Below are 121,113 nucleotides of genomic sequence, written 5' to 3'. Positions count from 1 at the left end.
TGTATCGGTCAGTTTTTCTGTAAGCTTCTTTGTGGTCATCCAGCCCTCAGAGCTCATGACATTTGGGTTTGAACATTTTTTGCTCATTTTGGGCACAGTATGTGTGCTCTGGTTTTGCCTCTCCTCTAATCTGGCCTTTGGCTTGTCTGGTCAGTAATTTATTCAATCCAGTGATTGTTTGTTTGTGTTGTGAAGACCATGGTGGTGGGCAGTGCAGTTGGACATCTGGAAGCACAGGAAGGTCCTGGGTTTTGAATCCTGGCTGGGGGTCATTCTGCATGGAGGTCGCACATTCTCCCTGTGAATATGTGGGTTCTCTCTAGGTACTCCGGCATTTTCCCGATCCTAAAACATGACTGTTAGGTTAAGTGGTCTCTGTAGATCTGTGAGTGTGTGCATAGTTGGTAGTCCTGTGGGCGACTGGAGACCTGTCCAGGATGCCCCCCAATGACTCTTCTGATGCTGCATTAAAGAAGTTTATGTTGGTCTATTGAAAGTAATGAGGACCTCAGAAATCTCTTGCCTTCCACTGTGACCAGTGAGATAATTGAATTAGACACTGAGGTGATCAGGGGACGATGGACAGGGACTCTTTGTCTCATTATGGTGCCAGGTGGCCTCCCTAGTTGTATTTGTGTGTTTTAGGTTCCCAGATGAATTGGTGATCATTTGAGCCAGAGTCGTCTGGAGATCGTCCAGAGCTCCGAGTCCTCTTGGATGGTTTCTACTCTTAAACACAGGAAGTTCCTGTAGTGGTTTGGTTTTATGTTGATCTTCTCTCTGCTTAAAGATCCAGTGATTTTCAGTCTTGACCAGACAGCTGCTTTTTGAAATTATTTCTCTCCTGAAACTGAATTATTATTGTCTTTATTTAAATTGCATTTGTTTTAAGACAGACTGAAAATGTTCTCTTTTAGCACTTTGTCTTCTTACAAGTTTACATGACAAACTTTCTTAGATTCCGATTTATGTTTTGATTTGTTTCCCTGACTTCTAGTCATGACTCGAACTTAGTTTGAGTGTTTCATAAAAGCTGATATGTGACAACATGTGAATCCCCACAGAAACGTCTCCTGTCACGTTTCCTCCCAGAGGACTAATTATCATCAGAAACTGTTGATAGTTAGTCCTCTGGGTTTTTATGGTGTCGCTCATTAATGCTCACTGTTGTTGAGAAACATGAATGTTGTTCCTGTTTGTTGTTGGACCGCAGACTAATGAAACCACCGGTGGGCCCCTGAGCCCCAAACACCTGAAACAGTTTGACTCCCTGAACACAAACAGGTGAGGCGCAAGACCTTCAAAGTTCAATCTCTTTACAAATAACTTTTTATGCTTCACTTCCTGTTTGCCGCTTTGAGTCCAAAAGCTTCCTGTCTTCTGACATCTACAGGGAAAAAATCTCTGTGTGCTTCTCGAATTGATAGTAATTTGGGGTCATAGGTCAGTGGGCCCCTCAGAGATGCAAATATAAGGCTCTGACATATTTATTCTAATAAGATGATTCATGAACTAAAACAACATATTTCAAATTCTTTTTTATCCTTTTTGATCAAAACTCAGCTTGGTCTTTGAAGTTGGAGAGCCTCTGTACCATCACCCTGATCTAGAGCTCATGGACTCTGGCTGGAAATGCCCACTGGCCGTTCAGTAATCTTAACACTACTTCCTGCTCAAAGGAACAACTTGTTGACCGTCATTTATTTTCAACTTCAACTGTCCAGGAGTATTATTCTGGAGTTAACTGAATGTGAGGAAACATGGATTTCTTCAAGAAACTTTCCATGTTTTTCCTGCTGCTGTTTCACGTCCTCTCTTCACCTTTACATTGTTCAATAGTATCTACTTCCCCCTTTTATGTGGAGACATTTACTGATGTCCTAACATGTGTTGGTGAAGGACTGAATCCAGAAAATAAAAAAAGACATTTTAAAACCGATTCAATAAAAGGAAAATAACATATTAGCACAACTGTTTTTCCTTCTATTGCTTTAGTTTTGTAAGTTACAAGCAGTAATCCAGGCCCCTGCAGGCCTCAAAGCTCTCAGCTGTGTGAGTGACCAGGACACTAATGAAATCAAACAGATTGATTTGACCTGGTTCTCTGTCTCTGCAGACACTTTGGTCTGAGTTTGCACACGTTGACGGCTGCATGTCTTCACCGCTGCCGTCTCTCAGGATTTAGTGCCCCTGAAATTATTTGACATGTTTATTGTTTTGTTTGATTTGCTGCAATTTATTGAAGAGCTTGTTGTTGCCGGCTAAAGGAGAAACACAAGCTCTGTGTTTTCAGACTGAGACTTTGGAAAATGTTCTGGATCATTTGCATGAGACAACGCTAACAAAATAAGTTAAAGTCTTTCACGGTTTGAGGATCCCAGAGGAGATCTTTCATCAACAGGTTTTGTAGTCAGGTTATTGTCTGAACTGTAATAAACATCTTTTAGTGTTTCCTCCCTCTGGGTTCATTATCAGAAACTGTTGATAAGTGTTTTTATGGAGCAGCTCACACTGGGAGTCATTAATGATTTTCTTTGTTCTGGAAACTTCCAACACTGTTCTATTCAAAACATACTGATGAAACTTGCTGCTCACCAGGGGGCGCTGTGTCCCCTGAGCGCCTGAAACAAAGTTTGACTCTCTGGACACAGACAGTCCAACTGAATGTGTTTTAGCTTCAACAGGAAGGAGTTTTCAGAAACACTTTATGTTTTAAACGAAACTTTTGAATGAAACTGAAGGCCAAAGATATGAACAATTGTTGGTATTTAATTGGGAAAAATACATTAAATTACTTCAAATTGGTTTTAAACTGGGATGTTAGGTTACAGAAAGACAAATGCAAGCCTCTAAAATCTTTATTCTTTAATCAAAGAGAGCGAAATATGACAGAAAATTGTCCCGAGATAAAAAGGCAATTTTACATCACGTAAGCATAAAAATGACCAATTAAAGTTCTGTATTATATAAGAAACACACACACAAAAAAACAATTCAGGTATTTAAATTCAGACTTATTATTATTAATATAATATTATTATTAAATCTTGGGTCATAAAAATAAATAAAAAAACCAGCTGCTTGCATTTAAAGAAAATATTTCATTTCTCAATTCCTATTAGACAACTTTTGTAAACCATAAAATATTATTTTTTTCAAGATGATAAAACTTTTCTAGATCTGAAAGCATTAGAGAGGAATCGTCTTATTTCTTTGGACTGAACTCCATAAATGATGGGATTCAGGCTGCAGGGGATGATGTGAAACAAGATGGCCGACATTTTCCTCTGGTCCGAGTACTGAGGGAAACGATGCAACAGGATGACCAGTATGCCACAGAAAAGCATGATGAGATACACAACCAGGTGTGTGCTGCAGGTCTTCAGGGCTTTACTGTTCACAGACTTGTTCCTGCTGGTCAGACAGACCATGGTGATCCGGGTGTAGGTGAAGACGATGCTGCCGATGGAGGAGGTGAACAGAACCACGGTGAAGGTCAGGCCGTAGATGTTATTGATCTCCACGCTCTCGCAGGACAGCTTGAACAGTGAGGCGTTGTCACAGTACGGATTGGTGATCAGAGTCCTGCAGCGGCTCAGCCGGACCGTCAGGCCCAGCAGAATCCCCACCAGAACCAAGGCCGACCCCCAGGCAGAGACGGTCAGCTTCATCACCATCCTGTTGGTCATTATCACAGAGTAACGCAGAGGATTACAGATGGCGACATATCTGTCGAAGGCCATGATCATCAGCACCGTGTGGGACACAGTGCCAAAAATGTGGGAACAGAAAGCCTGAACAACACACTCATAGTAACTGATTATCAACTCTGAGGGAGGCTTCAGGAGGTCCGACATCAGGCGGGGCAAAACAATTGAATTCCCAAAGATGTCATTAACTGGAAGGTTAGAGAACAACAAATACATGGGCTGATGGAGGCTCTTATCAATACAAACCAGGATTATAATCGCAATGTTCAGTATCATTATGAACAGATAGGAGAAGAGGAAAAACAAAAAGACAGGGTACACTGATGTCTCTGTGACCTTTAACCCCTCCAGCTGGAGGGTCAGACTGTTAAAGGTTTCATTTTCCATCATCCTGAAAGAAAGATCAAATGAGAACATCAAGATTTCTTCTTGCCACACGAGAAATAATTATGAAAAAATTAGACAAAGACACCTTTCAGAAGGAGCAAAATGATTTGTTGGTTTGGAAACACAGACACCAAATGTAGATTGACGAAAGCAACATGTTCAAAATGTTTGAGTATAACCCCTACATTTACCTGGGATTTCTTACCTTGTCAGGCTTGCAAAGATGACCCACCTTGACTGTAGGAAAGGACTGTCTTGCCTGATTTTTATATAAATTTGTCTATTCATCTGAGAGTAGCGCTGTAACAACATGCTAGTAGTCATGGAGACTAAAACCCGCAGGCCACGCCAATGATCTGGTGTTGCGTCAACAAATGGTGCCGCTCCATTTAACCTAGCAATGCTCACTTAATTATGAGAATTTTTAAATTTGAATGGTGAAAATGGTGTTGAATGTTTCCTTTTTCTAAATGTAGCTATGACAGATTTAGAATCAACTGGTGAATCGTGGGCTGATGTAATAAAGACAGTTACAAAGTCGGCCTTCCATCTCCTGAAGAACATTTCCAGGACTAAGATACAAATGTTCCAGCAAAATGTAAAGAAACTCATCCAGGCCTTTGTCTTTAGTTGCACTGTTTACTGCAACTGAGTCAATGCAACTGTTGCAATGACCCTGCAGATGTCACTGCAGTTTTGTAGACAGGTATGCCTACAAAAATCAACAGCTGCAGCTAGCGTTCCAACTGAAATCAGAAAGATGGAGCACATCATCTTTTAAAGACCTTCCACTGAGAGAATAGAAAATACTGATGTTAGTTTATAGATCCTGAATGTCTTACCACCACAGACCTCTGAGGTTTTCTGGCTCCTCAGAACCAGAACCAAACACAGAGAGTCGTCTCAGAGTACTTGAATTATGTGCAGTTGATAAAATTGCAGCAAATCAACAGTTCAGATGGTAAACCATGTCCAGCACAGAAATATTAATGATTACCTAATCGAGTGGCTGCTCATTGCATGTGTAAAACAAAACCAACCTTGCTGCTCACCTCATCATCTTAAGCAGTTCTACCAGAGGCCCTGGAGCTTGAAGCCTTTGCACAGTATCACAACTTTACAGAGGACTCTGCTCTTCTGGAGAAGTTTGAGACGTTTTTCCTGAAATCTGTCAAGACAGGTTATGTTAGCCATAACCTACCAGTCTGGATCTGGGAGTCCCAGATGACTATTGTCATGGACAATGGTCTTCCAGACCAGATGACCACTGCCATCTGACAACTAAGGACAGGAACATGAGTAACTCTCCTGGGCCAGTCTGGATCTGGGGTGCATTAGAGCTTTCATTTTCAACCTCTCTTAGTGATTATTTTTACCTTAACTGTGGGAGGTTCAGCCATATTGGACAAGCGAAACCTCAAAGAGGTAGAACTTCCTGGATCATCTCAATACAGAACTCAGGAACTACATCATGAGATGGAGAAGAACCTTTCTGCACACACCCAGAAGACCCCAAAGTGCTTCACACTACATTCAGTCATTCACACATTCATGCACTGATGGTGGCAAACTGCTGCATAATAACACAGCTGCTCTGGCGCAGTCTGAAAGAGGCAAGGCTGCCATGCAACAGCACCACCTGCTGGGCCCTCTGCAACAGCACCACCTGTTGGGCCCTCTGACCTCCACCAGGCAAGGGGGTTGAAGTGCCTTTGCCTTAGGAAACAACAGAGGCAGATGAATTGAACTGTCAACCCACTAACTGCAGTTCAAACTCCTTCTCCCATCTCCACCATGTCATCTGACAACAAAAGACAGGAGCATAAGATGGAGGTGAATTCTCCTGGGCCTCTGACTGGAGAACTTGGAAGCAGGAATCTTTACAGCATTTAACTCAGCTGGTGTTTTCCAGCAGCTCCTGCTGACCGATAGCCTCAGAATACACCAATAAAATAAAGTTCAGACCAGCCTAATTCTGTAGAGTTTGCAGCTTTTCCCTTTGAACTAAAACATTTTAACTGAATCAACACACTTGAGTTCGTGCTGTCTAGTTGCAAACAGATTGAAAACTTTTGATCATCTCCAGAAGCAACGCCTCCATGTTGGGACGTCCCCTTTCCACAGCTCCCTTGAATCCGTCACTATAAACTGGGGAAGGATGCTGGGATTTTCTGCAGTGCAAGTTAGATAGCAAGTGAACCTCATTATAGAAAGTCCGGAGAAATTAAAGGTACAATCTGGACACTAAATTACTGAGCTTTTCTGATAGACTTTGAGCGCAAACTCCTATCGGTCCTGCAGCTTTCTGTAAAACGATTTAACAAATTTTATACCTTTCAACAGTGATTGCTGCTTATTGGTTTTTGCATCTAGTAATGATGGAAAACTACACTTTCAACAGCTATATGCTGCAGATTGAAGGGTTAAATGTGGAAGAGGCGTCCAGGTACCCTGTATTCTTCGTGTTGGTGTCCGTCTATCTGTTCATTATGATGGCTAACATTGGGATTGTGGCTCTGATTATCCTTGATAAAAGCCTCCATCAGCCCATGTATTTGCTGTTTTGCAACCTGCCTTTTAATGATATTCTGGGAAACTCTGTCATGTTGCCTCGTGTGTTGATGGACATTCTCCAGCCGCCGGCTGAGCGCCTCATCGGTTACTATGAGTGTGTTGTTCAGGCTTTCTGTTCCCACATGTTCGGCACCACGTCCCACACGGTGCTGATGATCATGGCCTTCGACAGATATGTCGCCATCTGTAATCCTCTGCGTTACTCTGTGATAATGACCAACAGGATGATGGTGAAGCTGACCGTCTCTGCCTGGGGGTCGGCCTTGGTTCTGGTGGGGATTCTGCTGGGCCTGACCATCCGACTGAGCCGATGTAGGACTTTCATTGCTAATACTTACTGTGACAACGCCTCACTGTTCAAGCTGTCCTGTGAGAGCGTGGTGATCAATAACATCTACGGCCTGACCTTCACCGTGGTTCTCTTGACCTCCTCCATCGGCAGCATCATTGTCACCTACACCAGGATCACTGTTGTCTGTCTGACCAGTAACAGCAAGTCTCTGAACCGTAAAGCCTTGAAGACCTGCAGCACACACCTCTTTGTCTACATGATTATGTTTGTTTTTGGGAAAATGAACATTGTGTTGCATCGTTTCCCTGAATACTCAGAGTACAGAAAAGTGTGTGTTATTCTGTTTCATATCATCCCCGGCAGCCTGAACCCCATCATCTACGGCGTTCAGTCCAAAGAGATGAAGCGGTTTCTGTCCAAGCTGTTCCACTCCAGAAAGGTTCTGTCGTCATAATAATAATGAGTAAAATTAGCTTTAAACTCTGAAAGCTGAGCGCGACTCGTTAGGTTTAAAACATCTGACAATGAAATGCTTGTATGTAAAAAAAGAAAAAGAAGGAGAGAGATGGAGAAATCCCCATTAGTTGGGAGTTTCAGAAAATGTTGGCTCTGACATTTCTGGAGGGGTTTAGTTTATCGAATATAGAAATGTACATAGAATTGTAAAAACAACTTTATTGACCATCAAGGAAAAATCATGTATGCTTGAAAGTAAGGAAATATTCTGAGTATATTATGAGTATTTTTTAGCCAAAACATGTTTACAATGTCCTTAGACTACAATACGGTTATATTTATACACTATATTAAAGTCAAAGTTTAAAATATGTTAAAATTGAGTTTAGAACAAGTTCAGATTTTAGTCTTAAATTTGTCAAAGAAATGTAAACTGTAGTGGACCCAGACATACAATTGACCATGTTTAGGTTGCAAAGCCCTTCCTGTTCGTCTACTGAGGGACATACAGTAGATGATACTGTACAGTAAACGTTTATCAGAGGCCATGTATGTTGGACATAGCTCAATGTTATGACTCATATTTGTGTCACTTTCTTTCACAAATAAAAACATTCCCCTTTTTTACAACCATCCTGATATGTTTGTTTTCAGGGAAGCCTCGTCTCTGAAATTCAACTGCAACTAATACCATGGTTGGTTTACTACAGATTGATGAAGGCTTTCCCATAAGTTATATTGGGAAAATGTTCAAGGTTCACCCCGTAGCACATGTTCCTGGGTAAGACTGGCCCAAAGAAACTTTCACCCTACTCTTGAATTAGAAAAATGTCGGGCAAATGTCCCACAAAGTTTTACCTAATCCAGTTCTTTAACCCTGGATTGATGGGTCTTTGACTCGGCTTAAGTGTGTTTATCCAGATTCAATTGGAGGTCCAGGTAAGCCCCCAGGAGGTACTTTCCAATACTTCTGATCCCCAATTTTGATTCCTGGAATCAAAATTCTCCACTATCCCTGGAGAAGGGACAACTCACACTGGCCTGCGAAACCTGGGACATTTGCCTAACACTAATTCTAATGACAGGCGTCCAGAAATTGGAGCATTTTGGGACATTTGTCAGACATTATAACTGCAGAAAGTGTAGGGCAAATGTCACTGACACCTGGGATCACTGTGGACACGCCTCATACATCCCACTGTTGTTCCCAGAAGTCCCATGCTTGTCCCATGTGTCCCAGGCAGCATTCAGAAAACTGTAACTTGCAGCCTGGTCAAAAATTCAGGCTCATTACGACATATCTTAACAAGATATTTGCTCGTTTAAGAAATATATCAGCTTCTGCTGCTCCTAGAAACTTCTCGTCTTTGCTGACCTGACGCACTCAGTCCCACCGATAAAATACATTGAGTCTGCGCAGCCTGCACACTGCCAAGCATCAAAATCTGACCTGAGAGCCATTTAACATTTATCTGTCCTCTGGAGCCTTTTGCCACTTTTGTCCAACCTTCAAACTCGACAAACTAACATAATTAACATAATAATTAATGTTCTCCATTTTGTTCTCAATTCATCAAAACTGCTAAACATATCTGATAAGTATTTTGTTTACCTAAATACAAAGGAAGAACCACAGACAACGTTTATGAGTTTTTAACCAAGCTTCTGCAGAAGGAGAAAACATAGCAAACCACTTCTTCAAGGTGTTCATGCGTTCTGACTCAGGAGAAAGAAGGGAGTCGAGAGTGAAATGTGGGAGAGTGATAAATCAAAGAATGGCTATTCTGAAACAAGGAAGAACACATAAACTAAGACACTGGCCCTTTAAGGAGGATCCCTAGATTAGAAAGCAGCTGCAGCTTCAAGGTTTAGGGAAAAAGCAAAGTTTGTGTTTCACACGGTTTAACAGATTCTTCCTCCCTGGGGTGTGAAAACTAAACCTTTAAATGAAAAACAAACTAGTAACTACTTATGTAAGAATGATAACAAAACATGATTATTCTAACAATATGGACTGACGTAAGGTTTTGTTTTACTCACTTTGTATTTTGTGGTATTTTTGCTGGATTTATAAATTCGCTTGGCTTGGTGTGGCCCTATAGAGTCGAGTCATTTTTAATTCTGCGGTCTAATTTATAAAACATTGACCCCACGCCTTGGTAACATGTCAGAGTCCTGATCCCAACCTGGCAGAAAAACTTTAGGATGAATTAAACCAGAGACTGCGAGTCCGACTGACACCGATGAAGCTAACGATGCTAAAGCTGCTTCAGGGTTGGCCAACCAAATTAAACCCTTTATATTAACTGTATTAACGGTGGCATCCGGTTTCAGTGTGTGAATGCAGGTAACCCAGCATACTTGGCCTTATAGTGTGTTCCACACTAACCTAACCAATAGCGAATAACAGTTAGAAAAAGGTGAACTATAAATGGAGAGAAGGGACCTCAGAATCATGGGGGAATGTTTTGGTCTTTGACCAACATGATTCACTAAGAGAAGACAGAATCAGAGATGATTTTTGACCATCTAGAACCAAATATTTAGATCTTCATCAGGGCTTTGCAGAGTTTGGAGGCAGAAATCTACATCTGAATCAGTCAAATCAGTCTGATTTACAAAAACAGTTCTTTATTAATAGAATCATTCACCAGTAATGCTGGTAACTACTTCAGGGACACATGACACCATAGTCAGTTAATCCAAAAAAAGAAGACAATAAAGCAATAAAAAGACAAGTTGATTTAAAAAAATTACCTTTCATGAACTTTCTGTTAATGAATCAGAGAACAAGAACTGTTCCTTTGTTTTGTGTTCATTAATTAGGAACTTTATTTTGAAATCACAGTTTCTACATAATTTTCTTGTATTTCAAAGAAAATAAATTAGCTTTTGAACTAAAACATAATTTCATATTAATATTTTCAAAGACTTATACATGAATATTTATGAACAAAATTCAGTTTGGTGTAATGACAGCAGAAAATTTTAATATTTGTCTGGATCAGATGTATAAACATCTAAATACGGAAAATATAAAGTAAACATAAGAAATGTTTGAAAACAGAATTAGAACGGTGTTTGGATATGCATCATTACGATGACAGAACCTTTCTGGACCGGAACAACATGGACAGGAATTTCTTGATCTCTTTGGACTGAGCTCCGTAGATGACGGGGTTCAGGCTTCCAGGGACGATGTGGAACAAGATGGCTACCAGCTTCCTTTGGTCTACGAACTGAGGGAAGCGATGGACCACGATGTTAAACTTTCCACATACAAACATGATCATGTAGACGAAGAGGTGTGTGCTGCAGGTCTTCAGGGCTTTACTGTTCACAGACTTGTTCCTGCTGGTCAGACAGACCATGGTGATCCGGGTGTAGGTGAAGACGATGCTGCCGATGGAGGAGGTCAACAGAACCACGGTGAAGGTCAGGCCGTAGATGTTATTGATCTCCACGCTCTCGCAGGACAGCTTGAACAGTGAGGCGTTGTCACAGTACGGGTTGGTGATCAGAGTCCTGCAGCGGCTCAGCCGGACCGTCAGGCCCAGCAGAATCCCCACCAGAACCAAGGCCAACCCCCAGGCAGAGACGGTCAGCTTCACCACCATCCTGTTGGTCATTATCATAGAGTAACGCAGAGGATTACAGATGGCGACATATCTGTCGAAGGCCATGATCATCAGCACCGTGTGGGAAGCAGTGCCAAAAATGTGGGAACAGAAAGCCTGAACAACACACTCATAGTAACCGATGAGGCGCTCAGCCGGCGGCAGCAAGATGTCCGACATCAGGCGGGGCACCATGTACGAGTTACCAAGAACATCGTTAAACGACAGGTTACAGAAGAGCAGGTACATGGGCTGATGGAGGCTTCTGTCCATGCAAATCATGATTATAATGCCCACATTAGATATCAGTATGAACAGGTAGATGGAAAGGAAGAAGAAAAAGAGAGGGTACATCGACATTGGAGTCACTTTTATCCCTTCCATCTGCAGAGTGAAGCTGTTGAAGGTGAAATTTTCCATCAGTCTGAAACAAAAGCACAAAATAAGAGATAAGAGGACAAGTCATCACAAGTATGAAGTTCTTGGAACGTTTTAAATAAATTAAATTAAAAACTGTAAATATTACCAGAGTTTTCTTCCTTCCTCTTGACTTACTGGACAGAGTGGCGACAGACCTCCAGCTCTGTCAGTTTTATAAAGACGTCCGTTCATTAGAGAGGCAACGTCAACTCTGTGGTCATAGCAACAGAAATCAACCAGGAAGGTTGCATCATTGCTCAACAGTACTTATTGAAAGGTTAAATAATTATTTCATATGTTTTGAAAGCGTCCGCAGTAATTTTATCCGACTTTTCCATTGTTAACGTGAGACAGCAGAAGAAGAAAGATGGTCAACCTGATAATGAAGAGATGAAAGGAGTCTGAGTCAGTGAACGCATCACATCCCAACCGACCGCTCCTTGTCTGAGTTCACATCCAAACAGAACCGGGTCAAAACCGGCTCAGAAACTGCAGACAATGCTCCACTAAAGGCCGTTGTTGTTAGCTGTTAGCTTTTATCAACTTCCTTCATCTGCCGACTAGCTGCTGATTGTGCCGTCTCTCTCAGAAACTTTACAATCCATCAGAGATGGCGGCCATCTTTACTGCCATAAACAGAGCAAGTACACCTCGCTGCGCGAGGTCCTTCTCAAACAGAGCGCTGCGGCGGCCATCTTTACTGCTATAAACAGTGTGCTGCGGCGGCCATCTTTATTGCTATAAACAGAGTGCTGCGGCGGCCATCTTTACTGCCGTAAACAGAGTGCTGCGGCAGCCATCTTTACTGCTGTAAACAGAGTGCTGCGGCGGCCATCTTTACTGCCGTAAACAGAGTGCTGCGGCAGCCATCTTTACTGCTATAAACAGAGTGCTGCGGCGGCCATCTTTACTGCTGTAAACAGAGTGCTGCGGCAGCCATCTTTACTGCTATAAACAGTGTGCTGCGGCGGCCATCTTTACTGCTATAAACAGAGTGCTGCGGCGGCCATCTTTACTGCCGTAAACAGAGTGCTGCGGCAGCCATCTTTACTGCTATAAACAGAGTGCTGCGGCGGCCATCTTTACTGCCGTAAACAGAGTGCTGCGGCAGCCATCTTTACTGCTATAAACAGAGTGCTGCGGCGGCCATCTTTACTGCCGTAAACAGAGTGCTGCGGCAGCCATCTTTACTGCTATAAACAGTGTGCTGCGGCGGCCATCTTTACTGCTATAAACAGAGTGCTGCGGCGGCCATCTTTACTGCCGTAAACAGAGTGCTGCGGCAGCCATCTTTACTGCTATAAACAGAGTGCTGCGGCGGCCATCTTTACTGCCGTAAACAGAGTGCTGCGGCGGCCATCTTTACTGCCGTAAACAGAGTGCTGCGGCAGCCATCTTTACTGCTATAAACAGTGTGCTGCGGCAGCACCATTTTGATGCTTTACATCGTTCAGTAGTTTGTCGAATGTGAGTTTCAAACGTGTCCAGTGGGACAAGAAGAGTTGAAATAGTTCTGGAGTGCAGAAACTCGTCTCCGTTTAATCACAAACTTCCCTTCTTTCAGTCTCCAGCACGAGGAATGAAACCCTTTTAGGGCAAACATGGCTACCACAACACAGCCTCACCTTTCAAAATAAGAGCACACAACATAACCGGAACTCCTCCACTTACATTATGAACAACGACACAAAACAAATTCAGATTTCATCAAATAAAAACTTTAAATGTGGCCTAAGTAAGCAGGTTTGGAGTGAAGTGTTCAGAAATGACACAGGTCATTGTTTTCCTTCCTCTGGTTTCCAGCAGAGGAAGGAAACCAGTTTCCTGTTGCCAGTCAGACAGTTCTGCTGTTTGGTTCGTCTTCCATAAATTGGGAGCTGCTTGGATCCTGAAGGCTCTCTTTGGATCAAAGGAGTAGTAAAATGTACTCTGTAAAACGATATGATGACGTTTATTGTTTTAGAATCGCGGCAGATTGTGAGACTGAACTTCGAGTCTGATGAGGTCGTTGTTTTCCTCTACATGGTAACTCTATGTTGTGACAGTTTCTATGGGATGCATTTTGATGCAACTCTCTCGGTTGAATAGTTTCTGATATAAATAGGATCCCAGGCTGTGTCTGCAGCCAGATGGTCGGCTCTGTTTGGAGCCACTGGAAACCAGCAGGTACCAGCTTGTCTTACTGGTTCTCATGAAACGATAACCTGTAACTCATAGATTTATTGTTTTGCTGAAGTTGGATGATTGAACTGTTGAGTTTATTTGGGAAAATGTTGAATGTGTGTACATGCTCTGTTCCAGGTGAATGGAAAACTCCACCTTCAACAGCCATACGCTGCAGCTGGAGGGGCTGATGATCACCAAGTTCTCCAGGCTCCCTTTGTTCTTCTTCTTCTTCTTCTCCTTCCTGTTTGTTCTGGTCGCCAACGCTGGCATGATCCTTTTGATCTTAGTTGACAGAAACCTCCATCAGCCCATGTTTCTGCTGTACTGCAGCCTAGCATTTAATGATGTTTTAGGAAATTGTCTCGTGTTGCCTCGCGTCATGTCGGATGTCCTGAGGCCGCCGGCTGAGCGCCTCATCGGGTACCATCAGTGTGTGGTTCAGGCCTTCCTGGTCCACATGTTCGGCACGTCAACGCAGACGGTGCTGATGATCATGGCCTTCGACAGATATGTCGCCATCTGTAATCCTCTGCGTTACTCTATGATAATGACCAACAGGATGGTGATGAAGTTGACCGTCTCTGCCTGGGGGTCGGCCTTGGTTCTGGTGGGGATTCTGCTGGGCCTGACCATCCGGCTGAGCCGCTGCAGGACTCTGATCACCAACCCGTACTGTGACAACGCCTCACTGTTCAAGCTGTCCTGCGAGAGCGTGGAGATCAATAACATCTACGGCCTGACCTTCACCGTGGTTCTGTCGGTGGTGTCGGTGGGCAGCATGGTCATCACCTACGCCCGGATCGCGGCCGTGTGTCTGAGCCGCCGCTGCAAGTCCCTCAACAGCAAAGCCTTGCGGACCTGCAGCACACACCTCATCGTCTACGTCATTATGTTCACCAGCGGGAAGGTTTCCATCGCTCTGCACCGTTTCCCGCAGTACACAGAGGAGAGGAAGCTGGCCATCATCTTGTACCACATCATCCCCTGCAGCCTGAACCCCATCATCTACGGAGTTCAGTCCAAAGAGGTGAAAAAGGTTCTGACTGGGTGGTTTCAGCCCAGAAAGGTCCGGTCATCAGTCTGAGTCCAGCAGAACCCGACAGCACCATCTAGAGGTTTACTGTGAATGAAAGAAATGATTCTGTTCATCCATCCACATCACAGGGAGAAACTCCACAATCTATCAAAAATGACTAATAGATTTTTATTATTAGTTGTATTGTTGTTGTTGTTAAACATTTTATTGCTCAGGAGTTGCTGAATAATAAATTTTTGAAATTAAAGGACTAATTAGTTTCCATTTATATTAGTAAATAACTGATGAAGCTAAATATGAAAATGCATAAAAGCTGCTGAAAAAAACATTTTTTCCAAAAACTATTGCAATGTTTTTAAAATGAAAGATTTAATTAACGTAAAAGGCGTGTCTATACTTCTGGGTTTTACTCTGTTCGTTGTATTGCTCAGAAATATGGTGAAAGCCACATACAACTATTAACATATTATTTAAGTTGCAAAAAAGGCAGTTAGGCTTAATAAATGGGATTTTATGAGCCAACTAATACATTTTTTTATTCAAAGCAATACTTTAAAATTTAAGGACTTTGTATTTTTAAAAATATTAGAAATAATGTATAAAGCACTGAACAAAAGTCTTGATTTTAATTTTATGTAATGCTGTTTATTTACCAGAATAAAGTGAATCTGAATTTTGCTTTTGACTTAATTATTTTAAGGTCGGAAACATTCAGTCACCATGGCAACCCTCTGGTCAGCATAACAAAATGTAATATACAGTTTTAACACAAAATAACTTCAAATTTCAACAGGCAAACTTTACAATTAAACATTTAGCAATGATTTTAACTACTAACACATGTTAGTACATGTATCTAGATATGTTTATTCATCTTAACATGCTGCTTTTTAAGTTTTAAATACTTAAAATTGGACTTTATCAAAGCTAAACATGAAGTTGCATCCACACTAAAACTGAGTTGTACTAAAGTAAACATATCTTTAACCAATTAAAATAACATCTAAATTAATTTAAAATTACTCCATTATGTTATTTTTTCTCACTTTTCTTCGTCCCACCATAAGCAGGACGGGTAACTCCAATCCAGGGTTGGTGTTTTTCTTTCAGATCTGAATCAAATAATCATAATTTTAGCAGGATTCTGGAGAACCTGGCTGCACACTGACATTATTATTGTTGTTTAGACAATCTAGACGTTTCAGGACAGCAGCCCTGAAGGACCTTTAGTTTCCACCTTCGCTTTAAAGGGTCAGTTCAGATTTCAAGAAGTGAGATTCAGTAAAAATAATGCCAGTAACTGCTCAGAGGTCACAGGTTTGAGATTCACAGCTTTGTTTTGTTTTGGTTTTTTTTTAGTAATGATTTCTGTCATTATAACAAAAACACACAATTTCCTCATAAAGTGATTTATTTGTACAATAATATATATTTGATGATGTATGTAGAAATCTTTATTTTATGGATAAAAAGAAAAGAAAATGCTCTTGGGAGCCCCCTGGTGGCCGCGGTAGATCATGCACGCTTATCCGGTAATTTGAGCTGCGTGCAGCGTGCAGAGCTCCGGTAGAAGATAAGTTGGCAAAACAATGTCTCACAAAAGGACTTATCCTTCAGGGAGAAAGAAAATAGGACGAATATTAAAAAAGCCAAGATAAAGGTTTGTTTGAATGTGTCTTGATAATGTAATGCTTATAAAAAAAGATTTGTGAAGCTGCTAATAATTAATTTGCTTTATAGCGACCTTGAACGGTTCAGTTCAACAGCCAAACATTTATGCTAGGGTCTTTGTGTTTGGTTAGGGGATAAGATGGGCTTCACTTGTAAGTATCAGCCAATCACGATCCCCAAACTTAAGGAAATCGGCTCCCAGAAATCTACTGGCCAATAAATGTTTCCTATATTATACATGGATATAATGCAAACAGCAGCATCAGAGATGCAATAAGTTTATAGCAGGTGTGTGAATGATCGAATCCTCTAACTGTTGATTGCAGCCAGTCCACATTGTTGGCAGAAACAAAGGGCCCCAAAAATAAATTTTACTTAGGGCCCCATGGAGGCTAGAGCCGGCCCTGATTTTATTATATGAAAAATGACAGAAATTGAATATAACACGTCTTAAGTTTGAACTCACATTTATCTACAAGTGTACAAGAGTCTTTCTAGCTGAAGGGGGAAATGTGGCCATTAAAGTGAATTACAGATGATAGAGAATAAATGTGTTTATGTTCCAACCAGCAGGATTTCTTCAGGAGTCGCTGTGAGTTAACAGGTTCAATTTAAGCTGTAAATGATCAAACTATTTATTTTTATCAATTAAAGCAATGTCAACACAGATTATTAACTGTGGAAAAAATGTAAAGATTTTTTCCACACTGTCCATGTAGTATAAAAGATCCTGTTTTCGTCTTGCTGAAGAACGTTTTCTGGACTGTGGCGCCCCCTGCTGGTTACAGCACACATAGTTCCCATCTGAGCAGTTCTCTGGTGTTTTTACCAAAGTTAACATTTCATTCATCTTCACTTTTCTAATACTTTGAATCTAAAAACTGTCCTAATTTCATATTCCAGTCTTTTTTCCTTCAACCCACATTCTGAAAAACACGTTTCAGCTTTTTGTTTTCATGGAGGAAGGAGGCTGAGGTCAGGTTTCTCTCGGCAGAAGAGGGTGTGTAACAGCTAAAGGATGAGCGATAAATGTTTCAAGCTTGATGTGAAGCTTAATGTTGGCCTGGATGAAGACGGCCTGATGGTGGCGCTATCGGACCGCCTTCAGCCACGAATCCTGGCCGTTAGAGCCGACGTCCTGCTGATGTAAGGAATGCAGTTTGACTTGATTTATTTTTAAAAGTCTGAGTCTGATGGAAAAACATGACAGGAAACAGGGAGGATGTCAGCAAACACAAACAGGAAGTGAATGTGGAGAGATGAAGAAGAACCGGACAGTTTCAGTCTGACAACAAAACCCAAGAAAACATCAAATCAACTCAAAGAGGAAAACCTGAGAGATTTGCTGCACAAGAGTTAGAAGGATGGACTGGTCTGGGCTGAATTTAGATGCATGCCACACTTTTAAGATTTGTCCCCTTTTAAAAGACACCCTGACTTTAGGCTGGTTTATCTCACTGTTTCTGATTGGAACTGGAAAATGAGAGGAACATGAGCGGATACGTCTGCTGGTCAACATCTGTTCACTTTTACTTTGGAGGAGTTTTATTTCCTCTGATCACCAGTTGTCAGTACACCTCCCAGAGCTCCCAGTGCTCCTCCCAGTGCTCCCCGTTCTTGACAGTTTGGGTTCAGTTATGTTCCAGAGTTTTAGGTCAAAGTTTTGAAGTTGACCTGCCTCCTGGAGTCTGGAGAGAAAAGATAAAGCTGTTAATAATGAATAACTGGAGGAGGAGGGAGGGAGGCATGGTCAGCCTGCACTGAAAAAAATGAACAGCTGATCCAACTTAAATATATATACTATATTAATTGGTCACAAGTATCCATCCATCCATCCATCCATCCATCCATCCATCCATTCATGTTCTGGGGTCAGGAGGGGATGGTCACAAGTAATCAAGTTAATTTATGAAGTTTATTAAAGGGGAAGTTTTATGTAAAATCATTTTATCTTTAAATCATGTTTTATAGTTTTTCTCTGGAGTGTTGCTTTGATGTTTGACAAATCCTTTAATCTCCATGGCAACCATTCGCCTTTGAGGCGCAGCTCCTCCCCCACTCAGCTCCTGCAGACTAGCCAGCAGCAATTAGCGAACTTCTGCTGAGATCATTATAGGAGCTGTTGCTCAGAGCAACGCTGGTAAAAACATTAAAAGGTTAACAGAGGAGCCATGTTGGGATGACTTCCTGGAGGCGGAGCTTCGGAAAGAGCAGGAGTTTTTTAAAGAGACAGAGGCTCAATTTCTAGATAAATTAGGAAGTAAAATGTATTTAAGTCATATTTGACATATGAAGCCTTTTATAACTGAAGGTAACACAGTTAGTTGATTGTGAATGTCGATGTGGCTGGAAAACACGTGACGCTGCTCCTTTAAGAAAGTTAAACAAATCCAGATCAAATAAGTTTGATAAACTTCATTTAGTTCCTTTTGACCAATTAATTTATTTTCAGTCTCCAGCAGCGTAACAACTGCAGCCGGTCCACCAGGTTAATAAAAGTTCAGCTTTAACCTCACAGCCGGTTCGGTTTAAAGGGGAAACCAGACTCCTGGTCCAGATTCGGAAATATTAATCCCGCAGGATAAGGTCTGACAGAACCAGTTCGATCCTAGATCCAGATGTGAAGCGGGCGGGCCGGCCGGAGGAATCCGCTCCACTGGGTCAAACAGCAGATAAGCGGGTCCGACCGGTTCAGATGGGTCTCTGGTATCTGCTGCAGCCGAACAGAAGCCGAACAGCGTCTCCAAGCTTCCTGGTTCCTCCCGCCGCCCCGCCTTCCTGCCGCTGGATCGGCTTCAGGCTGCAGCAGAGGAGCAGAACCAGAACCAGCGCCGCCGCTCTGCTGAAGCCTTCACAGTAAGTCTTCCTCTCTGTTTCCTTCATCTTCATCATGACGGGTCTTCATGCTGCTGCTGGTCTGACCGTAAAACGACCTGCTGGGTTTAGAGGAGACCTGAAGCCTGAAGCAGCTGGAGAGACGCGGCTGTTCTGATTTCACTGAAAACCTTCAATTTAGATCAACTCTGAATTTAATTTAAAATAAAAAATAAAAAAAAAACAGCTGATCAATTAATCAGATCACCATCTGCATGAAAACCGGAAATGTGAAACTTTTTCTCTTTTCGCATTTTATTCCAAATGTTTGCAACGCGACCCTGACGGTCTGCTGTAAAACCTCCTGATAACGCCGAGAGTTACTGATTAACTCAAACTTCGGGACCTGCAGGAGTTTCTGCACCACACAGCCTGTCAGAACCACCGGGATCCGGTCCGGTTTACTGTAACTCCAAGAGGATGAGTCGGAACAATCAGAAGATTTGAGCATTTAAAATCAGCCAAACCAGAAAAGATACAAAAACACGCAGAGATGAAAAATTAAATGAATCTCAGGTCAGCTTGACGTGATGATCGGAGTCCCCTGAGAGCATCAGCCTTTCTACAGGAGACCCGGTTAACGGGAACAACGACTAAATGTTGGATTAAAAAGAAACAATCAAAACAAGAAGAGAAGTTTACTTGAGTTCAGGGAACAGATTTAATTTCTCAACCGAGTCAATCATAAGACTATGTTTTTATGATGTTTTTATGATGTTTTTATGGGTTGTTGTTTTTTTTACCTTGTTTTACAATGTTTTTTTGTTTTTTAGCTGCGTTCAGGTTTGCAGATCACAAGTCTTACATTTATTTCCATGCCTGAAGTAATAAAATGTTGAAATCAAAGGGGTGGTGAGCTCAGTCAGCTCAGAGGGAAGATGTTTGAATTTCTGTCACCTTCCACACCGGAACCCTACAGAGAAATTTAAAAGCTCTGGGGTTGTTCTGCTGACCGCAGAGAACGAGGAGAGGCGACAAACTGAATCGAAAGTTCTGACTGAGTTCAGAGAGCAGCCCATTTCTGCTCCAGTTCTGACCAGCATTATTACCCTGATGACCTCATTGCTCCAAACAGCTAGCCTGCTACCTTAGCGAGTCCAGCGGTGAGGCTGTGTTTGTCGTTCTGCTGGTGACCGAGCTGCAGCCGGACTCAGGTTGGACTCCAGAGGAAGTCATGAAGCTTCACCGCTGCTGATTGGACAGGAAACCAGTCCAACCAGTTTGACGACATGTAGAAAGTGTTGCTCCATCTTAAGCTGACTCATTAAGGTCAGATATCTAATCTGGTTACCATCCAGATGAAACCAATTCTGAGCTTTGATAAGGAACTGCTTCCTGTCAAAACAGGAAGTTAAATCACCTGGAACAGATTACTGAATAAAGAAAAACATGGCAGAGGAGAATCTGAATGATAATCAATCAAAGAAATGTTGAAATGATCTTTTTATGGAGGCTTTTTCCTCCATAAAGTTTAAACAGAACCTGAGCTGCAAACCTCAACAAGTGTAAGGCTGGCCAAAGTGCTTTACACTTAAAAACATTACACACCAATTATGAAAACAAACATTACATTTAATCAGATGCTAAAGTTCAGTGTTTTAACGTTTCTCAATTATGTTTGAAGCAAAATTATTTTCTGAGAATGAAAACCCGCAGATGTTTGGTTTGAGACAATAAAACATTTTCTTAAGTATGTTTTTGAAAATGTGTATTTTTTACATTTCAAGCTTACAAAGTTCAGCATTAATCAGATTCATCTTTGCGCTGAACATCACCAAGCAGAGACCTGAGGATTACCACCACATATTTATAGATAGAAAGAAATCAGAAATTTTGATATTACGCTCAGAAATAAATAAAAAAAGAAGAAAGTTTAAAATCTGATATCAAAAAAATTGATTTTTTTGTAATTAATTAGTAATTGTAATTAATTATTTTTGGTTAGAAACCAAAATAAGCAGAATTGTTCTAGAAAAATCGAGTTTGAAAAGTCAAAACTTTGTTAGAAACAATTGCGAAATTTTAAGATTACTCTGAAAATTTCTAGAAAAAGTCGTTCTGCTGGTGAGAAAAGATTTCTGACTTTTGAAACTCGGAAATGTCCATGTTTTTTTTTTTGTTTTTTTCTAAAATAATTTTTCTGAGTTTTTGGCGGACTGATACCGCGCAGAGGACAGACTCTCAGCTCCAGCCTGTTTTTATTTAAATGCTGCAGAAAACGATCCACGGACGAATTCAGACCAGTAGGAGTGTGAAACATTGGTTACCATGGAGACGTGGGGAATTAACTTAGAGCCGCGTTAGGAAACGAGCTTCAGATCCTTCGCAATAAAAGCCCTGTTGTGTTTCGTGTCGGCGGTGGGCGCGTCGGCGGCGCGCGGCCCCGATGGAGGCCCTTCGTGGAGCCCAGAGGTCGGGTCTGAATGCCACCAGGACTTGGAGGGTCGAATCTGATTTCTCCTTCGGTTCCTCTGCAGCTTCTACTCCTGTCTTACTTTTCTCCCTGAGGTTTGCAGAAATGTGCTTGTGTGTGCAGATCAACGTGAGTGTGAAGAAATGTGTGTGGGGGCGGCGGCGGTTCGGGACCTAATGACAGAGTCCAGAACCGGCCGCACCAGTCCGCCTCATCGCTGTGTGTTTTGCAGATTCGGCACTCCTGTCCGCACCGGCCGCAGAGAAGGAATGGTGGCCGACAGCATGAACGCCGCTGGGTCCGCGGGCCGCCGCTGGAGCCCATTCCGCAGCATCAAGGTCGGTTTGGGTTCAGGGTGGAGCAGCAGACGCTGCTGACATGATGGATGGTTGGTGGGAGCCAACATTCACTGTGCTTAAACCCACCGGCTTCTGTTCTCTCTGCTTACATTTAAACAGAGACGTAAATAAATAAATAAATAAATAAAATTCTGGCAAGAATTTTCTGACTCAAGTCGGTTTGGATTAACGAAATTCTGAATCTAAAAAAGATTCGTCTTTTTTTAAAGTGCGACCTTTAAGGATTACTCGGTTATGATGAGGTTTTCTTAAGCTTCTTAGTTCATTCACAACATTTGAGCTGATTTGTGTTTATAGCTTTTTTTTGTGACATCATAGAAAATTAATATTGAGACTTGAATAACATCTTTAATCAAGTTAATTGCAGGCCTTGTAATTAATTGAAAACCAAGCATTTTAATCAAAAACCAAAATAAGCAACATTTTCAGTTCAAAGCTCATTTTTGCTGCCATTTTTATCCAACAGATTGGAGCAAAGTTTTGTTCCAAGAGCTGCATGAAAGTAATCAAGTTATAATCAGCTTAACCAATCAGATAGGTCAGACTGCCGTCCGTTGTAGCATTAAAGTGTTTATTACACAGAGGCATCCTGCTCTGTGTAACACCAGATAAAGCAGTTCAGTTATTGCTGCAATATTTGAACAGCATTTGTTTAACTGCCTGTTAAAGTTGTTAGCGTGGCCAGAAGAATGTGGAGGAGATGAAGGGAAGCTGGTCTGTTGTTCAGCTGAAGCTGCTTGTTTTTCCACTGAAGCAGAGCGGCGGTTCTTAGCAGTTAGAGCCTGAAAACCCTGGATATCCTGGACGAATCCTGCTGCTTCCTGACGTCTGGATTAATCCATCCAGTCATCGTTCTGTTCATGTGAATGTGAAGGTTTCAGGTCTAAAGACCCAAATAAACTCTGTGTTTGACTTTCAGGACATTTTGTTCTTGTTTTCATTCTGAAACTCTTGGTCCAACCTCCAGCACTTTTCTATTTTTCTTCCAAGCGGAGTTTCCTGGAATGGAAAAACGTTTCCAGTTTCTAGTGGTTTGCAGAGAGGGGAGGGAAATCTGGAGTGGATCAGGACTTTCTTGAGCTCTTGTGTTGAAAAAAGCTGCCATGCTGTCTTCCCTCTGCCTGCAGGTGTTTGTGCTGTGCCACAGTCTGCTGCAGCTGGCTCAGCTTCTCGTGTCAGGCTACATGAAGAGCTCCATCTCCACCATCGAGAGGCGCTACGGCCTGTCCAGCCAGAAGTCCGGGATCCTGGCCGCCTTCAACGAGGTCAGTGCCGCAGCTGGAGAGCTTCTCCTCGATTCAAACCCAAACCACCCAAAGGTCTCAGGGTGATGACGGCTGGAGACGGAGCATGGAACCGCTCCAGCACCGAAATGTTACAAAATAAAATCTGAGGCAAACATCCTACAGTCCTCAGTCACTAAACGAGCAATAAGCATTTAGTGAAACGCCATCATCACGCAAATACATATTAAATATGTTGAATTTATTACTGATCATCTCTGACCAGGTTGAGGTTTTAGCCTTGATTTAAAGGAGCTCAGTGTTTCGGTTGCTTTGCAGTTTTCTGCAGGTCTGTTCCAGATTATGAGCTTCACAGTTACTCTCCCCTCTGCTGCATCTTTCTCCCTCCCTCCACCCGTCCCTCTGCTCTCGTGTCCAGGTGGGGAACACCGTCCTCATCGTCTTTGTGAGTTTCTTCGGCAGCCGCGTCCACCGGCCGCGGTACATCGGGGGCGGAGCTCTGCTGGCGTGCTTGGCCTCGCTGCTGATGGCGGTGCCTCACTTCCTGAGTGGAGAGTACACCTACACGGACAAGATCACCAGTAAGAACCGCGCTCTGACCTCTGACCTCTCATCCAGGCTGGACCTGAACGTTACCTCCTGAGACTGAGGTTTGCTTTGCTGCTTGAGGCTGAGCCTGCCTGTTTTCCTACAGCATCCAGCGGTAACAAGTCTGGCCTCTGCTTCTCCTCGTTGCCCTCCAACCAGACGTGTCAGAAGGAGGACAGCGACACCCAGTGGGCTGTCTACCCGCTGCTGCTGCTGGGCCAGCTGCTGCTGGGCATCGGCGCCGTTCCCATCCAGCCCTTCGGCATCTCCTACATCGACGACTACGCCAGCAGGAGGAACTCTCCGCTCTACCTTGGTAGGAGGCCAAAGATAAACTTTAGCCCAGTCGAGAACCACGTAGATTCTGTTGCTGGGCAAATTTAACAAGCTCAGAGAGTGTTTGCGTTTCTACCAAATAAACTCTCGTACATGAACTGGTTTCTTCAAACGTCGGTGCTTCGTTGAGAGTCGACACCCGTTTCCTCCAGTTTGGGGAACCCAGCTTGCATCATCAGCGGCTGGTATTACACAACACAATAGCAGGAGACAAGATGGCGGAGCTGTTACTGCTTTGTTTAAATGTCTTCCTTTAACTTAGTAATCTGCAGGCCGGAGAACTGCAGCCAAGAACAGAGAGACTGAAGTCACAAAAGCAACAGAGAAGCTGATAACTCTGACCAGCGATAATGGAGCCAGTGATAGATTTGGTTTGTGTTAAGGAAACATTCAAGACTAGTTCAAAAACTCGGACTCCAGACCGCGTTGGTGGAAACGGCCTCCCACGGTTCTCATGTCTCTTTGAGACATGAGAATATCTTGTAATATCAACAAGACTCTGAAAGCCGTCCAGGAACTCGCTGAGCTGTTCACTGGAATCCAGTAATATCTGTAATGAACTCCTGAGGACGTCATTGAGATGCTGCAGAGACAAGTTCAGCCTCATTTTGAAAGACAAACTGTTAGCTGTTTCCTCCTGCCGTCCCATCATGCCTCAGAGCTTCTGTCCAGTTTTCTACTGGACCAGATTAATCTAACATCAGTTAAACTAGAGGTGGGACTCGATTAAACTATTAATCAAATCAAGAGGGTCTGCAAGTCATTAATCACATTTTAATTAAAAACCACCTGTGGAGAAAATTAGCAACATTTTCAATTCATAAACCTATTTTGGTGCTAAAGTAATGAATAGCTAGCCGTCAGAGCTCAACAACAGAGATATTTATAGTTTTTAATCTTCAGGTTCTTCAACCACCAGACTGGAGCAAAGAGTTTCAGAAGGTCCTGATCATTCATGGAGCTTCTTTAGAAATCTGGACTGTGGACACTAACGTTAGCGTCAGCTGCTACATGTTAGCATCAGCTGCTTCATGTTAGCATTCAGATGCTATTTTAGGCTAGCATTGCTTTGCTGATAGGCTAACTCTTTTTAGCACACCTTGAACACAGCAACAGCCTTTTCCAGCGTCCAATCAGATCGTTTAGAAGCAGAAATTAACCCCAGTGGGACCAGAGGAGACACTTCGCTGTTAGCTTAAGACGCTGTGCGTCATATTTACAGGAGTACCAGAAACACACAAGCACAAAGCTTCCTGACGGAATTTGCAAATAATTACATTCAAAAAAATGTATAAGTTAAAATCTATGTAATTAATCAAAATTAGCATGTTAAAAGTCCAGTCCCAGTCTAAACATACGGCTTTACTTTTAAAATGACAGAGTGTAAGAGAGTGTTGTACATTTTATTCCTCAGACTGATAGCATGGCTTTGAGAAAAATACCAGCTTGCTCTATAATGACGACCTAAAGGCTGGTATGAACGACATGTTTCTGCTGGATAATGAGTCTCTCTCTCTCTGTGTTGTTGAGATCAACTTGGAGGCTTCTAAGAAAATGTTGCCTAATTATCATGACTGTAGTTAAACATTCTACAGACAAACCAAAAATGTTTTGTTAATCTGTCAGGCTAGTCAAATAGCAACACTGATTAAAATAAACATTTATGAAACTGCAGCCCCTCCACTTATCTGACTGACCTACTTTAACTGGTTTCCTGGAACTGAATCTGAATCCCAGATTTAAATCTCACCAGTTCTTCTCTGCTCAGCTGAAACTCCTTCATAGTAACTTGATGTTCTGATTCCGATGACTGTTCACATCCACATTAAAAACTCAGTAATCAGAATGCGCGAAAATACACAAATACACCAACAAACAGAACATTCGCTGGTTTTCATCTGGGATCCCTGAGCAACAACATGCCATGTCTGTAATATTATACATATTGGTTATGAACAAGGTTCTGAGTCTGAACTGATGTATTTCTGGTGCTGATTGACTCAAAGCACTACAGTGAGGTTTAGTTGTTTGTTTTTCTCTGAAGTTTTGCTTTGATGTGTTGCTGCGTCTTGCAGGCATCCTTCTGGCCATGACCTCCATCGGCCCGGCGATCGGCTTCGTCACCGGATCCTTCCTGCTGCGCTTCTATGTGGACTTTGACAAACTGTCCAGAGGTGAGGATTCACTCTGCTGACGGGTCCCAGCTGGACCAGACACAGACTGTTCACTTGTTTAACATTAGCAAACAAAAGGGAGGACTTCCTGTTTAACACAGTCGATAAAGTGAAACAGAGGAATGGATGGGGGTCACTCATCAACAAACTGCTAAAGCTACCAGGAGCAAAACATAGATGATTAAAGTCAAATGTACGCCCTTTGGGGAACTCAGTGTTTCCTTTTTCTGCAGAAATTATATTTATCGCTGGGGAGTGGGCAGGAAATATGACAACAACAAACATCAATTTGAAACCGTTTCCTGGAATCCAGCAGTTCCTGAAGAAAACAATGACTTCCTACAAGCGCGCTCCACTTTTAGTTCAGCATTTGAATCAGACGTGCAGCAGCAGCGCTGAACCCTCGGGGTGTTCAATGCTAACAAAACAAGAGCAACAACAACCGCCAGAGAAAATAAAACGGTCTTCAGTTACAAATATCTACAGCTTGATTTCAGAACCAAGGAAAGCCTCACACTTTGCTACTGGTGCAGATAGTAAAGGTCAGAGGTCACTTAGCAGGATGCTACTTTTATCTTAACAGGAGGCGTTTCCCTGCTTCTTCAAGCTGCTTTACAGCTGAAAATAAAACGCTTCATTATTCAGTAAATATTCATTCAGCAGCTCGGAAGAAAAAAAGCAATGCAAAAAATCCCTAATTCTCAAACACTCAGCTAAAATAAATCAGTATTTAAACACTCTGTCACTCATGTGAGCTCAGATTCAGCAGGGATATAAACAAACTGTGGGCTCAGGAAAAAAAACCACATTTTAGTAGGTTTTAATTTAGCTGTTGTGTTCTGCAGATTGATGTTATCTCAGGTGCTGCTCCAGTTCGACATGTTTATGATTAATAGATCTACAGTTGGCAGACCTGTCTGAACAAAAATGTGTTTCCTCATACGGGGCAGGTGTGTACAAGAACGACAAAATGTTGCAACTCTTATTGTGTGTGATAGGTGTGTGGGTTGTGTTCAGTCATCATAAACCAAGACTTTGCACCAATTCAACTCAGTTCAAAGGTTTTCATAATTGAGTAGTAAAAGAATCTGGTCAATAATTAAATGTACATCCTCCAATGAATGATCACTCATCAAATATTAAACTGGGTAATTTTTAGATTATTTTAGTTTCCTACTTTTTATTTTAAGAAATAATCTGGCCTCTATCTCTGCATATTATTATTATTATTATTGTTATTATTACTAATAATAATAATAATATTTAAACTCAGTGGAGGACAACAGGAAACACAGCCAACATCAATCTGGACCATTTAACCTGTAAGGGAGTGAACATACTTTTAATGTTTAATTGAAAGTAAACTCACTGATCTTTTACTTTCACTTTGAAAGTGAGGACATATTTAATCATTGAGACAGTGTCTTTTCCACATTTATATTTCTTCATTTTATTTATTTTAACAGCAGAGGTTCATGTAGTTCTAACTTCATTTCTCTGAATCCTTCATTGGCTTTTTATATAATTCTTAAAGTGAAACTAATCCCCTGGTCAACTTGTTTTTTGCTGATTAACTGTCTAAATACTTTCCTCATGTGTAGTTCACACTCCATCAGTAAAATGTTTTTATGTAAGTTGTATTTTGTGTTTACTCTGCTATATAATGACTGGATTTTGCCCATAATAACTGATTTCCATAAGAGCTCAGATGAACACCTTCTGCATACTGAGACTTTTGTAAAAGAGATTAATAATCTCAACAGATTTCTTTCCTGGAAACAAGTAAAATAAAATAAAAAACAGAAGTAGCTAATATGCTTTGTACTACTTGTTAGATGTAACCTAAATATTTGAATGTAGTAACAAAATGGATCCATTTTAACTAGCTAGATTATCAACAGGCTAAAAAATTATTTGCTACGACCTGCTAATTTTGTTTAATTGGGCAATATGGCCAGAAACTTTCTTTAAGTTCTTCACAGTTGGAAAACCATTAAGCTGACAAAAACAAACGAGTATTATTTTGTAAGCGTGTCATGACTTCCTGACATCTGCAACACAGAGGAAGGAGCGGAAGTTGTTTTCTATACGTGGCGAGAAGAAGAGATGCAGTTATGTGCTGCAGCCATACAGACAGACCCAGACCCTAGTCTAGATGTTACCAAGCGCACCCAGTGGATCGCTGTGATTCTATTCGCTGGAATGGTTGCTAGGCAACAGTACTACTTGACCCGCCAGAGAGCAGAAAATAATTTGCAAGCGAGCAGAAAGGTTTGCGAGTGCAGAGAGAATGTTTAGATGGGAGGAGAAAATCTGAGGGAGGACAGAGAGTATTTGAAAGAGAGCAGAAGTTTTGAGTTCAAGAATTACAAGTTTTGAGAGCAGAGAGATGAAATCTGCTTTCAAATTGAAAACGTAAGCTCTGGACTTATGGCGGTAAAATTCACGCAAACAGAACGACCGACTACAGAGTTGAGGGAGAGTGACGGGTTGAAGGCAGCACCCGCTGCTCACTCCAGATGGAGCGCTGCTGCTGTCGCCATTAAACCCTCCAACAGTACAGAAAAAGTCTCCAGAAGGTCTGAAGAGTCACCAAATGTTGCATCGTACACAGTCACTAAGTTGGTTTTAGTCTCCTGGAACCGCCCACTGTTTGTGTTAGGGGTTTGTTTTCACAGGGGCTATTAGTTAAGAAATGTAATGACGAATGTTCTCATAAAGCAGTCGTTCATCAAGGTCCCTGTGAACACACAATGACAGGAATGTGTGCGTTTGTGTGTGTGAGTATGTGGGATTATGAGATTATTTTGTTCCTCAAGCGTTCTTTGTTGTGTCTTTGAACCAGATTATATTCCTAAATCTCTGTGCTGTTGAACTTCAGTTTGTCCGTTAGGGATGGGTCAAACTCTGATGGCTGACCCAGTGGCCTCCACTGGTTCTGGCTCCTGTTCTGCTGTGGCAGCAGGCAGCAAGCGCTAAGATAAAGTATATTTGTTACGGAGTTTGTTTTACTTTGATGCTGAGCTTCACATTCTGTGTCTGATTCACTAGAAGAACAGGCGGTTTCTTAAGCTCACTGATCTATAGATGAATTTCAACAGAGAAGCGGCCGAATGGCATTCATAAACACCCAGGAGATAAAGGTTTAAATCGGCAATCTGATAAATTTGTGGTTTCCAAACGTTTCACTCTCCAGGTTTCTGGTCTTATATAATGTCAGTTTGAATAACGTCACCAACCTGTCAGTGTTTCAAAGAAATTATAAAATGACTCATGATAACTTTCACTTTGCATTGTTTTTCAATGCATCATCAGGAAGCATAACTGACTCTGCCAAGCATTAATATGAATACCAGGGAGCGTCATCATCTGCTGTCCTAGTTTTCAGGTGTTGGGGAAATTAATTCTCCAGGCTTTTTGAAGGTCTGGGTTACAGTTCTCCAGAAACTGTTTACTTTGTCGGATCCGTGATAAAGGGACCTTTCTTTTTGAGTTATGTGGCAACAGAAACAGTCTTAGCAAAATTAGTTCAACTGATCCACATTTTTCATATTCCCCTGAAAACAACAAAGGAGAACAGAAAATGGAAAACAGATGGTTTAGCAGAAATGTGGTCCCAGTGCAGACAAACTGCAGTAAATATCTGTTTCAGTTTCAGACACAACAGGAACAGACTGAAGCTGATCTATTAGACTCTGATTAAATAGATGACAAAACTTTTTATGGAGAGAAATGAAGAACGCTGGTATGTTTCAAAATATAGATGTTTGTCTTGCTAATTAAATGTTTAGTTTGAAGTGAAGTATTTCTCTCAGAGCTTAATATTTTGGTAATATTCTAAATTTACTTGCTAATAAGTGGAAGTGAGCTGCAAAAAGTTTTTTTCTTAGAGATAAATATTTAGCTTACCAATAAAACATTTAATTTGCAGCTAAATATGTAGTTTGCTAATTAAATATTTAATTGAAACTGTGACATCTATAAATGAATGAAAAATATAGAGAAACTATTACTTTGAAAAATCAACTCCCATTTTCTCCCCATGACAGACAAATGACCCAAATTATTGCTGCTGGCTTTTGACTGTGGAATCATCGGCGCCCCATTGGGCCGTGTACCACCTCTCTCCCAGTAACCACAGGAGAGTGGGACCAGTTGATCAATTGAGGAAAAGCTTCATGGGATAGTTGATGCTTTGCTGAATTTGACAGGGAAATAAAGCATTTTTCCCAGGCTTCCAAGAACACCTGCTCACCATCTTTGGCTTTCAAAGTTCATGTTTCTTAGTTCTTGTCAGCGTCTGTTAGCGTGTTTGTGCAACAACCACTCTTCCACTTTCTGTGGTCACACATTTCTGATTTTTATTGTACCGTAAAATCAACTGATATCAAACAAAAACATCCAGACAAACTGTTTCCCAACCCGCTCATGCAACCACTGTGAGCCTCCAGCGTTCACCGTTCAAGTCTGGTTCTGTAAAAGCAGAGTACAGCATGACAGCGTCATCTGCATGAGAAAACATTTTCATTTTTAAGTTTTTTAAGTTTACCTCTGCTTCTTAGAGAGAACTGTGGTTCATAAACTGGAAAATAGATTTCATAGTTTCACCTGGATGAAACGCTGAGCACTGCAGCTGGTAACATTAAGAAACGTGAAATATGATGTTAAAAGTCAGACTTCAGCAAATAAGGGACTAAATGTCCCTTCAGATTACATTTGCTGTGAGCTGGCACATTGGAGGGCAGCCATGCTGGACCTGGGCTGGAAGCTGTTTATTTTGTTGTATTTTTTTACCTCAGAGTGATAAACTTTCTATTATTTCTATCTCGATTTGATGCAGCAGAACCTCCCACACTTCATCTATCTGTCCTCTCTGTCCCCCATATTTTTTCCAGTTTCCCGTGACAACGATTTAATCTGTTGTTATGTTGCAACGTGTTTTTCAGAGCCGTCTTTAAATGCAACTGGAGATTAAGATGTTTGCACTGTTTTTGCACCTTTAGGGCAGAGACTGAGACGTGTGCAGAACTGCAGGCTGTGTGTAGTAGAATCATGGCAGAAAACAAGCAAAATGCAAAAATCGTGGCAGATTTTTCCAAACAGACCGAGTTGAGTGATGCTGCTGGATGCAGATGAAGTTAGCTAAACTAGCTAATTAAAGCTAATATATAATCTTAAACTTAACAAGAACATGTTGCTAATTTTATTATCTATGCTCAGAGGTGGGTAGTTCTGGTTACATTTGGTTTAGTAACTTTTTGTTAAAAAGGGTAATTAGGAGTAATTTTACTACACTGTACTATTTACTTTTACTTGAGTAATATTAATGTTGCTACTTTTACCTGAGCAGATAGATTTTTTATTTAAAGAAATAAACTTCAGAGATGGGAAACACTAGTTTTTCTACAGGTTGCTGTTTACGTCATTATTGCTGATTTTGTATTATTAAACATGGTTATTTTATTTGAACATTAGTTCATGTATTTATTTTACAGTAAAAGCCCGATGACGGCCCAGCTATAGTGCTCTGGAGCCGGGTCTGGCACCTGATCAACGGTAGATCTGTAGAAACTAAAATCCTGAGAAAGTAAAACCGGGAGCGCTGCTGCTGGATGGGTTTGAACAGGTTCTGATCCAGTTTCCATGGAAAGTCTCAGGGGAAAGTGACAGAATGCCAACAGTGGTTAATCATCATTTATTATCTCAGATCTTCCTCCCAGACAGACTCTATCAGTTAAACAGCAAATAACACACGGCTGTATGGTGAAATATGTAACATGTTGTTTGAGATCATTTCTCTTCAATTCGGAGGATGTTTAAATTAAACGTAAGTTGTGTTTTGTCTGTGCGGTTCCAGATGAGATAAAGCTGGATCAGAAAGACCTTCGCTGGGTCGGGGCCTGGTGGCTGGGCTTCCTCGTGGCCTCCAGCTTCCTCTTCCTCACTGCTCTGCCGTACCTGTTCTTCCCCAGAGAGATGCCCAAAGAGGTGAGTCAGGATCAGCCGGCGAATCGGTCCACCACCGTTTCACCCCAGAACAGACACTGTTACTCACCACAGCAGAATCTGGAATTACATGAAAAGTTACTTTACATGACAAGAATGTTGGAGGTTAAGAATTATTTAAAAATGAGTGATGATTCTGTCTTTATCTGCAGAGTGTAGAGATGAGAATCAGGACTTTTACATTAGGACATTTTTTATGGTTTCTCCCGTTTTCATTCCACTGTAAGTTACAACGTGTTCAGCATCTCCATGTTTATCTTTGATTTGGAGGGTGGGGGGATGCCTCTCCACCGTTGCCTCTCCACCGTTGCCTCTCCACCGTTGCCTCTCCACTGTTGCCTCTCCACTGTTGCCTCTCCACTGTTGCCTCTCCACTGTTGCCTCTCCACTGTTGCCTCTCCTGTGTGACTCTGGGTTGCCCTGTGATGAACTGGGGATCAGATCAGTCCAGGGTGGACCCAACCAGCAACTGTCTTCTGCTCATCTTAGTTTGGTCCCGTCAGGTAACGGGTCTAGGAGCGAAACCAACACATTATTCTGCTCAGTGACTCTCCAGCTCAGACCTGAAGGAGACGCAGTATTCTGGGTCTGCCACCGATGGGCCATGACTGGAACACCTTCAAACCAATCTAGATCCATGATGGATGACAGAACTCCTCATCTTATGAGTCCAGAGGTCCTAGAGGAGCCAAACAGCTGTGAACCTTTGCAGGCTGCGATGAAGCTTATGGCTTTAATCCACCAACAGAGCCAGATGTCTCCACAAAGGAAGCAACCTTCAGAAAACCTCGTCGTCATGACTACACCACTCCAGATGTGGTCCAGTCCAAGCAAAGACCAACATGCACTGGGAACCAGTTTAACTACCAGCTGAGGATACAGACAGCTCCTACTGCAGGTTCACAAGGATTGGAAGGTTGTCAAAGTAACCAGGTACCCGTTACCCCCCACAGAATGAGGACCCATTAGTGAACAGATCAACACAACTCTTGAGGAATTGGCCACCTCAGCAGATCTCTGAGGTGGCCAATGAGGTGGGGATAAAAGCGCCTCCGCTCCTCCTGACCCTCAGGCCCTGGAGCAAGGCTTTCCAGGGAGGCCTGGACCGTTGGGTCCCATTGTCTGGTCCCTTGTAACTAGGATTGCCTCTCTGATCAGTCTCTCCTTGGGTGTTGCTTCAGTTGTGACACTGAGAAGCGTGCTAAACACCTTGATCCATCGTTGTCCAGAGGCGTCTGTCGCTCGGGGCTAAACCTGTTTCTCTGTGACTCAGTTACTCTCAATGAAAACAAGCACTGTGGATCAACAACATGATGATCCCTGCAGAGTCTAATCTGTGTGATTAAAATGTTTGTGGGCAAACGTAGCTCCTGCAGGCCATCAGTCAACTGTGTGAGGAGAGGGGAGTATTCACAGCTCTGGGAGGATTTTTCCACAGGAAGTAATTTCCTTGAACATAGTTTATGTGCAGCGGGCCCCCTGTGGTCCGCTGCGCCCGATGGAGATCTGCTGAGGTCAGTGAAACGGTTGAACAGAGGATCAGGTTTATTGACAGAAGAGGAGGCAGGAATGTCATTAGATCTGACTTAGTGGAGCTCAGTCCTGCTGCAGCTTGTCGAGGTAAAGAGAGTTCAGCGAGCTTTGGCTCCGACCCATTTAGCAAGCAGCAGCATAAGCATTATATAAACTCTGCACATGTTTTCACCTAAATGATGCAGCTGTGTAGGAGGTTACGCAACAGAATTTCCAGTTTGACCCCTGTTTCGAAAAAGACTTCAGCTGAAAAATAAGCAAAAACTTTTCCTTTCTGTTTCCTTCTGGAGCGAAACGTCCTGGAATCTTTTTGAGAATCTGTTTCTGCTTCCTGAGCCACAGAGGCAGCACAAACGAGACCCAATCACGTTCAATCTATCACAATGTTAAAACAGGAAAATGCACAAGTACATTGTCGGACGACGGGCTACGTCATTGACTATATAGAATATAAATTATAGCGATGAAACACACATGGATTTATTTGTGAAACCTGTTCAGTCTGGTTCCCGGTGGAGGCAGACAAAGTGAGAGCGCAATGGAGGGAAAATTATATTTTATAAGTTTAGTATTCAGTATTCAGCTCCGTGTCGTGTAAATGTGGGTCAGATCAGCAGCACCAGGTTCTGACAACATGAAACCGGGTCAGGAAAGGTTCTGACTCAGACATGAGCTTCATTCATCTGTAGTGAAAATAAGTCAAACTGAGAGTCAGTCAGTTTGTCTGGATTTGGACCTGGTGTTAAAACTGAAAGTCGGAGACTTGGCTCTGACCCGGTGTTGTGCAACAACCTGACAGAGAGCCAGCTGTTCAGAACCAGCTGAGGAGTCTGCACGATGCAAACGGGTTCGGTTCATTGCCAGAGACAAACCAGGAAACAGATGACAGAATATTATCAGTTTGAATAAAATATTTTTTCTGTTGAAATGAATGTCTGCCAGCCAGTTTCATGAGAATGAAAGAAAGAAAGATAAACTCTGTTTTTGGTCCTTCAGCTGTCAGTGAACGGTCGTTTGCCGACCAGAACCGTTCATCTGGTTCCTCTCTGTGCAGAACGGAGCGGACGACCAAGAGTCTGGAACCGACATCGTGCCGCCACCGAAGACCGACCCCATGAGGGATCTCACCCTGCTCCAGTTCCTTAAAAGTAAGAGTCAGTTTCCCCCGCTTCCTTTTCCTGCCTGACGCCGCAGAGGTCACTCTGGGTCAGGATGCTGACCGCCTGCTTTCTCAGAGCCAGGAGCTCTTAGGCTTAGGCCCAGTAAACATGTTTACTGCGTGATGAACGATGAAAACGTTAATCTGGAAAAACGTTTCCAGATGACTGACCTAAAGATGAAACCCAGAGTGTTTACATGTCCCAACCAGTCCAAGCTGAAACTAAAACGTATCTGATTCCCCAGGTTTCCCTCGCATTGCCCTGCGGACGCTGAGCGGCCCCATCTATCTGCTGGTGGTTTTGGCGCTGGTCAACATGGCGGCGCTGGTGTCTGGCCTCGGCACCTTCATGCCCAAGTTTATTGAGAAGCAGTTCAGCCAGACCATTCCCTTCTCCAACATGATGATTGGTGAGAGCGCCTCCAATGCCAATGCTAACGCTGTCGCTCCAGAAGGTTCTGAACTCAGCAGAACTCAGGATGTTCTTGTTCTGGTTCTATGACTTTGTGTTCCTGTGTTTTGTGATGTGAAGCTCTTTGAACAATGTTCTAGAATAATAAACTTGATTTGCTGTAACTGGGCCTCCCTGCTTCAGGAGGAATCGGGATGCCACTGGCGGTGCTGGGTGTGGTTCTAGGCGGAGCTCTGATGCGACGGTTCAACATGTCAGTCGGCGGCGCCAGCAAGCTGTGCACGGTGGCCATCTTGCTCTGCCTGATCTCCGCCCTGCCCATGCTCTTCATCGGCTGCTCCACCCAGAAGGTCGCCGAGGTTTACCCTGTCAGGTAGCGTCTCCATCCACCTCCATCAGTGATTCATAACTCACAGCCAGAGTCTTTAGTCAGCCATGCTCAGGAGATTCTATTGGACCTGGTTCTTTTGGGGGTTTGTTTTAAACTGCTCCACAATGTGCGGTTCTGGTTCTGATCGCAGTTGGGTCGAATCGGTCTCTGTGTGTCCCCAGGTACAGTTCCCCACAGTGCAGAGCTGACTGTGGCTGTCGTCCGGACGCTTTCAATCCCATCTGCGGTTCCAATAATGAGGAGTACAGGTCTCCTTGCCACGCTGGCTGTTTGGCCAAAGACATGGACGCCAGCAACAAACCCACGGTGAGCTGAGTCATCAGTCACAGAGTTGAATATGGATTCAGTAACTCCAGATTCACACCGTCCAACAGAACCATCAACTCTCAGCCCAATCTGAGTGTTCTCCAGTCCATTACTTGATACTCCATCCCAACTCGCCCGCTGATCTCCTCGGGCTCAGTTGGTGCTTCCACGACGTTCTGATGGTCTGCAGAGGTTTCTCCACCTGCACCATCAGCGTCAGCCCTGCTGTGGAGCAGAAAACACCTCCACTCTCTGCGTAGTGTTCAATAAGTCATCCTGCACAGCCACAGCTATGGCAGCCGACAGGTTCAGACACAGTAAACAGCAAAAGGATCCACAAATATTTGAACAATGCAAAGTCCAAAAAACTAATTTAACAAAAAATGCCACAAACAAAAAACACTGCAACATCAGGAAATACAAGCAAAAGGGAAAATCCTGCAAATGGCAAAAACAACTGCAAATATGAACTATAACGTCCTCCACTAGGGGGAGTCTGGAGTCTGTGATACTGCCAGAGTAAATATCCTGCTGATTTTCAGACTTTTTGAAAAAGGCGTGAAGCGCAACAAACCTTTTCTTTACTGAGGGTCGGGTCTCATATGATCTGCTGATCGACTCCCCCTGCTGGACTGGAGGACTTCCATTATGGAGGAACTTTTCAGTGTTTCATACTTGCAGCTGTTTTTACTGTAATCGCAGCGTTTTCCTCCAGGCTTCCATTTGCTTTGGTTGCAGCATTTTTCATGTGCATGTTTTTTTTTTGTGGTTTGGTTTTTGCATCATTCACATGTTGTTTTCACCTGTCGGCCATACTGCCCTCTCAGCAGGGTGACCTGGGTCAGGCAAGCAGGTGGTGGGGTTCTGATCGTTTCTTATCCATTTATGAGAATAATAATAATAATAATAATAATAATAATAATAATACATTTTATTAAATAAAATAATCTAATACTACAAGCTGTATGGTTTTCAGTTGTGACGTGAGGAGTTGCAGAGAGGAATGAAGGTGGATGGAGAGGATTGATATTCTTTGTGTTTTGTTTTATATCAAATTTATATGATAAACAAGCGAGGACTGAACCTTGAAGAACAAGAAAGAGTTTCTGTAAGATGGTGTCAAAAGTTGCTCAGAGTCGTTAGCAGATCATGATGGAAATGATTCTCATCCCAAATGTTTAACAGAACCTGTCTGCGGTTCTGATTCTGTTTTCAGAGCTTTGAACTCCCAAAAAATGGTTTTATTGACATTGTTTTTAAAGTCCGATACCAGAGCTCAGGATGAGGAATGTTACCATGGAAACAGTGTCCTCAACATTATCCCGACCATCTGTCTGTTTCTATAGAACTTCACAGACTGTCGGTGCATCTCTAACGGTTCTGGTTCGGCCCGGCCCGGGACCTGCGGCAGTGGCTGTTCCCACCTCCTGCTGCCCTTCATCGTCCTGATGGGGATCACCAGCTTCATCATCTCCTTCACCCAGACTCCCTCCTACGTGATGGTACTCAGGTAGGAGAGCCACGGCTGGTTCCGGGTTGTTTGAATATTTGGTTGTTTGGTTAGTTGGTTGGTTGGATATTTGGTTGGTTGGTTGTATGTTTGTTGAACCAGTCAGAGAACCAAAGATCAGGAAGGGAATCCCGTTGTTTTCCTGCAGCTCTGTCCTTTTCTGGCTCGTCTGGAGCTTCACAAACCTCCCATTCCATTCCATGTTTCCCTTCCTCACATCCAGAATTTCATGCAGTCTTGAGTTTTAAAGCTTTTTATCTTGAATGGTTGACTGGAGAGATTAAAGAACAGGTCTGGTTGTCTGGAAGGAAATCAAATAAACCTTTCTGGTTTGTTCAGAGGAACTCACTGAAATAACAGATTCTGTTCTGGGAACTGTTCATCATGTTTGCGTTTGTTCTGCAGGACGGTTCCACCTGAAGATAAGTCCTTTGCTGTGGGAGTTCAGTACATGCTGTTCAGAGTCCTCGGTGAGTCACAGCGGCCCGTCAGAATCTCCTGCATGTTCTGCTGTTGTTCTGCCATCCAATAGAGAAACTGGCTCAGTTCTTAAGTTCACAAACATCCAGCTGCTGCCAGATGTTTGTGGCCTTGTGAGCACTGGCGCTACCAGAAGGTCAACATGTGCAATGTTTTTGTCTGTGCAGCGTTTCTGCCCGGCCCGGTTCTGTATGGCAGCGTCATCGACACGACCTGCATCCTGTGGGGTGAGAAATGCGGACAGAAGACTTCCTGTCTCTACTACAACCTGGACAACTTCAGACAAAGGTACATGCTCCACCCACCGGTCATCCTAGGAACGTTATTCACTTCTCAGTAATTAGTTGAAAAAATCTTATTGGTATCACTTCAACGAGGTTGGAAGGCCTCTGCACCATCACCCTAATCTTTAACATTTCTTGTTCAGAACCAAACTCAGGTTGTTTATCCTCCTAATGGTCCAGTAGACCCGGTTCTACTGGAACCAAAAGTTCTTCATCTGTTCCAACTCCAGCTGCTGTGGTTCTCTTTCTCTCTGTTCTGAGTCAAACCAATCAAATCACTTGAGCTACCTGTTCCCCTCCTGGCCTGTGGGGGCGCTGCACCAAGAACCACTGAAGGAAACAACACATAAAACTTCCTTCTTCACCAAAAGGAAATTAAAATGGAGGCGTCAGGCTTTAGTGGTTGGAGGATTTCTCTTTAGTCTTTGGCTAAAGACCACGAGCCATTTCTCCTGCTAGCACTAGGCTAGCACATTAGCTTTGGCTATATGTACCCAGAATGCCCTACGCTGTAGTCCACTTCCTGCTTTTAGAGCGGCCTCCGGTCCGCTTGGCGTTCACATTCAAATCGAACCAGAGTTCACTACAACCAAACCCAGGCCAACGTTTGGAGGACCAGAGGTCAGAGGTCGGTTAGCGTTCACACCTCACCAACCGGACCCGACTTTTCTAGACAAATGGACTGGAGTTGGGTTGAAGTGGACTGAACAGGGCTGGTGGGGATGCAGCCTGAATCCAACAGGGAGACCTGGGCTCAGTCCAAGTTTATCAGGTAGACATTCAGCATTGTTCACTCCAAGGTTCCCCAAAAGGTTAAAGCAGGAACTCTTTTGTTTTAAATCATGTTCAGCTGAATCGTGCTGCCTTAGCAGGTCGTCCTTCCCCTCCCTCTGTCTCCCAGCAACCAGCACAGCTGAGCAAAGGTACAGTCTGGACATGTGCGCTCTTTCCCTGAGCTGAGAGTCATGAGCGAAGGATGAAACAAATTCTTAATCTGTTCAGAAAATGATTGCATGTCTTTGAATAGTTCAAAACCCAAAGAGTGTCTGATTCCTCTGGTGATTCAGGGAACGGTGAACCTGTAGCACCTTCTCTGCCTCCATCACCTTCAGCTTCACGCTATTCGAGTGACGACGCAATATTTCAAGAATTTCCCAGCAGTCAGAATTGGCATTAGGTAGTGACTGCAGCTCTGTGTGTGCAGGTTCCTGGGTCTGATGGTGGTGTTTGTCTGCGGAGCGCTGCTCTGCTTCCTGCTGACCATGGTCGTCCTGAGGAGAAGAGGCGGAGCTTCCCAGCTGCCGCCCGGAACCAAAGCACGCTACGAGATGGTGGGAGAGCAGAAAACTCCGGAGAAAGAGCAGGCCTCATTGAAGACCTGAAGAGAGGCAGCCGGAGGACAAGCAGGAAGTGCTCCTGACCGGAACAGGAAGTGCTCCTGATGGGAAAAGGAAGCTGCCCACTGGTTTTCCTGATGATGGCATAAAGAGCCGGTCGGCCCTAACAAGACAGTGTTTCTATGTTTGTGCCTCTACTACTCTGCACCCTCTGGTGACGTTTGCTGTGAGTTTTTGTACACAAAATGTTTTTGTGCAGAATTTTTTACCCATTCTGTGTAACCTCAGTGGGTTCTGAAGCCCGATGCAGAACAAAGACAGTAAAGTGAACTTTAAATGGTTTTTATGGGACTTATCTTTGTGAAATACAGCGCAGCTTTCAAAGTGAATACAGAAGCATCGTGAAAAGAAAATATAAGCTCCTTCCATTAGCAGTGAACTGCAGTACTGACCTGAACCCGGTTCATTCTGTGCATAAACCCAGACTCTGTGTCAAAGGCTGCTCCAGTTCATCCTTCAGACATCTTCTCTCTAACCTGACAACATCGACTTTAGACAGTGACTTCAGAAATCTGCTTTTAAGTAGCTGCACTTCTGCTACCATCCACTAGGTGCTGCTCAAACGATCAGAGCTCTAAATGATGAGGAAGATGAGGTGAATGGCTGATGAAGACGTCTACCAGACTCTAAGAGAGGAACAATAATCTGTGAATTCTTCAGATCAGAGCAAACGTCCCGACTTTCCTGCTGCTGCTTCATGTTTTCAGACGTTGAACCAAATTTCAGGCTCAACGATACTATTTTATATATCTCTACTGCATATAAAATGTATTTTTCTACAAGTGTGTTTAAGATTTTTGATTGAAATTTCTGGACCTTTTCAAAAATACTAAAGCTTGTTTTATAAACTGTGTTTTCAAAGAGTAGAAATCATTTTTTGAATTTTTTCTGTCAGAACTTAAAACCAACAGAAAAGATGTTTACGGAAAAAAGGTTGGTTGGTTGGTTGGTTGGTTGGTTGGTTGGTTGGTTGGTTGGTTGGTTGGCTGGCTGGCTGGCTGGCTGGCTGGTTGGTTGGTTGGTTGGTTGGTTGGTTGGTTGGTTGGTTGGTTGGTTGGTTGGTTGGCTGGCTGGCTGGCTGGTTGGTTGGTTGGTTGGTTGGTTGGTTGGTTGGTTGGCTGGCTGGTTGGTTGGTTGGTTGGTTGGTTGGATGTTTCATTGGTTGCTTGGTTGGTTGGATTATCTCCTTCAGGATTTCATCTCTCCGTCGTTTTTCTCTCGCTGATGGCGTCATGTTTTTGCGCTCGCTCATTCAGCGTTCCTCTAATTCGTCTCTGGATTCTCCATCCTGATCCTCCTGATCTCTCACTTCTCGTTTCTTTCAGTTCAGCCTCAGCTGAGGCGATTCAGGAAGTTCTGGTTGAACTTTTTCTGAATGTTTGTTGTGTCAAATTCTGTGATACAGGCAGGATGTGGTGACTGTTTTATGGGTCGTCATGTTCCAATGCATGATGACCGCATCGGTGCCATCATCATGCCGCTCCACCTCCTCCATCTTTAGATGATTTTCTTCTGTGGAAACATTTCAATCTTCACCATGTCAGCAGATCAGCAGCTAATTCTGGTTTATCTGATTCATGGTTCAGTTTTTACTCATTTTACTTCCTGAAATTCACTGATTCTCTTCCTGGAGATGAAACTTGAACTATTCTCCTCCACCGCTGGTTCTGATCTGGTTCTGACAGTTAGGATCAGAACCAGACCAGAGTCTGAGGTTCTGAAGGAAGATCTTCCTGCTGGCAGGTAGACGATTGGTTCACCTCAGTCAGAGCATTCCTGCCAGGCGGACGGGTTCAGACACAGAGCGGCTTACAGAAACACGGTGCAGGTCCAGACCCGCGGGCCTGGAACCGGTACCGTTCATCCCCCAGATATTTAAACAGTCATTCACACACTTTCACTGTAGGTGATCCGTTTACACAGAACCTGATGGAAAAGACCAGAAATATGTGGAAGATGAAAACAAAACTCTTTCATTTAATTAATAATTAAGATATCATAAAATATTTATTTAAGATTTATTATTTAAATGTTGGTTTTTTTCAGTGTAGATACTTTTATTGCAGTTTTTCTGCCTTCAGCTGAACGATTATCATTAATTACTGATAGGATTGATCAGAAATGCTTAGACTTGTTGAGGTTGTTTTGATATTTTCCCAGCAGGCTGAGTGACATTCTGATTCTGGATGAGGACAGGAAACAGGAAGTGCTGGTACCGGTCCGTGACGACCCGGGTCCGGACTGAGAAAACCTGCATCCGTTTATAAGAAGGTTCTGCTGAGCTGTGTGTGCAGCACTGCAGTAATCCAGTCATGAGTAACTGTTTACGTAAAACTGGAAATTAGTTCAGCAACATGAGTCAGGACCAGAGGTCAAAGGTTAAGCCAAGGTTCTGAGGACGTCCAGGTTTCTCCTTCAGTCCAGACTTCGCTCTGCAGCAAAGAAATTATTTCCATTTGGGTGAAACCAGGCGAACAACTGGGGATCATCTGCATGAAAGTGACCAGAGACAGAAGGAGGCCCACAGCATGACTCCACCACCACCGTGCTCCACAGCTGGGATGAGACCGAGTGTTTCTGGTTTCCTCCAGAGTCTGATGAAGTTTCCTCAATCAGACTGAGGTCAGCAGAGTGTCGCCCAAACAGGAAGCAGCGTTCTAGTCTAAAAGTCGTTTCATCACACCGGGTGGTCAGCCCAACAGGAAGTCAGCTTCTCTCTCTGAGAGACGGCCGCTACACCGGCCAGATGAAACCAGCAGAACGGTCCGGGCCGGTTCTGGTTCTGGTAGATCTGACCCCCATTCAGACTCCACATATTCATTAAAACAAACTGAACCGTTTAGCATCGTATCGTAGTGAAATGTTGTTTAAAAGTTAAATTTTTCCATAGAAGAAAACTGTCCCTATTTACCTGTTAAAATAAATTAAAATAAATTACATCTTAAAGGTAGAGGTTTGAAAAATATGAAAATCTAATTAATCTAATTAAAATGTCCTGGAAGTCAGCAAACAAATCAGCCAGATTTAGTTTAAAAGACAAAAAGAGGAACAAACATAAAAATTTAACCCAAAAATAAACAACCGGGATAAATCTTCTCTTTTTTACACGAATATACTTGAGATTCTGAGCTGATCAAATTTAAACCAGACCCAGAACAAAATGTCCAGGAGGCCAGAAGAGTTAAACTGCCCTCTACTGGACGGTATGGTGCAGGACAGTCCGGAGTTTCATTTTCCCTGTGTTGATATGAAATCTGAAGATTTCTAAAGACATAAATAAAGCTTATAGGTAAACTGGATTTTAGTCCATCAGGCTGGAAGCTTTCCTTCCTCTGTTTTATCTTTCGGCAGAAGGCAGTTTTGTTTATGTAACTCAAACAGTTGCAAAGATTTCCTCTTAGATTTTCAATCATTTTTATTATTTTATCAGCAGAAAAGAGACCGAGGTTCAGAAGAAGAAAAAGACATGAAAAGAAAAGAAAACATTACAGAAACCAGATTTCTTCTGTTCTGGTTTCTGGGTTTACAGGCTGTTTGTCTCCCTCTGGTGGAGACAGAGGCGCATCACATGCTGAGTACCGCAGTCATGACTAAAGGTGATTGCGGCTGGGATTTATTTAAATCTGCTGTTTTCCTCGGAAAACCTGCTGAAACATCTTCAGTTGTTCATGAATCTGAGTCCTCCACTAAATTTGACCGTCTGCATAAAGTTGGTCAAACTTTAACCCTAAGTCTCATATCCCGTCACTCTGGCCTCTCGTTCCCTCATATCTGGTTCTGTTCCTGACAATTCAAAACCTGTAGACATCACACCAATACTTAAAAACCTGGCTTAGTTCCTGCTAATAACTTCATACTCACTTCCAACCGAAACGAGATCCTGACCGGCTCATGTCCAACATCAGAAAACACCACAAAACGTGCTGGAGTTTATTGTCATGTTTATTGTTATTAAAACAAATGGCGATATCTGATTTCTTACAAAACATTTCTTAATGTGGATTATTTCAGGAGTATTCTCAGATTAGCATGATCCAACTGTGTTTCAACATGAAAAATAAGATCAAATATTCTCGAACCATCTGCCATCACAAACAGTTGGAACCCCTCCTAGGACCTGCTAAGAGTGTGTGTGGGTGTGTGGGTGGGTGTGCGCACGTTTGTTTGTAATACCTTGTGGGGAGTGCTCCTTGTGGGGACCGAAGCCTGGTCCCCACAAGGGAAAACACTGTTTTTGGGTCAGGGGTTAGATTTAGGACTAAGGTGTGAATTGAGTTTTGGTTAGGGTTAGGATTAGGTATGATAGGGTTAGGATAAGGGCAATTCAATTCATTTCTACAGCCTAATCCTTGGATTAGGCTGTAGAAATGAATGGAAGTCAATGGAAAGTCCCCACAAAGATAGTCAGGCAAACGTGTGTGGGTGTGCGTGCGTGTGCGTATGTGTGGGGGTGTATGTGTGTGTGTATATTTGTGTGTGCGGGCGTGTCTGTGTGTGTGTTAAATTGTCAGGACTTTGGGGTTGACCACCTTCCCGATGAACAGCAGTGCTCCTGACGGTTCGTCTCGGATCAGGTAGACGAAGGGCCGGTCCACTCGGTACGTCAGGTGGGAGGGCACCAAGACAGCGCTGGGGTACTGGACTCCTTCGGGCGCCGTCTCCATGACAACCTTATGATTGATGCTGGTGAGTTTGGCTGACTGGACTGAGATCTTCTCCAGTTCTTGGTTGTCCAACCAGTCATTGAGGCCTGCAGGAAGGAATGAGGAGAGTGAGGATCGACTGATGCTCCATGGTGTCCCACTGGGTAACCACTGCCTTGCACAAACCAGACACCTCTGCTTTTAAATGCTGGGAGTCAGTCAGCTGTGTGGCTGAATGTTCTGCCGGGTTCCCCAGTTTCACTGACAAGTCCCTTAACTTTCCCTCAGGACTGTCTGTCCTGTGTCAGAGAACCAGAGACCTCCTCAGTCATGGACTGAGTGAAATGGAAAGTCTTTGCTCCTCTGGGTGACTCACCGAGGTCGCCAAGCAGTGGCAGCAGGTCGGTGGAGTAACTAAGCCTCAGGACAGGCAGCGTCAGGGACACCAGAGCCGGCTGCAGCGCCATGGAGAGGTCCTGAACGAACTCGGCCGTCAGACTCTCCTCCAGCAGTGTGGTGTTGGTCGTCACGTCGTCGGGCAGAAAGACAAACATGCTGACGTCGTTCTGCATCTGGATCTGAGCGATCTGCAGGAGGAACCACAGCATTCCTGAGATCTCTGCCAACAGCTCCTCGGCTCTGCTGCTCACAACACTCACAGTGCAGCTCAGGTCCGAGTCCACGCCCATCTTCACCGGGTAGTTATCCTGTTGCATCATGGGAACACGGACCGGAGCACCGTTTTCCACTTGGAAGTCCTGCTCAACTCCGCCCTGACTGAAGCGGGTCACCCATCCCCCTGTTGGAAGAAAACCCAGACGTCAGTCCGGTTCTGGCTGCTGTAACAGCCGGTGGCTCTCTCAGGGTCCGGCATTGGAACCGACAACCCTGCAGGGTCTGACCGCCAAACGTCAGGAAGCATTAATACCGCTGCTGCTGATGTGAAATATTCTCCGTCTGCCGGTCCGACTCACTGATAACTCTGATGATCAATGATCTACGATGAAGTATCAGAGTCAGACTAAGACTGAAAATATTAACTGCAAGAATACTCACGATATTAGCAATGAGGCAATATTACCAGAAAAAAACAAAAAGTCATTCTGTGAAAAAAATAGCTGTTACTATGACGACTTTATTGTCATATTACTATGACTTTATTCTGGTAATACTACAACTTTATTATTGTATTATTATGACTGGTTCAGGCCCAGTTATTGTTGTACAGTTAACACTTTCTCCCTGAACATTTCTCCTGCCTGTCTAACTGGTTCTAAACTTCTTGTCACCATAATGTGAGTCCGGTCTGATCTTTAGGAAACTCCTCCGTCTGTCACATTTAAACACCAAACCAGGTTTTTCGTCTTCCTTCATGAATGGTCGATACCTTTGAAGTAGGCGGCGCTGATGGCGTTGACGCCGGCGGTTCGAGGGAGACCCTTGGTCAGGACCTGTTGGACCTTCCTTCCCGTCTGCTGAGACACCCAATCATTGATCTCCTTCGTGTCTTTGGCTCCACCCAACAGCGCTTTGGGGCGGACGCCATACTGCTGCTCCACCAGCTTGAAGAAATCCTGCTTCAGGCGGAGTCCTGAAAACCAAAGGAGCGATGGGTCGGCATGGCTTTGGGTTTTTCTAGAAGATCTGAACTCTTTCAGTAAGTCAGAGACACCAGAACCTTTTAAATTGTTTGGATCATAAACATGGACTCACGTCGCGTCATGTAGAGCCGAGCGGCCGAGCTCAGGCCTTTGCCTGAGGAGTTCACCGTGGTCAGCAGGTCCTTCAGGGTATTCTGGAGCTGGGGGTCCTGCAGGTTGTGGTACCGGAGCGCCCGGTACAGCTGCCTCTGGGCGTTCTCTGAGCCCCCTGCAGGACAGGAGGGGAAGTGCAGAGTAGCTGGTTATGACGATGCTTCAATGCCTGAAGGTTCCTGACTGAGGGGAACAATCAAAGCAAACTGGTTCAGGCCCAGTTAGAGCCAGTACACTCACCCATGGACAGCTGGGTCAGAACCGAAGACACGCTGATCGGAGACAGAAACAGGTTGGCCGAAGTTTCGCGGCTCGTCAAAGCCCGGAACAGGTTGTAGCCGAAGTCCGAGGTGGCGGCGCCCATCTTGGTGGCGGGCGTGGTGAAAAGCTCCACATGTTCCTCCTCCACAGCCGCCTCCTCACCGCCGGAGTCCGACTGCACAGAACCGGGACAGAACCATCAGAACGGACCGGCGCCACACCCAGCTCTGGCTTCACAGCTGGGTTTACTGAGCAGAACCAGAACTGAATCCTGGAGGTGACAAATGTCTGTACTGGAACCAGTTCCACTGGAGATGTGCAACTGGAACTTCTCCTTCTAAACTGGTTTAGTTTTCTCACCAGGAAAATGAGCCATGTGCACAACAGTTTCACATTTACCAAGTTTCATTTAAATGATTACATTCAAACAATCTGACCTGCTAAACAAGCTAAAAACTCTAAACACACTTCATCATAAATGAACCAAACTTGTCTGCAGATTGTAAAAGTTGTTGGTATTGGTTTCGTCTGTTTGTTTTCAGTTTATCCCAACATCAAATCTGAATTATCTCTCTGTCATAATTTCCCTTTTCAACACAAAAATCTTCTGATGGCCCAAAGATGATCATAGCTGTAACCGTATGCTATCAATACATATATTTAATATGTTACATTACCAGCCAGGACAGCAGGATAATACAGTTTTTAACCTTGATTATACTCACTGGGGACGACCGGCACACACACACCACCAATGCACACACACACACTTTCCAACTCTCCAGGTCCTGGATCCCAGAGAAAACCCTCACATGCTCAGGGAGAACATGCAAAAAGACCCAGACTGGGATCTGAACCCAGCAGGAGGTTTTTACTGAAACGCAGCAACAGAAACCACAAACTGAACGTTTTCACTCCATGAATTAAACAGAGTAAAAGCTGCAGGAAGCTGAAGACCCTGAAACACGAGGAGACGTTCTGTGGTTACCTGAGCCCAGCAGAAGCTCAGGACGGCTGCCAACGCCAGCAGGAACGTTGTTCGCATCATCCTGAAAAACAAGCAGATGAACGCCATGAAGAATCACATGACTTCCTGTTCTGCCTCTCTCTAAGACCTGAGGTTGTCCTGATGCGTCTCTATTGTTCTGCTGCAGGACAAACTCACCACTTCCCTTGTTTTCTTCTCCTACTACTCTCCATTCTGCTGTACTTGCTGTTATTTCAACTGTTAACCTTATGTTCAGTTATTTTCTCTCTATAGAAGTTACACCTGCTCTGGCTTCTGATTGGTTGGTTCCTTCCTGGAGGCGGAGCATCAGCTTGCATGATGCTGCCATCACCTGATCACTCTCCTCTCCTGCTCTGAACTTTTTACTTTAACATATAAAGTTCTCCTGGTTCTTGTTGTGTCTTCTCTCAGAGCCAGTCTGTCGCTGGTACTGAGCCCAGTTCTGGATCTGAGCCCTGGACCTGGTTCTGCTGGAGGTTTTCCTCTCCACTGTCGCTACATGCATGCTCAGTGTGAGGGATTGCTGTAAAGGCAACGACACAACACAACACAACACAGGTGGTTGTCTACTGTCACCCCCTGCTGGTCAGGAGGAGAGAATGCTGAAAGTCTGAAATGAGTTCTTCTGTAAATCATCTCCAGGCTTTTGTTGTGAACTGGAGCAAAGAAATGAACTGAAATGAACTGAGTCCACATCTGCCGAGGAGACGTTTTCCTCACAGGTCAGAAACCTGTTTTCAGCAGGAGGAGACAGAGGGCGTTTCTGTTGAGCTGACACAGACAGCAGACGCTGTGATTACAGCCTCCGCTGCACAATGGCTGCATTCTGCTCACATCTGGACCTTCTTCACACCAAACCTCAGACCACACAGGAATGACGGGAAACCCAGATGGAGCCAGGAAGCAGCTTTTTTCCCTCTAAGACTCGAAACGAAAACAAGAGCTGTGGAGCGGAGAAAGTGATTCAACGTTTCCTGACATGAAGCTCAACAGAAACAAACTAACCTCGCCCAGCGCCTCGTTCTGTCCGCCAGGTCCGTCCTGATCTTATGGTTTATTACCAGAATCGTCGTCTCACATCATCGGTCCTCAGTGTGTGCAGAACGAGCCCACATCATCACTCCTCCACCACCATGCTTGTTTGTTTGGTCTCCTTAACCAACAATCATTAATTGTTTCTAAAATACATGAAGCCCAAACCTGGAATGGAAAGTTTTCCCAGGGAAATTCCCTCCTACTTCGGCTTTTAACTGGTAAAACATTTTATGTCAAATATTTTACTTCGTGTGGAATCAGAATTAGATCATGAAATATGAAATATGAAAACAGTTGAAGGCATACAGGAATAAATATGAGAGTTCTTCAGAGGTTCTCGTGGTTCTGATGGTTGAAGTTGGACCAGAGCTGCTGCTGTTTCACATTATATAAACCTCGTAGTGGAAAAACGCCGCAGCTGTTTGCAGTTTTTGGCTCCGCGGCGCAGAAGGAAGACTTCGTTTTTCAGCACAACTCTCAGAAAAAAAAACGAGCATAAAAACTGGAAGGATTTGCTTCGGATTTAAATGTAAAAATTCAATCAAAGCGGTCCAAATAAGCACCAAGTGTCTTTCTGACAGTTCTGAGTCACTGGACCCAAAACTGCAAACTGGAGCCTGGGTCCAGTTTGCACCTTTTTGACCATCAGCGGATAATTTCAGTTTCGGGGAAAACGCAAAAGAGAGGAGCAACAGTTCACTCACCTCTCCGGTCCGGACGGTCCACGTCGCTGCTGCTACTGTCTGTCAGTCTGTCTGTCTGCTGCGGAGACTGGTGGACCCGCGGGGTCGCGCACAGGCGGCGAGCACACGGGGCGCGGGGGCGCGCACACTGCTTCTCTTTACGAAGCTTCATTCAGCTTTAGTTTATGTTAAATAAAACCTTTTCACAACATTTATCATTTAATCTACAAATTTCCTTTTATTAGCTTTGGAAGCAGATAAACTTAGTTTCCTCTGTTTTAATGTTTCTCACTGATTTAGCCAGAAAAGTTCAAAATGGATTAAAAAAAAAAAAAAAAGAACAAACCTTATTCAATAAAAACGTAAAGTTTATTTAAATGAAGGGTCCAAATGCCAACCAATCAGCTGCCAGATCATTTCATTATTGTTTGTTTTTATGAGGTTTTGCACTTCGTGAATGTTTATATGTTTATATGTAGAATCAGATGAATGTATCCAAACCTCTTTACAACAATAAGGTATTTTATTTCACAGTTACTGATGAACCTGGTAGCAGTTTTAAAAAACCAACAATATTTCCTATCAGAGGCTGTTTTTACTCGCTGGGAGATATTTTTGAAATTTAATAAAGAACAGACGTTGTGTAAAAACAGAACATGTAAATCATAAAAACATTAGTCAGGGCAGAATATTGTGGTTTTTAGCTAAACTACGATCACGTGATGCGTCTGTCTTCTAACAGTGAGACATGAAACAAGCTAACTTAGCTTTCAGAGGGTTTACAGAAGCCGTCCAGTCTGTTATCTAGTCACTGTAAGTTATTGGTTGTATTGACCTGAAAGGGAGACGTCGGAGTCTCTATTTATCTGAAGAGATGTTGCATAATTTCTTTATTATGATTTTTTTCACACTGGGACTAAGATTTCTGGTTTGGAGCAGGGCTCGCCTCCTTGAGTCTTACTGCTGCTGCCATCTTGTTCATCGACCTGCTGCAGCTGCTCCTTCCCCCCACCAGGGGCGCTGCAGGACTGAAGAGTGCTGCCCTCTGCTGGCAACCTGTTGAGCTCGACGTTCAGATCTGTTTCCCTGGCCGCCTCGGTTCCAGGCTGGTCGTTCATGGTGTTGTTCCCGTTGGGGTCGTCGTTAGGCATGGGGTCGTTGTCGGGGGCGGGGTTTGTGACAATGCCCATGAACAGAGGGGCCAGAGAGAAGTCATCAACAAGGGCAAACAGGAAAGGGGAGTTGACAGAGAACAGGGAGATGGAGCGCATCGCGGTCACCACGGTGGTGGCGGACGCTTCGACACCTTCTTCGCTGAGCTCCATGGTGGTGGCGTGACGGACGCTCGACACCCTGAGGGGCTGCTCAGAAATCCCAGAGAGGTCCGGACCCGAAAACAGGGAGCCAAGTCCTGACAGACAAGCACAACAGGAGAAAAAAACTCAACAGAGATGTAAATACATAATGTCCTCCAGAGTGTCTATGGTGCTACAGGAGCACTGGACCAGACCCTCACAGCAGGAAACCACACAACCACCAGCAGATTGGCTATTTTCAGAGGACAGATCAGTACTTGTCCCTTCCTCACACATTCTACACCTATAAGGCATAACATTATTACCACCTGCCTAATAAGGTGACGGCCTGACCTGCCAACGCAGGGACTCCACTGACACCATCAGTTCTTTCCACTGGACCTCTGCAGTGTCATCTGGTATCCTTTAAGTTCTGGAAGTTCCCAAGTTGGGTCTTCACGGGTCAAACTTTTCTGTCCAGTATTTCCAACAGGTTGCTGATTCTTAAATTTGGGGGCAAGGCCAACACTTCAAGCAGGCTCTTGTGATCCTGGAACCATTCTTTGTTGTGTGAGGATGCATCATTCTGCTGAAGGAGGTCACAGCCTGCAGGGAATGCTGTGCCTATCAAAGGGTGCATAACCTGTTGCTTAGCTTGGTGATGAATAATATTTTTGGAGTGACACCTTCACTAAAGGCTGATTCTCCCAGAAAAAACAATGCCCAAACCATCACACTGCCTCCTGCTTGCCTTCTTCTTCTGGTGATGTGATTTCCTCAGGAAACAACACAACATCCATGTGATGAAACCAAAACACGGATCAGAACAGACACCTTCCTTCTTTGCTCCATGGTCTAGTTCTGGTGTTCACCTGCTCGTTGTTGCCTCTTTCAGGGGAAGTCATGGGTACCTAATATCTTACTGCACTGGGTGCTCAGACATCTTCCTGTCAGAACCAAAACAACTCATTTGACGGCCCACATGGGCCAACAATCATTCCTCCTAACTAAACCTTGACCAGCCATGACTATGTTCTTGGTTCACCACTGTTCCTTCCTTAAACTTGATCATGGTAGACCTCCTTTTCCTCCTTCTAAGACATCAATTCTGAGAACAAAATGCTCACTTGATGCCTGATACGTCCCATTTTTGACAGGTGGCTTAATGAAAATGTTATCACCTGTTAGGGATCATAATCTTATGCCTGATTGGCATATGTACATGTGTCCTGACTCTGTCAGCTGGTTGTACTGGACCCTGCTAATGACCTTTGAATTGGTGCATATGCAGAGTGACATCTAAAACCTGCAGTGGGCCATTTGGACCAGAGCTGGACATCACCCTGTTGGTGCTATAAGATGATCAGTGTCTTGGTACTAAATACTGACTCTTGAAGTATGGAAACACGGTGTTGGAGGAAAAAGATGTTTACATCATCAGATTAATGGTTTGGATTGATCCATGGTGATTCACAGTCAAGTCTATTCTACGTCCTGATGCAGTGATGCAGAAGTTCCTTCAACAAGAAGGGGTGACTGGACGCATCATGACGTATCTGCATTGCATACTACCATACTATGAGGCTTCCAGTCTGTGTCACTGCTAACCAATAGAACCACAGTTAGTCCTGAAATACTTCAACATGCATCAGTCTACCTGTATGACTAACCAATGAGGTGCCACAAGGCTCTCTACCCTCACCCATGCTGGTCAGTGCCTCTTCAAGCTCCTGTCGATATTGGAGCTTCATCTTTGGTACGTTGACCTGCATTGATTTTTCTTGAGGTAGACGACTGTAGAGGTCAGAAATATTTAGCTTGGGAAGCACCAATGAGACGTTTCCTATGGGAAGGATGACTAGGAAGCTGGTGTTTCCTTTGAAGGGGAAGCTGGCAACCTGCAAAGGACAAAGACTCATTTTGTTTGGATGTTCACTAGAAACTAACCCCAGCATCAGATTTCCATGATGTATGGGGTTGTGATACCTGTGCCTGCAGCTGAGGGTCGTCCATCAGGCGTAGAGGATACTGGGCAGACTTCATCATGTCCACTGAGACTGAGTTCTGGCTGTCAAGATAAAACACTCCCTTTGAGGTCACCTGAGGGTCAAACTGGGTCTTCCATTCACCTGACAAACAGATACAGCAAAAACAACTTTTAATCAAGGTCAACATGCAGACTTCTTTTGTTAAATATGACTCCTATGGTTTCAGTTCAAACTCAGGGGAACGTGTAGGTGAGGTCATCCTCTTCCAACACCCTACAATACACTTTTAATTGGTGAGGGGTTGATAGAAGGGTTCACCTTTGAAGTAAACACCGTTAATGAGCATTAGCACCACGTCATGTGGAATGCTTTCCAAGAAGTTGGGGATGTTTCCATTGGTGACGTTCTCCACCCATTGGTTGACCTCATCCACAGAGACCAGAGGGAAGGGCTGGGACCGATACCTGAACAGTAAAACGGTTTGAAAACAGATCTGGCATAGACCAGACCACATAAAAGATGGTTGTTTAAATAATTACAAACTTCTCAATGCATCAAACCAGATCTTTCAAAAGTCTGGTGTGGAAAATTATTTTTGATGAAAGATTGATCCAGTTTGTCTAAATACACTGTAGTCCAGTTCCCCCTTCTGTTATCTTTGTAAGGGTTTGGTTCCCAAATATAACCGATACCTGGCCAGAGATTCCTCAACAAATGACAGCTTCACTTCAAATCCTGAGGTGAGGAAGAGGAAAGAACGAGAGTTACTAATGTGTGCTGATGCGAGGAACCACCACCGCTGATGTCCCACCTGGCCTCAGGTACATGCGTGCCGCCACCTCCAGTGACCTGTGGGTTAGATGAGGCACAAGGCTTCCCAGGGCATGATGGAAGCATGGCCAGTTGTGGGCCTGAAGACTTTGTAGGAGAAGCTTCTCGGTTTCATTGCGGGAACCTTAGGAAAGATAAATGATACTTGTTAGCGTGTTAGCATTAATCTGCAACATTATAATTCAGTTTAAATTCAGACTCAATCTGGAAAATGAAGCTTGCGAACCTAAGGTGAGGTGAGCGAGGGCGAACATCAGGCTGAGAGGGGAGAGGATGACGTTGGGCTGCTGTGGGCTGATAGCAAGCTTCTCAAGGATCTTCAACCCCAACTGCTCTATAGCGCCCCCTATCGCCCGGTGTTCCTCATGGGTGAATATTCTGCCACAGTTACTGACATTTTTCTCCTCTTCCTCATCTGTGACTGGAGAGACTTCAGGAGCTGCTGTGGCGGGCTCTTCCTGAACAGACATCAACAGAGTTCAGACACGAATGCTAACGAGAGAAACGCCACGAGTCGGTTCTTCTTACGGTCAGTCCCTGGCGACTGAGGCACAGCAGCAGCAGAAGAAGACGCAGCTTCATTTCCAGAGGGCCAGCCTGGAAATACAGACAGAGACATGACTGAACACCAGCTCTGGACAGTGGTCAGCACACTTTCGCTAATCCGCTTATGCGCTAAGAAATAGTTTTTCATTTAGCACTTTATTATCTCATCTAGTGCGCCTAGCTTCTCCTATGTACTGTTTTGTAGTGCATGTTGTGTCATCAACATGTTGGGTATCCATATGGTTCAATTCATATTGTTCATATTGAACCATAAGGATTAGCTTTTGTTTCAACTAAATACTGTTTTTGTCTAGTGCTATAGCATTAGAAGAACTAACTTTTTGGTCAGCAGTGTTCGTCTTTGGTTCTGAACATCGATTCTTAAATTCAGGCATGTAAAAGGGAATGTTCTGTTCAGCCTTGGCAGACTTTAACTAGACCTGTCCAGCATGTGCTAATGGCAGGAAATGATGTGATGTATGGCTTGATCGTTGAGGTCCCGGCGTGTGTAACATGTATTTTGGGTTTTCATCCTTTGTAAACTATGATCATCAAAATGAGCAGAACCAAACTCTTGTTATTGTGCTGATGTAACTATGAGACCCTCCAGGTTAAAGTTTTGGATCCACCTCCATTTCTCCACTCTGTCATGTGATCCATTAGATTTTAGAACAATCAGATTTCCTAACATCCTGTTTTACACCAAACTGGCCAACAGCTTTCAGAACCAGCGATTACGTAAATATCCAGTCAGTGCAGAGCCCAGACGGGTCGGTCCGGGTCGGAACCAGTGGATGGTTCAGATGTGGCGGCTGTGTTTACCAGGAGACTAAAGGTTAGTGTTTCAGAACCGTTTTTGGCTGAACGGCAGTACGCTGAATAAACACAAAGCAGAAAACACTGAACTGAGCATGAAAACACAAACACTTTCCAACAGCTCAGGTTCTCCGCAACAATCATAATTCAGAGATCAGTGGATGATCTGGATACATTTATTACACTCATTGTTAATCTTTACAAAAAAGACTTTATTAATGTAACTGATTTCTCCCCAAACAACCAATCAGACAAAGTTCTGATGAAATGCCCAAACTGACCCAAACTCACCTGGACTTTGCTTGAGAAGAGGAGATGAAAAACGGAGAATAATAAAAGAAAATCCAGATGTGATCAACCTTCCTCAGGCTGTTCAGCGTAGTGGACCCAACAACTGCCACCCCCATGTTAGCGGGTTAATTATCAACCCTGACCGGATTGTTGTGGAGGCTGTGGTCACTGCTATACGTTCCAATCAAATGATGTTAAAGTTAAAATGCTTGTTTACCAGGATCCAAATAATCCACAGGGAGAAATTAAATCAAACTAAATTCACTAATTAATCTTTGCTGTGCCAGATTATTTATGGAGCATTCAGTCAGAATACAGTTGACTGACGGCTCTAAATTATTTAGTTTGATAACTTTATCTGAATTTAGCCTTTATTATAAACTGACCATTAATAACAGAACACCACAGAGAGCAAAACGTATTAGTCAAGAAAAGTTCAACATAAATGTTGAGAAAAGGTTGGGGGTTTTTAAAATATGAACCAAAATCATAACAAAAGAAAATCTAACACAAAATGTATTACAACTTAATGCTAAATGATAAAACAATAAACCTAAACATGTTTTTCAAAGTAAAACTGAGCGATTAGGATCCAGTTACAAGAAAACTAGTAAGACTGTGGTTAGCAAACAGGCTAATCAGGCTGTGATTCTACATACTTTTATTTTCAAACAATAACATTTAATATTTTTACTCACTAAACAGTTAACAGCACAGAAAGTGACTGATTTAATGACAAACTGAATAAGTTTTAGTCTCAGTATGTTTAGATTAAAAGCTGGAAATTCAGCTTTAAAGGGTGTGGGGGTTTTTGTTGTTTTTTTAGAAAAGCCCAGATCTTCCATAAAAACATACCACTTTTCAGCTCTAAAAACAGGCTAAACAAATAGCTAGCTAGCTGAGCTAAACAATGTGAAACATCTAAATTTTAAAAGACTAAGCATTTTTAGAAAACTTAGCTATACTAACAGTAAGTAGATCAAATAATTTAAAATCTAGAGTTGCGTTTGGCAGATGAAATTTTTCTAAATTTTAGGCTTCATGATGTTAAGAGAATGAGCTAATGCAGCTAGCTTTAGCAAAGAGACAATAAAGACAACAGATTAGTTTGATTAAAAACAACAATGCTAAGCAACCAAAACCTACAAAATATGATTGAAATTAACAATGAGAACAATAGCTATGTTTGCATCCAACTGTCATGTGTCTGAGCAAACATTTAAAATGTTGCCAAAAAGAAAAACAAACAAAACGTGATTTAGCCTCGTTTCCATATCATGGTTTGCAGTGCATCATGAAAGCATGATTTCATGATTAATAAACAGGAAGTAAAGGTTGCTAACTAGCATGAAGCACACATCTCCGAAAAATGGAGAGTCTTCACCTGGAGGTCTGAAAACGTTCCAGAATTTTGTGCCTCTGGTAAGGCAGAGGCCCACCAGACGATGGGATCGTTTTCTACATCAGAATTTAAGCGGTAAATCTGTTTCCAAGCCAAAAATGACCTCAAGAAAGTTTCAAAATGGCAATTAATTTCAATTAACAAACACCTTCCACTATTCTAGAAGTAAAGTTTGCGTTTTTATGAATAGGCTACATTTTTTAAAGGTTAGAATGCTTCCTGCAAACCTAGATTAAAGTCTGACAGTGAAACTAAAAGGAATCAGATAATCTAAAGGGTCTTCAGATTATCTTTATAGACACAGCAAAAGGAAAGTAAGGGACAGTTTCAGGTTAAAGTCGTTTACGTAACGTAGGAGCCTTCTTAAAACTTTCCACTTGTAAAGACGACTGAACCCAGCAGGAGGAGGGTAAGCCCTATCCTACACTCTGTTGTGCCTCATTGTGCTTTCCACATACATCCAGAGCAGAGAGAGTGGGCGGATGTTTGTCTTGTTCTGACCGCCATGTTCCAGCCTAACGCCCCCACATCGCAGCTCTGTGACAAACAGCGTCGCCTCGGCCATCTTGGAAACCCCGATGTGCTGAGGAACGTCACACCAACGCAGCACAGAGGAGCAGGACATCTGAAGGACAGTGGAAAACTAGAACTGTTTGCTCAGCAGCTGGAGCCGACCTGAACAGGACCACTCGTCTTTTGGGGGAAAATCACAGCGTAGAAATATGTTCAAATAAAAAGCAGACATGCTGACATGAAAACATGTCAGCAAGAGACTTTAACACCAGTCAGCTGCAGCAACATCTGGAACTCACTGCCACTTACCCAGAGGAAGAGTTATAAAGCAGAACCGCATTCAGAAGCTGTTTACTGTCATCCTCCAGTCCAATCTGCAGGTGGCAGAAGGTTCATCTGATCAAACTACTACATCTATGCATAGACACGAGGGGAATGTCCAGTCAGCACCGGGTTCTGAAAGGAGACGGGTTCTGCTGGGAAATATGTGAATCGACCCCAAAACAAAAGCTAAAGATCTTGTGAAGAAGCTGCTGAAACGGGTAGAAAGTCGTTCTCCTCTGGGAAACCAGTTCTGTCCCTTCATGGGCTGAAAGGCCAATCAGAGAAGAAGAAGCCATTACTCCTTAAAAAGACAGAATAAAGTTTGTAAATATGGTCAGAGATGAAGACCTTCATCACTGGCGACTAGGTCCAGAACCTTTGTATTTGGGTGTTTCTGGTACAGCAGTGAATCTGACCCACAGCGTCGTCCGCTAACAGACTCTCCTCCGGTCCCACTGGGGTTCATTTCTGCTTCTGCCGTTGGGTTCAAGTTGTGCTAGAAGGAGTTAGCCTATCAGTGAACCTATGCTAGCCTGAAATAGCATCTCAATGCTAACATGTAGCAGCTAACGCTAATGTTAGCTTCCACAGTCCATGAAAGATCAGCGAAATTCTGGAAACATGAACGGATAGAAAGACTCTTTGCTCCAAAAACTTGAAGATTAAAAACTGTAAAAATATGATATGTAGAAATATGTGAAATATGTTTTAAAAAAACTGATTAAAATATGTTTGATGTTCAGCTCTGGCGACTGTTAATAAGTCAATAATTTAGCAGCAAAAATGGTTTGTGAATTGAAAATGTTGCTGATTTTGTCAAAAATGTGATTAATCAATTACTGATCCTGCAATTGTGTGTGCAAGTAAAACTTCTAGTCTTGCCACGAATTTATCAGTAAAAACCAAGTAACAGTTTGGATATTATTAAAGCTGTAAAACATATAACATTCGTACTTTGAGACTTTTTCAATGAATGTAATCCATTGAAAGACATAATAAATGATAGAATCAAATTATTTTAAAAATAAAAAGAACCAAAATACAAGAATTTTAGACACCAACGTATCAAACATCCATCCAGTTCTGACATTGCAACATATTTTGGTTCTGATAAAGAAATTTGTGCTACTATTAAAATATCGCTGTGATAAACGTCTGCTTCTGCCTGAAGTGGTCACTCTGTATTTCATGTACTTTCATTTTTGCTGTTTATATTTGTTCTAGAAAATGTTATTAATTGAAAATTAAAATCAGTAGAGCAATGTCACTACCAGATGGTGTCCACTGGGTGGCAGCACAGGACAAACTGGAGCCTAATCAGTGTGACGTTGGCAGATATCGTAATCTACGGCTGAAAAGCATCAAATTATTAGAGTAAGGGGAAAATAATAAACCTCTGGAAGAACTTTAATCCATGCAGGGTGAATATTATACCTCTATCATTGTTTAGGGGGGAAACGGCAGCTGGTTAAATCATGAGTCCATCACAGGAGGAAGCAGCGTTTGTCATTTTTAATTTAATCCCTGTAACTTCTGAAAGCATCTTTAGCTCTGATTGTCTGCTGGCATTCGACCCAACTGGTGGACCCTTCGCAGTCCGGGTCCAGCTGGTTCGGATGTTTTCTCTTCAGTCTGCAGCTCAGGGATCAGAACCAGCCGGTTCTGGTCCGGCTGAAGCCCAGCGGGACGACAGAACCAACGCTGGGAGAAACTGGGACTGAGCAGAGAGCAACTTCAAGCCAAACGGAAAGAAACAGGGAAACGTTTGGTTTATTACCAAACATAAGAAATAAACATAGTTTAACTGAAACCATCATAAGAGTTGATTAATTTAACAAAGAACTATCTGAATACAGTCAGCATGCAGCTGACTGGGATTCATTTCACTGATGATAATAATAACAATAAGCTAAGAGTTATGCTGGATCTGTAGGATTTCACTCTGTCAGATAAACCCAGCAGACCCTGGTTAAATCTTTTTGATTCCTGGATTAAATGGGATTATTTCATCCCAACACGTTTTAGTTGTTTCTGCTCTGGTGTTATTAGTCTTCAGCTTATTATAATTTATCCGTTTCTTGTCCCGGTTTAAACTTTGAGACAATTAGTTTTTTGTTTTTTTTCACAGTTTTGAATCTGATCCAGAGTTAGCGGTTAACACTTATTTAATGATTAAATATTTTATATTTTGCAGATTATTGAACAGACCTAGTACTTAGTACCTACCTGAAACTGATTAAACCTGTGGATCTGCTGGACTTTGAGGATTTTTACTGTTTATTTTTATTAAAGGTGAAGAACGTCAGGAAGAACCAACGTGACGCAAACAGATCCCATTTCCACTTGTGTGTTTGTTCTGGTGAGCCTGTAGATAAAGTCTGCAGGGACAAGGTGTGTGTGTGTCTGTGTGTATGTGTGTGTGTGAGGGGTGGGGGGGCGTGTGTGTGTGTGTGTGTGTGTGTGTGTGTGTGTGTGGGGCGGGGGGGTGTATGTGTGTGTGCTCTTACACACATAAAGTTAATATTTAGTGTCGGCTGTGAAATGGATCACAAAGTGTTGGAGGGAGCAGAGAGAGAGGAGACGTTCTGCTGCTTCTGCCTTCTGACCGGATCGCTTAGATTCACTCATCTTCATCTTCATCATCATCTTCCTCCTCGTCGTCTTCCTCCATGTCGGTTCTTCCTCGGGGGGTCAGAATGCTCCAGCAGGTCTGGAGGCTGAAGGGAGTCGTGGTTCTGGTCTGCAGCCCGTTTCTGCTGCTGCCGCTGGCGTTCAGCACCACGGTGAGACAAACTAACCAGCCTAACTAACCAACCAGTGGAGACCTTAATCTATCATTACACTAACCAGAATAATTAAACCAGGATCTCAAACTGCTCAGTGTAAGCAAACTAATTTAATTACCAGGACATATAGTGGTATAACCACTAATTTCACCAGCTTAGTTAATCAATACACTAACCAGTAGCTAAACAATAAGGTTTTAACTAAACAGAAAGAGACTAACTTTAGTCTAACTTTTAGTGGTTAACTTTAATGACCTGATAGCTTTTACCAACCAGTTCACTCACTGGTTTGAATAACTAGGACACTGACCAGTTTAATGAGACAGAACTCTATCTTTTGTTATTGAATTGTAGAACAGTAGAGTCAACCAACCAGCTAGGTAAGCAGATAATCTAACTACTAACCAGCTGAATGTGGTGATATTTTACTCCACTATGAGAAATATTCATAGTCTAGATTTCTGAAAGGTAACCAGTAGGTGAACCAGTCACTGGCCCAGTAATGGAACAATTGGTTACTAGAAATAAAGGCTTTACATTACCAACCAGTAGTCTAGTTTACAAACCAGTTAGCAGGAACTTCTCTAACCAGTATGAATAAATGGTTCAGCCAGAACACACAGTAAAACCTTTACTAACTGGTTTAAACTACTGGTTAATGTTGGTCAGTTCAACCAGTCATTAGATGTTCATTAAAAACCTAAAACAGCTGAGTGTAGATTAACAATAGAACTAGTCTAAGTCACCAGTTTAGTTTGTTGTTGTGTCTGATGGTTCTGACTGGTTTAACTGGTCAGTTTGAAAAACATGGACGAGTCGGAGCAGAACCCAGAACTTCTCACTGGTTGGAGTCCTTAGAGTGGGCCATGATGCAGGAGCAGCTTCATCTGACGACGACGATGATGATGATGATGATGATGATGATGATGATGATGATGATGGTGGTGGTTATTATGGTGAAAATGACAACAATGACGACAATGATCGTATCGCTCTGTGACTGCCCGTTTCTGCAGGAGGCGTCTCGTTATCAGTTACCTGTGTTGATGTGCCGCTCCTGCTTGTTTGAACAGCAACTTTTGTTCACAACTTCTTGTCACTGATTGACCAACGTAGAGAAATCTGTTAATCAGGTCAGGAGATTCCTGGAAGAAAAAAAAAAAACAGAAACAAAAATCCAAAAATGAAAAAATGATGAGGTGAGAAAAACATCCGTTGTCCTGGAGACCAGAAACCTCGTCACGGCTGAGAGCAACAGGATGAACCTGACAAGAAAAACTTCATGGTGCTGTTGGAAATCATCTGCTGTCCATCCTAATCACAGAGATCTCAAACATTTCAGATAAGTTTAGTCAGATTGTGATCTGTTAGAGAAGGAGGAGGAGCACGTCATGAGTGTTGGACCAGACAGAAGTTCAATGGGCAGAGACAAGGCTGGATCACCACATCTTCTGGGAAATGGAGGATCATACTTCCGATATCATAAAATAACCGAGAATGACATCTATACTCAGGAGAGAAGTAAGAACAACCACAGATACCCAGCATAGCCACTAGGTGGCAGTAACTGGGGCACACCCTGTCTTAGGTGGAGCACCACTGATGAGAAAAAAGAGGGGGATAAAAAAAGCAGAGTTTAGGTCCGAATGGAGACAAGAAACGTTTTTCTATCAGGAACATAGCCTACAGATTACTGGGTGATGACTCAGATTAATTTAAGAAACATTTGAATCCATTTCTGCTTTATTTCAGCTGCCTGTTTGTCTGTGCAGCTCCAGGCCAGCTGGTTCTGAACGGTTCCATGCTGGTCCTCTGTGTGAGTAAAGGTTAATGAAAGCAGTGAAGGTGTGTTTGGACTGAGTCTGCAACTCCAAAGCTTCACACCTCATTTCACCTCATCGTCATGCATGTCTTTCCCTCAAGTTTCCGACTGCAGCCGTGCATTTCCGCACAAAACGGAAAAAAACCCAACATGATTCAGACTTAATGTCACAAAACGAAATTCATCCAAAATTCATCCCGACAGAGAAAACCTTACTGCTCTCTTCAGGGATTTTGTTTGGGAATTAACCTGAGCACAAACGTGGGGACTGATGTGAAATCATTGAGGGTGAACAAATCAACACCACAGAGACTAAAAAATACTGAAATCGAGTTTAAAGCAAACACAAAACTAGATGAATGAACTGAATGAGGCTCAGGAGGAGGGATTGCTGCAAGGCAACGATTCGATCCATTCTGCTGGACTTGACAACACCATCACCATCAAACTGTTCTCCATAGATTCCCACCTACTGGTTGACGTCTGGTCCGGTTCTCCCAGGTTGGATCCGTCTCCATTGGCAGTGTGTTCCTCACTATGTGGGCGTGAAAACGTTGCGGGCCACGTAGGAGCTGTGGTCAACGATCAATGATGTCATCTAGTTTGTCTACCACCAGGAAACAGTTTCTCCAAAATCTCCAGGTAGAGTTGTTCCTTGCTGGTTGCTCTGTCTAGTTGACTCTTTCTGAGATCTTCTGCCACAGTTGATAAAACGTTTGGACCTCAAGGTTGGACCAGGTTGGAATCATTTGTTTGCAGCTCTCCATTTCACCAGCTGCTATGGTCTCATTGCGTAAACAGTGGTTCAGATGTTGTTGACGTAAATGCACAGGCCAGTCAATGAAGACCGTCTTCTGTCAGTCTAATCACCTGTGCGCCACACCTCACCAGGTCCAGCTCGTACCCCCCTGAGGTGATTCCACAAACCGGGAAAGAACAGCGCAAGATCTGCTAACAGAGACGAATCGGGCCGGGGCAGACTGGGTCAGAACCAGTTAAAGGCTCTCTAGTAGAGAAGCATTTTGATAACCAGAATCTGGGATGCAATTGATGTTGAATCTGTCTGTATGTTTGGATTGAATGGAGTTTCTATTTCTGTACATCAGCTGGTTCTGTTTGTCCCAGCCTCTGATGAACACTGGAATACTGAAGTCCCGGCTGTCTCTGTGTGCAGGAAGCGGCCTGTGCGTATGTCATCGCCCTCATGGCGGTGTATTGGTGCACGGAGGTTCTACCGCTGGCAGTGACGGCGCTGCTGCCCACCATCCTGTTCCCGGCGCTCGGCATCATGGAGTCCAGAGACGTAAGAGTGGACACACTCCACACTCCCGAGGCTCTGCAGTGTCCGTGTTGTTGTCGTCTCACCTGTACAATGTGAACTCAGGTGTGCATGCAGTACCTGAAGGACACCAACATGCTGTTTGTGGGGGGGCTGATGGTGGCTGTGGCTGTGGAGCACTGGAACCTCCACAAACGGATCGCACTCAGAGTTCTGCTGCTGGTCGGAGTCCGGCCAGCCCTGTGAGTCTCGAGGTTCAAGGGTGTCTGAGGGGGGCTTTTGGGTCAAAGGTCACCTGTTTAATGTTAACGATAGCAACATTAGTAATTAATGTTTCTGTATGGGTAAAACCCATTTTCCTCCATTTCTTCAGATTGATGCTGGGGTTCATGGGGGTGACGGCCTTCCTGTCAATGTGGATCAGCAACACAGCCACAACCGCCATGATGGTCCCCATCGTACAGGCCGTCCTCGATCAGCTCCTTGGCAATAGGAAAAATGTTGGCGCTGCCGTGGAGATGGTGAAGATCCAGAGCAGGACTGTGTCTGTGCAGCAGGAGTATCAGCAGAAGACCATCAGCATCGAGGAAATGGCTGACCCAAACATCCCAAACAAAGGTACAACACAGTCCATCCGACTGATTCTGGCATCGCACCCTGTCCCGGCCTCCTGGATCTTCCAGTCAGTTCATATTTCAACTGATGTGATCAATTCATTTCTAGATCTCAACCTATCAACTAATCATAGTCCATCAGAGGAAGTCATCAGCCCAGAAGACACCAAGGCACCTAAGCAGGAGGTGATATCTGGGCATCCGATAGCCAATCAGGAGGTTATCAAAACAACACCCCAGGACAAGACTCCGTCAGACACCAGCAGCCCAGGTGAGTTTGAACAGTTATGAGTGCATGGGTACCAGGGCCAGGATGGTTCCCTTCACCGGCTGCTGCACTGAACGGTTCTCAATAAACAAAGTGATCAAATTAATTTCAAATCAAGTCATTTCATCTGTTAACACAGATTCAAAGTTGAGGTACTTTATAAAGAGGAAAGACTGAAACAGATCATTACTGAACTGGTCAAAGTGACACCAAGGCTCTTCACATTAATGCTGAAGGTCAGGTTAATTCCCTGCAGCTGGGTTGTAAATGCTTCTGCCCAAAAGTAACAAATTCTACCTTGTCTGATTTAAAAGGAGAAAATTAACTCCTAACTGTCTGGATTCATCAGGATTTAACGGTAAATAAAACAGAGTACCATCAGCGTATGGATAGACCTGGTCCAGATACAGAGCCCTGTGGCACTCCATGACTATCTCCTGTGTGAGAGAGGTTCATCATCTTCATACATGTCATTACCCTGAAAATATCACACCCTTGAGTAGCAACTATTGTCCCACTTTTAAATATCAGGTGTTTTCTCGCATTTTTTCCAAAAACCTCAAAGCTTGAGGAGCAGCACCACTAAAGATAGACTGAATCCCAACAATAAGGTTTTAAACAAAGTCTCCTTACATTCTCACAAGAAGATGAGTTAAATGGAGAAAGTAATCTTTGTCATCAATGGGAGTTTGTCCAGAGCAGAAGGTCGTGACCTCTGCTGGTTTTAAAGCCTTTGAAACAGACCAACCAGTGAATACTTTCTATATCAGAGGACTTACACATAAAGGAGCCGATTCTTTTGGTGATCATGTTGCTGTAGCAGGTCAAACAAGGAGCCATGAGAAACGTCTATAATGTCGGACTCTTTGTGCTCAGTGGTTCTGACGGTGGAGACCAGCCGCACTGCACATCAGCTGGAGCTGGAGGAGCTGAGTGATGAAGATGAGGAGAAGAAGAGGATGAGCAAAGGTCTTCTTCTTTCTGTGTGCTACGCTGCCAGCATCGGAGGCATCGCCACCCTGACAGGAACCGGGCCCAACCTGGTTCTGATCGGACAGATGAGCCAGTAAGAACCGACACTAAACCCAACCTCAGACCTGACCAGAACCAGAGGTTTTAGTCCAGGTGTTGCTGCTGTATTGACCAGCTGCTAGTTAGATACACAACTAGCTCCAGTTTTCCATCACTAGTCATTCGGTAGCTTTAATAAGCTGAAGCAGAACCTGCTGACCCAAAAGCCACAGATGGAGGATCAGTCAAAGTTCTTTCAGGGAACGGACTCCACTGGGATCTCCACATTAAGGCAGTTTCATCTTCCCAGCAGCTGATTGTCTGATTTCTGTCTTCTTTGCAGACTGTTTCCTCAGAACGGCGACGTGATCAACTTTGCGTCATGGTTCGTGTTTGCCTTCCCCACCATGTTGATGATGCTGACGCTCGCCTGGTTCTGGTTGCAGTTCCTCTTCATCGGCTGGAAGTTAGTCTCTCCTCCACAGCAGAGACAGACAGCTCGTCTTGGCCACAGACCCCTGAACTCGTTCTGTTGTTTCCTCTGCAGCCTGAAGAAGACCTGGGGCTGCGGCTCGGCCCAGTCCCACAAGGAGAAGGCCGCGTACGAGGCACTCAGGGAGGAGCACAGGCGGCTGGGACCCATGAGTTACGGCGAGATCAGCGTCCTGGCACTCTTCGTCCTCATGGTGGTTCTGTGGTTCACAAGGGACCCTCGCTTCATGGACGGCTGGGCCACCCACGTCTTCAATGCCAAAGCAGAGTGAGTAGTTGTGGAGTTCAGCCAAGTGAAGATGGTTTATACTGGCGCAGTAGCTAAACTTAGGGCTTTGTATCAAACTGGTCCTGGGTTGAAATCCCAAAGATCTTTCAGTCTGGATCCTGTTCAAAGTGGAAATGCATGGCTCATTTCTAAAGCAACATGGACGGAGTTCTAGATGCATGAGTCCTGCAAACAGAACCGAGCCTAGCATGATCCTTTAGCTTACACCTGATTAGTAAACCGTCTCCATAAGGTCTTCTTCACACCTCCTAGTCTACAGTCCATTGAGGCAAAGCTCTACAGGTCGGTGTTCACTGGGCTAAGCTAGTGCCCTCTAGGGTCCACTAGTGTTCTCTAGGGTCCATAAAGTGTAAAACATGAATAAAGGTCAGCGGAATGAATGAATCCAAACGGATCTCGCCTCAGGCCAAAAGTGTCCTGAACAAACAGGAACCAGAGGTGCAGAACAAACACGGGAAACGTGTCCGCGGTTTCAACCACCGACTTTGACCCGTGACGCTAGACTGGCTTAGATCACCTGCACGGCTCGGCTGACTACAGATCAAAGGCCAATTTTATGCACTTCAGTAGGACACAAAGTCTGACATGAAACATTAAACTGAGCATTACTGTAAAAGAAATATTCCTCAGTGAAAGGATGGACCACCAGGACCTTACAGACAACCAGGAGACAACTAGGAGACACTGGACTTGGACTGTTGAATTTAAAAACAAGTTGTTCTAGTTTCAGCTGCCAGATCTACGATTCCTTCAGTTCAGCCAAATATCAGAAGCAAAAAGGCCAAATACCAGAAAATGAAGGCCGATGAGAGGAGGACATCCTACAGCTTTAAAGCTCACAATGTCTCCCCAGGTCAGGGTCAAACGTGAGGCAGCAGGACATGATGCAAACAAACTGTCAGAGGACAAAGTCCACAAACTGTCCAAATTGTCCAACAACATCAGAGGACACAGCAAAGACCCTGATAAAAAATTTTAAAAAACATCTAAAAGAAGCTTTGGAGAAGAATAACATTACAGAGGACAGAAAGTGCTAAACCCAGACAGGTCCAGGGTCTAAACTCCAGAACTCTGAAAACCTGCAGTGTGAAGTCTTTAAATCTCACTGTTTGATGTTGAACAAAAGTCTTCACACCCGGGAACTTTTCCAACTTTTGTCTCATTTAACTGCACAGATTGTATGACGCGCTCAGGGGCCAGCATCTTATTGGTCTACCTGGTGGGAAGGTTTGTTGAGCAACTCTGAGCAGAACTGGAAGATATTGGGGAAATTCCTGTAAGTCGGAGCCGATGCCCAGCGGTGGGACCCAGCGGTGGGACCCAGCAGGGTCCGTCGGATCAGAACCATTCAGCTGCAGGTCGTACAAACAGACGGGTCAGATTCCCCCTCTGCTGGACCTGCTGTGACCTTCAGCTGAGGAAACAGCAGCAGGGTCCTGCATGTCCACTCCTGACATCGTTCTGCTGAGAGACAAGGAGTCGTCTGATTGGTTCAGATGTTCAGAGCTCAGATCGCTAACCAGGTTATCCTCCAGCCGTGAGTCCAGATGTCTGGTATCACCCCAACCTGCTGCGGAACCACAATAACATCAAGTTCATTCCAACTGCTCAGTGATTCTGGGGTTAAAGGTCAAACATTAAGTCACAAGAAAATCTGAATCTGGAAAGAATCTGAATCTGAACAACCCCTGATCCAGTTTCCATTTCTCATGACTGTATCATCATCTCAACATTAGTGTGCAAAATATTCACATGCCAAAGGAGCATTTGGAGTGCAGTAATGCAGATGTCACACAAGTTTGAACCGGAAGTGATCCGAACCACTGAACCGCCATCTAGGTAGGCAAGTGCAGCGCAGAGAGTAGATGGACCATGGGTTTGAGACTAAGAGAAAGTAGAGAACTCAAAAACTGTTGTTGAGTAATAGTTGTAATTACTTACATTGTTCATAAATAGGATAGGAAAAAGGCGAGAGCTAGTTCTAAGCTTGTGGCTCGTTCATTGTTTCCATAGCAACTCCACAGCAACTACCATGACCCTAACCCTAACTAGCATTACCAAGATGGCAGCCACAAAGTTCCTTGCAGTGTGACATCACATGAGAACTATGCAGTGATATATTTTACAAGTTCTGGATCCTGATGTTCTGCTAATATTGTTCCCACCTCACCAACGCTGATATCTAGTGTTTTATATCTAGTAAAACCCGACTAGAACCAGGGCGGCTCCGGATTCCAGTCACGTCAATGAGCTGAACTGAGACCTTTTATTCAAGAATGGAAGCCTGGGCGTGCCGTGGTGGCGTAGTGGTTAGCGCGGCCCATATTTGGAGGCCTTGAGTCGTCGACGCGGCCGACTATATTTGCCGCATGTCTTCCCCCCTCTTCTTCCCCGTTTCCTGTCAGCCCACTGTCATATAAGGGACACTAGAGCCCACAAAAGACCCCCTGGAGGGGTTAAAAAAAAAAGAATGGAAGCCTTGTAGAGGTCAGGGGTCAAATGGAGAGACGCTGCCACGTGGAGACGGTGTGGACATGTCCCAGTATGGACCGGGTCGCTGAGTGTGTGCAAACAGTTGGGCCATTCACAAACCCAGCATGTCGGGTCCATGAAGTTCAGACTGCAGCTGATCAGGAGATCAGAGACATTTCCCACATTGACAAAAGCCCGGTTCTGCTGGGTTCTGTGTGTGTTAAAATCTGCAGCAGATTGACTACAAGCTGTGTGTGTTTGCTTGGTTCAGTCTGGTTCTGTAGGGTTCTGTGAGTTCAGTCCGGTTCTGTGCGTCTCCGCAGGTTCGTCACCGACGCCACCGTCTCGTTGTTCGTCGCCATCTTGTTGTTCGTCCTTCCTTCCGAGCCGCCGCGCTGCCTCTGCTTCTGGCGGCACTCCGACTCCGGTAAAACTCGCTCAGCACACACTTCCTGGGATTCACACGCAGTTAGAGCTGTTTCTCCTCCAATCAGAGAGCCAGCTGTCCCGAGGCCCCGCCTCGCCGCTGCTCACCTGGCAGGTGACCCATGACAAGATGCCCTGGAACATCGTCCTCCTGCTGGGGGGCGGCTTCGCTCTGGCTAAAGGCAGCGAGGTGAACTTGACTTTTCCACAAAAGATTTGGAGTTACATTCCAGAGGAAATTCAGTGACCAGGCAGAGATACACTGCAGTTTAAATTCCTGAGTCATGACCTCATCATGTTGTAGTCTAATCACTTTCCAGAACAGCGAGGCTTCTGGGAGGAATCAAGTCTGTTTCCGTGTTTACAGGTGTCCGGTCTTTCCCGCTGGCTCGGCGCTCAGATGACGCCGCTGCACTCCATCCCGCCGTGGGCCATCGCCATCATCCTCTGCCTCCTCATCGCCACCTTCACGGAGTGCGCTAGCAATGTTGCCACGGCAACGCTCTTCCTGCCCATCCTTGCCTCCATGGTAACAGTTGCAGGTCTAAGCATGATGCCAACAGCTGGTTGTGGTCGGCGCAGAGTAAAAGCAGGTTTTGTTTTGTGTTCTGGTCCAGTCCCAGTCCATCAGCCTGAACCCGCTGTACGTCATGATACCCTGCACACTCAGCGCCTCCTTCGCCTTCATGCTGCCCGTGGCCACGCCCCCCAACGCCATCGTCTTCTCCTCCGGCTTCCTCAAAGTGTCCGACATGGTGAGTGCCCCCCCCCGTCTGTGAAAGAAAAGGAAGATCCACAATGATAACCTGCTGTTGTGCTGCACAGGCTAAAACCGGCGTGGTGATGAACATCATCGGGATCGGCTGCATCACTCTGGCCATCAACAGCTGGGGGCGCGTCCTGTTTTCCCTGGACTCTTACCCCTTGTGGGCCAACATCACTTCCCCGGTATAGAACCCACAACCTCCTGCCAGCCGGGATCCTCCAGTCCTGAGCCTCTAGGCACAGAGTTCTCTGAAAACCGCTCCCAGCTTTACTTCATCTACACGGTTCAGAGGGAATTCAGGACTTTTCCTCGTCTAATGGTTGTTTATGTACGGCAGAGTGGAGGGCTTCAGAATACTGTGCGGTGAATGCTTCCTTATCGCAGGAGGCTGCATCCGATCTGAATCCAACTGCTGAATAATGACAGGGTGGCACCAAGCAACCAGGTCCAGCAACTGAGCAACCAGCACTGGCAAATAAGAAGGAAGCTACTCACTAGTGTTAGCTTTGGAGGGATTGGTCACCAGTTAGATTGATTTCTTTCTTTGCTGTCCATTGGTACGGATAGGCTGGTGTTAGAATTGAATAGCCTAGCATTAGCATTCAATAGGTTGGATATTATATGCCAACAGTTTTCTTGATAAAATATATAAAAATGTAAGAAAGGGGTGACCAGCCTTTGTATGCTAGCTGTTTGCCTATTTAAGGCTAATGCTAGCTTCTCCAAAGCTAATTCTAGCCGAACTGTGCTAATAGACAGCAGAGGAAGTAGTAGGCTAGATGACCAGCCTAAACATGCTAATCACCAGCCTCTAAAAAGCTAATGCTAGCAGTCTCCTTTTCATTAACCAGTGTTGGTTGCTCAGATACCGCTGCCAGCCTATCATTAATCAGATCAGTAGCTAGTTTCTGAATGGATAAAGCCTCCTGAGATAAGGAAGTAGTCCCTGCTGGGTGAAAAATGGTTTCAAATTTGTCTCTACAGGATAGAGTTTCATGAAGCTACATGGAGGCTCAGATCATTTGTTTTCTCACCATCATCACCATCTGATGAAGGCTCTCAGTCTGAGGTAGTTTGAACATTTAGGCATGGAGCAAATGGAGCAGATCTCATTGGTCAACAGTTGTGAGGTGGAACTGCAGTCAGCAGGGAAATTAGTCTCTTCCTGATGGGAAGGTCCAAACGTGCCAGATTACACTGGATTACACTGGATTGTACAGGGATTACACAGACTTTCATCAGCATGGCTGAATGTTTGTACACACAGATCCAGTTTACATACGGAAATAGAGAATCAAACCAGTTCAACCAGGAATTTAAATTTCATTTGGAGTTGTTAACTGAAGAAAGATGAAAAAAACATAAAAAGACCCAATAAAAGGACTAGCAGAACAGAGCTAACAGAATCGGGTTCTGTTAGCTCAAATGGTTCTGATTAACGTCCAAACAGGACATGATTTCCTCCTTCATTAAATCACAAACCTTTGTCACTTCCTGATAGATTTCCTAAAAGCCCCACAAAGCATCATGTTTCCCACCAGCATCTTGGTGGGTGTTGGTGCAAGTTTTTCACTGCAGAAGCAAACCAAACCAGTGGTTACCATGGTAACAATGACAAGCGTGAGGAAGAGGTTTAATTGGGTGTTTCTTTGTTTTGGGGGTTTTCTATTTTTTAATTTTCAGTCAGTAAACAGAAGAAACTCACAGATTTAATGCAGTTGATGAACTCTGCACTGGAGCTGCTCTGTGTTAGTACATATAAATATTTATAGATACTTTATTATGTACATACTGTACATGTATGTAATTTGCAGAGTTTTCTATCGTCATGTTGCCAACAGTTTTATATGTGAAAAAAGTTCATCTGTAAATAAACGTGACAAAATTCCCTCTTTGTTTGTCATGTTGTTTCATCCAAACAGCGTTCAGAACATCCACAGACCGCGTTTTATAATAATCTAGTTAAAGAATATAAAAAATCATGCAGCTGCTAATCTCTGCTCAGCATTGGTTAAGACTGAATGTCTTCTAGGTTATTCAGCCGATGACACAGCATGTATCATTGGCTGAAAACTATTTCAGTTTGGTATAAAAATAGGTAGTTAGACATGTTGTTTTCTATCATTCTTATACTTTCACAAGTTGATTTTAAACTTTTCAAGGATGTGCTCCAAACATCTTAATACCTGATACCACAGAACACCTTCAGGGGTCTGAAGGAATCCATTTCTCGATGGGTCGGGGCAGCAAAAGTGGGACAAACACATCATTAGGTAGGTGGCCATAATATTTTAATACTTTTCATAAAAAATTACTGACTCAGAAAACACATTCAGAAAGTTCTTTAACCCTCCTGTCATGTTCGTTTCTGAGGTACAGCAATAATGTTCGTGGGTCAATTTGACCCGGGGAGTGTTTAATCATGCAGTAGTGTCGGAAACCAAAAAATTCCTCCAAAACATTTTTGCACCTATTAAGACAATTAGAAAAAAATTTTTATGAAAACAAAATACTTCCAACTATTTTTAAAAATTGTTTAAACTTTAAAACGGGTCAATTTGACCTCATCCCTGTTCAGCTCTCTGTGGCTGTTAAATGTCTCCATCTGGTGCCCAGACACCGAACAACACCAGCCGTAAACTGAAACAAAAAGTCGTGGAGACACGACGGTTATATCGATGAATGTTTGATGGCGGACAGCTAACCCCAACAAAGATCAACTCTCTGAGTATTAAAGTCTCTATTTGCCAGCTTTTTGGTCAGATTACATTTTTTATTTCCGTAACCTGGTCAGAGAATCCGTGTTGCCATGGAAACTGGTTAGTGGACGTTGTTGTTATCTTCCGTTGTGAGAGCAGGCTAAGAAGCTAATTGTTTAGATCATTTCATCATTATTAAAAACAATGAAAGGGTAAAATATGTTGCGCCGGTGGTTAAGGAATCCTGTAAAGTTTTATTATTCAGTGTTTTTAGTTAGCTAGAAGAGTTTTATGTGGAATAAAAATAAAAAAGCCTTAAAATGATTTTTTTTTTTAACGGAGTCTGGTGGAGAGAGCTGGATCTGACGGTTAAATAGATAATTTACTGGTTGTTGTCTGCTGCTCGCTGCTGGGTCAGGTTCTGTTCTGTTCTGTTCTGTCCTCCAGACGACCAGGCTAAGAACCGGTTCCAGTCCGAACTGGAGTTCGTCCAGTGTCTGGCCAACCCGAACTACCTGAACTGTAAGTGACCCGGTTTCAGTCCACAAGTGGAGCAATAAAGGAACATTTCACCTGTTTAACCAAAATACTGGTTTATTCTGAGCAGAACCTGAACCAAACCCAAACTGGTTCATCTGGAAGAGAATCAAAAACTTTTTATATGATCTGGATGAGTTCCAGTTCCTGCAGAATCCCAGTCAGAACCGTTTGGGTTTCACCAGACTGGCCTGTAGTAACCTTTAGTCAGTGCTGGATCCTTTCTAAGTCAGAACCAGGTAGGTTCTGTTCAGAACTAACTGGAGCCACATAACACAGAGAGCGTGGGGGTTTGTGGAGCCGGTTCTGCTTTAGAACCCGTCCGTCTGCGGCTGACCGGGTTCTTGTGTTTGTGTTGCAGTTCTGGCCCAGAGAGGGTTCCTGAGAGACCGACCCTTCATCAACTACCTCAAGTATCTCCTGTACTGGAAGGAACCCGAATACGCCAAGTTCCTCAAGTAAGCCCCGCACCAGAACCTCTGACCTGGGTCCGGTTGATTCATCAGAACCCGCTCTGCAGTAGAACCATGACCTCCGATCCAAACTGGGTCAGAACTCTAGGAAGGTTCTTCAGACCTGTTCAGGTTTTAGATCCAATTCAATCAGCAGTTCTACTGAAACAGTTCAGATTCTGAGTTTAAATGTTGGTCCTGGAGAACCAGAATTAGGCCGGATCCGGATTCTAGTGAAGGAATCATCCAGAGAGGTTCTGGATGACCCGGTTTGGGTCAGAGGGTAGAACCTAAACCTGAACCCCGTCCGACCCTGATAGAGGTTTATGGACTCTGATGGATTCACACAAGTCTTCTTCCTCTAGTTCTACTTTACTTAATTCTTCCTCCTCTAGATCTTCAACATCTAGGTATTGTTCTATTTGTGTTCTTTATCTAGTGATTCTTCTAGTTCTTCACTTAGTTGGTGTAGTTCTTCTAGTTTCTGTAGTTTTTCTTCTTCTCTCAGTGGATGGTCCAGGTGTTCACTCCCCCCTCCCCCTGCAGGTACCCTCACTGCCTCCACATGCTGGAGCTGCTGCAGTACGAACACTTCAGGAAGGAGCTGGTCAACGCTCAGTGCGCCAAGTTCATCGATGAGCAGCAGCTGCTGCACTGGCAGCATTACTCCAGGAAACGCACGCGGCTGCAGCAGGCGCTGGCCGAGCAGCAGCAGGCGCCGCAGCAGCCGCCGCAGCACGGCAACGCCTCCGCCAAATGACGGACATCGTCTGTGGACGGACGCTGACCGGGTCAGAACCGGCTGGAGACTTGACTGGGACAGAGCTGCAGCAAGCTGAAGGTTTCCTGGCCTGCTGCAGCAGTTTGTGTTTACTTCATGTTTCTGCGGCCTTTCTTCTTCTTTTCTAATAAAATGTTTGGGTTCGGTTTGTTTCCTGGAGATGCTGCAGCGCTGGAAACACGGTCAGACCAACGCTCAGCTCTGTCTGATGAGAGCAGAGATTCAGTTTAAGACTTTATCATCCCGAACAGAAATAAAGTGTTTTCATAACTCAGATCATCCAAATATCTTCAGAGTGAAGCTGAATGAGTTATTGCAAAAGGAACAAACATACGTTTATGACTTCATTTTGGTCCATGTAAAAGGAAAGAACTTATTATATCCCTTAACATTCAAAACATAATTTAAAATGTGAAAAACAATAAAGTAAAATGTCTTTTTGAAATATGATCAGTAACAGTAAATGTGTTTTATTGGGACCTTTATTGTGAAGGATTCAGACCGGAAGTTCCTCTGTTACTTCTTGAACGCGGGGAACCATTCTCTCTGTAACACTCCAGCTTCCGTTATCTACCTTCCGGTGTTGTGAAGTGAATCGCGTCCCTGTAGAAACGCGCCTTCCGTCTTCAGGTAAGTAGAGCAGCAGCGGAACCAAGCCAGACATTACACTCGGTACCGGATGATTTTATCGATCATTACTGATCAACATGACTCTGATCACCGACTATAGATACTTTAAAGCGCTTAGCGCATCACTGTTATCAGGCTAGCAACAGGATGGCTACAGGCTAGTTACAAAGTTTGGAGGGTTCGCTTATGGGGTGCGAAGTTGGCATTATCCTCCTGTTGTCTTTGGGCAGATTTTGGCGCAGCTTTGAGTTTGTTTTTAGATGTTCTGGTTCTGTTTTTCTGCTGATTCGTGTTCTGTGCATTAAAGTTCATCGGTTCTGTGAATCAGTGACCCTGTGGTGTCATCGGTCTTGTCTTCCCGAGGACAAAGTCCAAACTGGATCCAGTCAGTTGAGTGCGGTTATGAAACCAACCGATGTCCTGTTGAGTAATAAAAAAGTTAACAAATAAAAGTTCTGTATCAATAATGTCACATTTTTCCATTCCAAATAAAATAACCTTATTTGTTATATTTTTTTAAATAAACATTCTTGTACAACAACAATCCAAAAGAAAAACTTCACTCTCCACCCCTGATGTGTTAGCTTCCGCTAAATATCATGTTGGTATAGCGGTTTAGCATTAGCCTTAGCTTACACTAAACATTATGTTGTCATAGTGTCCTAGCATTAGCTTATACGAATTATCATGCTGGTATAGCATGTTAGCTTTAGCTTACACAAAACATGCTGACTTCATGCTCTAGTATTAGCTTATACTAAATATGCTGATTTGGCACTTTAGCATTAGCTTATTCTAAATATGCTGGTTAAGCCATTTAGCATTAGCAAAACTAATGTTTGTGATTAGTGCTTTAGAGTTAGCACTAAGCACTAATATGTATATATCTGAACCTGTGAGGATCAAAGACAATCCTGAAGCAGGATAACATCCCAGAATAAGTCTCAATGGCGACGGAGGTGTTGTGGACCCGTCCTGGATCTTTAATGTGGGAATGTTTCTGTCCAGATAGGACCTCTGGACCGGAACCACAGGATGCTGCAGCGGGTAGCGGTGGTTGGAGCGGGGGCAGCCGGACTCTGTGCAGCTCGCCACATCCTGACCCGCCCCGCCAGCTTTGCCCCCCCAGTGGTGTTTGAGGTCAGTGGGAATGTGGGCGGGACCTGGTGCTACGAGGAGCGAATCGGGACATACCCCAACGGGAGACCGGTGCTCAGCAGTATGTACAGGGACCTCAGGTAAGGTCACCTGTCTGCCAGAAGGGGGAGCAGCTGACGACTCATGAGTTGTGACCCAGTTCTGGTTTTCAAACAGAACCAACCTGCCCAAAGAGGTGATGATGTTCCCTGACTACCCCTTTGATCCTGAGCTGAGCAGCTTCCTGTCCCACCAGGAGGTCCAGCAGTACCTGGAGAGGTACTGTGAGAACTTCCGGATCCGGCCTCACATCCGGGTGAGTCTTCCCGCTGATCCCGGAGTCCGGTAACCGTCCCAGTCAAGATAACCGATTTATCCTCCATCACCAGTTTGACACAGCCGTGGAAAACATTACGCCTGTTTCCACGACAGCAGAGAACGGGGAGAGCAAGATCACATGGGAAGTGACATCATTAGACTCAACGGGTCATCAGAAAACGGAGACATTTGATGCAGTGTTCATCTGTTCAGGGTGCGTAGCGGGTTGCTACCATGGTATCATATGGCATGATAATGAAGTAAAAAGATGAAGCATGTTTTCATATTGGCTATAAACTCTGTTAGCTTCAACAAACCCAGTCAGAGTGTTGACTCACCTCCGTTGCTTCTGCTGGGTTTCTCTGGCTGATCCAGTGTAATGTTGAGCTCTTTGGACCGTCGTCGTGAATTTGCCTCAAGCCATCATGCGAAGGTGGCGCTGGGCAATAGAGGTCGCCATAGAGGCCATCAACATGATATGAGTCTCTAACACGATCCTCGATTCTGCACCTGATAAGGGTCACTGACATTGACGATCGCTTCGGTTTCTACTCTCCTCCTAATGACACATTGTGGGTATCAACACAATCGAATTTATCACTTAGCGTTAGCCTTTGCTAAATACTGTGTTGGTTTAATAATTTAGCATTAGCTTCCGCTAAATGTTGTGTTGGTGGAAAGCTTCAGCTTATCATTTTCTAACCACAGAATTTCAGGGACACCTGATGGTTCCTGTAATTCCTTGTACGGCTTAAAAACAGAATGTTATTCTGCCTCCTGCCACCGGGGGTCACGGTTGCTCCAATCTAACGCCTCAAAGGTTTAATGTCTGTATCCTCAGGCATTACTCGGACCCTCACATCCCAAACATCCCGGGGATACAGAACTTTAAAGGTACCGTGTTTCTCTGAGTCAGGGATGGCAGCAGGTCACACAGAGTAAAGACTTTCAATAAACGCTGTGTGTCTTCAGGAACGGTTCTCCACAGTCACTCGTACCGCTTTGCCGAGCCATTCTCTGGTCAGAGGGTGGTGGTTCTGGGAGCTAAAGCTTCCGGACTGGACATTTCCATTGAGCTGGTCAAGGCTGGAGCCAAGGTACCATCAGAGTTAATTAAAACTATGAACCATTTTTAACTTGGGGTTCTCCAGAACTAACCATGTCCTCCGATGACATCAGAGCCCAAATCAATGAATGAGAAAGTGTTTTCTCTGCAGGTGACTCTGAGTCACCGGAACCCTCCGCTGACCGTTCCTCTTCCTCCCGGGATCCAGCAGGCGAGCTGCGTGGTGGCGGTCCAGGACGACGGAACCATCCGCCTCCAAGTGAGCCCGTCCTGCAGAACCAACTACTTTGGTTCCTGTTCTGGTTCCAGAACCTCAGAATGTTTCATGTTGAGGTGAAACCTCCCCCTGATTGGTTCAAATGTTTCCCTCAGGACGGCTCCGTATGTCAGGCCGACGTTCTGATTTTCTGCACTGGGTACAACTTCAGCTACCCGTTCCTGGACCCGGCCCGGCTGGGTCTAGAGATCCAGAACCATGTGGTGTCCCCTCTGTACCGCTACATGATGCCTCCCGCCTTCCCTTCACTGATCTTCATCGGCATCTGTAAAATCATCTGCCCCTTCCCCAACTTCGACTGCCAGGTGAGCCGCAGCATCCGCTGGTGAAGAACCTTGGGGAGCGGTCTCAGATGGTTCTGGTCTCCTCAGGTCCAGTTCGCCCTGGCGGTGCTGGATGGGTCGGTCGCCGTGCCGCCTCAGGAGCAGATGGAGGAAGTGGTGCGGAGGGAGCACCAGAGGAAACTGGAGGCCGGGGTCCAGCACCACCACTTGCTGAAGTTGGACCAGGACCAATGGGAATACTGCAACGCTCTAGCTGGTTCCGCCGGCTTCCCGCCTCTCCAGCCGGCAGTTCGCAGCCTCTATGAGGAGGTCTGGAGGCAGAGACAGGTTCACCCAGAAAACTACCGGGAGTTCAACTACAGGCTGGTGAGCGCCACCCGGTGGGAGCAGATCAGCTGATCAAGAGGTCCAGCAGATTCTACTGAGACCCGGAGAACCTCTCTAGCTTGTCTGCAATTCTGGCGCCATCTGCTGGTCATGACCTGGAACTACCCCTGTGACTCTTTAGCTGTGGAGTTCCCAGACCTTACCATACCATGGCTCCCCAAACAGAAACCCAAAACATGTCGAGAAACATCAACCTGCAGAATGTTTTTCTCACTTTTACTCACTATTCAATAATTACTACATTAATGTATCATAAATTATTAGGTTATTAGGGTTTCTCTGCAGGAGTTTCCTGAAGGAACCAGCTGCTGGACCGTTCCTTCAGTTTGTTTCTGGTTAGAAACTTTTCCATTTTGCTGCTATGCTAGCTTAAGCAGCAAAGCACCTTAACGAATCAGTGAGATGAGCATGACAAATACAATTTTAATAATGTTTTAAGAACTTTTAGAATTATGATTTTAAAACAGATTAGATCATAATTTTTTATCATCTAAAAAATTATAATTAAAAATTTCTTATGTTTAAGATTCAATCTTGGATCCATATTTCTGAGGCCAGCTAGCGCCTCCCAGTGGCCCAACATGGGGCCGCAGCCTCCACTGTGAAAAACACTCTCACTCATGTTGCACTTTAAACACTGATTATCTTCATAATTATCTCAGTCTTACATCATTATCATCACTATATAAAATGATTTCCATTAATCTGTATTGATGGCATAAATAAAGTTTATTCTGTAAAATTGGTCGTGCAGATGAGTTTATTTTATGTTATCAAATGATTGTTTTATTTTTATTTCACTATCAGCTTCAAATTGCAACTTTTAACTCACAATAAATGAACATTAATTCAAAGTGAATTAATTTTAAATAAATGAACATTAATTCAAAGTGAATTAATTTTCATTTACTAATATTGAATAATGATTAATGGCAGATTGATAATAAATGAATAAACTAATAACAGCTAAACTCTTCCTGCCAGCAAGATGTTCTCCAGAAATCTGGAGTCCATGATTGGCTGTTTGTTACCATGTGGTTCAGGTTTCAGTGAAAACACATCTAAAGTTCTTAAAGGAGGTTTGGTGTTGAGCCGTGTGAGAAAACGGATCTTCTTGGTACCATGAAGGATGGACAACAGCTGGAGTCACAAACACTTTAATTCTGACACAAAAACATCAAAACATCCAAACTAATGAGGTCCGGAAGGAGAAACGACCTGAGATTTAAAAAAATTTTAAAAAGCAGGATCACTAGAACCACCACTGGTCCGACCAGAACTACAGCCTGTCCGACTGAGAGCTGCTCACTCACAGCTTCTGAAGCAAGTTTGGGTTAAAATGTTTGCAATCCACCTTTAATCCCAGTCTCCCAATCCTAATCTGACATTGGTGAAGACAAACCTGTGGAAGTTGACAGGTCTATCAGATGCATCTTCTAGAGCAATGAAAGTCCAATCCATGATCTCACCAGCTTCCTGCCTGGAGCAATGCTTCATGGGACATGTTCAGGTAACTTATGATCAATGGAAGCTGTTAAACACAACAACTCCTCTTCATTTCTGTAGAGGAAGACCCAGGGACTCGTTTCCAGATCTTGTCTCTGCTTCATCACACCAGAACCAAAGAACTGGGTCACCAACAGGACTCTGCAGTACTCCTCTGCCAGTAAAACCCAGCCCTTTGATTCCGGTGTTTTTGGACCAGAAGAAACGGCTCTGGAAAGAAACATGGCTGTAAATCTTCATCACCAGACGGCTGAAACTTAGTCTGTTGATAAAGTTGTATCGGATCAACACTCAGGAGTCACTGAGGAGGTTCAGGGCAACGTGTCAACGGGTTGAGCAAAAAGTTGCTCATCTTCAAAGACGATCCGTGAAGATAAGCACGGATCGTCTTTGAAGATGAAAAGGTCCTAGAAGATGATCCGTGAAGACTTGGATTCATTCTCCATCTGCAGCTCCCTTGCTACCTTCTCGGCCACCTCCTGCTCGTCCTCTCCGCCTCCTTCCTTCCTAAGTATTGTTAATGGCCACCAGAGGGAGCCATTTCTTCTGTCCTGGTGCACTGTTCGTTCCGCTGGCCAGCAGCAGGGGGCTCCTTTGTCTCCTGTCAGGAAGTAGAGTAGGGCGTTGAGCCAGGCGTTGCAGGAGGCCAGAGGCCTGGTGACCTTGTAGCAGATGGAGACGGCCTTCATTGCATTGCAGCCGCCGAGCTGCCCCCGCCGCAGGAGCAGGAACAACGTCCGGGTCACATGGAAGGGCAGGAAGCAGAGCGCAAACAGCAGCGTGATGGTTACGATGGTTTTAATGGATTTGCGCCGCCTCCGGATGTAGTGGGAGTACTGTGATCCAGAGATGGAGACTGAAGTTCTGTCCCTATCTCGACCTCCTTCAACTGCTCCGTCCCCAGCTGCTGCGTCATCGCCGCCCTCTATTGAACTAGGTGGAGACCGCAGGCTCTGAAATATTGTCCGGACCACCTGAGAGTAGCACCAAGCGATGATGACGAAGGGGACAAAGAAGCCCAGCAGGTGAAGGACAATGCCGTATGGGACATATTCAGGAAAGTCCTTATCGACTGCATCATCCCAACAGTTCACATACTTCTCCTCAGTCCTGTTGTCTCCAAACCTCGTCCCCTCAGGTCCAGCTGCTCCAGAACCTCTTCTAGTAACGTCTCCTGTCTGGGCAAACCTGAAGATAGGACAGGTGAGAACGAAGACCACCACCCACACCGAGGCGCAGGTCGCCTTCACCACACGCTTGCTTTCCAGAGTGATGGTCCTCATTGGATGGCAGATCCCCAGGTACCTGTAGACACATCAATAGTTGGCTTACATAACCTCATTCTAACTCCATCAGGGACTTACTGCTGATGACAGACAAATACTCTTTAATCTGCTCTCAAGTAATGAACAGTTTCAGCAATGGACCACTGCAACGTCTGTTTATACCAAACCAAGACAGAACCCCCCAACTCTACTTAGGCCCATCAATGTGACCCCATTAAACTCCAATAAGTGGTTTCTGATGTTTCTATGAGATATTTTTCATGTCTGCTGACCTTCAGGTGCTCCAGTACCTGCCTGTAAAGCCCAACAGACACTCCATAACTACACCTTATAATCTGTCCACACCACACACTATCAGAAATCATCAAGGTCTTGAATGTTGATGTGTTTATTCATCTCTCGCTCTGTCCTGCTTCTCTACAAGTAAAAAACACCAGGATACTGGAACTCCTCAGCTGTTTGCAGAGACTCAACATGGCCTGTAGGGAAAGAAGTGCAATCTGGTGTTTGTGGGAAATAAGGACCATAACTTCCTGTAAACATCTGAAATCCATGAATGCTCCAAACCTTCTCTAAAAATGCTTGCAACTGCCTATTTTAACAGTTTAAACACCAAGTATAGCATTAATCCAAACAACAGAAACTGTCTGGTACTACTGCAGAAGCACTTTGGCTGCAGCCAATTGGTACCTCAACAATCTGTGACTAGGTGAAGGTCCACAGTATTCCACCTCTTACCAGTTATGGGACCAGATCTAAACATTGTAACCACCATAACTACAGGCAGGACCTCATCATGTGAATAAAAGCAAACGACTCCATAACTACGCCTTATAATCTGTCCATGAACCTCATAAACAGGACGAGGACAAGGCAGATGTTCTGAAGAGTCCAACCAGAGACAGTTGGACTCTTCAGAACTTCAGGAAGTGATCAGTACTGTAAAAATAAACTAACAGGCAATACAACCTAAGGTTATACTTTTAATACCTTCCAGTTTACTGCAGAGTTTTATGTTTTCTGTTGTCTAACTTCTTCGTAATGAATGGATGATAATTAATATGGATGGAAACCAAACAAATACTGCAGAACAAACATTTTCTAGATTTTCAGCAAGATTTCCAGCTTCTTTCATTAAAACTGACTGGCAGCAGTTGTACTGACAGACCTGGGCTCATTGACCCAATGGTCCGTCCAACGGGGTCACGCACTGTCAGAGTTAACGGCGTGTGACTAAACCGTCATTAAGCTTCCAACGGAGGAAAACACTTTGGAAAATCACAGTGAAAGGAAATCCACAGGGAGTCAGTGGCTGACCAGCAACATGCTGTTGACTGAACTGACCCAGAAGACCAGAACCCAGCAAATAACTAAGGGTTCCTCAAGTCAGAAGATTTTCAAAAAAGAAAAGAAAACACATCCAGAGTATTTTCCACGCAGCTTTCTAGAATCCTTCAGGAAATGAGTTCAGGTTGTTCAGCAGTTTTTCCACTTTAATACTAAACTCAGCTTGTAAAATGGGCTACGGTTCCCCTGTCTTCAAGGCTTCTGATTGGCTCAGAGGTTCCCCTGTCTTCAAGGCTTCTGATTGGCTCGGAGGTTCCCGTGTCTTCAAGGCTTCTGATTGGCTCAGAGGTTCCCGTGTCTTCAAGGCTTCTGATTGGCTCAGAGGGCCATACACCCTCAGACGTTTCACAGTTACTGTCCACTAGTGACTTACAGTTCAAAGGTAAAAATCATCAAAAATTAACAATACCAGGAATTTACACAAACTGTCCATGAACATGGGCAGGTGTACCTTCCTGGGAGGAAGGGGCGGAGCTTGTTAAATCACCTGAATGAGTAGGAATAATTCAGAGAGAAACAGAAATACTTCAAGGCATTAAAGGAACTTTCAATGTTTCCAATTAAACTTTCAATGTTTCCAATTAAAAGCGGTGGTGGGCGGCGTTGGAACACCACCATTTTGGTTTTATTGACTGGAACCAGTGGTGCAAAAAGTGGGAATGCTAAATATGCTATGCTTAGGGGCGCTGCACTAGAAGGGCGCCACAGTCGTGGTTGAAAAATTACTTCTAGTCGACATTTCTGTACTTCACATTTGTTTGTGCATGTGTAAATGATAAGATCAGTAGCAGAGGCACATGGGGGCTGAAATGTGTCTGCATTCACATCAGAAAACGGTTTCGCCCCTGACTGGAACCCACAGCTTCATGAGGTAGAGCATCTTACCTGTGCACAGAGATGCAGGTGAGGAAGAAGATGGAGCAGTAGAGGTTGAAGTAGAAAAGGAATCGTACGAGGCGGCACATGAAGTCCCCGAACACCCAGTGGTCCCTCAGCACGTAGCTCGCCACCAGGAAGGGCAGCGACAGGCCGTACATCAGGTCTGTGGTGGCCAGGTTCACCATGTAGATCAGGGAGGTGTTCCAACGCCGCCCACCGCCGCCGCCGCCGCCATGGGGCCGGCACGACCGCACCAGAACCACCGAGTTCAGCACCAGGCTGAACAGGAAGGTCAGGGAGTAGCAAACGGGCAGGAAGACGTACTTGTAGGATTCATCGATGCTGCAAGAAGACGGAGGCAGGGTGGAGGAGGTGGAGGAGGCAGAGAAGGTGGAAGTGTTGAGGCTCGCCGCAGCCAGGTAGTTGATGCGTGGAGTGGTGCTGGAGACCCGGTCCAGACCCATCACGAACCTCTGAGGGTTAAAGGTCAACCCGATCTGAATCCACTGGCATTGTAGCACACAAGTTACATCTATCTGTCTATCTGTCTGTCTGTCTGCCTATCTATCTGTCTATCTGTCGGTACCTGGTGGCGGACCGATCCAGACCTGTTGGACACAGAAACAGCCTCATTAGTGGTTGCAGCTTGTTGTGCGTCCTGCCGCCGTGTTCTGCTGATGAAGGCTGCGTCTCGCTCCATTAGCTCCTGAATGATTAACGCAGTTTTCCGGAAGCCTCTCCTCCCCGTTCAGCAGGTCGGTTCCAGCTGCTGGAGCGTCTGGGTCAGGGTTACATCCAGAACCAGTCCAGAATCAGGTTAAACGCTGACGGACAGAAAGCCCTCACAGCTTTGGTGCATTTCTCAGATCAGGTTGAAATTCTCTAGACTTCCTGTTCAGTCTGCCAATAATTGTATCAACCAGGCAGTTTCTCATTTCTGTGAACAAATCTCAAATTCCTTTGAGTCGCCGTGGAACTGATTCTCTGCTCATGTCATCACGGTGTACTGTACGGGCTTCTGCTCACTCATCCTGAACATCAATTGAGCAGAAGACTGAACGTCCAAACTGCTTGAACAAGTTGCCATAACAACCATATTTATATATTTTCCTGAACTGGTGAGTCCGGACTTTCTCCAACCAAAGGTGAAGCTTTAAGTCGACAAATGGTGAGCCTTCAGGTTGCCATGGATATAGTGTGTGATGACATCACAGCAGCTGGATGATGGATATGCGATGATGTGATCCAAATCAAACTGGATCACAGTTTGATTCCCAGCAGCAGGAACGTCAGGACGTTTAGGAAAACTGTAATTCCTGTAGAGCTGCATGTTCTCCTGTCTTCTGTTCCCGTTTCTACTTTAGTTTCTCTTTTTTTGCAGTTTTCTTTCTTTATCACAATCACCTGGTCACCATATCACAGTAAAAGTGTAAATGTGAATCTTTCCATTGAAACAATTATTATTTTTAAATACTTCAGATTCCTACAGAGTCTCTGTTACCCTGACAGCATGACTCAGCAGTTTGAACCCAGCGAACGGGAGCGGCTCATTCTGACAGATATTCACTTAGAGATGAATGAGATGAATTAAGGAATTTGAGAGAGCAACTGATTTTTCAGGTGATTCATGACGTTTTAGGAAACCTGTAACTTCAGCAGCTCTGATGATGATCCTCACAGTTCAGGACAATTCCACCAGGGGGCGCATCACTCCAGACCAGGGTGTCAGAAGAGTGGTCCGGGGGCCTTCTGTGGCCCCTAGAGTGATTTTGTGTGGCCCTGATGAATCAACAAGTTGATCTTTTAACAGATTTTTTGTATAATTTCATATGATTTGGTTAATGTAAAGGTTGTCTTTTTGTGTCTGTTTTTCCTTCTAGTTGATCCAGCAGCTTGCTTTGTCATTTCATGTAGCGCCCGACCGACCAGCTCTTTCAATATTTAACGTTTTAATAATTTATTTCTGCTTGGCGACAATATAAAGAGCAGCTCACTGGATGTGACGACTAACGACGGTTCCTGAACGCCCCACGTTCCGTTTGGCTGATGATTATTAATATTATTGCTGATCAAACTTTGTTTAAATTCAGCTTCAGATTTTCTCAGCCTCCCTCCTCCTCCTCAGATTTGGGTCTGACCTTCATCACCTTCATCATGTCTAAATTATTAATGAGCCAGAATGAAACCAAATCCACAGACTGCAGAGGAAGAGGAGGAGGAAGAAGAGGAAGAGGAGGAGGAGGAAGGCGAAAGAGGACGAAGAGGAGGAGGAAGAGGAGAAGGAAGATGAGGAAGAGTAGCTGTAGTCCTGATCATGTTTTATCTTTGAAGTTTCAGGTCTCCATCATCATCATCCTCCTCCTCAGATTATTCTGTGATGTTCCTGATGAAGATCTTCTGGAACAACTTTAATCTTCATCACTGTGATCGACACAGACATGATTTATGGTTCTGGTTCTGATCCATAAATCAGAACCAGAACTTTCCGTTAGAAAGAAGGAAACTCAGCTCACCTTCGCTGCCGTCGCCTCTCTGCTTCTCCTCACCTTCATCACCTCAGCAGCAGCAGCTCCTCCTCTTCCTCAGGCCCCGCCTCTCCCCCCTCCATCATCATCATCATCAGCTGTGATCCGGCGGCGCTGAATGATCCCAGCCTCCCTGAACGCCTCATGGTGATTGTTATCAGAGCAGCAGTTGCAGCACAAACCGGGCCTCGGTTCCAATGGCTGGTTCTGAAACGACGGACCAACAAAGTTCTACTAGGAGGTCCAGAACCTCCTGACACTGGACCAACAAGAACCGAACAGAACCAAGATACCATTAAAATGATCTGATCCGTTCAGAATCATAGGTTCTGTCTGGTTCTGCTTGGTTCTTCTGGCCCGGAATAGCATCATTTTACTCGATTCTTCTGACTGAATCCAGAACCGTTCAGACTGTCCATCTGTTATCCGATCTGAAGTGAGCCCGGTCCTGCTGGTTCTGATCGGGTTTCCATTGTACTTGGTTCAGAGACAATCAGAACCAGACAGAACCTGAGACGCTGGTCGGTGTCAGAACCTCCAGATGAAATGAGCAGAACCGGGTCAGAATCTCATTTTCCTCCAAATATATTTAATACAGATTTAAACAGTTTGTTATTATTTATTCATTATATTTAATAAAGTCACAGTGAAACTTTCCTCAGTTTTTCACGTTTGTTCAGATTTCATGAACATAAAATAGAAACATGAATATAGTTTAATATTAAACTTTAACCTGAATCTGATCAGAAATAAACACTGAGTTAAATAAACTTATTGATTCATTTCTAATCAAACTGATTGAGTTCCGGTCTGGGTCGATCAGCGGTTCTCCAGAACCCGCTGAGCACAACCGGAGGTCCGTCATGACCAGGTTCTGGTTCCATCCAGCCCTTCCAGGTGGTTCTTTTGGACCTTGGTCCGTTGGTTTCCCCCGGGACGGAGAGCAGCATCCTGACCCGACAGCAGCTCGGCCCGGATCTGGTTCTGGAGTCAGGTCAGGTCCTGGACGTCCAGCAGCATGGCGTCCTGCTTGGTCCTCAGCTGGTCCCGGACCAGCAGTTGGGCCACCAGCTCTGCGCTCAGTGCTGGAAGGGAAACATCAGAGCTGTGATTTCTGTTTTTCTACTGGTTCATTGAATGCCACATGCCTAGCTTAGAGACAACAGGTGTCGTCATGGTAACCAACTGGAGCTGAAATCTGTTAGAGCTGTCAGTCACTATCTCTCTCTGCTACCTGCAGCTAGCAAAGCCAGTTAGCAAAGCCATCGCTAATGGTGCATAAACAGTAAGTTCTCCACCATCAGTACTGGACAGCACTAAGCCCCGCCTCCCAGCTCTGATTGGTTGTTTTTGGTTCATTTCAGCAGGTCAGGGAGGAGGATGTCTGATTATCTCAAAACAAACATGGAGACGGATCAATAAATCTGTAAGAAAATATATTTTTATCAATTTAACTTCCTGCTGGAACTGAGAGGTTATCCTGAGATTTACACCAGATGAGGGAACCGGATCAGAACTGGTTCTGACCTGGTCCTGACCCGGTTCTCCTCCAGCTCTGACCCGGTTCTCACCGTGGACCTCCTGCTGCAGCGCCCCCCGCAGGCCGATCAGCTGCGTCTCGCTCAGATCCTGCAGCTCTCTGTGCTCCAGATGTTTCCGCTGGGCGACACCACTGCAGCTGGCCTGGCTCTGACACACACACACATACACCCACACACACACACACACACACGGTGAGCAGCTGTGCCTCTGGTTCTGACCCAGTTGGTTCCGGACCGGTTGTTACCTCCTGCTGCCTCTGCTCAGCCAGCAGATCGTCTCTCAGCGCTCTCAGAGCTGCTGCCACTTCCTGTTTCAACCCGCTGCCATGGCAACCATTGTGTCCTGCTCCCATGGGAACCTGAGGGGCCCGGAAGGTCAGAGGTCAGCAAACTGCAAAGCAAACATAACTTTGGTATTCTGGAGATGTGGCACAGGTCAAAGGTCAGATTAATCATGATGATGATGATAATGAACCTTCCTCTCAGCTCCTTCCTCCTCATCATCATCCTCGCTGTCGCTGTTGTTAATGAAGCAGAGCTGCAGGTTCCGGTGGTTCAGCCTGGAACACAGGTCAGAGGTCAGAGGTCAACAGAGAGGAAGTCCAGCTTTCTGCTGCTTAGATCCATCAGGAGGTCATCGACCCGCAGAGTCACTGAATACAGAGGATCTGATTGGCCGGGACAGTGAGGGACGGGGCTAGAAAGCGATGGATTCAGGGACAGGGAAAAGAACCAGAGGTTCTGTCTGGTTCTGTTTAATCTTCATCACTCAGATGAAGATTAAACAGAACCTAAAAGAACTTTTCAGGAGAAAAGTTCTGTTATTATTTTTACCGTGACGTGGAGACGGCGACTCGTCCCCTCCTGACGTCTTCCTCCTCTTCCTCCCAGACGTTCTCCGTCCTCAGACCCGTCCTCCTCTGGAGACACAGAACCAGAACCTTCAGTTCGACCCAAACTCCAGAAACACACTCTTCGGTTCTGATGGCTGGTTCTGAAATGATGGACCAGGAAAAGTTCTGCTAGGAGGTGCAGAACCTCCTGAAACCGGACCAACAAGAACCGAACAGAACCAAAATAAGATCACCATGTCCCTGCTCTAACTGCTGGGCATCATGGGAAATGTAGTTCTCAGCAAACAGACCTCTGATGATGGTGATGATGATGATGATGTGACCTTCCTTACCTTCTCCCTCCTCTCCTGCTCCTGCTTCTCCAGCTCAGCGATCCGCTGGCTCAGCTCCTCCCAGTGCATGATGGGAAACTCCTGGTGTTCCACTGGGATGTGATTAGGATCCTTCTCCTTCTCCTCCTCTGCTGGCTCTGTTCCTCCCTCCATCCTCCTGGAAACCAACCAATCAGAAGCTCAACCAACAGATTTAATTACATTATTATGAACTAAACTTTTAAAATATCTACTTATCTAATCTATTCAAATCTAATCTAATCTAATCTAATCTGTAGTAATCTATCGGGTTGAACCCTCCAGATCCAGCGGGGTGTGTCGCTCCTCTCCCCCCGCCTCCGGTCGCCTCTCCTCGGCCGCATGTTGTTTACCAGCAGCGGGGGAAGCTCCGGAGCTCCGACCCACCTCGGAGTCACATCCAGGCGGCTGCGGATCTCCTCGACATGCCGCCGTCCCTCCGCGGGCCCCGCAGCCCCGCGGGGACCCGCTGCGTGTCTTTGCTCCCGCGCCACGCGAAGCGTCGCAGTTTTTGTCTCACGGAAACATTGGAGGAAAGTTTGCTTGAAGAGTTGTGGGAGCGGGCCTGGAGGAAGGCTGGAGCCTCCTCTTCCTCCTCCTCTTCCTCAGGCCTCCGCCCACAGACATCCTGCAGGAGGAGGAAGAGGCGCAGAGAGAGAGAGACTTGACTGCAGCTTCAGAGGAAAACACAGGAAATAATCAGTTATTATTCCCACTCAGCAGCTGGTGGGGAGTGGCAGCATCGTGATGAGGGCTGGGTTCCTCCATGTTAATGACTGCTGAGCAGCACAGCGCTAGAACCGGATTAAACTGTATTTATTTACGTTTGTTTAACATGACAACTTCATAAAATTAATAAGATTAACTTTGATTTTTAATAACAAATGTATTTATTTTTTTTAAACTGAAGCACCTCTTTTATTTTTTTCTAATCTATTTAAAAAACAAATTGGATCTGTCAACATTTTGAATAATAAAATAATTCCTTGTTTCACCATCTTTAGTTTTAGTTACTTCTTATGATAATTGTGTTGAGGCTTCTTTGTCTTATGTTTATTATTGTTTTGTATTGATTCTTCTTTTTGCATTTATTGACACAATTTATGAATTTAACCCTCTTTGTTTTTAGCGGCACTAATTGAGAATGTTTTCTGATTGTGGCGCATTTACAGGAATATTACTGATTAAATTAAATTAAATTAAACTTAATTAAATTAAATTCATCTGGTTTGGAGGAAACGGGTCGCAGAACAGGTCCAGAACTATTCCAGAACTCAACAGAAAATAAACTGTGAACTGAGAGGCTGACTGGACTAGACCCGGTACCGAGCCCAACAGAACGCAGCAGAACCTGGAGGATCGCTGGGAGGGTTTACTGGATCCGGGTTCTGGTTCCGCCCAGGCGGTGAAGCGTTACCGGACCCCGTGTCGAGTTTCACAGATTCACTGACGGCTGGGCGCAGATGGACGGTGATGCGTTCAGGGACCCGGAGACGTTCCTGCTTCAGCAGAATCTCACTGCTGGGCCGAACCTGAAACTCCCGGCTCCGGTTCCGAACCTCATGCAGGCTCAGCTGCAGCAGCATTTCTGTCACCAGCTCACTGCTTGTTTGTTGACGTTTGGTTCTGATAAAAATCTCTTCATAATCAACTTCAGGTTTATTATATAAATACACGTTGTCATGGAGATTGTTCTGACGCTGATCCAGCAGATGCTGGATAAAGCAATACACACTTTTCTATTCTTTAACAACTTCTGCCTGATTTATGGAGATTTACAGGAAATGTGATCTGAAGAAGTGATAAAAATGATTTAGTTTAAATATAACCTGTGAATAGATTCACTCTTGAGTCACTGAGTTTCTCTAGATTTTTATTAATCATTTAGTTTTTTAATTATCATTATCCTTTACAGCAGGGGTGCCCAAGGTCGGTCCTCGAAGGCCAGCATCCTGCATGTTTAATTCTCTCCCTGGTGGTAGTAACGACCTTCTCAGCAGGTCAATGTTCTTCTTAGGCCTCTAATGATCCATCATTTGATCCAGGTGCGTTAAACCAGGGAGAAAACTAAAACACGCAGGATGCCGGCCCTCGAGGACCGACTTTGGACACCCCTGCTTTACAGAGAGCTGGACTTGGACAGAAACTGTTTGCCATAAAACTAAACCAGCAGCTCCTGATGCTTATCGCAGCTGCAGTTCCGCCAGCAGCCACAGAGCGGCGCTGTTTCTCCACTTCCACAACTACCTGTATTTGGTGAAGGACTATATGTTGTAAAAAATCTTCCAAACTGTTATTTTTCTGTTTTTTGGGCTCTTCGGGGGGGTCCACTCCGTGTCTGAGGCAAATGTGAAGACCCTTCTCTCCGTGTTCTGGAGAACCAGTTCCGGTTCGGCAGGTTTGGACAGCTGTTTAACAGAATTTGGGTCTGTGGTTGGAGGTTTTACTGCAAAAACAAGTTAGCTGAACAGCTAATCCTGAAAGTCCCGGGCGGGTTTAAAGAGTCCCTGCGGGGAGCAAACGGGCCGTCGGAGGTGAACTTTATCCGGGGACCGAAACTAATCTTTCGTGTTTAAATATTTTACTTCGGTTCGGTGTTTTTCCGTTTCTACTGAGGAGCAGCTGGATCGGTTTTGAGGGGATAAATGTCGCTCCAGTCCGTATCCCCGTTCAGATCCGGACGGTTTTTGCGGTGGAAAATGCGGTAAAGCGGGCGAAGCTCCGGCGTTGTGTCCGCTGACGCGGCGGCTCTGACTCTGCTGCCTCCGAGGCCTGCAGGTCGGGCTTCCACCGGGCTACAGTATAGCCCTCACCCGCCGTAGGAGCGTCGGAGGGCGGCTTACCACGCCGCCACCTCTGGGCCTGCGCGTCGAGGGATGGAACGGATGGAAGTGGACCAATGCGCAGGCGCAGGAGGCGGGGCACTACGTAGATCAAACAGCGCCCCCATGATTACCAACGTCAGGTGAGTGGTACTGCAGCCACACCGGAAGCAGCAAATCCCGTAAAATTTTATAATCTTCAATCTCTAATTTGGTATAAAATGTTTTAATTTTAAAGTTACTATTTTATGTTTGTCTTTTGGGAAAGCAGATTTTGGTTGTGATATTTTATGATGGATAAAATAAGATTATCTGTGATTATTTTAAGTCCATAAATGTATTAAAAATAAAAACATGCTCCTGAAAACGAAAAAGAAATTTCATTTTACATTATCGTTCAGGAGTGAATGCTTCAAGTCGACAACTTGATTCAATCTATTGGGTTTTATTAGAAACTTTTACTTCAAATAATAATTAACTGATTTTACTGTGCTGTTTAATAACTAGTATCAGTTTGTCTGATTGAATGTAAGGTCGCTCAAGATGTGGATTGGCACTATATAAGTAAAAATGAAAAAGTTGAGAACATGAAGAACATTTTGTCTAGATATTTGCTCCATCAGTCCTCATATTGTATCTTTAGCCTTTATAAAAACAGATTTAAACAAAAGACCAGAACGGCAAAAACTTCAGATTATTCTGTCCAATTAATTAAAATTAATCAGATTTTCTTTCCTTTCTGCATATTAAAATAAATGTTAAAAATATTATTCTGACTTTTGTTTTAGCAGCAGTGGGAACAAATGTTGTTTTCCAGCTTCAAGAACAAATTTATACTCATTTGGGTCAAACTGGGCCATATTTGGTCAAACTATTGGCTGTGGGGGATCGTTCGATAATGGATCAGTTTTTCCCTTTCCACCCTTCAACATATAAATCAATATAAATATTAGTTTATTATTCATGTCGGATGTATCTAATGTTTGGAGTTGACCAGTGAGTCTCCAGTTTTGTTTCCTGTGTCTCTCAGTGACGGGATGACCGTCTTCAGCCCCGTGTCCTCGGCTCGGTACCGGCGCAGCAGTGTGTCCATCAACCCCTCGCAGGTGGGTTACCATGGTAACACCTCTGAACAGTCAGGCCAGAAAGCCTGGACCTCAACCGGACCTGAGAGTCTGGAGTAGGGGTGGGCAATCCAGGTCCTCGTGGGCTGGTGTCCTGCAACTCTTAGATGTGTCTCAGGTTCAACACGCTTCAATCAAATTGTTGAATCACCTCCTAAGAGCAGTCAGGTTCTCCAGAGTCCTGCTAATGACCTCATTATTTGACTCGGGTGTGTTGAAGTAGAGACACATGTAAAGGTTGCAGGACACCGGCCCACCTCTGGTCTGGAGCGACTACGTTACGCGGCCACTAGGTGGCAGCAGGCTGAACCAGAGGAGGTTAAATCCAGTCAATTTTCCCTTTGGTGCAGTGAACATTTCCCAGTCTAATGTCCTCTGTGTCACATGCCCTCAGGTCGTCCCCTTGTCTCCGTTCTCCCTGAGTGGGGACAGACTGGACCACAAGAGGCCGGTGAGTCAGGGTCGGGGTCAAAGTTCACCGGGTTTCCCATGATCCTCTCTGAGGGACTGACTGAGTGGACTTTGTGTTTGAAACAGGAGGAGAACATGGAGACCATGCTCCGAGGGAACGTCCACAGACTCAGGTATCGCTCAGCCTGCCGGCCGGGACCTTTGACCTGCAAGCTGTGATGTCTGACCTTTCAGGGGCTCACCGCTGCTCTGCTTCTGCCTCCCAGTGCTTCCAGTCTTGTTCCAGCGCCTCCAGGCAGCCTGTGGGAGGACCACACCTCCACGGTGAGTTCCTCCGCTCTTATTTTGAAGGAAGAAGCCGTTTCCTGTCAGGTGGTTTGCTCATTTTACCCATAGAAGCTCCAGGGTTTACACTGAGTCCCAATCTTGATCCAGATTTACTCTCTCTGTTTCACTGATCAGGTAAACTGGCTTCGGGTTAGAGAAGATCGATTTTGTTCAGAGAAACTGAAACCGATTCAAGGTTTTAATCTGGGATTATGTTCTAGGTTAATCTGGATCAAATTACATGATTGGACCTACCTGGATTTAATCTAGATTAGACTATATCAGATTAATTTAGATTAGATTAGTGGGATCTTAAAGTTCAGACTGAATCCAGTTTTGAGTGTTCAGACAATGAGAATAATCCTGCTAAGGTTCTCAATAAATCTAAATAAAATATAGCACGATATAATTTTCAGGATGACTCTGGATTTAATCCAGATCAAACAGCCGGATTCTGGCAGAATCTGGATTAAGTTTTTGATCAATATAAACTCATATTAGTTGGACTAATTTACATCAGTTTGAAGGTATTGAGTAATATCTCAATACCTTCAGGAATCCTGATTAGACCCGATTTAAAGCAGATTTATTGGATTACATCCCTGAAACTAAATCCAGATTAGGATTCATATGTGGTTTAGATGATCAGGATTCATGAATATTGAGGGGTTAAAGTGTTTAAACAGAGTCTGATAATCCAGATTACACTCTGACCCATTGTGTGTCCTGCAGTGGTTTCCGTCTCAGGACAGCGGCGTCACACCCAACTCGTCGCCCAGCCCGACCCGGAGATTCAGGTTCTGATCTGGTTTTGTCTGAATCTCCAGTGTGAGGCGCTACTCTGATTTCTTTTTTGTGTGTGTTTGACCCACAGACCCGCCGGCGCCATCAGACCCGCCGGCGCTGTAAGATGGCCGCTGCTGACGCCCCTGAAGAGGAAAGGTAGCACCGTTCCAGTCCAGATGCCTCCAGGACCAGAATCTGGACCGGCTCACTAACTGGCTTCTGTTTTACAGGTGGTGTTGATTCGGACGGGCCACCGAAGAAGCTGTTTGTTGCCGGGGTAACAGACCCTGCCCACCGTGGCAGCAGCTACACAGTCAGGTGAGGCTCAGCGCAGACGCTCAGGTGAGGTCAATCAGTCCTGAACTCATCGTCCTCTTCGTCCTCCGCAGCGTCTCCCAGGCAACGGTGGACGCTCCGCCTGTAGGGGGTGTCGGCCCCCAGCCCCGCCCACTGACCCTGTCCCCACCCCCTACCTTCTCCCCTCACCAGCACCCCTAGAGCCCCAACCCCAGCGCATCACCACCACCTGGTTTCTGTCCAATCAGCTGCCAGCATCACTGTAAGCCACTTCCTGCAGACCTGCTCAGCGGCTCCCCCTGCTGGCCACTCCACCGCCCGGCTGGGGACGGAGGAATGGGGTCAGGGGTCACGCTGGATGTGTCCCCAGGAGGAAACACGTCCCCACGGCGCTGTCAGGGCCCGGACCGACCCGGAACAGGTCTGCTCCTGACCTTTGACCCGGAATGACCCAGGCACTGGAGGCACCAGACCAGAACTCACAGGTTCTGATGGACACAACTCCGTCTCAGCTCCAGAGCCATTCTGGGTCACAACCGGGACAGAACCGGTCTCGGTGTTAATCAAACATCTTGTATTAAAAAGTGGTTCTGGTTCTGCTGCATTAATCCCGTTTCCATGACGACTTTCTGCTCAGTTCCGTTTCCAGGAGTTCTGGTCCAACCCAGACAGTTCTGCTCAGTCCTCTGACGAACCAGACATTGACTAGGCCATTCTGTCTGGGTCCTGGTTCTGTTGGTGACCCGGTCCGGTGCCAAACCATGACCACACCACCGAACTTCGCAGGGTTTGGTTCTGTCCGCTCTGACCTTTGACATCGGACTGGACCTGCTCAGACGTCTTCCACTCTGGACTCCAGGTGACCTTTGACCCCACCCAGGCTGCTGGAGCTGGACTTCCTGTTCCCATGACAACGGGGACGTCTGGTGGAACCTCGCCGCTCTGAACCAGAACCGGTTCTGATCTCCCAGAACACCCGACACCATGCGATATTTGCACATCATCATCATCATCGTCATCACCGTCATCCTGATGATTTATGAGCCGCAGCGGCCAGCAGGTGGCGCCGCTGCTTACCTGACCCGACCAGGTTCTGTCTGTCCAGAACCAGGTCCGGTACTTCTTCTGCTTCCAGCTTCTGCACTTTGACAGTTGTACAGTTTTCTACTTCATCCATCGCTGTGCCTGACCCGGTCCGGTTCTGCGGACTGGACCTCCGTTTCTCTCATGTCTTTATTTTCCTGTGAAGATCAGAACCGAGCCGGAGCAGCAGAACCGTTTTGATTCTGTTTTTGCTGCTTGATTCTGGTTCTGATTTATTTCTGGTTCTGTTTCTGTTTCAGAGTCCAATCTCCTTCAGAGAACACGGTTCTGATTAGCTGGGCGGGTTCTGGAGTGAAACAGAACCGACCTGTAGCTTTAACTGGACTTTCTGTGGTTTTCTCTTATTTGCACATTTCCCCTCCATCCTGGTTCTGATAGACCCATGAAGGACTGGTTCTGATGGACCCATTAAGAAGAACCGGTTCTCTAACTGGCTCCAAGTGGAACGCAGGAGAACCGGACCAGAACTTCTGCTTCACAGAAGCTTTCTAAGCCAAAAATAATCGAAGTGGGATTCTGGAAAGTCCTGACCCGATTTCAGGTTCTGGTTCCAGCCAGGTCCTGTTTGGACCTGGATGGTTTCAGTTGGATCAGAACCGCTGTAGCAAAGACAGAAGAACCCGATTCAGTATTAAGTTTGACTCTGGGAGACCAAATGTTCAGATGTTCCCTGATCAGAACCAGACCGGGTTCATCAGATACTGTTTAATTCGGCTGGTTCTGATGTTCCGGATCAGAACCGTGGAGAACCTGGAGGAATCCCGGCTGACTTTTCTAGAACCAGTTTGAATTGTAGAAGTGAGTTCTGGTTCTGGTCCGGTCTGGGTTTGAAGCGGGGAGATAAAGGGAACTAAAAGCACATCAGTCCTGATTTCACTGTAAATATTTCTGCTTTTCTTTGAGCTCAAAGGAGACGACGTATTTTTCTGATCCATTCCCGGCCCGGTTCCGCCGTGGAGAACCGACCCGATAAATATCATGATATATATTGTTTATAAAAGCTGCCAGTGAAATAAAGTCTGTTCCATCAAACAGAACAATGCTCTCTACTCATGATTTCTTCTGAAGCTAGTTGTTAGCTTAGTGGTATTGCTAACTTTGAAAACATTTAGCACAGTTAGCTTCCCCTAAATTAATTCTTAACGTTAATTTATTGGCTGTTTGTAAACTTTCCGTTGAAAAAAATCTCTGTGTTTAGCTTTAGCTTCTGCTAAATACCGTGTTGGATTAGCGCTAGCGTAACTAGCATTTCTGATTACTGCTTTAGGGTTAGCACAGCTAACTTTCAGTTAGCAGTGTCACCATTGGCCAGACGTTTACATATACCTGTCTAAAGTTAAACCAGAACCACACTTCTTATGTTTTGGGTCAGAATCAACAGAACTTTTCAGATTGTTTTTTATGAGCTGGAGAGAGAATATCTGAGATTTGAACTTTGATTTGAGTTTGGTTAGAAAAAAAAGGGTTGGGTATATGTAAACTTCTGGTCTCAACAGTACATATAAAATTATTTTCTCCTGCATTAATGAAGCTTTTATTATTTACATATTTCCAAATAAAACAACCAAAGTCCCCAGAATGTTAAACATCTGGAAGATGTCCAGATGTTCTGGATGGTCCTCCATGTTAGGAGAAGGAGAAGAAGACGACAGATGTTTGACCCAGAACCAACAGCTGTTTATTAACATCAGATGATCAGACCCAGAATCCAATGGGTCAGTCTGGTTCTGGTCAGGGATTAAATAACCTGCAGCCTCCTCTACAGTAAAACTGAATCCACTGTCCTTTCAAAATAAAGGCCTGTAGGGAGAGGAGGGGGCAGAGCTTCAACACAGAGGTCAGCGGGACAGCAGAGGAAGGTCACTGGAGTTCATGATGAGGCTGGAGTCCAGGTTCAGGCTCTCTGGGGGGGAACAGGAGAGAACTGTTAGACCGGCTGCAGCTACAGAACCTCCTGGTTCTGGTTAAATGGGTCAGAACCAAACAGCAATGTCTACCCACCCTGGTCAAAGTTCAGCTTTTTGTTGGACGAGCCGTCCCCGAGACCTTCGATGTCCACCAGGTCGCTGTTCACGTCCGAGTCATTCAGAGCGCTGAGCGTGACGTCTGCAGGAAGAAGAGGAGGATGATGAGGAAGAGGAGGGGGATGATGAAGAACGTTCAGTCTCGCTCCTCTCACCTGCTGTCTTCTGCTTTTTAATGGGCGGGACTAACGACGGGCTGTTCTGCATCCCCGTCGCCACGACGACCTGCGAAGTCGGCACGGTGATCATGGCGGGGGCTGCAGGGACGGGGGCTGGCGCCATGGCAACAGCAGCCTTCTTCACGGTTTTCTTGGGGGATTCGGTGGCGATGGGGACTCTGCTGTCCTCGTACAGCTTCCTCTTCACTGTGCTCTTTATCTGAGCGCTGCAGAAGAAGAAGAAGATCAGCCAATCAGCTTCTACCTCACAGAGACAAGCTGGAGATGGGACACAGAGGTCAAGAGGTCATCAGGACTCCACGAAGAAGAAAAAAACATGACGACATCAAGAAAGGAGGAAGACTGAAGGCCTTCAGACACGTGATGACATCAACCTAATGATGACATCGTCCTATACAGCAGGGATCTGTTCTGGACCTGTCGGTTCAGGTTCTAGTTCTGGTCTGTCTCTGTACACGTCAGCTCGGACCTGACCAGCAGCTCAAAGAGGCTTCAGCAGCAGTGGGAAAGCCGCTAATGCTAATAGCAAAGCTAATCTTTCACTTAGCATTTTTGCTAACTTTGAAAACGCTTAGCGCAGTTAGCTTCCCCTAAATCAAGTCTTCTGGACAAATTCTAAAGCAATGATTTAATTGGCTGTTTCGTAAACTTTCAGTTCAATACAGTCAGGCGTTAATATTCATGCTCTTATTTTGAAGACACAGCTTTCCCATTTCCTCTCCTCACCATCTTCACATGTGATGTGGTGCAGCAAATGTTTACTCTTTACCCAGAATGCATTGCTGCACAGTAAACAGTTTAAAACCTACTGATGTTCTTGATGCTTTTGGTTAATAAGACAAAATCAACAACAGAATTAGCAAAACTCAACAACTGTAGAGCTTTGATGTAACGCATCACTGACACGTGGTGGGTACCAACATGGCTAAAGTTACCATGTTTGTGCTTTACAATTAGCTCCTGCTTAATGTCATCTTCATATAGCATTAGCTTTAACTAAATACTTTGCTGGTGTAGCGCTAGCTTTAGCTAAATATCATGTTGGTGTAGCATTTATAAAGCTGCTGCTGTCACAGTTGAGAGGTCACCATGACGACGGTGCATGCTCCCCCTGCTGGACGCCCAGGGGAACCTGCTGTGGCTCCTTTAACACTTACACAGTGCGCTCTTTGATCACGGTGCTGATGTTGTTGAGGTCGTCTCCGAAGCGACGCACGGCCAGGCGCAGCATCTCGATCTCCGTCTCCGTCCATTTGGCTCTGAGGACGAACACAGCGTCACTTCAGTTTGTCCTGCCGGTACAGAACCGACCCGCGGCGCTGTGGAGGAGCTGCCTCCAGAACCGGATCAGACTACGTCAGCTGTTGGACTCAGACCGGAAGTTAGAGGCCTCTCTGGAGTTCCACAGGGATCGATCCTCGTTACACTTCAGCTCCAATTCAAACTGATTTAAAAACCACCATGAAGCCTGAACTGAAACAAGCTGATGGAAACAGGTCTGATACATGGCAGGATGCAGAACTACAGATTTATTTTCCATAACTACTTTAAATCGCTGCTGTTTGCTGTGATTGTGTACAGAGACAGAGGAACGGACAGTTTCCTGATTATTTCAGAGATCTGACTCGTTTTAAAGGCCAGCAGGACGGATTCATGTCAGACAGAGCTGAGCGTGAGCCGTCATGTCGGTTAGCTGTGACGATGTGAAGGTGTGAGGGTGAGGCTCACCCTGCAGGGCTGGAGTCCGACACCGGGTGGAGCTGCATGGTCAGCTCGCCCAGCTTGGTGAAAGCTGCTCCAGCTGCAGAAAAGATTTCCCCAACCTGCAGAGAAAACATCCAACTCTTCATCATCATACTCGGTCATCAACATCATCACTTTTTAAATCACTCAATCCAGTTTGTCACGTGTGCAGTGGCTTGCAAAAGTATTTATATCACTTGAACTTTTCTATATTTAGGTCACATTACAACCACAAACATAAATATGTTTCACTGGAGTTTAATGTGAACACAAAGTGTTATACTGCTGTGAAGCAGAAAAAAATATAGTCATCATTCGAAACAATTTACAACTAAAAAACTGAAAAGTTTGATGTATAGAAGTATTCAGCCCCTTTCAGAAGTTCCCTGATGACTGCTAATAACTAAACAATCCACTAACACTGATGCTATACTATTAGGTAGTGAAAGTGTGGTTAGGAATGGAGTTTATGTTAGTTATAAAAAAAACAAACACTGAAACATGACTTAATTGTTTACTTTGGTATAAAAACTGAATTGAATGGAGCAAAAGCAGCAACAACACTGGGGATTTATTTCTTTATTATTTAACTCATACATAATGTTAATGTGAGCCGATTTCATCTACAGACTCTGATGATTTGCTTCGTAAAAGAACTATTCATCCTCTCCAATCTTTTTTAGTGTTAAAGCCAAAAATATATAATTGCCAAGTTTCTGAATGAGATTCGGTGCGCAGCTGAGAGATTAGCTCTTTAAAAGGTTCGGACACTAATATTAAAGGTTCGGACAGGTGAAAACAGGAGACAGCTTACCTTAGCAGAGGCTGACGTCATTTTAGGAAGTATGTGTTTGTTTGAACGAAATCACAACAAAAACAAAGCTAACACAATAGTTAGCCGCAGTTAGCTTCAGTTAGCCTGCTGCTAGCGGCCCGTCGGCTCCATTTAAGCCTCACTGTGTTTAATTTCAAACGGCGGCGGAGTCCCGGAGCTTCGCAGCCTCGCAGCCAATAGGAGGAATCGATGCTGCTGCATTTACATCAAAAAATACATATTTAGGAAAAACATAAAGATCCAGAACAACAATGGCAACCAGACAGGATGTGGCGAACACTGCGCGATTTTACCACTTCAATACTATTGGTCCGTTTCAAGGGAAGAGGCGGAGCTCCGAGTGCTTCCGAGTAAAGCCGAGCGCTAAGGATCAGCTGACTGCGGCGCTCTGTCCTTCAATGGATCGTTTCTGATCTGTTCAGATAATCAAACGGAAAAATAAGATTTGATTAATTGATTGATTGGTTGGTGAACGCCGACATGCCGTCGCTTCTGTTCTGCGGGCCGAAGATGGCCGCCTGCGGGATGGTGATCAGCATCTGGGGGGTCATCATGCTGGTAAGAAGCCAAATGGGAGCCGACTACTTCCTGGATAGAATGCTGTTAAATGGATCATTCTGATTTACATTTGACACAAAATATGAAATCTTGATATTTTATGATTTTATTTATTTCTAAGACGCTATGGAACATATACAGATCAAATAATGGCTCAGGATAATTCCTGTGTGAGAGTCAGCAGATAGTCGGATCCCAGGCAGTTGAACTGAATCTACTGTGGCTGCGGATCTGTCTGCGTCTAATTAACGGGATGGGAGGTTAACCGGAGGGGTCACCCGGTGCTGGTGATGTTTAGGCCGGGGTGTATGATGGTCTTTAACCGGGACTGGTTCACTGATCTCCGGTCTGTTCTGACTCGTTCCTCCATGGCAGAGTCACGTGACCCTCATGTGATTCTCCATAGCAGGAAGTCCGATTTTAGCCACAATTCCACACCTCACAAGTCAACACAAAATGGTGTTTAACTCTGAAGAAGGATAAATATTTAATGTGGATTTTTTTGCTAATGAAATCTGAATAGTGCGGTGTGCCTCTGCACTCAGCCCCTGCACAGAGCCTAAGCTCCTACTGGCTGCAGGTGGTCTGGGGTTTTTCTCCACTCTGGAATTTGACCAGGCCATTCTTTCTGACCCATAAATCTGTTTTGATATAAATCATGCCGTAATATCTGTGGCTGGATATTCAGGTGGTCGTCCTGGAAACGGAACCTTCCAACAGCATGATGCTGCCACTGCCATGTGTCAGTGTTAGATTGAATTTGCTCACAACATTTTCCATGTAGATCTTCACTGATAAGTTCTTATTACTAGCATTAAATGCCATAGATTTTTCTGGATTTTATTTGGGGGTTTCGTATTAAAAGGGATGAATACGTCATAAAAACAGTTTTAACTGTAAACTGTAAATCCTTCTCCTTCCACCTGATTTTATGCCCCACTGTGTTGGTCTGAGCGTCCCCGCTGCGCCCCCGCGCCTCATGTTGAGCCTCTGCTCTCGTCTTCCAGGCCATGTTGGGGATTTTCTTCAGCGCCAACTCGGCGGTTCTGATCGAGGACGTCCCGTTCACCGAAGACGACATCCGGGCTGAGTGAGTCCATGAAACGCAAGACGGTTTTGGATGTTTAGTCCTGAATCAGCCTGTCACCATGGCAACCCATCCCAGTAATTATTGCAATAAACGATAATGTTGTTGTTTGGAGACCATTTTCAGGTCATTTAATGATAATGGTATAATAATTCAGGTTTGCTCTCTCAGATACCAATAAACTTTAATTTTGTAACAAATTCTTGTCACTGGAACTGTGAGACGTTTTAAATATCCAAAACCAAAAATGACGCCAAAAACGGTAAATGAAACTGAAATTAAAACCACTCACAACAGAAACCATGAAGAAAACAGATGACAGTCTCTGTAAACAAATGAATATTAATCAGGATGGAAATCATGGGGGTCATTTAAGTTTATCATGCCATGAATTGATTATTGATTAATTGATTGATTAATTGTGACAGGCCTCGTCCAGATAAAGCCAGGTCTGATCTGAAGGTTAAAACCAACGTCTGAAATCCCCTCAGGTTCAGTTTAAAACAGACTCTGGAGTAAAGCAGAAGGTTTAGTGGAAGGTAAACATGGATCTGGATCTCAAACTTAACTCTCTCAAAGCTCGTTGTGACTAAACGTCTGGATTAGTTTTTCTGCTCTTTGGTTCTTGGACTGAACATCAAATTGGATCAGAACTAGAACAGCATGAAGTTTTCTGCTTCATCCACAATTAAAAACCATAAGAAAAATATATAATTTTAATAATCTTTGTGGTGCAAAGGATCATATTTATGAAAATTCAACATCTCCATGTTCCTTCCACTAAATGAAAACAGATATGATCCAACAGCAACTCTGGTAAAAAAAGTTCTGTTGGTTCTGCTGGAACAAAAAGTTCAACTAAAGATCAGGAAGGTTTGAAGTTACATCTAAACAATGAGCAGCAATAATCTGAGTTATCATTGCATGTAACTCAATAATAACTCGTATAATAGATGAATTTTCTCTTATATTTTCTGAAATAAGAGAACATTCATCTCATTCCTTTAGTTTGAAACTAAACATGTAATTATCAAACTAAATACTGAGTTTGAAGAAAAATGTTGAGTTTGAAACTGTAGCATTCTTAAATTAATGAATAATTTGGTGAAAATATGGCTGAAAACAGGCTAAATAACCCAAATTATTGCTGTTAATGTTTGGCTGTAACTTTACAAACATCTGGCCTGGGTTCAGGTCGTGTCTGGTTTGGGTCAGTCAGCCGGGTCAGGCTGGGACCAGAACCAGAACGCCGGCTAACCGCTGTGCGCTCTGTCCCGCAGTACGCAGCCGCCTCAGAGGATCTACGCTCTGTACCGCCAGGTGGGCATCAACTGCTTCATCGCCGCCGCCGTCTACGTGGCGGTGGGCGCCATCTCGCTCTGCCAGGTGCGGCTCAACAAGCGCCAGGAGTACATGGTGACATAAAGGGAGCCACGGCAGGGCTTGACCTCTGACCCCTGGTGATGGTTCACCACCCGACCTGCAGTCTGATTTGGTCCTGGATCAAGCGAGGGGGCGGAGTCTGGATAATTTATTCTGAATCGTGTTTACTGTTGATGTTTGTTGTTGTTGGATGAAATGTTGCGTCGTTCCTCCAAACCATTCCCAGATATTTGTCCCACTGACCAACCAGGAGGAGGCCTGCTCCTCTTCCTCCTCCTCTTCCTCATCTGTGTAGCTGGTGGTGATGAAAATGTGTTCAACCCGTTCTGCTGGATGCTCCTTTACAATAAAGTGTGAATGTGATTAAATCCGGGCTTTTGTTCTCATTCTTCAGCTAAAACAAGCCAACATGTTGGTGAGCAAATGGAGCTCAGGTTGGCTGATCAAACATCTTCAGGCTGAAACTGAATGTCAAAGTAACATCCATGTTAGTAAAACCCAACGATCCCCAACCATCACACTTCCTCTTTCTTACCCACTGCACTTCCTGCTGCCATGTGCTGCCCAGGCTGTTGCTGGTGGTCCTGAAGCTACCAGCAGCAGCTACACAATTATAACAGAGCTGAATCGATTATAGCTTCAGGACAAACCTGGACTTTTATAGTCCTGAAGCTACTGTGGGTAAACAAAGGTCAACACTAAGCACAACAATAAAAAAACAAATCTGGAATAACTAAGAACACACACAAAAAAAAGTTAATCTAATTACTGTAAAACTTTATTGCTACTGTGATGTAAATTATTACGCAGTCAGTGTAACTCAGTAAAAGGCAAATTCTGTCCTATTTGCAAATACATTTGTTCTATGAGATGAAACTCTGGGGAGTAAACCACTTTTTGAAATAAACCTTTCATTGTTTGGCTCTAATCAAATAAAATTATCATTAATTATTTGTATCCACTTGGAATAGATGAAAAACATAGCTAAACCTGTTTTTACAGTGTCTATGGGCCAATGTGTTAAAATATCCAACAATAAACATTTATTAATGAATATATTTCTTTATTAAACAGTGGATAAAAGCTTCTTTTTTTTAAATGAGAACCGACATTTGGTTCATTTTCAGTTTGTTTCTTTACGTTTTCTTTGTTTTATCTTAGGATTCAAGCAGTAATCCATTCATTTTTAATAGGATTTACATAAAACGACTTTGTTATGATTCTGAAGAGCTCCTCCCTCAGCAATATGGCGGCGGTGACGTACACTAGCGCAACAGCTCATGGGAAATTCTCGGTTTTGGCGCCAAGACTTTCCCGTTCAAAGGCGGACAAAAAGAAAGCAGGATATTCCGTCGGGAATTATTTCACTGCGCATTTCACCCAGGTTTTAAATCACCGTGTGAGTAGTGATTTATGTGAGAACATTAGGCCAATATTGAAGCTTAAATCAGCTTCTTTCTAACAAAAAGGAACATTTTTCCTCCTTTAACAACAGAACTCAGTTTACTGCTGGGCAGCTTCTACTGGAGAAAACGGTGTTCGGTGAGTAGCTTCAGTTTTGGGCTAATTTCTGAAACCATTGCATGTTTTGTAACATTTAGTTAATATAATTTACTGTACCCGAACAAGCACAGAGTCAAAAGGAAATTTGAATCGCTAATTCAAATTGTGTTCAAACTTTAACTTGTATTTATTAGCTGCTGGTGGTTAGCTAATTGCTAACGGCCCCTTGGTTATGGATTTACAGTGAAGTTTAAATTAAACCTTAAAGAGATTATCTGTGTACAACTTGTTTTTAAAGTGAATAACAGACAGTAATATTTAAATTAGCAGAAGTTCTGTTTTCTGCAGGTTCTGTTTACCTCTCAGGTAAATAATTAGGTCCATTTCTGGGATCCATCCAGTTTCAGTTTCTATCTCTGTTCATGAATTGGATCATTTACTCCAGTTGTTATTTTTTCAGGACGAAAGCTGCAACATAAAACTCCTCTGAATTTTAAAAATAGCAATTCTTTATAACCTCTATGTAAATAAAATGTATTGTTATTATTGTCATGGTGAAAGTTGATCTTTGTTCACAAATCAAGACTCATTATCATCAGGAAAACATAACATTTTTATTGAGACACCGGCTCAGAATGCACACGAAAAACACTGAAGAAGAGAATAGCACCCGTAGAGAACAACATTAAAAATATAAAACATTCTTAATAAAAAGCTGGAAGAGAAACTGTTAGATGGGTTTTTTGCATAAAGTGCAGCTTGAGTAGTCTGCTAGATTGGGTCTCTTTGTTCTTTGTTTTGTTTGAACACTCAACCTGGACCACATTTTATCATTCAGCCATTTAGTTGAGTTGAAGGATTTCTGTACTGGTTCATGACTGAACCACTACCGTGCCTTAAACATGGCAACCAGCCTGGGGTCTCCTCTGAACATCCACATTTATTTCAGTTACAGTGTTTGTGAAAAACTTTAGTCAGGCATTACTGAGCTATATTGGCATTGTCCAACAAAAAGTGACATTGTGTATTGTCCAAAATGTCTTCTCTAACCTTGTAAATACACAACCATTTAAAAACTAAATGTTGGTTTGATGACAATGTACGCAGGCACTTCTATTTTTCAATGATACATAAGAGATCGTCTTGGGACCTGAAGCATTAAAGACGCTATTTGGCTCAAATGTGAGATGTGGCATATGCATTGGGCCAGTGTTGTCCAAACATCAGCCCACACAGAGAGATCGTATAAGTGCCGGTACAGGCTGGCCTGCTCTGCAAGAACAGCTTCCAAATCACCCAGATAAGGCCTCTTTGTTTTATTTAAGTGCAGCATCCACTCTAGAAAAATTAAATGCTGTAAGTGAAGAACACAATGACTGAAAATGTTTTGGCCAATTTGGATAATAAGCTGAACTTGACTGTATTGTTTGATAGTTACGATCAAACAGGAATGGATGTATGTTGCATTGAATTGATTTGTAAAATGCTTTAAGGTGACATGTTGCGAATTGGTGCAGTATAAATAAACATGCTGGTTTTGGCTATTGTTACGACTGCTTACAAACTCATCCCTAGTCTTCGGGAGGCGTAGCGATGGGTTTTTATGCATTTAAAAACCAGTGGTACGACAAAGGCGACCAGCAGGCTGTCACGCCCTCGAAACCATGGAATGCTCCCGAGCCGATGAAGGGAAAGGGGATAGGGAAGCTCTACCCGCCGTACCTCCACACTAGGAAATAACGCGGTGAAACCCCTGTTGGGAAACGCCGCTAAAACCTGCAAGGGGACACCTGTTCAAAAACGCTTTACTAGTGCACATTAAAAACTTGACACTTACCTATATTGTTAAAATCAAAGCTATGGAACAAGCATCCCGCTCCAAAATCACAAAATACACAGCATGTCATCCAAACCACCTGCATATCCCCCAAGATCGCACAAGTCCAAATAAGGACAATTACGTAATGGGCTTCCCCCGTCACCAATTAAACGCACAGAAATGGCGTCTCAGCGTAACGCTAACGAGCCAGAAATCCAACGCGAAACAAGCGCTCAAATAACGTAAATCAGACCAAAGGTAAGACAAAAAGTCAAACTTACCGAACCAAACAGAACTCACAAAACCGTTTGAACGAGCCCCCAATTGTTACGACTGGCTCAAGGTCATAACAATAACGGGAGACCATGCAGGGATTAAAGTGCATAAAAAGGAATGTTTATTAACACAAACAACAATGGATTGAGGATGTCAGTATCAGTGGTGTAATGCAAATCTTTGGATGTGGTGTATGAGTGCATATGGAGTTGCTGAAGTGCAAAAACAAAGACAAACTCAAATGTGCAAAAAGGAGGGGAGCTGAGGCCTGGCAACAAAACACCGCAAGCATCAAGCGGCAGAGTGGACGCCGATGGCGACCCAGAAGGTGGAGACAGCCAGGTTTAAATGCTCTGTGCTCCAAATGAATAAAATCAGCAACACCTGTAAAGGGGAGGAGCACAAAGACAAACAGGACACCTGCAACCCAGCCCATAAGGCCCAGGGCCGTAACAGCTATTAATTATAATTAAGGGGAATTATTAATAATAAAATTGGTATTTTATATCAAAATTACCAAGCTGGGCACCACCTACATTAGAAACATAACAGCCAACTAGTTCATTCTCTGTTATTTTTTGTCAATATCTGCGTGATAACATTGTGAAAAAAAATCCTGATAAATGATTCAGATGAATTTGTTGGTGTTAACAGTGGTGTAAATCTCTCTTTGTCTCAGAAATGTGTGAAAGCTCAGAATGGAAGAGCGCCCTGAGCAGGATCATAGTGGAGCTCAGCGAACAGCAGTACCAAAGTATGCTGGACAAACTGGAGAAAATCCCTAAAAGTGTGAAGCATAAAACACACATAGAACATACGGCTCAGACCATCCTTGAGCATTATGGAGAGGAGGAGTCCATTGCTGAAATCAGGAGGATCATGGATGAGATACCGAGGAGAGATGAGAAAGTTCAGAAGCTGCTGCGTCCATTTGTGGAGAAACCAGGTGAGTTTATGCTGCTGGATCGGTTTCAGGTTCTGCTCAACATGCAGGGTCCAGAAGAGACCCTGAGGAGGCGGGTCAGGATTGTTCTGGTGGTCTGCTGTTGGTTGGGTGTTTGTAATGCACCTTTAATCCGTCACTGAACCGTCCTAATGACTCTATCAGTCCAAAGTTAAAACCAAGGTTCCTCCTAACTTCTGGGTTCAGGATGTTCTGCATTCAGACCCTGCTTTGGTTTCAGACCAAAGTTCAGAGCTGATAATAAAGGCAAAAATCCAGAAATAATGACGGCATGAGTTCATAGAGCAGTGATGAAGCTGTTTATGAATGAAACTATAATTCAACAGCTTTGACTGTTTAAACTGTTTTACAGGAATGAAGAGGAAACCTGGACCAGAGTCAGAGGAGCAGCAGGAGTCTCCATCCGGTTGGTGAAAAACCTGAACTGTCCCTTTAAATGGGTTTAAAATTGCTCCTTTAAGAACAATGAACATTTCCTGCTGATCTTAGAGCTCCCCCTGCTGGGTAGAAAGTGAAGTTGAATCACTGATTCATTTCTCAAAATGTGCTTTGCTGCTGGTGAAAAACCTGCAGCTAGATTGATCTCAGTTCTGGGTCTGTTTACGGATCAGAACCAGATTAACTCATGTTGATCTCTGTGTTTAACAGAGTTAAAGAAGAAGAAGACTGAGAGTGATGATGATGATGATGATGATGATGATGATGATGATGATGATGATGATGTTAAAACTGGTGAGTTTTTACTCAAACTGAGCAATTTAATGTTTATTAGGCAAGTTTATTTATACTGAACAATTCAGCAACAAGGAAATTCAAACTGCTTGACGAGATGAAAACATGAAAGATTACACAAACATTATATTGTAGTGACAAAATAAAGGAAAGCCGTCATATTTTAGTATTTTGATCCAGGAGGAACTCGGTAGAGCTGCGTCCTACTGAGAGGAGCCAGTCGAGGTGGCAGTAAAGACCCAGGGCAGAAATAAGATAGGGGGCGGGGCCTAAGCTACATTCAGGTCAAAGATGAGTTTCTCTAGAGCTTGTTGAGACATTAGCTCTTTAATCCTGGAAATATTGTTCAGGTGATAGAAGGCCGACTTTGTAACTGTCTCTATGTGTTTCTGAAGGTTCTGGACAGAGTTCATTGTGACGACGCCTGTCTTTCCCTGGGTCAATGTTTATTTAGTTCCTCAGGTGAAGTGGGTGTGGTCTGGAGTTAGCTGCTGTCTGAGAACACCCCCTGAGCTCAGATCTCACCTGATCTACCACTAATATAATAATAATTATAATCTGACCTGCTGATGATCCGCTGCCCTTCCTGTTTAACAGGGTTTGAGAAGAACAATATTGTGTCCGATTCAGATTCTTCAGATGATGAAACTCAAGCTGGTGAGTTTAATGAACCAACTTCACAGAGTAAATACAGACAGAATCAGGTCAAACAAAGTCTGTTTACAAAACTAAAGATCAGATCTTCAGAGCAGAAACTCCCCGACTCTTCTTCTTCTTCTTCTACAGACGATCCAGGAAGTCCTCAGTCTGAGAAGGCAACCATCACAGTAACCAACAGTCCTACACACCGGTGTAATTTAGTCTGTATATATATAATATATGACCAATTAATTATTAACTCTGTTCATTTTCCAGAAAGTAGAGATCCCTCCATGGGTAAGTTGGAAACTTCTAGTTATTACTGCAAACATAACATTTTTTCTCCTGTTTTGAAACATTTGCTTTGTGAATTTCTATCATTTCTCTGAACTTGTTTCCAGAGACAGAGCATCAAGCTGCTGAAGGAAAGTGGAGACACCAATGGGAAACCTGTATTTGGAAAGGTTGTTCAGAAATCTGCTCTGCGTACGTATGAAAACAAGAAGAAGAAGAAGAATTGCTTCTTCTACCTTGGAGTTGCTGATGAGACCGACTGCATCAAAGTCATGGTTTATGGAACAGAGCTATTTCAGAAATTTGAAGAGGGGCAACTTTACCTTTTCAAAAATGTTAAGGTGGAAAGAGTCAATGTTGAAATGGTGATGAAGGTTTTCACAATTGACCAATTCTCAAAGACTAATGGGATTAAAGTGCCCAAGACTCTGGAGCTGGAGGCTCAGATGTTGATTTACAACCAGAGACCAGTTTGCTCCATCGAGGAGATCCAGTCCTTTAAGGAGAGAACAGCAGTGAGTGTTGAAGGGACTGTGACTGAGGTAAGTGATTTCTGCTGAAACATGTTCAGCACAAGAGATTTGTGGCTGTCTGTGTTTTTATATATACTATTCTGAAAATGTTGGATTATTTCCAATGCTGGTTTAATCACTTTGTGGTCCTCAGATCAACTCAGTAGCTCAGGTCAAACAGGAGAGAAAAAGGACCAAAGTAAATATACGCAAGTTCCAACTTAAAGATGAAACCGGTTCCATCTGGATCACACTGTGGCGCAAAGACACCGAGCAGCTGAGAGGAACGTCCGTCGGAGATTCGGTCAGAGTGACCAACCTAACAACCAACTGTTACTATGAGATGGTGTCTCTGAACTCCACCGACTTCACCAGAATTTATAAGGTACCGGTTCTTATCTCGTTTTGCTGCTGTTATTCAGATCACTGGAAATGTCTAGCAGAATGCAAAACAGAGACTGAGGTAACATGAGCCATTTTTCATATTCAGGATTTCTACGTTCATTCTTTTAGTAGGCCGGTACGCTCCAGAACAAAATACCAAGCTCTTTTTTTTTTTACCCCTCAGAGTACAGGGATGTTTTCCCATCAAAATGCTGCCCTGCAGCTCTGCATGCACAAGCAACAACCTTTCTTCATTTAATGAAGTTACTCACTGTGGGTAGAGTATCCAGAAAGTTTACTCAAATAAGAGCAGCAGTAGTTCATAGTAATATTTTTCAAGCAAAATTAAAAAGTACAATGCAGTAAAACTACTCTTAAAAGTACATGTTTTCCAAAAAGTTACTTTTAAATATAACTGAGTGAAAGCCATTAGATGAATTTCTATCCAGCCAAAAGCCAAAAACACAACGAGGTCTGGTCTAATACTTACAAGAAATATATTTTACAGATTGTGTTCACTGAACCCTGTAGTCTGTTAGGGACTCATCACTTCTTCATGTTTTCAATGAGCTTCTAGTTTCCGTCTTTGTTTTGTCGGAACGCCACGAGGTTTGAAGCTAATGAAAGTGGCTCCATGACACTTTGGATTCGACTCATGTGAATTTGATATGGCACTCACTTTGTTCTTATTTTTATTTTCGTAATTTCTGTCCAATAAAACTACATATCCATAGATTTATAGATCTATATAAAAATATTACCCTCATTTTTGTCCCGTATTTGTATGACATTAAAGAGAATAGTGGCACTGTTTTCCTCTTAAAGCACTGCCTATATCAAGGGAATCATAGTTTGGTTGTTAACTTGTGAATTTGTATATATTTTCGGATTATGTGCATCCATTCAAACAATCAGACATAACCGTTTTGATAATGTAGCAGCATATCCAAAAAAAGTTGTCTCAATTGAGCCACATCACGAATCTGAATGTTTTCACGCATTTTCATTCAAATAATTCAGATGTTTGGCTGAATGTCGGTTTACACGTTTCACATTTCTTTGATGGGCCTCATTAAGATCCAACTGTCCTGTTTACCCGTTTCTGTCCAGGTCCAAGCTGCCGCTGTCCAGAATGTCTCCATGCAGATTATAGGGATCAGAAAAGATGACAGGTTGCAGTTTAAGCTGGACGTGACGATCAACGACCAGCTGAGCACCTTCATTGCTTCTTCCCGTCTTCTGGCTAAAGCTTTTGGTGTCAAACTAGATGGCAACATGGAAGAAAGACTTCTGCAGAAAATCCCGTTTTCAGCTGAAGCAGAAATAAAAGGAAACCAGATCCAAGATCTGAAAGCTGCAAAAGAAATGTAAATTTACCAGAAACAGCTTTTAACTTACAAGCTTTTATTTATTAAAGAATGAAATGCTTCAGAATCATGCAGCGTAATTTGTTATAATCTGCTTTGTGCTCTGTTTTAGCCTAAATCTGTTGAGTTCTTATGAAGACGTTCATGTTTGATTAATCTGTTGCATTTGTTCCTGAGAACTATGAAGTCTCAGTGGTTCCCAAAACTAAAATGATCAGGTTGGAATAAAAATTATGAGACATTAAAACCTGCTGGAGTCGCTTTTTATTTTGGCTCCTCTCTACTTCCTGCTCAGCTCTCTGAAGGCTCAAACACAAGTCAGGTTACATTCCAGCCGACTGGGAACCAGCAGCAGAACCGGGTGTTTTACCTGCACTGCTGGTCGTCTATTCAAGCTATCGGGGTGGAAATCTGTCGTCCTGAGAACCTGCTGATGTTCTACAAGTCTGGAGGATTCCTCTGGAGTCAGACGCTTTAACAGAGAAACTAAAGACAGAAGAGGTCAAATATTGGAGCCCGTGCTAATAATCAGGTCCAGACTCAGAGATGGTCTGCAACAATTAGAGAACACCTGTGTGAAGAGGAGTATTTACTAATTACTTTTACTAAAGTAATGTTTTGTTTTGTTTTTTAATGTCACAGGAGTAGTTTTATGGCACCATATGTTTTACTTGTATTTAATATTATTAAACATAACTAAGCTTGAATACAGTTTTGTCGTATGAGATCTCGCGATGTTTGAACGTCACAATATTTCTCGCTGGGCTGACCGATAGATTGCGATCCCTAGCCAGGTGTGATCATCATGGCTTCGCCTGATGTAGTTGTAATAGAAGATTCTCCAACTTCTCTTAAAACATTTGTTTGGCAGCATTTTTGGGTTTCCACTGGGTAATGTTTGTGGTGTAAAGGAACATTTATAAAAACTCAGCATCTCAAAGTTCCTTTGACTAAATAGAAACAGATATTACCCAACAACAACTCTGGTAAAAAAAAAAAAGTTATTGCTGGAACATAAAGTCCAAGAATATTCAAATTTACAGCTAAAAAATTAGCAGCAATAATGAAAATAATTGAGTTCAACCATTTACTCATGGACCAGTGGAGATCAGGCTGGCTGATCAAATATCTTCAGGCTGAAACTAAACATCATGTTCAACAGCCATGTTAGTAAAATCCAACAATCCCCAAACGTCACACTTCCTCTTATTTCCTCCGTCCTCCACTTCCTGCCTGGCTAAATGATCCCTGGTCCAGTCACTAGAATACCAACAGTGTTTAGCAATTAGAAACATATCTGAAATAATTAAGAACACTCAAAAAATTACACGTCAGTTCACTGTAAGACTATAATGCTACTGTGTGATGTAAATTGTTACATAGTGTAATTCAGTAAAAGGCAAATTTAGTCCAATTTGCAAATCCATTTGTTTCCTGGGGGGGGAAAAAAATCAGGAATAAATCACCTTTTGACATGTCAATGTTTGATTCACATCGAATTAAATCCTTTAGAATTATTTATATCCATCTGGAATAAATTAAGAATGAAATTACACCCAGTTATATATTTAATAGGGATTTTCTCCCAATTTTTTTTGTATCGATATGTTATTACAATCATCTGCCAATAAAAATGTATATACTGAGCATGTAAACTTTTCTTTTGAAAAGAACAGTGACAATTTATCATACTAATACAATATAAATCAAGTCATGTTCACTTTTGTTTTTATATTAGGATTCAAACAGTAATTTATTCATTATAAATACGATTTAAATAGGAGGATTCTGTCTTATGGTTCTGAAAATGCTAACTTTTACTTGTAATAATAGTTCCGCCACGAGAACTCTTCCCTCTCCAATATGGCGGAGGTGACGTTTACGCAAACCCCGAGAAGAGGCTGGTTCACATGTGGCAAGCCGTTTTAACATAAATTCAGTTTCGTCTGACATATTTAACTGATTACTAATATCCAACATAGTGAACACTGGCAAATGATCAGTTACTATATCAGTGACCAACAATCCACTTTTTGTTTTCACATTGAACTTATTTATAAAAAATATTATCAATCAGTGACACACCGTCTTTAGTTATTCGTGTAAGTCTTAGGATTAACGGATAGAAACCTAAACCAAACATTGTATTTATAAATTCTGTTGTTTTAGTACAGTCAAAATTACAATTCAAGATAATTGTAATTAATTACTAATGAGTCACTAATTCATTGTAGATACCTTGAATTGAAGTCTCCATACAACTCAATGGTAAATCTGACGTCATTTTTGACTAGTCAGAATGTAATTAGAGATATCTTAAATCGCTAAAATGTCGAGTCATAAAACAATTAGTGTTTTATGACACAAATTGTCCAGTTTTTACATCTGGAATGTAATGACGGCAAAACCGAGTTTATGTTAAAACGGCTTGCCATAGGTCATCGATGGGTTTGACTTGTGGCGCCAAACGAGCCTCTTCTCTTCGCTCAATGAAATACGGTGAGAAGGAAAGCAGGAGAAATCGAGAGCAATCTTTTTAACAACTTTGACGTTTTAGCGGTGTTTTAAATGTACAGTTTCAGCATACCGGGCGAATATTGAAGCTTAAATCAGGTTCTTTCCAACAACCAAGAGCAGTTTCCCTTTTTTTAAACAGAGAACTCACCAAACTGCTGAGCAGCTTTCCCCGGAGGAAACGACCTGCCAGGTAAACAAGGTGGTTCGGTGCAGCAGCTGCTGTTCTGTGCTAATTTCTGAAAACATTACATGTTTTAATACATTAATGCTGTAAAATTGATTGTATAGCAGCAGACCTAGAACTATAGATCCGCTAAGTACTCTGGTTTGTGTTGAAGCTAACTGTATTAGCTGCAGCTGGCTAGCTAATGGCTAAAGGTCCATTGGTTATTTACAGTCAAGTTTAACAAGTTAAGTTTAACCCTTTCACTACAGTGAAGTGTGGTCACTACAGTGGACAGCTATCTAAAAGCCATTTTCTTGTGCTTCCTGTGGATTTTTATGTTATAAATGCACACAGACCACTGAAGTGGACACTAATGCATCATAAAATATACCATCAACTACTGGCCATCAGCTACAAATGCAAGAACTTATTTTTGTTAAATACAATATGGCCGACAGACATAAAAGCATGAGAACCGACCCGGTCCCTCCTTCTACTGTAGACGACTCTTGCAAGTAAAATAAATATTGTGACATCAGATAACCCCTAAGGAACAATACTACTGATGTATTTTTCAAATAACAACTTTGTATTTGGACAAAATTGCAATTGATCACATAAAAAAATATATATATTTTTACAAAAAAAATTTCCTACCTTTTTTTATGCCTTAAGAAAAAAAAAATTTTAAAATGGAAAAAAAATTCTGACACAAAGGATCATAATTCATGCAGGAAAAGGTTAAAGGTCATGTAAAATCATATTTAGCTTATGTTTATGGTGAATAACAGACTGTTTTTACTAAACTGAAGGAGGATATGGTTCCTGTCGGTTCTATTTACCTTTCAGGTAAATAATTTGATCCATTTCCTGGATCCATCCAGTCCAGTTTTTATCTGTCATCACGAATATTTATTCTAGTCGTTCATTTTTTCAACTGACAGTGAACACATGTAGTTCATTGGTTTTTAGTAATTGATTGATGTCTTGCTCTGAACTAAACCTTTTCTCATTAAAAAAAAGAGAATTGCAAATGAGAAAATTTGTGATGTATTTTAATAATTTCTCAAATTTGTAATAAGTTGGGTCTGTGCAATGTGACTGGAAAATGTATCTCAACTTTAAGCATTTCATATCAAGTGATATAGATAATTATTGATTAGTTTTTATTTTAAATATGAGAGGATGTAAATACCTTTTATTACCTTTTAATATCCTTATTCATGGACTGTTTTGCATCTAGTTTACATGATTTTATTTTCTTTTATGCTGACCATAGAGAAACTAAATTTTGTTCAGCCAAGTTTTATAGTGTGAATAATAATGCTTATATATTTTCTAGTGTGTGAAACTGAATGTAGGAGATAAAGATTATTCCATGTTTGGTTTCCAACATGGAGAAATCAACAACAACAGGGAAAATTTTAAGAATATTTAAACTAGATTACTGACTGTTATATAATACATAAGAAATGCAGCTCTTTCTAACTGAGAGTAACTGAGTACTCTCAGTTACTCTCACTCAGAGTAACTGAGTGAGAGTCAGTTACTCTCACTCCACAATACATAAAAACAATAAATTTTCAAATAATCATGATGTTGCACAGTTGCAATTTTCTGACCAATCACTGATAACCAATCTTTAAAAACCGTGACCTGCTGATTCTGATTTTGGCCAACACTGATTATTTTGGTCTGAATGTTGCTAAATATAGCAAGAAAGTAATAAAAACAGATTTTCAATTTTCTGGAAGTTTGTTCCAGATTTGTGGTGCATAGAAGCTGAATGCTGCTTCTCCATTTTGTTTCTGGATGCAGAGCAGAACCAAAACCTGCAGGTTGATCCAGCAGCTTTAATCCGTCTTTAATCAGTTCTGTGATTTCTAAACTACCAGCAGGATTTAAAGTATCTTCTCTCAGTGAAGGACTGCAGAACCGGGCGCTGTAGAACCGGGTGATGTGCTTTGTCTTCCTGGTTTTAATCAGAACTCCAGCAGCAGAGTTCTGGATCAGCTGCAGCTGGACCATCGTTTTGTTAGTCAGATGTGAAGACGCTGCTGCAGTAAATCAATGCCACTGCAGAGAAACGCCTGGATGAGTTTCTGATGATGAGACATTAGTCCTCTGATCCTGCAAATGTTCTTCAGCTGATAGAAGGCCCACTTTGGAGCCGTCTTTATGTGGCTCTGAAGGGTCAGGTCAGAGTTCAGAGGTCAGCCTGATCTCTAGTTTCCAGGTGGAAAAACTGAAGCAAACTCTAGATCTATAACTCTAGATTGTTCCTCTTTAGGTCCAAAGATTAAAACTTCAGTTTCCATTCAGCTGGAGAAAGTTTTGGCTTATCCACACATTTATCTATTCAGTGATTGGACGGTTCTTAGTCACCTGATGACATCACTTTGTAAGTATTAGACGTACCATAATTAAAAAAATATACCCTCCTAGTTTTCTTCAAATTTCTTCTTCATTTTAATGTTCAGTATATCTTTTTTCCATGTCTTCATGACTGTATAGGCAACCATAAAATAAAACATAAACCAGACCCGATGTACTGGCACACTGCTCACGTAAACTCCATGTGTTGATTTCATACGTCAGTTTTATCCAGTGGATCTCCTCCCATTGTCTAACATGTAACCATCAGCTCTTTGTTTGGATTGTTAGCTTTAAGTGCAGTTATCAGGTTGACCTCTAGGTGACCTTGACCCTTATCTGGACCATACCACACTCCCATTCTAGAAACTACTACTGACTGGTTCTGTGTCTGGTAGTTTGGCTAAATTCCAGCATAACAGCAGCACCGGATACGTTATGGTTTCACACAAAGATACAATTTAAAATATACAGAAAGAAACAGAATGAAGAACAAAATACTGTACAGTATTCAACATAAATGCAATACACTTATTAAAAATGGCATACTCTACTCCAGGGGTGTCAAACTCAATTTCACCAAGGGCCACTTCAGCATATTGGCCACCCTCAATGGGCCACACTGACGGTATAAATCAGGAATGCCCAAGTGCAGTCCTCCAGACTGCAACTTTTAGATGCGTCCCTGCTAAAACATACCCCAGACAAAAAGTTGACTTCCCTCATTAGCAGCAACTAGGCCTGTCGCGATTAACGATAAATCAATTAATCGTACCATAAATTAAAACTATCGACGTCATTTCAATTATCGGCATTATCGTCTCTTCCGACCTTTTTCTCTTTCTGTTAATGACACTGAATGAAAAAAGGCTCAACTCCGGTGCTCTCCACTGACTCCTCCCTTCCTCATTTCCTTAGTGTAAAGCCCAGCGCACACTACACGATCTTAGAGCTGTCGTCTGATTGTCGGCCCATTTTCAAAACCTGACAGACCACACATTAGCCGACAGAAATCCTAGGTATAACGGTTCCATCGGGTTCGTTCCGGCCATGTGGTGTCCAACAATGGGCACAGAATAATGGCTGCAAGTCCAGTTAACTAATTCTAAAACCAGGCATTAATTAATGCTTTACTACAATCTACCTGCAATGCATGTGGCTAGTGTCAGTCCTGACTGAATGAAAATCATTAGAACCTATTTATGTCACGTTAACGAAGAACAGCTGAAAAGTTACCGGGTTTATCAACTGCGGTAGCAATTTCGCTCCAACTCCTCCCCTTGTCATTTCTATATTCTTTGCATGTTGAATAAACATTAATATTGTTGCCACATATCATCTCCAATGTCCTGGACTTCGGGTTGCGCCGTTTCAGCTGTTTGGGATTCCCCCTCTGTAATTTCCCCTCAGAAAGCCCGGAGGACAATCCGGGTTTTTCTGATTGGCTACCTGTCACATTCAACAGGCTGAGTTAACAAACAGTCGGGGAAAACCCCTGATTTAGATCGGAGCGGCAACGACGATCTACCGTAACACACCACACAATGTGCTAAGATTGTTGCAAGGGGAAACATAGGAGCAAAAAATCATGTAGTGTGAATTATTGCATCAGGTAGTCGATGTGCCCATCTTCTCTATTTAAATCTAATTATTACTGAAGGGCAACATAATATAGACTTCATAATCTGCAGTCTTTAGGTTGAATGCAGTATTTATTTCCACTTTGGCTTTATGTTGTTTAGTTTTTATCAAGTACATTTTTTGTTAATGGAGACTGAGAATCCATTTTATTTTTGTTTTTGGTTGTTTTGTTTATTTTGTTTATCAGTTCCAGTGTTTAGTGTTGTTTTGAAAATAAAGTGCATCTATCTTTGGCAGGAAATCGCATGGATTATTACGTCATTTCTATTAAATCAGTGTTAAAAGGTCTTCAAACAATATTATCGTTTATCGCAATAATTTTTGAGACAATTAATTGCTCAGCAAAATTTGCTATGGTGACAGGCCTAGCAGCAACTCAGTTCTGCGGAGGCCTATGAATGAGTCAATGATCCAGGTGTGTTAGAGAAAGAACGCGTCTAAAGTTGCAGTGATAGGTCTGGAAAACTAGACTTGGGCAACCCTAGCATAAATGTCTGAAAATACAATGTTAAAAATAAATTAAACAACACCTCATATTGTTAAATAACTGATTTTATGTATTCAAGTTTTAAATATTACATTTGAGTTTGCATGGATGTAAAATTACTGCTCAGTTTAAAAATATGTTCAGTATTTTTAAGCTGCTCAGCTAAACTTCGCTCTTTAGCTTGTTAGCTTGTCGATGTTTCAGTTTTATTCGCTGGGAAAATTAATCTTTGTCTGCTTTGAAGATAAGCAGACAAATAATAAAAACAAGTTTTGATATTAACTCTCAACTTCATTCACAAAACTTTTTCGTTATTTATTACACAACGAACATGTATTTCACATAAGAACAAAACAATGAGGTGATGTTGCCTGTCCTTGAACACAACGCTGATCCCTCTTCACCCTGTCACCAACTCACACACATCCTCATTGTGTTGTGTTCTGTAAATAAACAAAACACAAGCAAAATCAATAAACTATATGCATATTCCAGTATACTGAGTTTTGGTTTTACATTCATTCTATTTAAATTTAGTTTGTTCGTGCTTACCAATGTTTCCCCCTGGTCAGTTCGTCGATGTCTGGTTTTAGTTCTATTCCGTGGCAATCCGCAAAACGGCGTGTAGGTTTTCGTCAGTAATGCGCGATCTGTGCTTGGTCTTGTTTAAAGTCATTATTGAAAACATCTGTTCGCACAGATAGGTGCTAACAAACATGGACAAAACACGAGCTGCATGGAGTCGAAGCTGTGGCATCAAATCAGGGGACAGGAGACGGTAAAAGTCCTCGATTGAAACATCACTGGACTTCGCTCGCTAGCTTGTTAGCTTGTCGATGTTTCAGTTTTATTCGCTGGGAAAGTTAATAATCAGCTTGAGGTGACTCTGCTGCACTCTAGTGGCGAGAAGCCGTAATGTTGGTTGGTAACAATCGGAAGGCATTATGGGAGATGTAGTTTGTAGTCAATTCGTGCTCAAAACTTATTTTAAGTCAATCAATGGGGCTGTAAAACGGTGGTGGGGGGAGAGGTACATAAAATGACGTAGCGGGCCACATGTGGCCCGCGGGCCTTGAGTTTGACACATGTGCTCTACTCCAAAGGAATGTGCAACATGTAGTATAATAATAAAAAATTAAATGTGGATGTGTATTTGAGCATTTAAAAAATACAACAGACTATTTAAAATAAAGTGGAGATGCGAAGATACCATCAGAAATGTTACTCAAAATAAGTAAAATAAAACTGTGCAGGTTACGTGTTTTATCCAAATTTTTCACTCCAATTCTTTTTATTTTTAAGCAGATTTGAAACTGCTGCTCAAGTTATTCAACGGGTTGCTGCTAAGTAACCAAGGAGTGAGTGAGTTAGTTGATGCCACTCAGCTAGCTTAGCTAGCCATGAGGAAATATGGAGGCAGCCTTTCCTCTGCCTACATCTCCCAGAATGCTGTGCGGTTCTGGATCTGAGTTCTGTAAAATAGTTGAATATTCTGTCATGCATATTATTTGCTGATATTGATCACACGTCTATTGGAGTATATATCATTGATTTATTGTCCCACCCTAGTCCAGGTTTTATCAATCAGATTAAACTATCATTTCATTGAGTTGAAGATCATTTTTTTACCGGTATTATTGTCAATATGATATGATATGGCCCAGTCGTAACTTCACTAGGCAAATGGAGGGGTTCGTGGTGGAGCATGACCTACTTCGCCATCTTGGTTGGCGAATTTAGTCTGAAATATTGTGTTTGTTTGTTTTTTGTTGTTTTGATCCATAGTTGAGAAAAAGGGGCAGATATTATAAGATTATTTTCTTCTTTCTGCTACCTTTCATTTCATTTTTTTAAATTATTTTATTTTTTTCTTTGTATTAAAATTTTTTTTTATTTGTATTGAATGAAATGAATAAAGAAAAAAAAAAAAAAAAAATATTCCCACAAACTCATAATTATGTATTTGATCTTTATCAGTCTTCTGGATTTTAGGATAAACCTATTATGAAAATATCCTTCAGATGAATTTGTTGGTGTTAACAGTGGTGTAAATCTCTCTTTGTCTCAGAAATGTGTGAAAGCTCAGACTGGAAGAGCGCCCTGACCGACATCCTGAAGGAGCTCCGCGAACCACAGTACCAAAGGATGCTGGAATATCTGGAGAAAATCCCTAAAGGTGTGAAGCATGACACACACATAGAACATATGGCTCAGACCATCCTTGAGCATTATGGAGAGGAGGAGTCCATCGCTGAAATCAGGAGGATCATGGATAAGATACCGAGGAGAGATGAGAAAGTTCAGAAGCTGCTGCGTCCATTTGTGGAGAAACCAGGTGAGTTTATGCTGCTGGATCGGTTTCAGGTTCTGCTCAACATGCAGGGTCCAGAAGAGACCCTGAGGAGGCGGGTCAGGATTGTTCTGGTGGTCTGCTGTTGGTTGGGTGTTTGTAATGCACCTTTAATCCGTCACTGAACCGTCCTAATGAATCT

At 43.5% G+C, this 121,113-nt stretch overlaps 17 protein-coding genes across 26 annotated transcripts in view; 10 read left to right on the top strand and 7 right to left on the bottom strand.

Annotated features, from left to right (window-relative positions):
- Positions 1 to 3,147: 3,147 nt before the first annotated feature.
- LOC116728728 (olfactory receptor 52K1-like) lies at positions 3,148 to 4,100 on the bottom strand. The gene has a single exon (XM_032577013.1). It carries the CDS (start codon positions 4,098 to 4,100, stop codon positions 3,156 to 3,158), a length of 945 nt encoding a protein of 314 aa, XP_032432904.1. The 3' UTR covers positions 3,148 to 3,155.
- A 2,328-nt stretch (positions 4,101 to 6,428) lies between these two features.
- Positions 6,429 to 8,033, top strand: LOC116728290 (olfactory receptor 52D1-like). The gene has a single exon (XM_032576274.1). It carries the CDS (start codon positions 6,473 to 6,475, stop codon positions 7,415 to 7,417), a length of 945 nt encoding a protein of 314 aa, XP_032432165.1. The 5' UTR covers positions 6,429 to 6,472; the 3' UTR covers positions 7,418 to 8,033.
- Positions 8,034 to 10,398: 2,365 nt separating this feature from the next.
- Positions 10,399 to 11,461, bottom strand: LOC116728292 (olfactory receptor 146-like). The gene has a single exon (XM_032576277.1). The coding sequence runs from the start codon at positions 11,454 to 11,456 to the stop codon at positions 10,515 to 10,517; it is 942 nt and encodes a 313-aa protein (XP_032432168.1). The 5' UTR covers positions 11,457 to 11,461; the 3' UTR covers positions 10,399 to 10,514.
- A 2,300-nt stretch (positions 11,462 to 13,761) lies between these two features.
- LOC116728291 (olfactory receptor 146-like) lies at positions 13,762 to 14,876 on the top strand. Its single transcript, XM_032576275.1, has one exon. It carries the CDS (start codon positions 13,762 to 13,764, stop codon positions 14,704 to 14,706), a length of 945 nt encoding a protein of 314 aa, XP_032432166.1. The 3' UTR covers positions 14,707 to 14,876.
- Positions 14,877 to 18,904: 4,028 nt separating this feature from the next.
- On the top strand, positions 18,905 to 40,648 carry slco2b1 (solute carrier organic anion transporter family, member 2B1). Of its 3 annotated transcripts, none has more exons than XM_032576273.1 (15): positions 18,905 to 19,185; positions 21,849 to 21,954; positions 23,103 to 23,240; positions 23,638 to 23,800; positions 23,914 to 24,123; positions 26,219 to 26,317; positions 32,175 to 32,305; positions 34,911 to 35,004; positions 35,261 to 35,425; positions 35,611 to 35,800; positions 35,980 to 36,124; positions 37,471 to 37,634; positions 38,040 to 38,104; positions 38,282 to 38,402; positions 39,603 to 40,648. In XM_032576273.1, exons 1-15 carry the CDS (start codon positions 19,025 to 19,027, stop codon positions 39,778 to 39,780), a joined length of 2,130 nt encoding a protein of 709 aa, XP_032432164.1. In that variant the 5' UTR covers positions 18,905 to 19,024; the 3' UTR covers positions 39,781 to 40,648. The 3 variants fall into 3 exon arrangements, with proteins under 3 accessions (XP_032432164.1, XP_032432163.1, XP_032432162.1); XM_032576271.1 differs by lacking the exon at positions 18,905 to 19,185 and adding an exon at positions 21,575 to 21,711; XM_032576272.1 differs by lacking the exons at positions 37,471 to 37,634; positions 38,040 to 38,104; positions 38,282 to 38,402; positions 39,603 to 40,648 and adding an exon at positions 36,193 to 37,063 and having other exon boundaries at positions 19,010 to 19,185.
- Positions 40,649 to 44,236: 3,588 nt separating this feature from the next.
- serpinf1 (serpin peptidase inhibitor, clade F (alpha-2 antiplasmin, pigment epithelium derived factor), member 1) lies at positions 44,237 to 49,304 on the bottom strand. Its single transcript, XM_032577262.1, has 8 exons — positions 49,202 to 49,304; positions 47,442 to 47,502; positions 46,433 to 46,628; positions 46,152 to 46,307; positions 45,826 to 46,029; positions 45,098 to 45,237; positions 44,815 to 45,025; positions 44,237 to 44,545 (listed from the first exon to the last, which is right to left on the bottom strand). Exons 2-8 carry the CDS (start codon positions 47,499 to 47,501, stop codon positions 44,295 to 44,297), a joined length of 1,218 nt encoding a protein of 405 aa, XP_032433153.1. The 5' UTR covers position 47,502; positions 49,202 to 49,304; the 3' UTR covers positions 44,237 to 44,294.
- A 377-nt stretch (positions 49,305 to 49,681) lies between these two features.
- serpinf2a (serpin peptidase inhibitor, clade F (alpha-2 antiplasmin, pigment epithelium derived factor), member 2a) lies at positions 49,682 to 55,060 on the bottom strand. Its single transcript, XM_032575590.1, has 9 exons — positions 54,948 to 55,060; positions 53,823 to 53,891; positions 53,521 to 53,752; positions 53,275 to 53,418; positions 53,156 to 53,198; positions 52,782 to 52,927; positions 52,462 to 52,604; positions 52,178 to 52,373; positions 49,682 to 50,591 (listed from the first exon to the last, which is right to left on the bottom strand). Exons 2-9 carry the CDS (start codon positions 53,874 to 53,876, stop codon positions 50,086 to 50,088), a joined length of 1,464 nt encoding a protein of 487 aa, XP_032431481.1. The 5' UTR covers positions 53,877 to 53,891; positions 54,948 to 55,060; the 3' UTR covers positions 49,682 to 50,085.
- Positions 55,061 to 59,725: 4,665 nt separating this feature from the next.
- slc13a5a (solute carrier family 13 member 5a) lies at positions 59,726 to 71,299 on the top strand. The gene is made up of 13 exons (XM_032577364.1): positions 59,726 to 59,969; positions 62,969 to 63,097; positions 63,179 to 63,315; positions 63,447 to 63,691; positions 63,797 to 63,958; positions 64,832 to 65,021; positions 65,310 to 65,432; positions 65,514 to 65,726; positions 68,543 to 68,646; positions 68,714 to 68,835; positions 69,013 to 69,174; positions 69,263 to 69,400; positions 69,471 to 71,299. The coding sequence occupies exons 1-13, from the start codon at positions 59,856 to 59,858 to the stop codon at positions 69,597 to 69,599; spliced, it is 1,968 nt and encodes a 655-aa protein (XP_032433255.1). The 5' UTR covers positions 59,726 to 59,855; the 3' UTR covers positions 69,600 to 71,299.
- Positions 71,300 to 72,054: 755 nt separating this feature from the next.
- Positions 72,055 to 74,173, top strand: med31 (mediator complex subunit 31). Its single transcript, XM_032577049.1, has 4 exons — positions 72,055 to 72,230; positions 72,558 to 72,632; positions 73,009 to 73,105; positions 73,646 to 74,173. The coding sequence occupies exons 1-4, from the start codon at positions 72,221 to 72,223 to the stop codon at positions 73,857 to 73,859; spliced, it is 396 nt and encodes a 131-aa protein (XP_032432940.1). The 5' UTR covers positions 72,055 to 72,220; the 3' UTR covers positions 73,860 to 74,173.
- Positions 74,174 to 74,436: 263 nt separating this feature from the next.
- Positions 74,437 to 78,724, top strand: LOC116728750 (flavin-containing monooxygenase FMO GS-OX5). Its single transcript, XM_032577048.1, has 9 exons — positions 74,437 to 74,510; positions 75,519 to 75,748; positions 75,825 to 75,963; positions 76,037 to 76,179; positions 76,807 to 76,859; positions 76,938 to 77,062; positions 77,183 to 77,290; positions 77,404 to 77,613; positions 77,680 to 78,724. Exons 2-9 carry the CDS (start codon positions 75,546 to 75,548, stop codon positions 77,989 to 77,991), a joined length of 1,293 nt encoding a protein of 430 aa, XP_032432939.1. The 5' UTR covers positions 74,437 to 74,510; positions 75,519 to 75,545; the 3' UTR covers positions 77,992 to 78,724.
- Positions 78,725 to 79,120: 396 nt separating this feature from the next.
- On the bottom strand, positions 79,121 to 85,965 carry LOC116728062 (P2Y purinoceptor 3). The gene is made up of 2 exons (XM_032575824.1): positions 83,004 to 85,965; positions 79,121 to 80,790 (listed from the first exon to the last, which is right to left on the bottom strand). Exons 1-2 carry the CDS (start codon positions 83,459 to 83,461, stop codon positions 79,893 to 79,895), a joined length of 1,356 nt encoding a protein of 451 aa, XP_032431715.1. The 5' UTR covers positions 83,462 to 85,965; the 3' UTR covers positions 79,121 to 79,892.
- A 126-nt stretch (positions 85,966 to 86,091) lies between these two features.
- LOC116728063 (schwannomin-interacting protein 1) lies at positions 86,092 to 88,933 on the bottom strand. 6 transcript variants are annotated; one of them, XM_032575825.1, is made up of 7 exons: positions 88,655 to 88,922; positions 88,250 to 88,406; positions 87,898 to 87,983; positions 87,539 to 87,623; positions 87,309 to 87,422; positions 87,094 to 87,236; positions 86,092 to 86,607 (listed from the first exon to the last, which is right to left on the bottom strand). In XM_032575825.1, the coding sequence occupies exons 2-7, from the start codon at positions 88,400 to 88,402 to the stop codon at positions 86,244 to 86,246; spliced, it is 945 nt and encodes a 314-aa protein (XP_032431716.1). In that variant the 5' UTR covers positions 88,403 to 88,406; positions 88,655 to 88,922; the 3' UTR covers positions 86,092 to 86,243. The 6 variants fall into 6 exon arrangements, with proteins under 6 accessions (XP_032431716.1, XP_032431717.1, XP_032431718.1 ...); XM_032575827.1 differs by having other exon boundaries at positions 86,406 to 86,607; positions 87,094 to 87,232; positions 88,655 to 88,914; XM_032575828.1 differs by having other exon boundaries at positions 86,406 to 86,607; positions 87,094 to 87,211; positions 88,655 to 88,898.
- Positions 88,934 to 90,298: 1,365 nt separating this feature from the next.
- Positions 90,299 to 96,175, top strand: LOC116728064 (protein FAM122A). The gene is made up of 9 exons (XM_032575833.1): positions 90,299 to 91,232; positions 92,120 to 92,195; positions 92,608 to 92,664; positions 92,751 to 92,797; positions 92,891 to 92,948; positions 93,684 to 93,748; positions 93,826 to 93,893; positions 93,968 to 94,055; positions 94,127 to 96,175. The coding sequence occupies exons 1-9, from the start codon at positions 91,144 to 91,146 to the stop codon at positions 94,233 to 94,235; spliced, it is 657 nt and encodes a 218-aa protein (XP_032431724.1). The 5' UTR covers positions 90,299 to 91,143; the 3' UTR covers positions 94,236 to 96,175.
- Positions 96,176 to 96,793: 618 nt separating this feature from the next.
- Positions 96,794 to 100,197, bottom strand: bacc1 (BPTF associated chromatin complex component 1). 2 transcript variants are annotated; one of them, XM_032575834.1, is made up of 6 exons: positions 99,899 to 100,196; positions 99,070 to 99,164; positions 98,499 to 98,600; positions 97,318 to 97,547; positions 97,140 to 97,244; positions 96,794 to 97,041 (listed from the first exon to the last, which is right to left on the bottom strand). In XM_032575834.1, the coding sequence occupies exons 1-6, from the start codon at positions 99,917 to 99,919 to the stop codon at positions 96,977 to 96,979; spliced, it is 618 nt and encodes a 205-aa protein (XP_032431725.1). In that variant the 5' UTR covers positions 99,920 to 100,196; the 3' UTR covers positions 96,794 to 96,976. The 2 variants fall into 2 exon arrangements, with proteins under 2 accessions (XP_032431725.1, XP_032431726.1); XM_032575835.1 differs by lacking the exon at positions 98,499 to 98,600 and having other exon boundaries at positions 99,899 to 100,197.
- Positions 100,198 to 100,255: 58 nt separating this feature from the next.
- Positions 100,256 to 103,315, top strand: rnasekb (ribonuclease, RNase K b). The gene is made up of 3 exons (XM_032575836.1): positions 100,256 to 100,477; positions 101,485 to 101,567; positions 102,845 to 103,315. Exons 1-3 carry the CDS (start codon positions 100,400 to 100,402, stop codon positions 102,987 to 102,989), a joined length of 306 nt encoding a protein of 101 aa, XP_032431727.1. The 5' UTR covers positions 100,256 to 100,399; the 3' UTR covers positions 102,990 to 103,315.
- A 928-nt stretch (positions 103,316 to 104,243) lies between these two features.
- On the top strand, positions 104,244 to 111,684 carry LOC116728764 (uncharacterized). Its single transcript, XM_032577067.1, has 12 exons — positions 104,244 to 104,346; positions 104,443 to 104,489; positions 107,225 to 107,491; positions 107,862 to 107,915; positions 108,158 to 108,182; positions 108,219 to 108,241; positions 108,839 to 108,898; positions 109,028 to 109,068; positions 109,157 to 109,177; positions 109,282 to 109,716; positions 109,841 to 110,071; positions 111,181 to 111,684. Exons 3-12 carry the CDS (start codon positions 107,227 to 107,229, stop codon positions 111,439 to 111,441), a joined length of 1,416 nt encoding a protein of 471 aa, XP_032432958.1. The 5' UTR covers positions 104,244 to 104,346; positions 104,443 to 104,489; positions 107,225 to 107,226; the 3' UTR covers positions 111,442 to 111,684.
- Positions 111,685 to 113,912: 2,228 nt separating this feature from the next.
- Positions 113,913 to 121,113, top strand: part of LOC116728765 (uncharacterized) — a 9,988-nt gene continuing 2,787 nt past the window's right edge. The window contains exons 1-2 of one of the 2 annotated variants that reach the window (XM_032577069.1): positions 113,913 to 114,144; positions 120,690 to 120,956. In XM_032577069.1, coding sequence (XP_032432960.1) covers positions 120,692 to 120,956 — 265 coding nt within the window. In that variant the 5' untranslated portion in view covers positions 113,913 to 114,144; positions 120,690 to 120,691. Of the gene's footprint in view, positions 114,162 to 120,689; positions 120,957 to 121,113 lie in introns of both variants that reach the window. The other variant, XM_032577068.1, reaches the window with a different exon arrangement.

Source organism: Xiphophorus hellerii, chromosome 11, assembly GCF_003331165.1.
Source record: "Xiphophorus hellerii strain 12219 chromosome 11, Xiphophorus_hellerii-4.1, whole genome shotgun sequence".
NCBI classification, from domain to species: domain Eukaryota; kingdom Metazoa; phylum Chordata; class Actinopteri; order Cyprinodontiformes; family Poeciliidae; genus Xiphophorus; species Xiphophorus hellerii.
The sequence above is the reverse complement of the archived record's forward strand: the minus strand, read 5'-3'. Positions and strand labels throughout refer to the sequence as shown.

What these genes read in the sequence shown, in the direction of transcription:
- LOC116728764 (XM_032577067.1), top strand. Translation starts at nt 107,227, where the DNA reads ATGTGTGAAAGCTCAGAATGGAAGAGCGCCCTGAGCAGGATCATAGTG. An exon ending in AAGAAGAAGAAGACTGAGAG is followed by an intron (nt 108,183 to 108,218) that starts TGATGATGATGA and finishes TGATGATGATGA; the next exon opens with TGATGATGATGATGTTAAAA. An exon ending in TGATGATGATGTTAAAACTG is followed by an intron (nt 108,242 to 108,838) that starts GTGAGTTTTTAC and finishes CCTGTTTAACAG; the next exon opens with GGTTTGAGAAGAACAATATT.
- bacc1 (XM_032575834.1), bottom strand. Translation starts at nt 99,919, where the DNA reads ATGACGTCAGCCTCTGCTAAG. An exon ending in TGACGTCAGCCTCTGCTAAG is followed by an intron (nt 99,165 to 99,898) that starts GTAAGCTGTCTC and finishes TTTTCTCTGCAG; the next exon opens with GTTGGGGAAATCTTTTCTGC. An exon ending in GTGATCAAAGAGCGCACTGT is followed by an intron (nt 97,548 to 98,498) that starts GTAAGTGTTAAA and finishes CTTCTTCTGCAG; the next exon opens with CGCTCAGATAAAGAGCACAG.
- LOC116728291 (XM_032576275.1), top strand. Translation starts at nt 13,762, where the DNA reads ATGGAAAACTCCACCTTCAACAGCCATACGCTGCAGCTGGAGGGGCTG.
- LOC116728750 (XM_032577048.1), top strand. Translation starts at nt 75,546, where the DNA reads ATGCTGCAGCGGGTAGCGGTGGTTGGAGCGGGGGCAGCCGGACTCTGT. An exon ending in GGGGATACAGAACTTTAAAG is followed by an intron (nt 76,860 to 76,937) that starts GTACCGTGTTTC and finishes GTGTGTCTTCAG; the next exon opens with GAACGGTTCTCCACAGTCAC. An exon ending in ACGGAACCATCCGCCTCCAA is followed by an intron (nt 77,291 to 77,403) that starts GTGAGCCCGTCC and finishes TGTTTCCCTCAG; the next exon opens with GACGGCTCCGTATGTCAGGC.
- slco2b1 (XM_032576273.1), top strand. Translation starts at nt 19,025, where the DNA reads ATGGGTCTCTGGTATCTGCTGCAGCCGAACAGAAGCCGAACAGCGTCT. An exon ending in GCCCATTCCGCAGCATCAAG is followed by an intron (nt 21,955 to 23,102) that starts GTCGGTTTGGGT and finishes CTCTGCCTGCAG; the next exon opens with GTGTTTGTGCTGTGCCACAG. An exon ending in CCAGAGAGATGCCCAAAGAG is followed by an intron (nt 32,306 to 34,910) that starts GTGAGTCAGGAT and finishes CTCTCTGTGCAG; the next exon opens with AACGGAGCGGACGACCAAGA.
- serpinf1 (XM_032577262.1), bottom strand. Translation starts at nt 47,501, where the DNA reads ATGATGCGAACAACGTTCCTGCTGGCGTTGGCAGCCGTCCTGAGCTTC. An exon ending in TCGGCTCTACATGACGCGAC is followed by an intron (nt 46,030 to 46,151) that starts GTGAGTCCATGT and finishes TTTGGTTTTCAG; the next exon opens with GACTCCGCCTGAAGCAGGAT. An exon ending in ACTCGGACCTGAGCTGCACT is followed by an intron (nt 45,026 to 45,097) that starts GTGAGTGTTGTG and finishes TTCCTCCTGCAG; the next exon opens with ATCGCTCAGATCCAGATGCA.
- serpinf2a (XM_032575590.1), bottom strand. Translation starts at nt 53,876, where the DNA reads ATGAAGCTGCGTCTTCTTCTGCTGCTGCTGTGCCTCAGTCGCCAGGGA. An exon ending in TCAGTCGCCAGGGACTGACC is followed by an intron (nt 53,753 to 53,822) that starts GTAAGAAGAACC and finishes ATGTCTGTTCAG; the next exon opens with GAAGAGCCCGCCACAGCAGC. An exon ending in TAACGGTGTTTACTTCAAAG is followed by an intron (nt 52,605 to 52,781) that starts GTGAACCCTTCT and finishes TCTGTTTGTCAG; the next exon opens with GTGAATGGAAGACCCAGTTT.
- med31 (XM_032577049.1), top strand. An exon ending in CAACCCGAACTACCTGAACT is followed by an intron (nt 72,633 to 73,008) that starts GTAAGTGACCCG and finishes TTTGTGTTGCAG; the next exon opens with TTCTGGCCCAGAGAGGGTTC. An exon ending in GAATACGCCAAGTTCCTCAA is followed by an intron (nt 73,106 to 73,645) that starts GTAAGCCCCGCA and finishes CTCCCCCTGCAG; the next exon opens with GTACCCTCACTGCCTCCACA.
- LOC116728062 (XM_032575824.1), bottom strand. Translation starts at nt 83,461, where the DNA reads ATGGGTCTGGACCGGGTCTCCAGCACCACTCCACGCATCAACTACCTG. An exon ending in ACCTGCATCTCTGTGCACAG is followed by an intron (nt 80,791 to 83,003) that starts GTAAGATGCTCT and finishes ATGTGTCTACAG; the next exon opens with GTACCTGGGGATCTGCCATC.
- LOC116728064 (XM_032575833.1), top strand. Translation starts at nt 91,144, where the DNA reads ATGGAACGGATGGAAGTGGACCAATGCGCAGGCGCAGGAGGCGGGGCA. An exon ending in CCCATGATTACCAACGTCAG is followed by an intron (nt 91,233 to 92,119) that starts GTGAGTGGTACT and finishes TGTGTCTCTCAG; the next exon opens with TGACGGGATGACCGTCTTCA. An exon ending in GACTGGACCACAAGAGGCCG is followed by an intron (nt 92,665 to 92,750) that starts GTGAGTCAGGGT and finishes TGTTTGAAACAG; the next exon opens with GAGGAGAACATGGAGACCAT.
- LOC116728063 (XM_032575825.1), bottom strand. Translation starts at nt 88,402, where the DNA reads ATGGAGGGAGGAACAGAGCCAGCAGAGGAGGAGAAGGAGAAGGATCCT. An exon ending in CTGAGCAGAGGCAGCAGGAG is followed by an intron (nt 87,237 to 87,308) that starts GTAACAACCGGT and finishes GTGTGTGTGTGT; the next exon opens with GTGGGTGTATGTGTGTGTGT. An exon ending in GCTGCAGCAGGAGGTCCACG is followed by an intron (nt 86,608 to 87,093) that starts GTGAGAACCGGG and finishes TTTCCCTTCCAG; the next exon opens with CACTGAGCGCAGAGCTGGTG.
- rnasekb (XM_032575836.1), top strand. Translation starts at nt 100,400, where the DNA reads ATGCCGTCGCTTCTGTTCTGCGGGCCGAAGATGGCCGCCTGCGGGATG. An exon ending in TCTGGGGGGTCATCATGCTG is followed by an intron (nt 100,478 to 101,484) that starts GTAAGAAGCCAA and finishes CTCGTCTTCCAG; the next exon opens with GCCATGTTGGGGATTTTCTT. An exon ending in GAAGACGACATCCGGGCTGA is followed by an intron (nt 101,568 to 102,844) that starts GTGAGTCCATGA and finishes TCTGTCCCGCAG; the next exon opens with TACGCAGCCGCCTCAGAGGA.
- LOC116728728 (XM_032577013.1), bottom strand. Translation starts at nt 4,100, where the DNA reads ATGATGGAAAATGAAACCTTTAACAGTCTGACCCTCCAGCTGGAGGGG.
- LOC116728292 (XM_032576277.1), bottom strand. Translation starts at nt 11,456, where the DNA reads ATGGAAAATTTCACCTTCAACAGCTTCACTCTGCAGATGGAAGGGATA.
- slc13a5a (XM_032577364.1), top strand. Translation starts at nt 59,856, where the DNA reads ATGTCGGTTCTTCCTCGGGGGGTCAGAATGCTCCAGCAGGTCTGGAGG. An exon ending in CCCAAACATCCCAAACAAAG is followed by an intron (nt 63,692 to 63,796) that starts GTACAACACAGT and finishes ATTCATTTCTAG; the next exon opens with ATCTCAACCTATCAACTAAT. An exon ending in TTCCTCTTCATCGGCTGGAA is followed by an intron (nt 65,433 to 65,513) that starts GTTAGTCTCTCC and finishes TTTCCTCTGCAG; the next exon opens with CCTGAAGAAGACCTGGGGCT.
- LOC116728290 (XM_032576274.1), top strand. Translation starts at nt 6,473, where the DNA reads ATGATGGAAAACTACACTTTCAACAGCTATATGCTGCAGATTGAAGGG.